General features: G+C 37.7%; 6 protein-coding genes across 18 annotated transcripts; 5 read left to right on the top strand and 1 right to left on the bottom strand.

Moving 5' to 3' along the window:
- The first annotated feature begins 11478 nt into the window (after nucleotides 1-11478).
- On the top strand, nucleotides 11479-19422 carry LOC131432198 (uncharacterized). The gene is made up of 2 exons (XM_058598334.1): nucleotides 11479-11766; nucleotides 18633-19422. The coding sequence occupies exons 1-2, from the start codon at nucleotides 11619-11621 to the stop codon at nucleotides 19040-19042; spliced, it is 558 nt and encodes a 185-aa protein (XP_058454317.1). The 5' UTR covers nucleotides 11479-11618; the 3' UTR covers nucleotides 19043-19422.
- A 13740-nt stretch (nucleotides 19423-33162) lies between these two features.
- Nucleotides 33163-34807, top strand: LOC131432424 (eukaryotic translation initiation factor 4 gamma-like). The gene has a single exon (XM_058598672.1). The coding sequence runs from the start codon at nucleotides 33243-33245 to the stop codon at nucleotides 34713-34715; it is 1473 nt and encodes a 490-aa protein (XP_058454655.1). The 5' UTR covers nucleotides 33163-33242; the 3' UTR covers nucleotides 34716-34807.
- A 20973-nt stretch (nucleotides 34808-55780) lies between these two features.
- On the top strand, nucleotides 55781-99320 carry LOC131428321 (uncharacterized). Of its 13 annotated transcripts, none has more exons than XM_058592210.1 (10): nucleotides 55781-55916; nucleotides 57020-57051; nucleotides 69745-71176; nucleotides 71238-71423; nucleotides 71497-71754; nucleotides 96681-96866; nucleotides 96936-97469; nucleotides 97538-97801; nucleotides 97872-98078; nucleotides 98152-99320. In XM_058592210.1, the coding sequence occupies exons 3-10, from the start codon at nucleotides 69807-69809 to the stop codon at nucleotides 98405-98407; spliced, it is 3261 nt and encodes a 1086-aa protein (XP_058448193.1). In that variant the 5' UTR covers nucleotides 55781-55916; nucleotides 57020-57051; nucleotides 69745-69806; the 3' UTR covers nucleotides 98408-99320. The 13 variants fall into 13 exon arrangements, with proteins under 13 accessions (XP_058448193.1, XP_058448183.1, XP_058448182.1 ...); XM_058592200.1 differs by having other exon boundaries at nucleotides 69742-71176; XM_058592199.1 differs by having other exon boundaries at nucleotides 57020-57157; nucleotides 69742-71176.
- A 16442-nt stretch (nucleotides 99321-115762) lies between these two features.
- On the top strand, nucleotides 115763-117658 carry LOC131432237 (histone acetyltransferase Tip60). Its single transcript, XM_058598378.1, has 5 exons — nucleotides 115763-115897; nucleotides 116068-116197; nucleotides 116255-117073; nucleotides 117144-117306; nucleotides 117370-117658. The coding sequence occupies exons 1-5, from the start codon at nucleotides 115856-115858 to the stop codon at nucleotides 117584-117586; spliced, it is 1371 nt and encodes a 456-aa protein (XP_058454361.1). The 5' UTR covers nucleotides 115763-115855; the 3' UTR covers nucleotides 117587-117658.
- A 399-nt stretch (nucleotides 117659-118057) lies between these two features.
- LOC131431673 (splicing factor 3B subunit 4) lies at nucleotides 118058-119375 on the bottom strand. Its single transcript, XM_058597525.1, has 2 exons — nucleotides 119308-119375; nucleotides 118058-119164 (listed from the first exon to the last, which is right to left on the bottom strand). The coding sequence occupies exons 1-2, from the start codon at nucleotides 119339-119341 to the stop codon at nucleotides 118125-118127; spliced, it is 1074 nt and encodes a 357-aa protein (XP_058453508.1). The 5' UTR covers nucleotides 119342-119375; the 3' UTR covers nucleotides 118058-118124.
- A 4859-nt stretch (nucleotides 119376-124234) lies between these two features.
- LOC131432315 (ATP-dependent DNA helicase DDX11) lies at nucleotides 124235-127284 on the top strand. Its single transcript, XM_058598521.1, has 4 exons — nucleotides 124235-125331; nucleotides 125382-126308; nucleotides 126364-126561; nucleotides 126623-127284. Exons 1-4 carry the CDS (start codon nucleotides 124489-124491, stop codon nucleotides 127268-127270), a joined length of 2616 nt encoding a protein of 871 aa, XP_058454504.1. The 5' UTR covers nucleotides 124235-124488; the 3' UTR covers nucleotides 127271-127284.
- The last annotated feature ends 5577 nt before the right edge of the window (nucleotides 127285-132861 follow it).

Below are 132861 nucleotides of genomic sequence, written 5' to 3'. Positions count from 1 at the left end.
ACCCTGCTCAAACGCTCAATAGATTACCCAAAAAGTTAATCAAAATATGCGAACGACCATACTGATGCAACTTTTCTTTGATGTCTGGAAAACCTGATGCCAATTGTCTAGACTACCCTTATGGAGTTTATGGAATGAATTCAGTAAGCATCTTTTGGCATAGTCAGGTAGATTTTTCAACAAGTTGAAATTGATTCTCTCTAGCCCTAGGGCTTTATTGTCACATGACAAGAGAGCTGATCCGCGACGTGGCATTAGCAGATCAACATAATCTGCTAATGCACTGATAAGCTGAATGCGAAACGTGAAAGAAAAATAAATTTAGTCATGTGTACTTTTGCACAAACTGGTGTCCAAGAGGTACCAAAACCCCTTAATGACTGAAGAGAGCAACTGATAGCTCCACAAGTAATAATAATAATACACACTTAAAACTAATTCTCGAGACAGATCGGCCAAAAATGTGAAAATAATGTTACACACTTTTCTCGGAGATGGCAGAACCTATTTTCACAAACTTATATTCAAATGAAAGGTGTAATGATCTCATACCAAGTTCCGGAATTTCATTTTACTCCGAATTCCGGTTCCGGAGCTACAGGGTGATATGCACCAAAAATGTGAAATTAATGTCACACGCTTTTCTCGAGGATGGCTGAACCGATTTCCACAAACTTCGATGTAAATGAAAGGTTTCAAGATACCATAAGAATATTTCAATTTTCATTCAGCTTAAACCCCTACTTCCGGAGGTAGGGTGCTTACGTTCTTAGGGGGGTGGCAAACTAATCCTTGTGACTTTTTGTGCTCGTCCTGTCATCTTCCGGTTCAGCATTTTTTGCTCACTAAATCATCACTAAACCAACGATGGTGGCGGCAAATCTGATTAAAATGTACCTCACATATGATTGAATAGATTTCACTAACTTAAATTCAAATGTAGTACACTGAGGTCTTTTTTTATGCGGTCTTTTTTTATGCGGTTTTTTTTACGCGACTTTTTTTATGCGAATTTTCAGAGTTATGCGGTATTTTTTTATGCGAAGTTTCAGAGTTATGCGGTTTTTTTTATGCGAATTTTCAGAGTTATGCGGTTTTTTTATGCGAATTTTCAAAGTTATGCGATTTTTTTATGCGTTTTTTTTTATGCGGTACGTAAATTCGCATAAAAAAAGACTTCAGTGTATATCAATGCTGCAGTATAATGCAACAGAAATCTTCAAAACTATTTTCTAAACTTTTTAAATTGTAGTATTTCGGGGAATTTCTGCTGTAATATACAGGAGAAAATGAAATTGAGAATGGCATCTTTACACCACTAGGTGGATTAAAACGGGTTTTTTGTTGAGCGCTTCACTCAAACACGCTTTAATAAGCTCTGGGGTTTCGCCAAATGTTTACAGGCAACAACTTCCGTTAGCAATTGTGTTATTTCTGCTGTAATATACAGGAGAAAATGAAATTGAGAATGGCATCTTCACACCACTAGGTGGATTAAAACGGGTTTTTTGTTGAGCGCTTCACTCAAACACGCTTTAATAAGCTCTGGGGTTTCGCCAAATGTTTACAGGCAACAACTTCCGTTAGCAATTGTGTTATTTCTGCTGTAATATACAGGAGAAAATGAAATTGAGAATGGCATCTTCACACCACTAGGTGGATTAAAACGGGTTTTTTGTTGAGCGCTTCACTCAAACACGCTTTAATAAGCTCTGGGGTTTCGCCAAATGTTTACAGGCAACAACTTCCGTTAGCAATTGTGTTATTTTTAAGTTGAAAAAAAATCATTTTCATTATCTTTACCTGTGAAAAGCAATGTTCACAGTTCGCATGGCGATTTTGGTTTATCCTTTGGGTGGATTGATGATCCTTTGGGTGGATAGCTCTGCGCCTAACTCGTATTACTGTTTTTGAATTAGTTGATTTTAACAACAAAATTTTCAAAATAACTATAAAATTTGTTAAAATTGAGAATTTACTTTGCTGAAAAAAACTCCTATTTTTAGAGAATGTGTTCAGTTGGCGAATATCCTGCAAACAAACCAGCAATATTTCAATCCAACACGAAATTCTCATTGACAATATAATTTTGTTATTAAAATCAGACAATTTGAAAAAATTTTAGAAAGAAGTTTATGTTTCGTTTATGTCTTTTTCTCCAATACAACATCGTATTTATACCTGACAATATAGATAAGACAACCGCGACTGAAAAATTCTTTTCGATAATAGTGTGCCATCTAGTGGCTAGTAGTCAATACGGTGTTAACGTTTTTTCGGTGACGGGGTGCCATATAGCTGCAAATTGCAGAAACAATTCAACCATTTATGTTGGTTGAAAACAACGTTTTATTTCTCTAATTCAACAAAAAAATTAGTTGAATGGAAATGAAGTGTGCCTTAGCTAAGAAATGACAGCACGTTTAATTGGAGAATTAAACTAAAAAGCCATTTCAACAAATATTTTATTATTGTTAAGGGAATGAGAATTAAAAAATCTAAATTAGCAAAAGTAAGAGTTTTTTAGTTGTCTCAGAAAATAACTAACTAAAATCAGAAAATCAACTAATTTTTTCGCCCAAATGCTGATTTCGATCTTTCCGTGAAGGTTAGGCTTCATCAATATATTACCTGCCAGATAAGATGTATCATGGCGAATTTGTGTAGTTTTCTTTTCGAACAGTCGCAGTAATCGATAATCTGGATTACGTGACATAAAATTGATAAAATAAGTAAAGACTAACAAACGTACTTATTGTGATAGCGAATAGAGCGACCTCAAATATAGATTGTTTCGTGTCAATCCGTCCTTAGTAAAGAGAGGCCTAAAACATCGGTAGACACCCTAACGTAGGATGTTACACAGATCCATGGATAATTTAATGTGAGTGTTCAAAAAAGCCGTGCAATTTACTGACCATAACGAAGTTTCAATTTTTCTTCTGCTAGATTTGACCCTCATCGAAAAAGTGACCGGCCTTTTCATTGGCCCATCATTATTAGCGTCAGTGCCACTGCTAGTGCACCGCGGTTACTCAACTGACTTGATGGCTGAGCCTTGCTAATACTGCCAAATTTGAACTTCTCAAAAGTATTTATAACGTGAAATATTTGACAAGGATCAATGGAAATTTACAGAGACTATCAAATATTATCCAGTCGGTTAAAAACGGTACGATGAGACATTATCGTTAATTTTGTTTTCGGGAACTTGAATATCAATTGCATAAAACATGTACCTATTCAAGATGATGATTATGATGGGTGCCTGAGGCTCGAGCACAAGAAACTGGTTGAAAGTCCTTTTGAAAACTAGTTGAGAGGTATTCAAATGGAATGCTGCGCTAAATTACAGAAATGAATGACCTCGAAACAGTAATTGTGTATCATTCTGAAGCTAACCACAGGCTTTATTTGGAACTTTGCAAATTTGATCGGCACAGTGACATTGAGTTATAAACAAAGATAATTTGTGTATCATGATTCAGCTAGTCACTGTCTGAAAATGGAGAAAAAAAACTCTGGTACTGGATCTTTACTTCATCTTCCAGTCGCGGGAATGTTGGAATTGTGTAATCCGCTAAACACTCGATTGCATCAAGTGTAGATTTTTATGATAGGAATGCAGTTACGAGTGATTGCTGTGCGGGGGGTTCCACATGACGTTCGCTGCATAACGCGTGGTATAACTGCTTTCATTGATAAAGTAGTATTAAATCTTCTTGTTTGTATGAACGATTGACTACTAGTCTTTAAATTGCGTAAGTTGTTGAATAGCGCTAGCACCAATATGTTAATCAGCTTTGGTTTAGAACTCACTATCCAGTGGCGTATCTAGGGGAGGGCGAAGAGGGCATTCGCTCTGGGCGCAACAATTTTAGGGGCGGCAAAGTAATCCTTCGGACTATTGTTTTGCTCGCCCAAGTCAGCTTTCCGGAGATGGAGTTCAGCTTTGTTTTTTTTTGTTCACTAAACCAACGAGGGGGACGGCAAATCTCTTATTTTGCCCCGGGAGCCAAATTTCCTCGGTACGCCACTATTACTATCCTATATTTAAGTGTAGTTTTTCAAACTGACAATTAGTCATTCGCAAATGTTCAGAGAACATAATTATTGCTGCGATCTAAAGAAACTATAACTATTATGACGAAACCATGATCGGTTCAAGTACTTAATCGCAAACGTGATCAACATACAGCTTGGATCCCAATCGCATTAGTAGACACGTGTTTCCAATTGTCCATCCACGAGACTCAAACAGATTGCTCGAGCACTACCGCGGCGTCAAGATCTCAGAGCTAGGATTAGAAACCAGTCCACGAGCAGACAGTTTTTAACCACATTTTAACGCTACCTCAGTGCGTCTCTAGTACCATACCTGCACCTTCAGCTATTATTCGTGCTAAATGAGAATGACAAGCTTAAAAATTACTATTTGATGTATGTTTATGCACACGGGCGACTGCCATTAAAAATCCCCGCCAACTGTGATTGATGGATCGGTTTGGCGTTGAACAATACTCCAGTGTTAGCACCAAAACACTTATGTTTCTTTTTACCTTCTCATTTGCTATGCGCACATTTGGCAGTGTGCGGCTCAAAAAGTACGATCACTGGAATCATGGAAGCACTTGATCTGATCATTCCGTGCGGGAAAAGCATAGAAAAAGGTAAAGTCGATCAAATTCGACGACTTTTTCGGCTCTTTTTTTTATTTCAGATGGATCATTCGGTTGATTACCTTCGAAATTTCGGTATGGCAATTCAATGTTCATATGCTAGCTTTACGTTCAGTTTTACTGGGGATGTATAATTATGCAAGGTCGTCAAGAAGCTCACTGTAGCTTTCGATATGTACCTTTCCGTGATGTAGGATTTAAAGTTTACTCGTGTTTTGTTTTGGTTTTTTATCTACCGTAGCAAATAATTGACACTTATACATGGCCATGCTGATTATTTCTAGAATAGGACACGCGGTAAAATAAAAAATAAAGATATAAAAAACAGTACAGCAAACGTCGATGATTCTTGGATAATCAAAACAGAATTAAAAATAAAGTTATTTATCAAATGTAATATTAGTATCCGACAGAAACAAGACATTGTTAAAGAACTACTAGTTTTTGTGGAAAACTAACGGACATTTAGAAATTCTATCAGGATCTACCAATCTTCATAATCAAGTTGTCGCGTGTTCCAATCCGAACTGATTTTAAGATCTAATTAAGTAGGGGATACCGGGGCTAGACCGGATACGGGGTTAAACTTGACAGTGGATTTATTGATTTATTTATTCATTGATTTATATGTTTATTTAATTATTTAAAGCTTGCTTAATTTAGAATTGGAACAAACTTTTGCTCATATTGTGGCGCTCCTGATGGACGGATTTGGAAATTCTTGGCGCCCACGTGTCGGAAATTTTGTCAGCTTCACGTATGATTTTTGACATCCCGCACATCGACTGTACTTTGTAAACAATCAACATGGAAGCCGAAAGAAGGGAAAAAATTGTGCACAGTTATTTGGAAAATCCATTGTGGTTTGCATCTAGGCTAGTTAAACAGCTGAAGTTGCCCAGAAATACCGTATGGCGCGTTATCAAACGGTATAAGGAAACATTGACGACGATTCGCAAGCCTCAAGCCAATCGTCAGAGTGGAACTGTCGACCGGAAACTGTGTGGTAAAATTTTGAAGACGATTAAAAGGAATCCTAATCTATCGGACCGTGATTTGGCCAGAAAATTCGGTGCTGCCCATAGTACCGTGCGTAGAACTCGACTCCGGAAAGGAATCAAGTCGTATCGAGCTAGCAAACAGCCAAATCGGACCATAAAACAGAATAGTGTTGTCAAAATTCGTGCTCGGAAACTATATGACCAGGTGTTGACCAAGTTCGACGGGTGTCCTCTGATGGACGAGGGAACCTATGTCAAGGCAAATCTGTCGGGCAAATCCCAGGTCAAACATTTTACTTAGCAACGGCTCGGGGGGATGTTCCAGCCAAATTTAAATTGGTTTTTGCCGACAAATTTGCAAGAAAATTTATGATTTGGCAGGGCATTTGCAGCTGTGGCAAAAAAAAAACAAAAGTTTTCGTTACAAATAAGACAATGACATCGGAACTATACCAAAAAGAGTGTCCCCAAAAACGAATTTTGCCGTTCATTCGATCACACGAACATCCCGTAATGTTTTGGCCAAATTTAGCAAGCTGTCATTTCAGCAAAGTCGTTCAAGAATGGTATGCAGAGAAAGGGGTCCAGTTTGTTCCGAAAAAGCTTAACCCACCCAACTGTCCCCAGTTCCGCCCTATTGAGAAACACTGGGCAATCATGAAGAGGAGACTCAAGGCAAAGGGAAAGGTTGTCAAAGACATCAATCAGATGACGACCTGGTGGAATAAGATAGCTAGAACGATGGATGAAGAAGGTGTGTGCCGCCTAATGAGCCGTGTTACAGGAAAAATTCGAGAATTCCTTCGAAACTGTGACAAATAATTTTATAAGTATTTTTTCTTAAAAGTATGAAGAAAACGCTACATTTGTATAAAAAAAGATCTTGAATTCAATAATAAATAACTGAAATACAGGCAATTGTCTTTGTTAAAATTCTATCTGAAGCAAGCTTTATCTATTTACTTATTTATTTATTTATTAATTAAGAGCAAGGAAAAGCTTACCGGAGCTAAGCTATTACCAAGTTTTCAACTCCATCTCCAGCAGGTATAAAACTTCTCTTCCTTTGTACAAACAAATTATAAACATCAAAATTATACATTTCCTTAAATTACATTAGTTGCTATTCCAAACAGAGTCATTCTTCTCTCCAATACTAAGACTAATAACTAAAGCGATAATAATCTAAGAATCAAATTCTTTAGGGACCGTTCATAAACCACGTAGACTCATGGGGAGGGGGAGGGGTCTGATAAAAGTCTACGTTTGTATACGAGGAGAGAGGGGTGGTTTTGCCTAAAGTCTACGTAGTCTCTTTTTTTTAATTTTTCAAGCAATTTAACTTAGTTCAACTAGCCGGAAGCTCGTTTCCTTCGATTGATCAAAACGACAGTTGAAATTGCGTATTCAACCAAATGCATGATGCTTGAGAGCAGAATTGAAATTTGTCACGTCGAATGACCTTGACAGACTGACTAAAAACATTGTCGACTGTAATCTGTACAGACGACTCTATTGTTTTTTTTTCATTCTTCTATTCCCTATCGAAGTGAAAAAATAAAAGAGAGTACTAACTCTTAAAAATAAATTAATGAAGCTCATTATTCTTTGCAAAATGTCATCGGACTTTAAGTTTATTGAAGTAAATGAATAAATTTTAATTTTTATGCTGTCCGATAATTATTTAGACACATCGTAATCAATTGGTGAAAGGAGAAACAAAAGATAATGTAAATTGCTTCTGCAATCCATGAGCGTTCTGACGAGTGAAATGTCCAGAGAATTTTAGCAATCGGCAAAGGACCGATGTTAGTAGGGTGACAAAATGATCAAAATTTGTCACTTATCTATAGCCGATCAAGAATAAGAAAAAGAAATTAATTATGAAAATACCAAATCGCGAGGAAGTCTAATCGCGAGGAAGGCCCTTCTCGCACCGTATGATATTGTGGTTCCGGCAAGGATTTGTATTCGAGTTTCACGTAGGTTTCGTCGTCCATGATTATGCATTTCATATTTGCAGTAAGAATCGTATTGTACAGCTTTCGTACCCTCGGCCTGATCGATGGTTCTTGTTTCGGACTACGGTTTGGTTGTTTCTGTTTCTTATAGGTTCGAAGATTCAAACGTTCTTTAGCACGAAGAACATTTGACTTCGAAGTGCCCACTTTTTTGGCCACATCCCGAACCGAAACCTCCTTCTTTTGCTCGAACGCCTTCAGTATACTTTTATCCAACTGAGGGTTAGCAGGACCTTTTTTTCGACCCGTTTTCGGTTTATCCTCAAAGGTGTTATCCTCACCGAACTTTCTGATTGCATTTCGCACGGCTTTTTCACTTACTCCTTCCATTTTTGCTATCTTTCTCAGTGACAGTCCGCGTTCTGTGCACCATTTGTACACAATTTTTCGACGTTGTTCTGCTGAAAGTCCACGTATTTCGAAACAAACTAATGAAAACGAATAAACAACTGCACAAGTGATTAGAGAAGAGTGTAAACAACAGGGCGCAGCCAAAAAAATTGACAGATTCTGAACCATTGCGAAATGGCAGCGGTTTTTGGTTGCGTCCATACTTTCTGGGACAGTCTTCACGAGTTTAATAAAGTGCAGGCAAAAACTACATTCGTCCGAGGGTGTTAATTTCCGGAATTGTGAAGGAAGCTCACAATAAAATCAATCGTCGCCAACATTTAAATGCGTCGTCGTAGACTGTTTGGGTGCAATGGTCTAGACTGTAGTCCAATTGAAAGGAATTTAAAGGGCGATGAAAGTAAAAATTGAAATTCCTAATGATTATAAGGTAGAGATATAATGAGCCACATAAATTTGCAAATTTGAAAGGACAATTACCACCACTCTACTATAAATGATAACAAATTAACTTTTATGACAGTCAACCTGTAATTTTACCCCTACATTTCAATTATGATGGATTTGCAATCATTGTTTTACATGAGCGATACTGTGAAATTATTCGTTTTCAGACTGGTAAGGTAATAATTATAAAGTCCCTTGATTTAACTGGCTCAAGATAGCATTCGCTTCAATGTGTCCTAATTAAGGGCAGTTCCCAGAAAAGAATCAGTAAGACACGGAACAATAAAGAGTAATATTTAGGAGCCGCAAATGTTGAATACTTGAGAAGAAAACTATTCAAACTATTCAAAGGCATCATCAGACATTACTTTTTTTTAAGTTTTCACGTACTCAGAAAAATGCACCGCTGAAATAATGACTTGCCCAAATATTGCATAACATAAGCAGTAAATTTGGTTTGTTTTGGAAATTGAATTACTCTGTTGCCCGGGAAAGGCCCACCTGCCGATCTGCTAATCTGACGGGTTTGAAAGAAAACTGATTGAAGTGCCATCTATCAACAGATTCCATGCTGTGCGAAGCGGAGCATGATTCGGCACGAGGCGTTGTTGAAATGCACTAAAACAATCTAGTCGAGGAATTAAAAGCGAAACAAAATCCACCACGTGGCGAGGGAGGGAGGTCTCTTTCTTTACTTTCACGAAACGAAACTTCTCGCGTCTGACTGTTGGACAGCCAAAATCAACATGACTGAAACAATACAATGATGGAAAACGAACCGAAACCGCAAAACGTGACCCCAATTAATTATTTTTCGCTCTGACCTGGTGATTGGACATTGGTTACCGTTTCTGTCCGAGATTTGTGTAGGTACCTTCGGGTTTGCACTGTTTGCTGAGTTCCATTGGATCATCAATGTTAATAGTAGCTAATGTATTGTCCCATTAATCCCTAACGACGATTGTGGGGCAATCGTCACTGACATAAAGGTACTGTTGCAGTTCATCAAATTAATTAGATGACATCTTTGCAATTGCGTTTCGTTGAAGCTTACGACACGAGGCTCAAAAAAAAGGAGCGTAACCAGTTTGACAAGGTATTCGGGTGTGCGATCGGATGTGTAGGTTAATTGTAAATGGTTCTATGATCGCTTTGGCCAAGAACCATGCAACCAACCAACTGTGAATTGTAACTGCACTGTTTGACAAACGTAACACGATCGATCATTAGAGAAGTCCGTTGGGTCATCAAGCATACAGTTGCCACACTGCAGACTGCTAGTGCTATGTGATGTTAATGTAACGATCATGTACTAAGTTGTGTTCCCATCAAACGGCAATGATACGTTCACCATCGTGGTGTTTCACTTGTCCGACTTTTCGTGATGGGTTAGCAGTGGATGATTGCCCTACAATGGTATAATATTTATGTTTCGATTGCTACCAGATGACGGTTTCGATCCTGTCCGAAGTACCACTGCGTGATTTACCTCTCAAGTGCGTGGAATGGAGGAGCTATTGCTCTGCTTGAATTGTAAAAGAGAGCGTGGTAAAGTTCGTTCAGATGTGCTGCGGATAGTCACCGGTTATGGTCATAAGACACTGAATCTGGCACTCGCTTGAAATATGCAGTCGTTTGTAATGCAAAGGTGATCTACTTTGGAAGCGTGTTACTCTGTAGGGTTTAAGGACGGGGAGCGAAGAATTTTCCCAGGTCAATCTGAAAGCAGACGAACAGTCGAAAGGATTACCGGTGAAACATTAGCCGGTTTAATGTAGTTGCGTTATCTACTGTCGAGAAGGTCGTTCGGTAACAAGTCGAACGAGGTGAATTGTTGGCGATTGGCGAGCTTCTGGCCGATTTCTTGGCGGGTTTCATCACAGCGCATTATTACCAATGACCCTTCAATTATATAACCTCAACCATCTTCGATTGCTGCTCATTTCCCAAATGCTCGTAGATCTTCATTTAACAACCGGTCTTTCCAAACCAAAAACCGCCTGAACCACGCACTTAGATGGCAAATTAAATCAGCATTTAATTTGATTGCCATGCTATTATGAAAGCTGACATATCTTACGAACGGTATCATCCCGTCCAGGTTGGCAGTAGCTCGGTGGAAGGTCAACCTATGCAATTCCTACCAATCGTTCCACGGAATGCGTGTGCCGAACGGAGGGTTCCAATTGACGGACGCGTAGCAAATTAAGAGTGAATGTGTTTAACCGAATAAAACGAGCCTTGAATTCATCTATCAGTGCAAAATAATATCATTGCGCTGGAATTTGAGTATTTGAAGATGTCAGCTATGTTGCAATAGAACATAATTTTTAAAACTGTCCTTTGCAATCTCCGATCAAGAACTGTCTATAGTATTAATGACAATCGCAGAAATACGTTGACTGTCCAGTATTTCCTTTTTCCGCCTTGTGATCAAGTCAAGAAAGAAAATTCCATTACAGCTGATTAACGAGAAAACAAAACTCGATTTCATGATTCTCCCGCGCAAAGGTGACTGTTTGCCGGTAGTAAAAGTACTAAATTGATGTTGATTTGAATTTGTTCACTTGGCTTGAGATTAAATCCGTTGCATTGAAGAGGGAAGAGCAGAGAGGAATGGTCAAAGGGTAGTGTTTTTACTGGCTACTCTGTACCATGCTCAGGTTATGCTCATCACGCCAATGCTGCTGTTGCTGATGATGATCACTAGCCCGCGATGATGACTTTAATGATCATGCTGTTCACTGTCTGGTAGTGCATTTGGGTATCTTCTTCGTCCGGGTGGTAATGATGCTGGTGATGTTGGTGGAGGGTGTCCGGCAATTCAATGTGGTGAGTGAGTACGATCACTATTGCTTGCTTCGGCTTGATACTCTTACTCGTGGATGGACCCCAAATCAACCCCAAGATCATCAGTGATGATCATTTGAACGGTGTATAAATATCATTTGCAAACCAAAAATGAGCAACAGTCTTAATTGTGCATTGTTCCAATAACGAGTACAGCAGCTGCATCCTCGGCAGACGGTAACGATCGGAGTGGATCTCTCTCTCTAGGAGTCTAGAACCTTTCGGTGTAGTGTCCACCCTGTGTGCCAGATCGAACGGACTAAAACGCGATGAAAGTATTTGCAGTGATAAGTGTGCTGGCGGTGGTTGTATCCGCGCGGCCAGAACCACCGGCATCCGGCGGTTACCCATCGTATTCTGCGCCATCATTCAGTTCGGCCGGTGATCTAGGATCATACCCAGCTAGCCAGTCTCAAGGTGCGTGTTAGTGAAAACCTAGTGATGTCGAGTTCTAGAAAGTATGAGAAAAATCCATTTGAAGGGCGCATATATTTTCCATTGCAAAAATCTATTCTGACAACTATTCGGAAATACTCGTTTGTATTAGATTAAGAAGATGGAAGATTTCGAGTTCGGTGAAAGCCAAATCGTCTTGCAAAGCGTAACAACACTGCTCGTATAGAAGCTTTAAAGGTGTGAGCTTGTAATTTTTGAAGCTATTTAAAATATTTCGATAGTGTTTCTACTTCATCAAGTAGATAACTTTGGGGAACTCAGTGCAGTCGATTTTAATAGCATATGATTAGATGCCTTCAACTATTAGAATGCAGGTATTGAGGTGTTTTTGTTCCCTGGCATAATTAACATATAATTATTAGTTAAGAAACTCGATAGCTTCGAGTTATCAATCTTTAATTCAATTTTCCTGCCATGCTCCAAAAACCTAGCATTATATTTCTTCACATTTCTAAATTCGAACAAAAATGAAGACTGATTTCGCTCTAAGCTGACAAGGTACAGTGAAACATTGTTGATAGTGTTGAACTTAGTGCGATATTATCGTAAAACAATCGGAAAGTATTACAACAAGATTTGAAAAATTCTATCAACTGCCATATTATATGTTCGTTTACTTAGTACTATGATTCGAAAACATTTCGCGTGCATTTTTTTTTAATTTTTGGTCGAAATTTATAGGAAATATGTTACTTAATAAGATTTTCTCTAATATTTTGCCGTACTCAACTTTCACTTTCTTTCGATGAGTTTGTAATACTTGAGATGGAAAACCAAGCTTCTGTAAGCAATCGTAATCTTCAGAAAAAATCGTCGGCTTCACTTTTCTCGCCTTACGGTTCAAATAGTCATTCATAACCGGAAGTGATCTGAGTAGTAATATCTTTTGAAAAAATAATTCCGGTAATCAGAAGATTTCGACGAATACTGCAGTAATCATAGGGTAATCAAATACTAAGATTTAGTTTTGATTCAGAACATCTTTTGAAAAGGTTCAGTGCTGCTATCCTTGTAGATCTGATTGGATTACTTTCCTGGTGACTTAGAGTTTCCCAAAAATCGATACACCTAAAATGAGATAATACCTTTCCAATGTATTTTAATTTAAATATGGCTTTTAGGTTAATTTGTTTTTAACACATATAAATTTTGCCATGCTGGCCAGGGTAGCTTAAAATGTATCTCTGGATCAGTAGGAAATTTTTATGTCATCGCTTGAATCTTTTGGTAATAGCGCCAAATTTATCAATATATGCGTTTCACAAGAATTCTTCCAAAATTGGGAAAGTGTAAAAAATTGTTACTGCACAAATAGTTGCCAACATTTCCAGCATTAATTTAAATATTACTCAGTGATATAAAATACTCATCTCACTGTTAGGTGGACGAAGTACGGTTTTGTAGAAATAATAAGTATCAAGAAGATTTAAAAGATACATAGCGAAAATCTCAAACTCGTTTGAAACGTCAATGATAATCATGCTCATCATCAAGTTCATTCGATTATCATTCATTATATATTTACTATATATTCATCATTCAAGAGATTTTTTGAAAAAAGTACAGTGATGGAAAAAAATCACTTCCGAGTATTCGTGATTCGTTCAAGATTTAAATATTATATTTTCATCAATCAAAAAATCTACTGAATAATTTCGCAACTGAATCGCCACTGAGAAATAATGATAGCGATATATGCGATTTTTTCCACATTCCAAATATTGATTCTAGCGCTAGAAACTGTGTTAATTCCATTCCAACTGGTTGATTACACTACACTATTTTGATTAGGCCAATGAAAAAACGCTACTTGACATGAATTTTATTTATAGCAGTAACAGGAGCGCAGCATTTTGCATGTCTTGTACACACTGTAGGCGCAACATTTGAATCATGTCCACCGCCATGTCTTACAATGACTTAAGAACGTGTTGGTTAGATGGTTGGTTGAAAGCCTCGTAGAGTGAGGGGGGTTCGTAAAAATCATGAACATAGATTGGGCGATTTCGTCCAAAGTATTTACTTTCACAATTCGAATCCCACACAGTTCAAAAAATCTGGTGATTTCACATCTTATAAGATGCACATAAATGGAGTGTCGTATTTCATACAAATTTATATTCAAGAACATGTAAAATTGTGTGATTTGGAAATTACATGTCTTGAATTCGAATAAAAAAAAACAAAATATCGATTGCAGCAGCTAGACTTGAACCGAGAAATATTAGATCACAAGCACATCGGTTACTCGACTGAACCGCTGAGCTCATATCTATTCATTGAATAATTGATAAATATAAATCCATACAGCGGCATTTGGTAGCCGAGTGCAAATTACACTCGGAGCATATAAAATTCTGTGCAAGTGGAATATTGAGTCATTTGAAAAATGAAGTAGTTGTGAATTGTATCGATTGTAGAATTCTGTCACCTGTAAAATTCATAATTTTTTTCTGTGCAATCTATTCAGCTTGTTTGTTGGTACATGTTTGCTTATAAGTGAAGTATCAAATCCTGGTCAACATTGTTCATGAAACATCCCTCAGGGGAAATCTCGGGTTGGCGGTTCAAAGCTTAGGGCGCTGGTTTTACAAGTCGTATGTTCGAGCCCCAACCTGGAAGGATTCTTAGTGTCAGTAGGATCGTAGTACTAGCCATGCAATGATCCTGTACGCTATGAATCGATTGCGAAGTCTGTTGAAACAGAAAGGCCAAATTCCACAAAAGGAATGTAATGCCAAGACTTTGCTAAATAAATCTACAAAAATTCAATGAAGAAGATTTCAATCTCCAAAACGGTGGTGTTCAAACCCCCGCCCCCCATTCCCTCCCCCTCTCTCCACGCAAACCAAGATAATATTAAGAGAAACAGGGGCTAGACCGGACACGTAGTTAAACTGGACAGTTTAAATATCTTATAAACCTGCTATTATTTCGATTCATGAATGTGAACGCGTTTGGAGATGACACGGTAAAGATGACTTGGGTAAGAATCCAGTTTTAATAGATGTTTCTTTCAATTTCTAAAAGGTGTCCGGTGCCTCGGTCTCCCTTATGTTATGAAAACCCTACCGAATTTTGTTTTGGGTACGCGCTTGGCGACAGATATTGTCTTATACGACTATCATCATCTCTTTGCCTTGTTGGGATACGCCCTTCCTGAGCCAAAAGTACTCGATTCTATTGGCTAGCTTTTCACAATTGAATCCACTAAAGTCTACTGTTGAGTGTATATAACTTACTGTTGAATAGATGCCAGGTAACCAGTAAGCACTAATAATGGCATTAAATTAACCTTTTATGGGCACCAAAAATGCTTAAAGCTCTATATCAGCAATCTGAAAGCTCATCTGTTGTAAATCAATTAGAATTCAGCTTTCAGAATGCACACCAGCCATAAATAAGCATTATCTATGAGTAGCCTTATATTTTGCAAAGTCGGCCTTAATTCAGTCTCAAGTGCGATTAAAATGCCAATTAGCGATTATTTGCTGTCATAATGTGGCATTAGTATGTGCTTATTGGTTACCGAGGATATAACTTACCTCCTAGTATACTTTTGCATAGGCTATACACGAGCAGAACTCCGCTTCTCAAAATGAGCAAACCGAGTAATGATTCGAGGAAAAGAATGAATTTTCATGTTATGATATTACACCATGATTAGAAGTTGTCAGATCATAAAACAACTGGACATGTTTTGCAGAAATTTAAGCGTAACGCACCTTACATTCATAGATAAAACTTTTGGTGTATTTCTGCTACAATGGTCTTTTTGACGTGGATACGCCTTAGCTCACTATGTGGCGTCTTTTAAAAATTTGCTCTGCCTTCTTCCACAGAACTGGTAGAACTTAATTGTGAATATCTTGAGTGGCACTAAACGCAACAACATAATTTATTCTCCATGCCATCAGAAAAATTATCACCAATTTATGATTAAATTTTAAACAGTGTTGGATATGACAACAATGAGGGAAACTCTTCAAGCTTGCTTGGGAATTTTCGCACTTTCACGACGATTTTGATGTAGTCAGGCATAGTTGAAAACTGGCATTCTGGCTCACTTTAATTCTGAACTTACTTTAAGGTTGAGAGTTTAATTTCAGAATTTAGTTCCAGAATACAGGTTAAAGGCTTAAAACTAAGACTCTGGAATTGAATCCTAATTCTGGATTCTAAAACTAAATTTTGGAACTTGTTTCTTGATTAGATTAGGGACTGAATTGTCTTAATATTTCGAGTGTCTTAGTTCGAATTTCGAGTCTAGAATTCCGACTCAGAAATTCAACTTTAGAATTCAGGAACAAAATTCATGGTAACTCTGCACTCTGAATCAAAATTTTGGAACTGACTTCTAAACCAGAATTTAATTCAGTTATAGAATTTAGTTTTAGAATTTTATTCCCAAATTCAATTAAAGAATTGAGTTTTTGTGTGTTTTGTTGAGTCGATTTTTTTTCGTTCGCTACCAGAGAACTCAAACGGATAAAATGGCGGACGCATTGAAACTGACTGTTTTTTCACAGAACTGGATAAATTCTATATAGACTTTATTAATTATTATCGCGTTAGATTTATGATTTAAGCCTTAATAGTCGATATATTAGATGAACAAGAAGCGGTATGTTATTCCAAGCATTTCCGTTTTCAGTCAGAAGAAAATACATCTCGTAAACTCAATGAGTTATTCTGTGCATTTCACTGAATTTCATACCTTAATTTCGAAGACATCGTCAGGTGGAATTTTCGATATTCTCAACCGTTTCAAAGAAAATTTTATTTGAAACTAGTAAACATTAAAAACTATACGTCCTAAGCGTACTATCCTCAGCACTAAAAATATTCCCAAAGAACTATGCAAACTGAGTATGTAAATCTACAAAAAAAGCTTTAACATTGTTTACTGTATTTTTATGCATTATTTGTGTGGTTGAATATATTTGTCATCTATAAGTCATACTTTAAATGCACCGTTACCATTCGGGAAGCGAAGCAGAAAAAGTTTCAAAATTCACACAATTAATCAACTAATACGAATGATTATCTATATCAGTTTCATTCGTATTCACATCCTCCAGTTATGTCTCTGATAATAGCCACCCGCCGTTTTAAGCATAAATTCAAACCGTATGTCTTATTATATGAATGATGCAATGACGAATGGAACAAAATAATACTTTTTACATACGGAATCATCATCTTCGAATAGGAACAAGATGAACAGCAAATAAGGAATTTACTAAGATCAGTATTAGTTCTGTTCATCTGAATCATTTCAATTTATTATTAATACAAAACACAAGAAGAACGACGTTTAACATAACGTGTTCTCTTGAGAATTGACTTTGAGAATTGACTCAAACGAACTGTGTTGATACAATCGTGTAAATCGAACCTCATATAAACAAGTTATCTAAATCTTGAAAATGTTTTTGTTATAACCTGTGGTATGATTTTCATATTTTCCCCCAAATAAAAAACGTCTTTTTATGCAGATAGAATACACACATTTTATGTAAACTAAAAAATCTAGAAAAGTAGAAAAATTTAAAAATTCATTCAGATTTAATGTTCGCTAAATGAAAGGCGTAGCCGGACTTATTCCGCTCATCATCTTCTATGATGACAAGTTTTTGTATTTCGATGAATAAAAAATAAAATCAAAAATTTACAAAAAACACAAATATTTATATTAGTGATTGTGTTCAAATGTCTTCTTTTTGCTCTTTCATTAATATGTGATACAATCCATCTCGTTATCACTTGGTTTCGAAGATTCAAAGTGATATTCGGGAAGAAAATCTGAGTTACGAATTTCGGATGAAATTCATTTCGTAAGTAACACATTTTCCAATCACCTTCAATTTTCGTGGGGGAAGAGTTATTTATGACAATTTGATAATGATATTTTTGGGATTCCGATCAAAAACGCAAAGTCTTGGCATTACATTCCTTTTTGTGGAATTAGGCTTTTCTGTTTCAATTGACTTCGCAACTGATTTATGTAGCGTACAGAATCGTTGAATGACACTAAGACTCTTTTCAGATCGGGGCTCGAAATTCTGATCATGAAATCATAAATAATTGGCATGATTTTGAAAAAGGATAACGAATGGTTCCATGAATCATGACAACGGTAACGAATTTTCGGATTCCCTGTAGGTATAATGCTACACATATACCTTTGAAATGAGGGGTGCATCGTCGTAATTTGATGAACCATATCTAGTAAATCAGAATTTCTAACGTAATAAGATCAAAATCTTCGACACATTAAATGCACAGACCCAAGTAAACATTATGCCAAACGACTTTATGCCAGATAAAGTTTGATAGTGCTTTAGATAAAGTTTGATATTGCACACATCTGAATATCAAATCAACTTGTCGGAACTATGAATAGAACACGATATTTTTTAGACGGTTCATATAAACACAAATCAACTAATTGGTCTGGTAAATTAGTCTGGTTGAATTAGAAACAACCATTGTTTGATGATTAGTCGAATATGAAACAACAAAAACTAAAACAATTTGAAATATTTGTTCCTGAAAATTAGAGCTCTCTCTCATTAATCCATTCAAATAGTTAGATGTACCTTTGGATGACATTAGAATCTATTACCTGTTTGCCTAATTAGTTGTTACTTTCGGAAAATGATTTCTCAAATCGTGCTTCAAAAAATGTTGTCAATGTTCGAAAAATATACTTAGCAAAAGGGAAAATAAAGAACTGGTTATTTTTTCCGCCAAAATACCAGACTGCCGGTAAATATAAACGGAGTACATCTATACAATTTTTCTTCCAAATGTTTCTCCTACAGGAGGCGGAGGCGGATACAACTATCAGCCCGCAACCCAGATTGTGCAGAAGCATATCTACGTGCACGTGCCACCACCGGAGAAGGAAGAACCCAGCTATCCCCGGGTAATCCAATCGGGAACACCCCAAAAGCACTATAAGATCATTTTCATCAAGGCGCCGACGCCGCCGCAACCAAAGGCTCCAATAATCCCTCCACCACCACAGAACGAAGAGAAGACCCTGGTCTACGTGCTGCACAAGAAACCCGAGGAACCGGAGGAGATCATTCTGCCGACACCACCACCAACCAAGCCCAGCAAACCGGAAGTCTATTTCATCAAGTACAAAACCCAGAAGGAGAAGAAGCCCGAATATGGCCCACCGAAGCAGGAATACGGTGCCCCGTCGGGTGGATCCGGACCGTACTAGACGAGAACTTTTGCTGGATGGTGATATTCGTCCTGACGATACTGAAGCAACCCTACAAATAAAACTGCCGAGATAGGTGCGAATGTGCGAGCGTGAGAGCGAGAATGAATCACACTTTTTCTGAATCGTTTTTAGTCAGTAAGGAATGAATATTCGAAACTGCAAACGTTTTGGTTCCAGCAAAACCGTTTTGCAGCTTCCGCGCTTTTTATGTGTATATAGGACCTAATTAATCCTATGCAAGCATCTGTCCTTAGCGAGCCATAGTCGATTCATCTTATTATGTTATTTATTACGTTATTACAAACAAATACGCATATCTAGTTGAAGTGAAGAAAATTGAACGGTGACAAATTTAAAAAAAAATCTCCTGTGTTTAATGCTTTGAACCGAAAATCTCCAACCCATCTCGGAGGATGGTTCGGTTTGCTTTCTCAAATCGAATGATCGTACTCGAACATTAGCGGTAATTATTTTATTGTATAGACCTATGGAGTGACCTTCATCAGCACTTTTGTTTCTTGTGATTTCTTCGGATCCCTCGCAGTAGCGGCTCCAGTGTCATGTAAGTAATGGATGATTCAAGGATGTACTAATTACAGTATCAATCGCGTACAGCACCAAACCAATGGCACAGTGGCCCTCATGCTGAAATTTTCTTTATGTGATAGGCCTGGTAGCAAATCTTATTCATCGTTGTTCGACAATTGCTCTATGCAAGAACCGATACATTCGTAATTGGTCGACTCGAAATTGAAGAAATGAAATTAGTCGGCTTTTCGTAATTGATTTGAATTGTACCGAACCAATTGGCTTCGATTGGTGGAATTATCGAACAGATCGTATTATGTTTCTTTGTTTCGCCGACTCATTTCTGCGTAATAGATAAATTTGTTAGGCACATCTGAAATTGTTAAAATATGATCTCAATAACAGGTGGCAGTGTGTGCTTGGTAACTAGATATTCCATTTGAGGTGTGTGGTTTTTATGATTTTTGGATTGAAGTAGATAATTATTTTGCGATACAATACAAACACAAATTCTATGAACATTATTAAATGAACAAAACAAAATATTTTATACAAATTCAGATGAATATATAACATATAACAGTGATCTGTTATACCTTCCTAATAAAAAAGGCATTGTAATCTCTATGAAATTTTTGGCACTGGCCGTATCTATAGTGTATTGGCTCTATTCCAATGCTCGGCTCAAACGCATCAATTGTCATCGGCAGACCTCCCCCATGATCCTTTCTCTCGATTGCAGCAGCCCATAATACATATACAGAGCATAGACGACGTTTAGGATTATCGTAATGGATTCACTTTTCATCGCCAGTTAGAATTCTACGGAATAAAAATCTTTTATTTTGTACCGTTGAAGTGGTTGTACGCGCATGAATAAACGGAGTTCAACGTCCCCTCGAATCATTCCCATTACTTTTAAACGCTAGCAAATGGATGGCTGAATAACTCCGAGTGATTCCTCCAATTCTTCATCTTAAAACTTTAATGACACTCCGGCTCATTCTTCGTCTTTCAACTCAATTTTACTATATTTAAACCGTGCAAACCACTTATGATACGTTCGTTCAGCAAGAGCATGCTCTGCTCACCTTTTATACATGGGACATTCCACGCAAAATCAGAGACCCAAAATTTTTTTTTCATCTAACTATTTTTTTTCGGTAAAGAATTCGGCACGTATTTTTTTATTTCAATATGGTACGTGGAATTTTCGAGATATGATTTTTTGAAATTTCGCGTTTTCAAAAAAGAGCCTCTTTTCAACTGCCTATACTGTAAAATCTAATAAAGATACAAAAATTCGTCCAAGACATGAAATGTGCGTCTTTTCCTTAGCTTTCAAATAAGCGATTCCATGAAACAACCATTAAAGTTAAAATAATGAAAAAAGTTGATAATTTATAAACAAATAAAAAAATTTCAAACTTGGGCCTAACTTTTTTCTTTTTTTTTTGTTGAAAAAAAAACCTTAGGGGTTTAACTCAATCTTTGCAAAGTTTCAGAGTGGAAAGATCAATACTTTCGGAGCAGTGAATTTTTCAATTACGACCCGCACGCACGGAGCGTACCGCAGCGCAGCTCGCTTAACTTGTCGACACATGTCGCGCCACAGATCGAAACCTAAATTTGTCAGTTTATTGTTAGCAACGTTTCAGGCAGAAAGCGAGTAAAATTAGGATAAAGGATTTACGTGAGTAATAAAATAATGGTGACATAAAGCTTTTGCACAGTTGCAATTTCTCTATGATATGGTTTTTCTGGTTTACAAAAACTCAATACGTCAAACGTGTCATGGGAAGAGAAAACTTTCATTTTCAATTCCTTGCCTTCGTGCGGCTCAACATAGTGAAACGATTTTGTTCCAGGAATAGTTTTACATTTTTCGAAACGATTTTTAAGAAATTTCTCTGCTTTTACATAATCTTCCGAACATTTGTACATGTACATGAAATATTGGGTAGAGAAGATGCTTTCCTAGTCCACTCGTACAATTCATTCGCGGTCGAAATTTGACAATCATTGATCATTTGTAAACTTGCGCGACGTGCCATTCTTTTGATAGTTCCTTCAGCACCGTCGCATGGCCCTTTTCCATGAGCTGTCGTGTGAAAATTCCACTGTGCAAAACGATGAAAATCATGCTCATGATGAAAAATATTCGCAAAGTGTTTTACATTTTGGAATTGCTGAGGAGCGCTGTCAGAAAATAGTTAAATGAAAAAAAAATTTTGGGTGGCTGATTTTGCGTGGAATGCCCCACATATACTTTTACCAAAATACGATGACTTTCAGAGGCTGTTTTCATCACATTGAACTAATGATGAAGAACTCCCTTCAAAAACACTTTATTCACCACAATGTCGAACTGACATTTTAATAGCTGACATTTTTAATTATATTCGTTGTTGCTAAATGACACATACTGACTCTGAAACTGTATGGCTTTCCAAAGCATATATGGGAACATAAATCACTGAAATAAAAATCAAGTTACGCCATCTGATAGAGAACGGCACGAACTTTTTAAAATACCTATCAAAAGAAGATGTAAAGATGAACTAGTTTTTTTCAAATAACACATGGATCAATAAGTCCCGAGACTAAAGCAGAGATGGCGCTCGTAGTAAACCAGTAACCACGTCTTTCTAGAGTACTAACCTTTGCTTGAAACGAATCAAAATTTGAAGTCGATCCGACCAGAAACAGCTGAGTTATCGAGGTTGGAGTAAAGTCGTTTTGTAGTTTGTTTAAAAAATGGAAAAAACCGAGTTTCGTGTTTTGATAAAACCATTGTTTTTTAATGGGTAAAAACGCCGTGCAAGCGAAACAATGGATTGAAAAATGTTATCCATCAAAAGCAACGATTTGTCGGTGGTTCGCCGAGTTTAAACGTGGTCGTACCGACACAAATGACGCGGAACGCTCGGGTAGACCTGTGGAATTTTCCGTTTCAGAGGAAAATGTGAGTGAAGTGACAAAAATTATAATGAAAGATCGTAAATTGAAGCTCCGTGAGATCGCTGAGATGACACAGATATCATATGGAAGTATATTTACTATCCTTCATGAAAAATTGAGCATGAAAAAGATTTTTTCCAAGTGGGTGCCGCGATTGAGACAATGCACCCTGCCACAAGGCGATGAAAATAATGGCGAAATTGAACGAATTGGGCTTTGATATGCTTCCCCACACCCCATACTCGCCAGATTTAGCCCCCAGTGACTACTGGCTCTTTGCTAATCTTAAAAAAATGCTCCAGGGAAAAAGATTTGGCTCAAATGAGGAGGTCATCGCTGAAACTGAAGCTTATTTTGAAGCGAAAGATAAATTTTTTTATAAACATGGCATTGACATGGCATTGACCTGTGGAATTTTCCGTTTCAGAGGAAAATGTGAGTGAAGTGACAAAAATTATAATGAAAGATCGTAAATTGAAGCTCCGTGAGATCGCTGAGATGACACAGATATCATATGGAAGTATATTTACTATCCTTCATGAAAAATTGAGCATGAAAAAGATTTTTTCCAAGTGGGTGCCGCGATTGAGACAATGCACCCTGCCACAAGGCGATGAAAATAATGGCGAAATTGAACGAATTGGGCTTTGATATGCTTCCCCACACCCCATACTCGCCAGATTTAGCCCCCAGTGACTACTGGCTCTTTGCTAATCTTAAAAAAATGCTCCAGGGAAAAAGATTTGGCTCAAATGAGGAGGTCATCGCTGAAACTGAAGCTTATTTTGAAGCGAAAGATAAATTTTTTTATAAACATGGCATTGACATGGCATTGACCTGTGGAATTTTCCGTTTCAGAGGAAAATGTGAGTGAAGTGACAAAAATTATAATGAAAGATCGTAAATTGAAGCTCCGTGAGATCGCTGAGATGACACAGATATCATATGGAAGTATATTTACTATCCTTCATGAAAAATTGAGCATGAAAAAGATTTTTTCCAAGTGGGTGCCGCGATTGAGACAATGCACCCTGCCACAAGGCGATGAAAATAATGGCGAAATTGAACGAATTGGGCTTTGATATGCTTCCCCACACCCCATACTCGCCAGATTTAGCCCCCAGTGACTACTGGCTCTTTGCTAATCTTAAAAAAATGCTCCAGGGAAAAAGATTTGGCTCAAATGAGGAGGTCATCGCTGAAACTGAAGCTTATTTTGAAGCGAAAGATAAATTTTTTTATAAACATGGCATTGAAAAATTGGAAAAAACGTTGGAACCATTGTATCACCCTAAAAGGTGATTATGTTGATGAATAAAAAAAATGTTGTTTCCATTGTTATTTTCGGGACTTATTGATCCATGTGTTAGCTAGTATATTTTTCTAGTTTTATGATTTTGTTAGTTGATGATCATACAAACTTACTTCGAATATGCCGATCCTCGGATTCTTTTCTGGATTGGATGCATTCATATATTACTGGTCGTGGGATGTCTCGGTAAAAATAGGAAACTGTACAACATCACCGTTTGCTGTGAGTTCTGGAGTACCTCAAGGAAGTCACTTAGGACCGTATATATTTTTACTCTACCTTAATGATCTGCACTTCTTACTGAAATATTTCAAACTATCATTTGCGGATGATAATATGGTGAGATCTGATAAAATGGTGTCACTCCAAAAAGATGGTATTAAACGCCTCTAAATGCTCCGTCATATCATTTTACCGCAGGCACTCAGTAATAAGATATGACTACAATCTTTCGCAAAATGTTCTTAAGCGTGAATCGTTCGTGAAAGACTTAGGAGTTATTCTTGATGATAAACTTAACTTTAAGAATCACATTGACTACGTGATTTCGAAGGCATCGAAACTCTTAGGCTTCATATTTCGAATTATCAAAAATTTCGTTAACATATACTACTTGGAAACTTTTTATTGTGCACTAGTCCGATCATCGCTTGAATATGCGGCTGTCGTTTGGTCACCTTATTATCGAACTGATATTGATCGTATTGAAACTGTTCAACGCAAGTTCATTAGGTTTACTCTCTGAAATCTACCATGGAGAGACCCATTAAACCTTCCAAGTCATAATGATCGTTGCCGACTGATCGAACTGGATCCACTGTGTATTCGTAGAAACGTCTACAAGGCTGTTTTCATCGCTGATTTAATACAATCACATATTGATTGCCCTGATCTCCTACGACTGGTCAACTTTTACATCCATCGTCGCAATTTTCGTTCACATCCATTTTTACGAATCCCTCGTGCTAGAACTAACTACGGATATAATGAACTGTTTCTCAGTATGTGTCGTTTATTTAACAGTTGCTTGCAGGTCTTTGATTTTCATCTCTCGCGTAATGCGATAAAACGCTTATTCAATGACTCCTTAACTATCCAGTAAATAAATGTTCACCATCTTCATTGGAAACTAATCAGATTCACCGAAACTAACCCGTTCGTACTCCCTTTTCATCTTCCACCATCTTGTTGATCACTAATTCGATCTACATGCCGGTTCTAACCCAGTCGTTCGTCCACGCTCACTCACTGCTCCCTTAACCAACCTTCTTCTTCCGTCTTCATAACCACTTTTCTCTTCTATCAAGCCTTTCAAGGAAGCTGCTCTGTAATGCTGTAATATTGTGTCATCAACTAGTTATAGGGTTAGTGGTTTAGCTTTAACTGTTAGTTTTAAACGTAAATGTATCTGTTGGATCATTGTAATCTGTTGGTACAAAAGATGATGAGGTTTTATGCCTGCTGGAGAGAGAGATTGATATATTTCATCTACATAGGGCTTTTCCTTGCTCCCCAAATAAATAAATAAATAAATAAATAAATAAATAAATAAATGGCAACATAAACAACCATGTTATGAGAGAACTTAGTTTGAAGTAAACTGCATTCCATATTTTCAATCAATGTAACAAACATAACTTGTTTTTAGTCAACTCAACCTAAAATTAGTTGCGAGTCTAACAACAATATTGGTTTTGAAGTAATGTTTTCTTTAACTTCCTTTCAATGAAACTGATGATTTGTAATAACTCTCCGACCAGTTGTCTTATGGTATATTATAATTGCATTGCATTTCTTTATGAGTATCGCGCAGAATTAAAAAATGCAGGTGGGATGTTTCCACCATCATAATTACTTTGAAGTGAGCTAATGTTCTTGCTCACCTCAAAGTAATTATGTTTGTGGATACATCCCACCGATATATTAACCAAACTTATTAGCATGGGGCCTGACTCGTCCGGGTTAATGGTGTGGTAACGTTATTATTACCTGATTTTCTTCCAACATGCAACCATTTTCCATCTGAACTCGGGAACCCAACTTTTCCCATAGATGTCTCTTCCATAGAGGAGCATTAGAAATGGATTGATTGTAAATCGACTAGATAACTGAGCAAAATTGCTCGTAAAATATTCCTCTCACTCACCGTCTTGTGTAAACATTATCCGTAGCTCCGTGTGATCACGCGTGTGCGATAAAACAAAAAAACCACCAACGTCGACAGTAGCGAAAAAACGTGACTCGAAAGGCAAATAAATCGCTTATGCCTCGGTATGATGCTGCGGACATTTGCAGGTAAACGGCAAATGCTTCTTAGTTCTGATATTTTTTCAATGATGATAATGATTATTACGATAATGATGATGATGATGCTAATGTTGAAAATGATGATGTCGGCACCTCGTCCCTAGATGCCATTAGACATGCCATAACTAGTTGTCGGAAAGGCGAAGGGAACTTTCGTGCAATGGTCCTCAGAAAATTTGCGGGTAATTTTGATCGAAATTATTTTTTCTATTCAGAGACTCTATATTGTTGCAATTTGCGGCCAGGCTGATTATGTCACTGCCATTGTGCACGACTTTGAATGCAATGGAAATTATTTGCAGAAGGTAACTAATTCTTCCGAAGATTGCATTTCGCTTCAAATGTCTTACTATAATTGTGCTAGTAGTTGTCCATATTATTGTCAGGGTCGTCGAAAACCCCTTCGGGCCCGGACTTTGTCAGGTGACCAGGAAGTTCGAAGATTAAAAATTGTTTTTCCATTCTTAATAACAAAAGAAAATATCAAAAATCGAAACAAATTTGGCTTGCCAATTGTTTTGTTAATAATGTATTTAAACATCTTTTGATACGATGATATTTCCACGATCACAGTGTTTTTTAATTTTCTTGTTAAGGTCGTAATATTGCAGTCTCCCCGGGCCCGAATTTTCTATCGGCGGCCCTGATAGTTGTACCAACAAACAAAATTTTATGAACTAGAGGGTAAACTGAAACGTTGTTTATCGCCTCATTTTGTTTCGCTTAATTTGTAATCATTCGTTAGCGTTCTTATTTTAGTTAAATGTCAAGTTTCCCCGAGGCGATCATCTTACGAGTAAACAGTTACTCACATTACCAAGCTAAATATGAATATTATCAAAACCGTTTCTTGACAATAGTTGCGAGCCGGAACAATATTTGATTCAGTCCTGTAAATCAACGAATCTCAACATGTGGTTCTTTAATTCAGAACATATCTTGCAAAGCACCCAAAGATCACCTGCCACACCTTCTTCAAAACATCCAGGCGGGACTAGCCGACGAAAAACTCCAGACCGGGGATCTGCTTGGTGTCCGCTTCAAGGTACGTCTAGTCGTCCATTACGATGCATTTTGACTGCACGAACCACTCACGGTATAGCTTCTTGGCGCGCAATTTGGCGTTCGTATTATGTTTATTGGTCCCAGAATCTACAATTGAATTTTGTCCGGATCCGAAATCCGGTTCCAAAGTATCATATTAAAAGGGTTCAAGACAATCAGACGCGAATATGAGATTTTTTGTTTGTCTCTTCGCTGCTTTCTAGGGTGTTTTTCTCTATATGCTGTCATGCTTGTAAGCCGTCATGATATAGTGTATTGGTGAGTATAATAATAATTTCAAAGGATCAGGGTCATTTCGCCGAAAGCCATTTTGCCGAAAGCCATGTTGCTGAAAGCCGTTTCACTGAAAGCCATTTCGCCGAAAGGGTTATTTCACCGAATGAGCCACTTCGCCGAATGCCATTTCGCCGAAAGGGTAATTTCGCCGAAACCAGAAACCGTCTTAAAATCGTTATTAGAATTGATTTAAAATAATGACGAATGAAATATTATAGTGTTAACGCCCGTTTTGTTGACCTACAATTGTACTTCTTGAATAAAGATTGATTCTTGTATTCTTGAATAAAGATTGATTCATGAACATCAGAACGGAGTTCCCAAGAAAATTTGTTGACTATTAGCTACTAAACATCAAAGCAATTGCATAGGTGTATCTACCAGACAAAGATATGTGGTATTTTCCGTTTATTAAGTGAAAATGAAAAAAATAGCTTTGTGCCATCTTGGTTTCGGTTATGTGGCTGCGCCACAGCAGTTATACAGAAGACATAACATACAGGAGACATAACCCTTTCGGCGAAATGACCCTTTCGGCGAAATAACTCTTTCGGCGAAATAACTCTTTCTGCGAAATGACCCTTTCGGCAAAATGGTATTCGGCGAAACGACTTTCAGCGAAACGGCTTTCGGCGAAATGACCCGCTCCCCTATTGAATTTTGTCCGGAATCGAATTCCGGTTCCAAAGTATCATATGAAAAGGGTTCAAGACAATCAGACGCGAATGTGAAATTTTGTGTTTGTCTCTTCTCTGCTTTCTATGGTGTTTTTCTCTATATGCTGTCATGCTTGTAAACCGTCATGATATAGCGTATTGGTGAGTATAATAATAATTTCAAGGCATAGGTAATAATCTCCAAATAACCAGGGGAACGTGCGACTTGAGCTAATTAGTTCTGATGTGTATATGTATGTGACAAAAATATGCAATCGATTTTCTCAAAGATGGCTAAACCGTTTTTTACAAACCTAGGTTCAAATGAAAGCTATTATGGTCTCATAGAACGCTATTGAATTTTGTCGGGCCGAATCCCGGTTGAATAGGGAAAAATTCTTATAAAATTCGCTCAAAACTGATTCAATTTTTAGGTTGCTTGCTAAACGAACCGACTTTGGCTAAATCATCTCCCAGTTCCTGGTTTCGGAAGTATTTCCGCTACTTCCGTGGTCAAAAACTTCAAAATGGAACTCACCTAATTTTCTCAGAGATCGCTATAACGATTTTCGCAAGCTTGGACCGTCGCCATCTTGGATATTGAAGCGACCTTAAATATCGTTTTCCTACTTGTATTCATCAATTCTGATCGAAAAATACTCATATTTCGAAGGTTTTTAACCAATATCGATGAAGTCCGGAAATAAACTTTATAATTTTATTCTGATTCCTAATCCACACAGTAGATTAACGACTGTCTCAGAAAGTATGGACGCACTTTGATTTCGCTGTAAATAATTCACAAGTGTTAGATATTCAAATTTTATTCGATATATTGATAATATTAGACTACAACAAAAGAATATTATTCTCAACATTTGCTACTTAGCCATTGTAGACTAGCTGGCGCACCTTCCTGCGAACGTTCCTCATTAAATTCCGTACAGACTTCTTGGCGACAAGTTTTGACACTTTTTCCCAATCTTTTTTGAACTGTTGAATGGTTTCGGCTGCCGAGACATGTTTCCTAAGATGTGCCTTCGTTAATGCCCAAAATTCCTCAATTGGTCGAAGTTGTGGGAAATTTTGTGGATTCATGTATTTTGGGACGAAAGTGACATTTTTGGTAGTATACCATTTTACCGTTGATTTCGAGTAGTGGCAAGAAGCAAGATCTTGCCAGAAGATCCTTGTGGCTTCGAATCATGGGTAGAAGTCGTTTTTGTAAACATTCCTTGATGTATATTTCGCTGTTCATTGAAGCAGTGGTGATGAAGGGTTTCGAAATCTTACCGCAGCTACAAATTGCTTGCCAGACCTTAGCTTTCTTACCAAATTTTTCGACTTCAATCGATGTCTCGGACTGGTTTAACACTTGCCCTTCTCGCACCGTATAATATATAATAATCAAATTTCAAGCAAGAATCGTATTGTACAGCTTTCGAACCCTCGGCCTGATCGATGCTTCTTGTTTCGGACTATGTTTTGGTTGTTTCTGATTCTTATAGGTTCGAAGATTCAAATGTTCATTATCACGAAGAACATTTGACTTCGAAGTGCCCACTTTTTTGACCACATCCCGAACTAAAACCTCCTTCTTTTGCTCGAACGCCTTCAGTATACGTTTATCCAAATGAGGGTTAGCAGGACCTTTTTTCGACCCGTTTTCGGTTTATCCTCAAAGGTGTTATCCTCACCGAACTTCCTGATTGCATTTCTCACTTCTTTTTCACTTACTTCTTCCATTGTTGCTATCTTTCTCAGTGACAGTCTGCGTTCTGTGCACCATTTGTACACAAATTTTCGACGTTGTTCTGCTGAAAGTCCACGCATTTCGAAACAAACTAATGAAAACGAATAAACAACTGCACAAGTGGTTAGAGAAGAGTGTAAACAACAGGACGCAGCCATAAAAATTGAAAGATTCTGAACCATTGCGAAATGGCAGCGGTTTATTGATTGCGTCCATACTTTCTGGAACAGTATTTAATATATATAGCTTACGCCTCCTAGGTTCGACAGATGCGGCTTGATTTTCATTTTAGTTCGATTTATATTTCTTTTCGGAAGCCATAAGTTTATCTCATGCTTAAATTCATGAAAACTATTTTTTATTCAAGTAATAAATACATACGAATATACAATTAAGTAAATTTGAGTAAACTTCAAGCTTGATTTGCTTCCCTAAATAAAGATTCAAAAAATGAAACTATGAATTCCAACGGCATTAACGTGTGTAGCTGCATTTCGAGAGAAAATTTGTGTGCCTAATATATTTCTATTTTAAATATTTTTTGTTACGAAGTGTAACAAAAAAAATCTGAAATCTCCGAGTTTTCGAGTCCCCTTTCGTTTCGGTGACCCTGAGGTGCACTCATGTTCTCAACAGTAGTAACAAACGAGGTACGTGGAATTTCAACAAACTACCGAAGGGACATTGGTGAGAGCGCACAGTGGACCGAAACTGAAAAAAAGACGGTAAAAAGTCTGACTGATTCTTAAGAGCCTAGGAGTCTTCAAGCAAGTTTCACACGATATATAATCTTCTTTTGAAAGAGGCACAGTTATTTTTATAAGGTGGCAGAAGCATTCGCTTTTCTTTTTAATTTCAGTATTTTGGCTGAACATATCATTTATGTGAAAATTGTATTGTATGTTCGCTTTACGTTAAAAGCAGTTTTTTTTTAAATTCTTCTTCGTATGATTCATTTGTATTACATTTATTCGAATCTAAATTCCGGTTCCGGACGTACAGGTTGATGTTTTTTTTTAAATTACAAGCCGTCGTTTAGAGCGACGGTGCAAAGCAAGAAACAAGTTTCTAACTTGAGCCCAAAAAATTCCTTTTTGTTGGTCACATTAGTTGCTGGTCATAAGAACCGACTTTGAATAAATTTGGTCCCTTGAAATTGTAGCCAAAACCTCTAAAACAGAACACATCCACTTTTTTTCGCATTTAGACCGATGCTTCAAAAACTGAAAAACTCATTCAAAAGAAGTGTTATAAAATTTTGAGAAACTTGTTCGAAGACACCTAAGCTCTGAAAAATCTGTGAAATTTAGTACAGACTTTTGGCCTTTTCTGTTTCAGTTTCGATCCACTGTAAAACTGGATATGGTAAGTCTGGATGTCTTATACGGTGAAAGGTGTATGATACAGTGGCCTTGGCACGTTATCCGAACCCTTTTAGTGAACAAGTGTACTATAGCGTCCAGTTGACGTAATTGTGGTGTTCTTCACGGATCTCAAGGACATGCTACTTTTACTCTGTTTCATTTCTCTTAAAACGTATATCTCTCTTATGGCAACATAAGCAGCTAATCCCAGTTGAATATTGAACCAACCGGCTCCTATTTAGTACAATAAACTGATTGTGTTTTTATGTATAAACCTAAAACTGCGCGTCACGGGTAAGCGGTATTTATGCAGCATCTCAGCTGAGATCAATTATTGATAAAGAATTTGAGGTATGCTCAGAAAAAATAGGTGTACCCGGATTTCATAACCGTATGATACATACACTTGGTACAATAATTGGAAGTAACGTAAAAGGTGATTTTTTTGAGGTTAGGATTTTCATGCATTAGTATTTGCTCAGATTTTTTGAGGTTATGATTTTCATGCATTATTATTTGCTCAGTATGCTCTGACATTTCATCATGAATAGACTTACTAACGAGCAACGCTTGCAAATCAGTGAATGGGCCCTAGAAAAGTTGGCAGAAAATCCGCTTTTTTATCGACAAATTTTGTTCAGCGATGAGGCTCATTTCTGGTTGAATGGCTACGTAAATAAGCAAAATTGCCGCATTTGGAGTGAAGAGCAACCAGAAGCCGTTCAAGAACTGCCCATGCATCCCGAAAAATGCACTGTTTGGTGTGGTTTGTACGCTGGTGGAATCATTGGACCGTATTTTTTCAAAGATGCTGTTGGACGCAACGTTACAGTGAATGGCGATCGCTATCGTTCGATGCTAACAAACTTTTTGTTGCCAAAACTGGAAGAACTGAACTTGGTTGACATGTGGTTTCAACAAGATGGCGCTACATGCCACACAGCTCGCGATTCTATGGCCATTTTGAGGGAAAACTTCGGAGAACAATTCATCTCAAGAAATGGACCGGTAAGTTGGCCACCAAGATCATGCGATTTGACGCCTTTAGACTATTTTTTGTGGGGCTACGTCAAGTCTAAAGTCTACAGAAATAAGCCAGTAACTATTCCAGCTTTGGAAGACAACATTTCCGAAGAAATTCGGGCTATTCCGGCCGAAATGCTCGAAAAAGTTGCCCAAAATTGGACTTTCCGAATGGACCACCTAAGACGCAGCCGCGGTCAACATTTAAATGAAATTATCTTCAAAAAGTAAATGTCATGTACCAATCTAACGTTTAAAATAAAGAACCGATGAGATTTTGCAAATTTTATGCGTTTTATTGTTTAAAAAAGTTCTCAAGCTCCTAAAAAATCACCCTGTAGTAGGAAACAGTAGTCATTTATATATTACTGAAGAGTTTTAGATGATACCGTTTTTTTTTGTCTTTTAATTGCACGCATTCATCATTCACCACCACGGTAACGAAAGTAGGTAGTGAAAATTGGACGACATAGTAAAACATAAATAACAAGACTACCGATCGCCGGTTGTGCCGAAATTGAAACCTGCTCTACCGGTTTCAGTCCTGGGGGTCACATTATCGAGATTTATGCACTAAGCCTCGTCTGGGGTGTCACTGTCACCAACACAACTGCTGGCATGTGTATGCTGCGTACGCCCAAAGACCGGGTTGGGCTGGACCCCAACTGGTACGAATAAAATCAACTGACAGCGTGAGCCATTGTAGTTGGTGCGGATTTTTCGGTTTTCGACACAGATTATGTAATTTATATATGGAGCAAAGCTGGTGACTGCATTTGTAGGTTGTATCGCAAAGAGGCTGTTGAACTGGAAAAATCGATGTAGATGTCCTTCCGAAGTTGAAGTTTATATAAAACTGGAGCATTTTGAATGTCCCTTGTTATTTGTAATTTCGGTTCGAGCAAGGTGCGTTCGGGGTGCCCGGCTGTGCCTCAGTGATTGAAGGACTAGTATGAAACTTGTGATATTGTTTGGTATACTGGCTGTTGTGGTTGGTGCAGCTCCCGACGGGTACCATTACGATCGACCTGGCGTTAGTAGCACTCTTTACTTTCCATCAGCACCCAGTTATAATGTGCCCAGCGATGATTGCGATGAGCCAGTGCATCATCAAGAAGTGTTAATCCAACCCAATATACCACCGTCTTACACACCAATTCAGCATACGTCTCACATATTACCAGCACCAGTGAAAACAACAATAGTGCAACCTCTGAAGACTCATGTGTCTTATGAAACTCAACAGCTCGGTGGACACTCGTATCAGCAGCAGTCTCTTGGCTGGAATGTACAAAAACCACAACCACAGATTGTTTGGAAGCAACCCGACCAACCGAAACCCTGGATATCTGTGAATCAACATCAACCAGCGGCGAAAATCTGGGTTAAACCTCAGCACACCGTCGAAGAAGTGTACAAACACGTGTATGTGCATGTTGCTCCAGAGGATAAAGAAGATTACCAATTACCACAGGTGATCCAACCTGCAGCTCACAAACAGACCCATTACAAAATCATATTCATTAAGGCGCCAAGTCCTCCTTCGCCGAAATCAGTAGTGCTTCCACCACAACCACAGAACGAAGAAAAAACCATTGTCTATGTTTTGCACCAGAAACCTGAACACAAGCAAGAAGTTATCCTGCAGAAGCCAGAACCAGCTAAACAGAACAAACCGGAAGTTTATTTCATCAAGTACAAAACCAAGGAGGAACAACATAAGCATCAATTACATTTCGTATCATCTACTGTCGCCCCCGTAGTCTACAACGGTGCCAGTGATGTGAAATTAGTGAACAGTGGAGCGTCTAGTCATTCTTCGGGATCTTCGGGATCGAGCTATTCTTATGTGAGTAGCACTCCTGCACCAGCCGTTCTCAAACCGGTGAAGGAAGTTACTCCAAGCTACTCCTACATTAGCAGCACTCCGAGTCCCGTAGTTCACACTACGGGATCTCAATCCAGCGGTAGCAACTCTATCAGCTCCGGATATTCCAGTGGAAGCAGTTATAGCAGTTTTTCACGTGGCAGCGGCCATGAATCTAGTGGATACGAAAGTTACGTTGATCTTGGCAACTCCGGCTATTCAAGCTTTTCTAGTGGAGGAGTAGGCCAGTTAGGAGTGATCAATGTTGGTCCGAGTGAATATCCCACCATTCATAGTACTACCGTGGCTCCGCTCGTTAAAGTGGCCTCAACAGGAGCTTCCTACGTTAGTACAACACCGCACAGTGTGGTCAGTAGCACGATTGGTTTACTACAAGATGTGGCAATCAAGAATCCTGGTCTGAGCGGTTATGCCAGTCAATCCAATCCTCACATCCCTACCGTCGTAACAACCAAGAAAAGCTGCCGACGATGTGCCAGTACGACTAGTGCCCCACTGAAGATAGTTCAAGATGCTTACGTTTCTAACTTGTATTGAGGAAGCGTTTTTAGTAACCTTTTTTTTCTCTCTAGTAAGTAGTTTCAATAAATCGCTTAGACAATTAAGATAAAGAAGATTTAGTTACATAATTGCCAGCTTAGTTTTTTTTATTTCGACGACAGTGATCGAATGACGCGAGACACTGAGTCCGAAAGGCCTTGTTCCCCCTTCAACCAATGATTCGCTGTATAACGGGAAAAATACGGACGTTCAGACTGAAAGTGAATGTTGATTCATCGGCATCGTCATATCCTCGCTTGACGGGGGTTTTTTTTTGTACGCGAGAACCGGCGGTAACAGTGGACAGACCTGACTTATGAGCGCTTCAATGGCATCGCTGTATTTTTAATCAAATTTAACAAATTACCACTCGTCTCGCTCGAACTGATAATGTGAAGTTGATTCGTTCGCGTTGGTGGAAAACGAAACTCGTTTCACCCCGTCCGAATTTCCATTCAACAAGCTTGTAGATTGTCACGTTTTTCGAAAACCTCCCGTTTTACCAGCATTTGCTCACAGAACACCTGTCAGATGGTTGTCTTGTATCGTCTGGCAGCGTCCATTAGTGAACTGATTATGTGCTTTGCAATAGTCTCATTATTCGCAGTAATTTTACCGGCTGCTAGTTTTCTTCTTGGCAGACGACGACGACGACGGCAACGACGAAATGCCGTAGCACGTCACAGAGATCGTAAATTCCCCAATGAATACGCATCATACCCGTAAGCCTCAGGCAGAAACTCCCCCCTGGGGCGTTTATATTCTACGATCAGGTTTTTTTTGTTTAAGGAATTTTATAGCTCCATGCAATTGATCTTTGAATCTAGTTTTTGTTCTAAGCATTATATGTTCATTCACGCAAATTACAATCAACTCGGCCCATCTCGGATCGTATGATTAAATCTTCCCGTGAAGGAATTAGTCTTACGCTCACAGGCGGTCCAACTTCAATGGTGTCGATATTTCATAGCAAATCCAATTTCGGTTGATTTTACTATCTTCAATTTGTTGTTTCTGAAAATGACGGTCAGAAGACCTTGTAGGAATGGAACTGATATTTATAGTACAAATACAGGGAAGGAACCAGTGAAATGTTGATGGCCTTCGTTTTTTTTTCGCAGGTTTGCTGGTTTGTAGCTCAAGGATAGCGTACCAATTTGACGGGAAATGTTTTATTTAAGTAGGTAAATGACAGAATAGCCTGTTATAATTGACAATCGAAATGCACTCTAAAGAACCAGCAGTGGCGCTTGACCCTTGAATAAAAGAATTCTAAAGTGAAAACAAATTAATGGCAATAAAAAATTGGAAGATGAGAGCGACCACAAGAGCTAAATAAACATTTTTGTGGTGATTGATTTAATATGCAGCCAAATGTGGTCTGCAGTTATTATTTTCAAACAAGAATAAATTCAAATATTTCACGAGTGGAAAAATACCTGTCAAAATTTTTTCATTGATCAATATTTATTGAAAGTAGGTTTCTTTAGGACATACAGAGAATCATGCAATCATGTAATTGTAATTTTTATCTTGGCTGTTTCAAATGAAATTTAGTAATTCTATAATTATATCTATTGAATTTCTCACAACAAACTAATTGGAAAAGTGGGTAATTTGTTTAGGAATGAATACAGTTAAAAATTAACATACCCCAATTTGGAACTGCAGTTGTTTATTCATTTTCATTAGTTTGTTTCGAAATGCGTGGACTTTCAGCAGAACAAACGTCGAAAAATTGTGTACAAATGGTGCACAGAACGCAGACTGTCACTGAGAAAGATAGCAACAATGGAAGAAGTAAGTGAAAAAGAAGTGAGAAATGCAATCAGGAAGTTCGGTGAGGATAACACCTTTGAGGATAAACCGAAAACGGGTCGAAAAAAGGTCCTGCTAACCCTCAGTTGGATAAACGTATATTGAAGGCGTTCGAGCAAAAGAAGGAGGTTTCAGTTCAGGATGTGGCCAAAAAAGTGGGCACTTCGAAGTCAAATGTTCTTCGTGCTAAAGAACGTTTGAATCTTCGAACTTATAAGAAACAGAAACAACCAAAACGAAGTCCGAAACAAGAATTCTTGTACGATTCTTGTTGGAAGTTTGAACTGCATAATCATAGACGACGAAACCTACGTGAAACTCGACTACAAATCCTTGCCGGGACCACAATATTATACGGTGCGAGAAGGGCAAGAGCTAAACCAGTCCGAGACATCGATTGAAGTAGAAAAATTTGGTAAGAAAGCTATGGTCTGGCAAGCAATTTGTAGCTGCGGTAAGATTTCGAAACCCTTTATCACCATGCCTTTAATGAGCAGCGAAATATACATCAAGGAATGTTCACAAAAACGACTTCTACCCATGATTCGAAGCCACAAGGATCTGGCCAGATTTTGCTTCTTGCCACTACTCGAAATCGACGTGTCAAAACTTGTCGCCAAGAAGTCTGTACGGAATTTAATGAGGAACGTTTGCAAGAAGGTGCGCCAGCTAGTCTACAATGGCTAAGTAGCAAATGTTGAGTATAATATTCTGTTGTTGTAGTCTAATATCATCAGCATATCGAATAAAATTTGAATAACTAACACTTGTGAATTATTTACAGCGAAATCAAAGTGCGTCCATACTTTCGGGGACAGTCTTTAATCTGCTAATGTACTGATGAGCTGAATGCGAAACGTAAAATAATTCAAATTAGTCATGTGCACAAACTGGTACCAAAGAGGTGCCAAAACCACTGAATGAAGCTCTTCAAGTTTGATTAGTTTAGTGAGAAGTTTATAAGATTCGATTCTTTTATTTTGTGTCGTCATTTATGAGAGCGCATTAAATTTTTCATACTAAAAAATTTCTTAAGTATGGTCTGGATTATATTCAATGACAATCCATAAAACCACAAGACCTTAAATTTGAATCTTTGTTTGTGATAATCAGTCCAGCCTTGATTAAAGGAATTTGTCTTTTATACAGGATTCTAAAATGACTTCATCGTTGTTGTATGAAGAAAAAATTTTCCGATGTACGACGCATGTCACTTGAAATCAGCTGTCTCGTTTCGTCAGACATCGTATCAATCAATTTAATAGGGTTCTACCCCATTCTGGGCTAAACACCATTTTGTACAACTGAGCAGTACCGTAGTGAAGGTGAGGCGAGTGAGGCGACGGTATCGGGCGCCTACATCCAGGAGGCGCCAAAACATAAAGGAATTGATAAAAAATATATTATATTTTATATTAAGTTAAAGATTATTATCGTACTGTTACATGAATCTGATGACATGCCACCGTAATCATAATCATTTATTTACAAGAAAGTACAACTCTATTGCCATTTAGAATACCGAACCACCATTCAGTGACGACCGTAACAATTATCTTTCATGACGGTTCTCTGTTGGATGGTCGTGCAGCTACTGGTGTCTACTGTCGTGAAATCAGAATGTTGCATTCACTTGGTGGTACAGTGTTCCAAGTAGAAATCTACGCGATTTAGTGTGAGGTACAATCGACACTTCAGCATAGAATCTGTGGTAAGCGAATTTATTTTTGTTTTGACAGTCAGGCAGCTTTGAAGGCACTCAGTTCGATTGATTCACGCTCGAATCTAGCGATTGAATGTCGAACTCAAATCTAAGAACCGTGCATTTCAAATACTGTTTACTTCTTATGGGTACCCTTCTGGTATTACTGAAAATGAATGGGCTGATGGCAAAGCTTTCAAACTTACGTTCAGACAAAAGCATTTTCACAAGATTTGCATCTAAAAATGTCAACATATCTACTGCATTTTTGCATTTTGAATGCGATTAAGGTACTTCATGACTTATGATATGTAACTGTTTCACATTGACACAACTACGTCCGGGTTTTTGGTTCTCCACACATGGTTCAATTTGTGTATGGAGATCTTGAATTGATTGTTTCTCACTCAACGTAGTAAGGAGCTATAGTCCGAGGGCTCATTGTTCTTCCTGGAAGTAATGAATCCTTTCTGTATTGACCCCAAATGGTTTTTTTGGGGGCCGAATTCAATTCTGTTCATACATATTGCGAATCGTTCTGCATTCTTCCGGGAATGCAGAGTGGTGTCGCTTTAGTAAAATCTCTAAATCCTCTAGGGAGCTGGAGGTTTCGCTCACTGCACAGTTCATATCCATGTTCCTTCTAACCAATATCAAGGGGAACGTGCCATTTGAGCCAATTTGCTCTGATTCCTGATTCATTTTATCCTTACATTCCCATAATGAAAATGATCAGGCAAGCCATAAATCTCCAAAAAAACTGGGGGGAACGTGCCACTTAAGCCAATTAGTTCTGATTCTATATTCTGAAAACATGATGGAATTGGTAAAAATTTGTTGTACTATTTTACAGCCATTTAGTATAGAGAACTGTTATTCAGCGACAACCGTAAAAATAATTTTCCTTGAGCAGGAGATGCCCTCTTTTCAATTGTGGACCTAGCGAAGAGCAAATACTCAAAAAAACAAACCTATGAGCCACTTAGCAATAGTTTAGCAAAAAGATTTTTTAAAAGAAAATAGTTCCACTGATTTGAACGTCCTCTACAGTGCGCATTTTCAAAGTATAGCTTGGTAAAAAATAAATTCTTTGTGATTGAATTGCTCATTGCGAAGTTTCCTCTTCCATCAAAAATTTACTCTTTGACAGGGATTGCCATTTCTGAAACTCCAAATTTAATAAAAATGTGCATGTGCGTAGATTTCCGTACTAATATTAACTGCACTGATATTGTCACGTTTTATATTAAAATTATGATAAATTACAAAAAATAGTTTTTTTTATAAATCATGCAAAATGCGCCTTTAATTCAGTTTCAGCGACTAGTAATAATTCTTATGTTTTTCTATACATTTACGAGAAAAATGAAATCATATATATATATATATTTTTTAGGTTCAGCGAAATGCTCAAAGTCGTAAAAGAAATTCTAACTATTAAATTCACCCGCATGAATTTAATATTGATCGTAAAACCGGTCTTGAAATTTTCATGAATTTTGAAAGATTTCGAAATAGATTCAACGCAAGTAAATGCTGATTCTTCATTTAACTATATAAACCTTACGAAGAATTGTCCACTTGGCTGGAAGATGATCTTAAAATGGTTTTCATCGATATTTTAGTTTCATTGTCTATTTTTTGCTTTGTGCTGCAATCACTGTGAAAACCGACTTTTGAATGGAGACCCGCAGGGCCGAGTGTCATATACCATTCGACTCAGTTCGTCGACTACGCAAAACTTCTGTATGTATGTATGTAAATAACTTAGATTCAAATGAAAAGACCTCACTAAAATACCTAAAAATTTCCTGAATTTTAATCAAAAATTACAGGACCTCCCAACTTTTACAAACTAAGGTTCAAATTAACGGTTTTATGATCTCATACAGAACTGCTAAATTTTACCTAGATTCGGTTTTCCGTTTCTGAATTACAGATAGAAGAGTGATAAAAATTTTATACCGTCACTCAAAGCGGTGCAGCGAAAAACGTAAAAACAATCCTAAATTTCGGTCAAATCCATTTAAATCGACAGCCATTATCGGTAGAATGCAAAATAAATCGATTCCGGCTATCCTAGTTCTTGGTTCTCGATTTCAGAAGTAACGAAAATAGTAGTCTTATACCCCAAAATGGAACTAACTCATTTTTTCTAATGTCGTTTTCGTTTTTAAATTGCACTACACTGGTGTAGCGAAAGCTGCACTGAAACCGTTCGTTTTTACCAATTGCACTACACCGGTGCTACACTTTTTCTGCACCGATACCACTGGTGTAGCACTCATCAAAAGTTTGGTGTAGCTCTGTGCAATGGAATCGTTTATTGTAGTTAATGGTTACTGTTTATGTTTTCGTCATTTTTGTTCGTTTATTCGTGCCTCAGTGTAGCACTGCACCGGTGTAGTGCAAATTAAAAACGAAAACGCCATAAGTTGGCTAGAACTGTTTGCACAGATTTAGGCACTATTTACTCCGGGCTTTACGGAGTAAAAATCGTAAAAACTCAAGAAAGATCTCAAATTCATTCATATCTAACGCTCGTATCCGTACTGTATTCTACAGTATTGTACTGTATTTTCGACCCAAATACTGTTCACTGTTTTTTTTACCCTCAAATGTACTGTATTGTTACACTGAAATGTACTGTATTTTTCACACTAAAAATTAATACAAAATTTTAAATTTTTAATGCATTGAATTTCGATTTGTGGTAGAACAAAGCGTCAGAAAGGACAGTGACAACACGTAGCGAATGTGAATGTGAGTGTAAGTACATGCGAACAACATTTTTTCATTAATCATTCGTGTTCAGAGCGCGTCACAAAATTTTTGCGAAATTTTGACGATTAAAAAAAAAGAAAAATGTCTCAACCAAGAAGAATTATATGCTTCTCAAAACTAAAAAATGCCTTAAAAAGGAAAATTTGATTATGAAAATAATTCGTTTGATAATTATTTGCTTTTAACGATTTGTCTTGTTAAGGCATAGAGTCATATTGAGCTAGTTTTATATTTGATCAGGAAAATAGATCTGATAGCATAAATGATATGCGAATAGAACTGTATGATGAAAACCGCAAAAAGCTACCGCAGAGACGGGACTCGCACGAATGCGGTTTCCCGGATAAACTGACGCGATTGGTCAAAGCAACGATGGATAGAGTGATGTGCTACGTCCGAGTATCTGGGACGCTCTCGAGTCACTTCGAATCTCGGAGAGGGCTACGCCAAGGTGATGGACTTTTTTGTATCTTGTTCAATATTGCCCTGGAAGGTGTGATTCTAAAGTCCGTACAACTTTTTGGCTTCGCTGACGATATTGATATTGTAACACATAACCGTGAGCAGAGATGTCTATCTCCTCTGTGTGACGAAGAGCAAGAAAAATTTCTCCCCTCGCACTGACAACTTCAACGAGAGCTCTTCTCTTTCACATATATACACCACTGTTGTATAAAGTGTGCACGCATCATGAGTGCGATTGTTTATTTCCTTCTACCTCTTCCACTGAATCGCACCAAAGTGCTAGAGCATTAGCTAATAAATTCTCTGATGTGGATGGAGATACTTTCACAGAGGTGTACACGCCGGTGAGCACTCTGCTGTATGGTTTTCGTAGATGAAGCGTGGATACGCAAAATCAGCAAAATAAAACAATTTATCGTAAAATTTTCGGTTTTCCTTGCAAATTAGCAAGGCCAGATCTACTCTCTATTAATTGAAGTTCACAGAAGTGTTCGCTCACCATCACGCGCCAGTCACTTGGGTGTATTTAGACGAGAGCGCGTGTGAGCGATTCATGCGAAGAGAATGTGTTTCACTCGCGCCAGCTGCTTTAACCACAAGCACACACTCAAATGCTGTCTATTCGACACTGAGAAGAAGTGCGCTTTCCTCTTTGTGCGGTGCTTCGTTTTTTGCATCCTCGGTGTGGCAAAAATCTGACTCTAGCGTGTATCACTCTGGTGAAATGCCATCTCTGACCGTGAGAAGATGACGGAAACCTACATCGAACTGAAAGCTGAAGCTACTCGTATCGGACTGGTCATAAATGCGTCGAAAACAAAATACATGAGAGGAAGAGGCTCTAGAGAAGAAAAACTACGCCTCCCACCACGAATATTAATAGACGGGAACGATATCGAGGTGGTTGACGAGTTTGTGTATTTGGGCTCACTGGTGACCGCCGACAATGACAGCAGCAGAGAAATACAGAGACGTATTTTGGCAGGGAGGCCAACGCGCCCTCAGAGGACCAACGCGCCCTCAGTGTTTTCGAAAGAAAGGTACTGAGGACCATCTATGGCGGAGTGCGGACGGAACGTGGAGACGGCGTATGAATCACGAATTGCAACAACTGCTAGGAGAACCACCTATCGTACGGACAGCTAAAATCGGAGGTCTGTGGTGGGCTGGGCATGTCATATAGATGTCGGACGACACCCCAGTGAAAATGGTTCTTGAATCTAATCCGAATGGTACAAGAATAAGAGGAGCGCAGCGAGCAAGGTGGAGGGTGATCTCAGAAGCATCCGTGCCTTGAGTGGCTGGAGACGAGCAGCCATGGACCGAGTTATGTGGAGACGTATGCTTGATACAGCAAAGGACACCCCAGGTCTATAGCTGTTAGGTAAGGTAAGGGTAAGAGACGGGACTCGAACCTGTAGCTCCTTATCCGGGGAAATCGCTTTGCCAACTAAGCTATCCTGTATGTGAATCACACGAGAAACAAACAGACTAATTGAGCTCTGAAACAACAGGCGGAGTGGTTGCAATAGGGAAATGACTACAAATTAACGCCGTGGTGCCCGAGCACAGCTGAACATGCTTGGTTCCTTTGTTTAATTGAACTGTTTCTTCGTGTGTTTCACATGCAGGATAAACAATTTACTCGGATAGGAGCTTACTACGTACGTGTTTAAGTCCCGTCTCTGCGGTGGCTTTTTCGTGGTTTTCATTACATAGTTGTATTCGAATGTCATTTTTGCCTTTCTTATATAGAAAGGTTATGCAATCACTTGAAAAACCGACTAGTGAAAATTGGCCTGAAGGGCCAAGTGTCATATACCATTCGACTCAGTTCATCGAGCTGAGCAATGTCTGTGTGTGTGTGTGTGTGTGTGTGTGTGTGTGTGTGTGTGTGTGTGTGTGTGTGTGTGTGTGTGTGTGTGTGTGTGTGTGTGTGTGTGTGTGTGTGTGTGTGTGTGTGTGTATGTGTCAAATAATCTCACTAGGTTTTCTCGGAGATGGCTAAACTTCCGACTTCCGGTTCCGGAGTTATAGGGTAAAGTGTGTTCAATATTGTACACCGTCACCTAAACTGGCGGAACTAAAACCGTACAAAATGTTATAAACTTGACTCTAAATTGTTATTCCCAATCTTAGGGTCAATTGAAAGGTCTTATGGTCCTACCAAAAATTACTGCATATTTTCGGATGGAACAAACATTTAAATCGTCATTTAGAGTGCGATGACAAAATTGTATAAAATCTTCAAAATTTGAATTAAAACTAGTAGAGTTTGTATGTCATGTTAGTTGATGGCCGTACGAACCGACTTTGATTATACCGGTTCTCGGGTTCCGGTGCCGGAAGTGCATATAATAGTGAACCCACTTCGTTTTCTTAAGGATGACCAACGCAATCAAAGCACTGTTTAATTCTGTATGTTATACTAGTTAATGCACAAACAATCTCTTGGTTTCTTTAAAAAATCGAAGAAAAAAATCTTGAATAGAATACCACAATATTATACTTGAGAAAGGCAGCATTACACCACTAGGGGGATTAAAACAGGTTTTTCAATCTGTTTTCCTTAAAAGATACTGATCAAATTTATTTGCTTTAGATTTTTATTCACTATTTTTAGAAAAATGCGTACTGTAAAATGAACTGTTTTTTTTTTCAAAGACGATGTACTGTGTTTTCTTGATTTTTACGCCAAATGTACTGTTTTTTGCCAACAAAAAATATACGAGCCTTATTTATACCAATTGTCAATTTCAGAAGAAGGCCATAAAAAGCGAGTACGACTATCCTGGTATTCGATTCCAAAAGCACTGGAAATAGTAGAACTGTTTATTTTGTAGGTTGTACTAGTTGATGCATAAACAAATTTTTTAATTTTTCTTTCAAAAAGTAAAGAAAATAATTTCGAAGAATGCAACATTATTATGAGTCCGAAACAGTCGACACAAGAAACCACTTACGGCCGGAATAACAGAAATAGAAAACAATATGGTACTTTGAACAACAAGACGGCTTCGAAATGAGTAAACCTGTCAAACAATTAGGCACCATTGCTAACACGAAAAAACACTATCGTCATTGAATTCAAAATGGCTCTGCTCATTGAGCCAAAGCACTTCAACTCAAAGTAAGTAAATTTGCTTCAATCGAACAAAAATAATAGAGTTATATACAATCAATTCTTTAAGGAGTGCGAAGCAATAGCATACGCTAACATCGATCAATGATGGAGTATGAGAACATTAAGTACAAAATACCAGTGCAGTTGGATAATTGTGCTATAAAAGTGCGTGTGTGGTCATCATCTGTCGCTATCGATGAAAATGTTCGAGAAACCACGTCGCCGTGCACAAAGATTTTTACATCGAAAAGGAAGTGTGCGAGATTTGTCTATCTTGAATGGTTTACGTTATCTCATCTACTATCAATAAGCAAAAAAACTCGTCTGTTGCTGCTAACAACCAACCCAAAGCCTTGACAAATATCAGCAATAAGACATGAAACCCCAACAAGAATTGTTCACACCGCGACGCCGAATCAATGGTCATAATAGTATAACAATAACTTACAATACAATAATACAAAGCTGAATGATTAATTCACTATCCCAACATCACCGAAACAACAAAATGGCAACTGACAAACTACTTACAAAATTTTATTTTTTCTGTTTTCCTAACATTGAATGCATGTTTTAAAGTTTTATTGTGAGGCATGTATTATTTACGATATAGGTGCATGAATTATTGCCAGCGATTTTTATTGCTTCTGAAGAAAAAAAACCTATTTCAACTAAGAAATTGAATGTCGATACGAAATTCGAACATTGAAGAGGAATCGCATAGCCTATACAGAGCCATCTACAAATTCAATGTGTCAATGTAAGAAATGTAGCAGTTCCTAAAATTTATTTCTAGACGGACAATCGAGTGGGGGAGCACCAAAATAAAACAATGTTAATGAAATGAGAAATGAACATTGTTGTCATAATTTCTCATAGATCATGACAACGACCCGGCCAAATAAAAACAGCTGCATCAGCAGAACGCAATAATTGCAACGGTTGGGAAAGAATATGCGCTTTTCCTCGGCGAACGACTAAAAGGTTAGAACTGGGGTTAAACAAGTAATATTATTATTAATCATAGAATATACGCTATAACTTTCCCGAGGATAGGCTGCATTCCACGCGATTGTTGACTTATTTTTATCATGAATATCGCGTTAGCTTTAGAAGATTGTCACGGTTCTATGTAACACACGAAGCATTTAGGCAGATTACAGCCAAGCCAATATTTCAAGTACACCTACACCTGTTCGTTTGGCAGTAGCGTCTTTTTGATACAATGCTGAGAAAAATCTCGCAGTTTAAGGTAACTTAACCAGAGCTAAACATTAATTTTTTAGAGGATAATTCAAGAATTTATTTGATCATCGATTTTTCAAGCTCGTTTACGCCTGGAAACTAACTTAAATTAGATGGGATCAATGATGTACCAAATTGTTTTTTTTTTTATTTTCGGAAATAATTCCGTGGAAAAATACGGTCAATTCATGGGATTTTCATGGAAAAATCGGGTTTTTTGGGTATTTTTCTAAGTTTTTTTGGGTATTTTTCTAAGTAAAACACTAATTAATCATATTTCTGGAATAACATATTTATTTAATAAGGTTTTATTGATTTTCCGAAGAATCTGAAAAATTTGTTGAGTCATCATCCCTTAAATTATTCTCAATATCGGGTTGAAAATAATGAAATTTACACGACATGTAAATCAATAGTAATATGAAAAAGACATCAGTTGAACCGAAAATTTGTTTGAAAACTGTCACCGTTGTGAAAATATGTTAGAACGCTTGGATTTTCCGATGAATAAGACTGTATTTTTAAGTAAACAGTTTTTTTTAATAAAAATATATTGAAAAACAAATATTAATAATGACTTTTCTGCTCCAAATATGTGCATGAATAAAAGATGTAAATTTCGAAACATTTTTATCTGTGCAATTTGCGAACCCGGTTTTTAGTAGTCACATTCTGTTCACTATTGCGGTTCGGTACAGTTTATATCCTGGACGATTTCATATCTTAACGTTACTTAAAAGTATGCACGGAAGTTGGAAGCATTTGTTTTTCTAGTCACAGTACGTACCGAAAGATCTACCCTCTGCTGTAATATTTGCTTCACCTTCGCGTCTCTCTGGTGGTTCATGAAATCCATTTTTGTTCCGCTTCCAGCCTTCCTGGCTGTTTTGAAACGTGTATCGAAAGATTGAAGAACGTTTTTGACAGTGCTTGAAAAAAATCTTTTTTTATGTTTTCTTATTGACGGACAGTGTTGGGAAAATCATGATAAGAATAAGTTCATTTCACCATCACTCGTGAAAAACCTGTTTTAATCCACCTAGTGGTGTAATGATGCCTTTCTCATATATAATACTGTGGTATTCTATTCAAAATGTTTCTTTTAGATTTTTGAAAGAAACCAAGGGATTGTTTATGCATTAACTACTATAACATAGAGAATGAAACATGTTCTCTGATCGGTTAGGCCATCCTTAAGAAAAAGAACTGGGTTCACTATCATATGCACTTCCGGCACCGAAACCCGAGAACCGGTATAATCGATGTCGGTTCGTACGGCCACCAACTAACATGACGTACAAACTCTACTAGTTTTTATTCAAATTTTGAAGATTCTATACAATTTTGCCATCACACTCTAAATGACGATTTAAGGTTTTGTTTTATCCGAAAATATGCAGTAATTTTTGGTAGGACCATAAGACCTTTCATTTGACCCTAAGATTGGGAATAACGGTTTTAAATCCAGCTTACAACATTTTTAAATTTAAATTTATTCAACACACTCTACCCTATAACTTCAGAAATTCCGTATGGGGCCGGAATACCATTCATTTGAATCTAAGTTTGTCGAAATTGGTCAAACCATCGCTGAGAAAAGTGAGTGAGATCCATTTTGGTATATATGACCACTATTTCCGGTACTTCCGGAACCGGATACCGGGAACCAGGATAGCCGGAATTGGTTTGTTTAGTTGCCTACCGATAATGACTATCGATTTGTGTAGTTTTGAGACCAGTTTAAATTTTTTTACGCTTTTTGTTTCGCCGGTTTATGTGACGGTGTACAATATTGAACACACTTTACCCTATAACTCCGGAACCGGAAGTTGGATCCGGATGAAATTCAGGAATTTCATTTGAATCTAAGTTTGTCAAAATCGGTTCAGCCATCTCTGAGAAAACCTAGTGAGATTATTTGACACATACACACACAGACATTGCTCAGCTCGATGAACTGAGTCGAATGGTATCTCCGGGAAAAAGCAGTTCAAGAGATTCAGTGACTGCAAAATCACTTCCGATATTTTCATTCATGAAGCAAGCATCCACAAAATTCTGAACCTCGAAGTTCACAAGCGATTTTCAGTGTCAGCGAAACTTGGTGACGAATTTTCACCCACAGAAATATCGCTAATGAAATAATCGATAGTGAGGAGAGTCTCTGATGATATTTCGATGCAGAATTTCAACTACGCTTCAGTTCGACACCGAAGTGACTCGTGCAAGATTAATTTAATATATTTTCTTCATTAAAAAAAGCTCTACTGTATAAATTCGTAACTGAACAGCAAAATAGAATAATAACTGCGATATTTTCGATGCACGTAGGGTGGTCAGTAAGAATATTCCAAGCACTGATTATAGCGACGGAAGGCTGTTTTAATTCCAGCTGGCTGATTACAGTGCACTATTCGCTATTTAGCATGAATTTTATTCATACTTTCATATTACTTACAGGAACGCAGCATTGTCAGCATGTTTCGAACACACAGTAGGCGCAGTGTTTGAATGGCGCGTTTGAACGTCTGCGCTCCTGTTACTTTTGCGTACGTTATTTAAGCTAAATTGGCTGATATTTTTTAATCAGCCTCATATCATGATTCGTGATTGTTTTTATTAATATTTTTATTATCATTCTAACTATTATTAACTACAGCACTTGCTGCTTATATCAAAGATAGTACTCCACCACCACGGTAGTGCCGAACAAATATCAAAGGTTCAGCTCTTCAGCGAATTTATTCATCATGTATTCTGCAAAGGGTTGAGATATAACGGTTATGGAAATTCAATTCCCAAAAATCTTCTGTTCGAGAATCATATCAGATATATTCAATGTGTGAACTGTTTTCTTAAACATCATCGAGCATTAATCTTTTCACAACATATTTTTTGCCATGTGAAATCAGTTTCAGTGAGAATCGCATTCTCAAAAAATCAGTACTGATCTTTTTTGCAATGAGTTTTCTGATCGGTGGTTTTTTTTATCTAAAAATCACTTGTGAAAAATTTCAGTTGCGATTTTCGAAACTTTGATTTTTTCCCAACACTGCTGACAGATTCGGATTTTCATTGCGATCGCAAACAACTGCATTTCGCTCTTGCTATTCTTTCGACACCATCTTTGATCTAAGAGCTTGTAGTATCACCGAAAATTGATTTTACACAATGAACAGACGTACGTTAATCAGTTTGCGAAATACTTCACGCGTTGATGAAGTATCTTCAGAGATATACGTATTTAGGAATTTTCAGATTTTGTCTCAAACAAATCTTACCACTCTTCAAAGCACCCCAAAAGACACTCCCGATTTCTCACGTGCAGATATTGAATGCATCAAGCTTCATTCCGTAGTTTTAAACGGATCATTTTGAACTGCTACAGTATGTTATTTTTAGCTGCTCGGAAGTGACAAGTCGGAAACGAAATGGGCGTAAACGGTAATGTTTAGTCAATGTTCTTCGTAGATAATACATGCTAAATCAAGCATACAAATTCTGACATCAATGCAGCTTGTTCCTAAAATTAACCGAAGCGAAGAAAAATAAGTAAAATTCAAAGCAAACTATGTACATAGTACATGTCAAGACTATATGAAGTATGCAATTCATTGTCAAGATTTAAATAATAAATTTCAATTAATCACATTTATGGCTAACCGTAACATCATAGTCAACGGACGACGGTCGGATTTCATTCATCTTTCAGACTAATCAACGGCAACAGGTACATGTGAGAAAATAATGACAACAATTAAAAGTACGCGATTGTATCATGTTCAATCCAACGTTCAACTGTAAGGTCTTGGGTTGTGCTACTAGTATTCTTGGCTAGACGAGATGCAGCCAAATGATATTGAAATTACGAAATAAACAGCGACACATTCGAATCTCAGCCATTGCTTCATGGTGGCGTTAAGAATTATATGTCTCGCATTTTGACAAGACGTTGGGCACGAGCAAACCCAAACCCAGCAAACTAATGGCTTCACAGTGTGCTTCCATCATTAGCATGTTACGCTGCTAAATAGGAAAAACGAGACGAGTCGTGCTACGACAATAAATCACGCACATGTTCGCACATTCGCACCATAATTAAACTTTGATATGATCTCGTGTGGCTGTGGGCGGGATCATTAGCTTGAAAATGTGCTACAAGATTTGGGAAGTAGCTCCAGGACTGGGACTAAACGAAAATAATAATGTTTCGAAAAAGAAAACAGTTTTGTAAATGCACAGCTCCGGCCACAGTCTCGTTTTTAGAAAACAGAACATCGTGTGCATTTATTTGAATAAACTGAGATTTTGGACCATTGACACCTGTTTTCAAAACGATGTCATATTTACTACTATATAGAAGCTGCGTAGAATTTCGGTTTCTATACCAGATATTGTGTTATGATTTCTACTACAATTACTTTTCACGAAAATGAACAAGATGGAAATTGAACAATGTCGAAGATCTGTCATCAAACCATACAAGAAATAATAAAAATGTTTCTGTTCGATTCGATTGGTCACGGTTAGAATTTTGGACGCGAAACACGTCAGAATAATGATCCGTCATATTTCGAAATGAAACAAATTTTCAAAATCAAATACGACACGTGTATTTATAGAGTGCTGTAGGAACTAAATTTAGTATGCTGTAGTCGCGTACGGTTCACCATCTAATACACGAGTCAGTCTCACTAGCACTGAGTGCACTGAATTTATGTATAGGAAAATTAAGTTTGTTTCCGTCCTAACAAATTTGTCAGTTGGAAGTAGAATAGAGGATCTCCGTGAGATTGATATCAACACAGGATCGTACAATTGTCCTAAAGTCGTAATTGGAATTGATTTAAAATAAAGACAAATGATGGATGCTAGTATTTTAGCACGTTTTATGAACCTAAAATCGTACTTTTTTCACCGCTTTCAATCCAGAAAGATTGTTCCCTAGATTAAATTTTTAAGCCTAATTCATGATATTCAGAACGGAATTTTCAAAGAAAACTTCTTGACTTCATTAACTACTAAGTATCAAGCATTTACTTTGTGTATCTACCAGGTAAATGTTTTCCGTTAATTAGGTGCAAATGAAAAATCTGTTTTAATCTACCTAGTGGTGTAATGATGCCTTTTTTCATAAAACTCATAACTCATAACATAACCTTTCCAATTTATGAAAAGTTTTCAACCAAGTTTGTAGGTTTCCTTTTTTTCACATTTTACCCCATTAGTCTCAAATCGAAAGTTCGATCCGGGTAAAATTCTATAGCAGGCTATGGGACCGAGAGACCTTAGATTTGAATCTAATGTCGGTTTCGCTTGAAAAAGCTGAAATTGACCCAAAGTAACAAACACTTAGCAACGGAGGTTTGAGCAAACCTGATATAAACATTAGGTTCGAAACTGACTCGATTTTCAACTAAATTTATGTTTGCGCTGTTAGTAGAATATTCTCACAGTTGTTGTACCGTTGAATTCCAGGTGTACCGTAGTGGAATTCAACGGTACAACAAGAGTACTATTAGTCGATTTTCAACTTTGAAACTAGGTTCGAAACTAGCTTTAAACAAACGGTTTGACAGCAGTTAGGGTGGAAACTGGGTTGGTTTGGCATCTAGCGAAAACGACCTAAGTTTATAAAAATCGGTCCAGTCACTTTCGAGAGCATCGAGTGCACATTTTTGTTACATCCACACATACATATTGCGTATTCGACGACCTGAATTGATATGGCACGGTTCATAAGTCGGTTTTTACATTGATTGCGTAGCCTATACATGAGATTTAAGGGTTGAGGCCAGTGTGTTTTGGGGCGTTTTAGAGGGCTATTTTCACGCTTCAAATATTATTTTCTCAGAAACGGTGACGAATAACAAAAACCCCAACTGACAATTTCTTAGAAAATTAGTTTAGATTATTCTGGGAAAATTTCAGAATGATGCATTGAGTTTAGCGGTCGTGTTGTATTTTTTTCTGACTGAAGAACAGCTGAGAATTGGAACACTCGAAAATGCATACCTCGACTTGTTCATCGAATATCTCGGCTATGAACGTTGTATCATAAATCTACCGCGACAAAGTCTAGATAATTTAGTTTAGATGCGATTAGTACATAAAAACATATATGTTATCGCGATAAAAACAAAGTCTTGTATTTTTCTGGGAAACAAAGTCAGTTTCAATGCATCCGCTATTTTTTTTTCGCTTTGGTTTCTTGATAGCATTCTGAAAAAGGAGAGAGAAATAAAATTAGCTCGACAAGGCTGCCAAACACACAGACATTCAATCTTTGTGAAAGTTGAATATTTTTTCATTGTTCATTGGAATCATGTAATGTCCAACCCATACGATATATTATTGTGATAAAACTACTCATCAAAATAATAAAATGTATGCTGGCAACCCGGTACAGTTTGCGCATATACGAGAGAGTACAAGAGAAATACGATGCGCAAAGGGAATTGAGCGAGCCACGTGGTCGATTTAAAACTCAACACGTGGCCCTCTGTCCTTAGACCTTAATAGTTTTTGTTCGTGTACTGACCGACCTCGCTACCGCTCATTCGGACCTTTTAAAGTAGAGATGGGCAATCCGTTCACGAACGGTCCAAAAGAATTAGTTCTTCTTGAAAAATGATTGAACAATAGTTCTTTGATGAAGAACGATAGTTCTCTAATCTTTTCAAAATAAATAAAAGTAGTTGAAATCTATAAGAAAGTGAATTAACTGTATATTTCGAAACAGTCGTAGTATTTAAGAATGCTGTGGAAATTGTATATATTAGTGGCTTTTGGAAAACAAACTCAAAAGTGAACGATAGCTACTTTAAATACCTGCGAAAAAAGTTATTGAACTTCCATTTAGAGAGTTTGTTACCACCGAAATATAATTATTAGCTCTTATACGATTTTTGCAAAAAAACATTCGAAATTTCTGGAGAACGAATGAACGATTCCGGGGAACTAATTCTTTCGGTAGAACTATCAAGTTCTGAACGGCTCTTTGAAATGAACTGTTTCACCAATCTCTAATATAAAGCAAAGAAACCGAACTTTGAGAAGACCTGGCAAAGGATTCGGTTATGTGGAAATGTACAAACAAAAAAAGATTTTTAATCAGTATCCAGCATTAGTAGTGTGATGTATTCGAAGTTACCATTTCGGCGATATGTGTCGGCCGGCGAAATGACCTTTTTTGCGAAATGACGGAAGTAAGTAAAGTAAGTAAAGTAAGTAAAGTAAGTAAAGTAAGTAAAGTAAGTAAAGTAAGTAAAGTAAGTAAAGTAAGTAAAGTAAGTAAAGTAAGTAAAGTAAGTAAAGTAAGTAAAGTAAGTAAAGTAAGTAAAGTAAGTAAAGTAAGTAAAGTAAGTAAAGTAAGTAAAGTAAGTAAAGTAAGTAAAGTAAGTAAAGTAAGTAAAGTAAGTAAAGTAAGTAAAGTAAGTGAAGTAAGTAAAGTAAGTAAAGTAAGTAAAGTAAGTAAAGTAAGTAAAGTAAGTAAAGTAAGTAAAGTAAGTAAAGTAAGTAAAGTAAGTAAAGTAAGTAAAGTAAGTAAAGTAAGTAAAGTAAGTAAAGTAAGTAAAGTAAGTAAAGTAAGTAAAGTAAGTAAAGTAAGTAAAGTAAGTAAAGTAAGTAAAGTAAGTAAAGTAAGTAAAGTAAGTAAAGTAAGTAAAGTAAGTAAAGTAAGTAAACAAACGGATTTTAATCCACCTAGTGGTGTAATGATGCCTTTTTACATATTACTTATATTTTCAAAAATATCACCAGAAGATTTTGCGAAGAAATTTTTTTTCAATCTTGAATAAAATAAGAAACTTTCTTTGTGTATAAACTAGCATAACCTTTTCAAATTCTAAACAGTTGTGTCAAGTTGATAAGGATTTTTCTTTAATTTGCATCGTTGCACTAAATGATTAAACACTCTTCGGACCCGGATGAAATTAACCAGCAACCTATTAGACTGTAGGACCTTTTATTTGAGCCTGTTTGTGTTAATCGATCAAATCATCTCTGAGAAATTGAGTGAGTCTCGTTTTAAACTTTTTTATCACTACTTCTGGTACTTCTGGAACCAGGAACCAGTATAGCCAAAGTCGGTTGGTTTAGTAAGTAACTAATATAGCCTACGAATTGAATCAGTTTTAAGCCAAATCTAGAATAATTTTACCCTTCGTCGCTCTAAATGACGGTGTGAAATTCAATAGCAACTTGTGGAACTACGAGATTTTTGTTTATGAGTGACATTATTTGACACATACTCACACACAGACACATACATTGCTCAGTTCGATGAACTGTGTCGAGTTATATAGAACATATTGCATAAACTTTCTATATGAGAAAGTCAATAAGTGTACTTTTATTGAAAAGCATCGTTATCATGATCTTGTAATAACACTAACAAGTAGGTACAAATTGAATAAAAGGATTAGAAATATACATATTTTTCACCTGAAAAATATAAATTTTAATGTGGCAACCCTGCACGCTATACGAAATTGAACAAAGCACGCTGTGAATTGAGCAAAGCCGCACGTACCGTCGCGTACCAGTTTTGCATCGTCATTTTTTTCGATTATAGAGGTTTTAACATTGTTGTCATTCACCATCATGAAATTGCACAGTCATGTCATCATCATGTCATGAAATTGCACATTATGTTTAAAGACAATGAAAGCTTTAATTTGAATAATAAATCGTGAAAAACGGCTTAACAGTTACTGAGAAATCGACGGGAGTTCCGTATATGGAGATTTTCTGCACTATTATCGGTGCTTTCGGAAGCGGAAACCGGGGACTAGTAGAGTCAAAGTACTTTTATATATTCACTAGCTAATAAGATCCGTCAACTAGATCAATTTAGCAGTTAGTTTTGTAAAAATGTGCACCTCGTTTCGCCATCGCTTGTAAAAAAATACTCATGAAATTGTAAATTTTCACCGGAACCGGAAGTCGGATCTGGATCAACTTTTTAGGGACTTTTTTAAGACCTGTAATTTGCTTCTTAGTTTGTAAAAATCGGTTAAGAAATTTCCGAGAAAATTTATTGCATATTTTTTCATAAATTTTCACATATTTCCTTGTAATTCCGCAACCGAAAGTCGGATTCATATGAAACTCAGGAACTTTGTATGGGAGCTCAAGACCTTTCATTTGATCTCTGAGCCATCTCTGAGAAAATTGAGCACACACACACACACACACACACACACACACACACACACACACACACACACACACACACACACACACACACACACACACACACACACACACACATTTTGTGATCTCGACGAACTGAGTCGAATGGTATATGACACTCGGTTCAAAAGTCGGTTTTCACAGTGATTGCATAACCTTTCTATATGAGAAAGGCAAAACTAGGTAAAATTTTAATTTCATGGAAATCGATCCGATCATATTTACTATTTTAGAACTACATAAGCTTTCGCTTCACTCTCATGATGGTTTGTATGAAGAAAAATAAACACACCGAAGATTAAATATCCCAACTATTTCTATGAACGCAGTCAACAGAATAGTGCACTAACCTCTGTTAATTATGAATTATTTGGCCCCTTTTCAACAACCGCACATGACTCCGCTATCGGCAAGAGAAAAAAAAGAAACCTGGAGAGATGGTCAAGGAAAAAGGTGTTGGCGTTAGTTATAAATAATCCATAATAACCCATATAATACAAAACCATACCATGAAAAACCGAAAGGCTTGCAGCACTGCCCAGTCACTAGAAATACTGGCATGCAGCGCGTTGCATACATTCGGGCGCTACCACCGGTATCCGGCCCGGTGACTAGTGAGTGTCTTTGAACCAAAGGACGCATGCGTAGGCTGCCAAACGGCCACCCTGCGAATCACATTTTGTACCAGAACGGTGCGTGCGAGATTTTTCCGTGTCAGTTTTCCGTAACTCGTCTCTCTTTTCGGAACTATCTAAGAGGATAAACCGCGTGCGATCGAAACGGTGCGAAAAATCGTGGTGAAAAAAAGTCCAACTGAGGAGCTGCCTTTTTCCTCAGTTTGGCTATGCTGGTGGTTATTTAATTGGTGCGAAAGTTTTCTCTAATCGATTCGTTGGGTGATACATTCGAGTTGATAGTCGAATAGACCACAATCCAATAATATAAGGACAAGTGGATAAAATAGAATCTTCGAAGTTAGAACGTACGATCTAATAAAACCTTTGGAAGAAGAAAACTAAACTGATAGTTTGAGTCAAGCATGCCGAGTATTGAGAAAAACAATGGTTTTGTCACAACTCAACGTTTTTTCTTCATTTAATCACATTGAAGGAAAATGGGAAAATGCAATAGTGGGTTAAAAATATTTTCCCCTATGAACTCTGCCCTCCGTAACCGAAGTGATATGTAAAGAGGAAGAAAAACAGTGAAGTGAGTAAGAATCAAAGAGAAAAAGTGAGAGCCAGTTAGACAGAGCGAGTCAATCTTCCAAGAGTGAAAAATCTGCATTCGTACTAGTGTTTATAAAAGTTATTCCTTGACTCTGTAACCGTGTTCGTGAGAACCTCCGGAGGGAAAGGAAAAACACCCACTTATTGTGAAAACGTGTGGAAAACGCATAATTGTACTCTACGAAATACGATATGCATGTCGTCACATCGCCTCCTCGCTACTAGTCATTAGTGTCAGTACTGTTTTGTAAATGCAGAGAGTGTCACATCAGACGCACTAGCGCACGCACGGATCGTGGCACGGTTGACTTGTGGTGACGATTGTGAAAAACGTCGCGCAAATTGCGTTCAGTTTTTCAGTGATGCAGTTTGTGCACCGCAGCTTCTTGTGAGGTAGCAACACGTGAAGGTGTAAATTGTGCATGAAATTCTTGGAAAACTGAGAAATTGTCCACCACCTACTCCAAAAGCGCTGAATGTTGAGACACGGATTTGTGAAAAGTAGAAAAAAATGTGCGGCGAATTTTACGAAGAGGATTACGTCGTAGGAGTCAGCATCAAGTATTTGTGTTAATTCGTGATAAAAGAATTTATTGGGAATGCAGCTCACTCCATTAAATTTTCTGCTTTTCTGAAGCTCTTTGTTTACGTATGAGTTCGATCGCCGTGTATCGTTAATTCATGCTGGATAGTTAGTGATTATCTACTTATACTAATTAGATGTGTTTTTTCTTCTTAGCTGTGTCTAGTGATGAGCGGTATTCTATGAAGGTAGAGATAAAGTGAAAAAGAATGATTACTACGAGAGTCGAAAAGTGCAATAAAACGAAAAATGCTGTAAAGTTTAGCTGGCGAAATTAAAAGCGTCTGTCGGCAGGTTTGAATGCTGTTTTTTTCAATGACTATTGGATTAGTGCGAGAAAAAACTGCAAATCTCAAATAAAATTTAATGTGTGCCATAAAACCAGCTGCTGAAGAACAGGAATCAGGACAATAAAAATAATTTTATCTTATTTCACGGAGTCTGGTGTACACCTTGAGAATGTATTAATTGTTTTAATTTATTTATTAGTTTGATAAATTTATATTACCTCAAATTGTCTAATAACTTGTATCAAAAAGATCCGCGATAAAGAAAATATGTACTATTTAGTTGAGCAGTCTTTTGGAACGAATGTTTAAATATTGTACTCATTGTTAAGAAGTTTACCAAAACAGCACCCCAGATAACGGTTACGGTTTTGATCTTCCTATAGCAAAGTGTTTTTATGCTCATATGTTGTTCTAGTTAAATGTGAGACCATTTTAAAAAACCATGGGATGAGTATTCCGAAATCAAATCAATTTAAATTATAGTTAACCACAATAGTTCTGAACAAGTTGACCTTTCTGCTTAAATAATTTAAATCACCAAGTATTGATTATGAAAATGACAAATGACAAATGAAAATCGAAGCCCAACGAAAGATTGTTGAAAATCCACAGCTGGCCGATATTTGTACCGTTAGTTCCACGTTTAGCGCGCCGTGATCTAGTATTTATGATCATTCAGCTAAAAAGTGCGGAGCGATCGATGCTTTCTGTCAAAATTTCAGCAAACTGTCAACATGCAATGTTCGACAGAGTACATTGAATATCCATAAAATTTTGGATTGTCGTTATTACAAAACCCAAGCATCGGGAAGTATTAGAAACTATGTTCACAGTAGTTTGAACGTCAGTTGCTCTTCGGCGAAAATGCTCCGAACAATAACAGATTGAATCTATAAAATTGATGTACCACCAGTCATTGAATATCAAATTATTTCAATTGATAAATTTTGAGCTCATTAACCACGTTAAAGTGCAGTAGCAATGTTGATGTCTTCCTTTGGAATGATGGAGCATAAATTTCACCAGATATACGAACACAATACATAAGATGGCTAAATGATTCGCGTGTATGTCATCAGTTTGATTGATATCGGATATTCGTGGAAGATTGGAGATAAAAAAACTAAAACTGGAGGGTAAAAAAACTAAACAAACAAAAAAGGTCCCTTCTCCGTATAGTGGAAAAACACGGAATACTTGATTTATGCTTTTGTGCACAAATGAGAACAAGAAATATTCGAAACAGTAGGCTTTGCGTTAGATCTGCCGTGCAGAGAACTCTTTCGACAATATGAAGTTTTTTTTTATCTCACAACCTACCTGGAGCTTTACTTTACTTTACTTTACCTGGAGCTTTTTGACAGTTTTTAAGACTGTTTACATGTTCGTAAGGCTTGATTTTAACAATAGGGCAAACCTAGAGCAAAGTCCATGTAAGCAGTCTTACTGAACTGTCAAGGATGAACTCGAATTCATTTGTGTCGTCCAGTGTTGAAAATCGAAATTAGGTTTTGCACGAACATGACATAACCTAACAAAAATGAACAGAATGAACTTTTTTTGACAGTCGACGTGTACTTGTTTACAGTTTAAAAGTTCATCAGAAGTTCATCGTTCGAATGTAAAAATTTCAAGTCGCCTCACACTCAACAGATTCATACATATATCGCTTCTTGATGATGGAAACACATACAGGGCAATCTTTTTAGTTATTTTCACTGTGGAATACGTTTTTACCAGGCACTTTTTCATCATTTTTTCGATTTTTAACTTGCAGTCGCAAAACAAAACAAGTACACGGCAACTGTCAAAGATGAACTTGATTCATCGGCAGTTCATTTGTGTCGTCATCGTGCAAAACCTAATTTTTCACAAGCGATTTCAAGACAAAAAAACGTGCTTAATCCACCTATCAGTGAGATGATACCTTTTTTTATCAATCCGCATGTGTTTTTTTCATGAATATTCTTCGGTTTTCATGACATTATTTTAATGACCGTGGTTTTAAGCTGCAATTTGACATTTTAATCAGTCATTACTCTATCTAAAAAGGTTACAATCGATTAAACTTTTCATGATATGTCGAAGTGAGTTCCACTTTAGAATTTACGGTAATTTAAGGTACTTCCAGAGCCGGTATCCAGGAACCAGCATAAACCAAACCGATTCGTATGGCCATATGACGAATAAATTGCAATAGTTTTGAGTCCAACTTTCAAGCTTTTAGGGATTATCATCTTCTATATCGGTTTGAATTTTAAAAATTCATCCTCCTGTAATTCCAGAATCGGAAGTCAGCATTGAATAAAATTAATTAATTTTGTGTGGGACTATAAGTTTATTTTAATTTGAATTTTTTTCTGAAATTCGATTTGGCTTTATTTGAGAAAACGATTGAGCTTTGAGAAACGATTCGATACTGGAGCCGGAATTCGAAAATCGGTGTAGCCGAAGTCAAACAAATTCACCTGATTAGTTTACATTTGTTTCAATATGTTTTAAAATCAGTATAGACATCTTTGAGAAATCGTAGTACGAGTTAAATTGTTGGATGCCTTCCGAATCGAAAACTGAATACCACTAAAACTGAAATAAGTTTATTTGGTTGTCGACTATTCAAATCAGCAAATCTTAGATGATTCTTAGATATCATTTGAATCTTAGATCGGTTCAGCCATCTATGAGAAAAATGAGTTACACAATTTTAATTTCGTTTCACATATCATTCTGTAGTTCCGGAACCAGAAGTCGGATCCAAACATAATTCAGGAGCCTTGTTTAGGAACATACGAATTTTCATATGAATCTGAGTTTGTAAAAAACGGTTGAGTCATCTTCGAAAATAAGGTAAAAAATTGAGTGAAATTATTTGTCACATACGCATTTGCTGATCTCGACGAACTGATTCAAATGGTATATGGGTGTTTTGTTCTTCCAGCATTTATTGCTGTAAGCAGTTTAAATCAATATAATTATGAAATTGTTCAGAATTCGGAAGTACTGCCATCTTTCCAATATGTCATATTCGAACGATTATGTTGCCAAAAACGAACCGTGCTAAAATTGGTCCGAGGCAAAATGTCATGAAAAATAATGCTGTTCACAGTCTTTTTGGTACTTAGAAACTATTGTATGTAACAGTATAAAAAATCGTGTTTTACGTTGCTCCCAAGCCTTTCTTTGCCATACAGCGCTCAGAACTTCTGCTGCTGGAATATGGGGGAAAAGTCGCTTACACAAAAAATTCGATATCTCCGTTAAAAACGGACGGATTTTAACAATCTATAGCTTCTTGGATAGCTATTACCGTGCGGAATCTAAGTCTGAAAACATATTCTGTTTTCAAGGTCAATTGTGACAGATACTGTAAAAAAACTGAAAATTTTGACATAAAACTTCGTATAACTCAAAAAGTAAACATCCGATCTCAAAACCATTCAATAGCGTTCTGGGTGACGGGGAGACCTTTCATTTGCGACTAGTTTGATCAAAATCGGTCCAGCCATCTCTGAGATCTCGACCTCTTAGTTGACAACACACATACAGACACACTCACACACACACACACACACACACACACACACACACACACACACACACACACACACAGACATTTGCTCAGTTCGTCGAGCTGAATCGATTGGTATATGACATTCGGAAATTTTTTCGAAAGTTTGAGTGAATTCTATACCTATTTTTTATATATATAAAAAAGGTAATATGTCACTGCAGAAAAGTGTAGTACTGATCATGATTTCCCAACACTGGTCATCAAACCTAATGCAAAGGCAGATGAGCCGACAAATTTGTTCTGATTTTCATGTTTTTGGGAATATTTTTACCCTTTTCTTTAGAAATGATATAGACAGAATTACTGGAAAATGCAGCTTTCGGTCGGAGCTCCCTAGTGATATAAATTATTCGATTCTGCTCTACGAGATCGAAAAATGTCTGTTTGTATGCGCAGATTTTCTCGGATATAGCTAAACCGATTTTCACAAACTTACATTCAATTGTATTTGCTCAAGACCCCACAGGATCCATAATTTTATCTTAATTCGACTTTCGGTGTTCAGTGAATTTCAGTGTGTAAAGTCAATCTAACTTGAGCTTGAGCGGCCACCCCTGGTTGCTACTCCGTTACTGATCGGGATCAGCTGATATTGCACAGAGAAATTCTGGAAGATCAGACCTGGGAATGGCAGATCAACCTTCAATGTGCAACTTCTGGTAACCCTGAAGTTCATTGATCAGTACCGGCGTCGGCCAGGTCCGGTTGTAGGTCCAACACTTGTTGTTACTAGAGGCCATATATACTACTGCGCACTCCACAAGTGTCACGGGAGAAGGATATTTGTTAGTAAAAATTTCAGTAATTGTAGTATTCGCGCGCAACTCAGTATGTTCCAGTTTTTAAATGCTCGGATGCACCACTAAACTCACTGACTTCCCGAGTGAACGTTTCAACAATATCCGATACTGAAATCCCGAGAAGTCTTGATTTCTTGTTCTAGTACATCTCCACTGTTTTGGCCGGATTTAGCGTCGACTCACTATGCCAAAACCACTCTCAATTGGCTTACGAAAAAGGGTATAAATGTCGTTGAGAAAAATATCAATCCACCAAAATGCCCGCAGCTTCGACCCATCGAACGTTACTGGGCAATCGTGAAGAGGGTCTTCAAGAAGACTGGTAAGGCAGCTGGGAACATGCAAATGTTCAAAAAAATTTAGGCTCAAGCGTGCAAAAAATGCGATGCAACTTTTGTCCGGAACTTGATGAAGAGCGTTCGATCAAAAGTTCGAAAATTCGTGAAGGAATAACTTAAATTTCATCCGGTTTTCATTATGCTCAAGTTTAACCTCGTACAAAAACGGATCAATTTTTAGTTTGAATAAAATATCATTTTTTATCATAATTTGAAGGAAACATTTGTAGATAGCTTATTTTCGATACAGTAGCACGCACAATCCGAAGTGGACATGAGTGAATTTGTGTAGTCGACAAAATTTAGTCACCGTCGGTAAAATCTAGTCGCCAAGCCATAGAGCTCCCAGTTTGTAAATTTGGGAATACTATATGTGACTATATCAAATTACGTCCAAAACCTCCACTCTTCCAGATCTTGCAAAAGTTGGACGATTTCCTGCATTGACTTTGTGAATGTTTGTACTGCTCACAAATTCCATCATATCAGAGACTCTCGAATTTATATCTGTGCTGCCCCAAATGATATGGTGAGCATTTATGTAACTGCCAATTGTAAACGCTAGACCACTTTAGCAGCAGTATGAAACAAACTTTTTGAAGTCATCGCTAGACATATTTCCCTTCTATGCCATCAATAGTCATACCAACTGTGACAGCAAAAATATCTCGAGTTGTGAGCTCCGATATGAGAGAAACATCGAGAGCACTATTTGCAAGTATGCATGCACGAGGCATTTCACGTGAATTAGTCATACCGCTTTTGTTGAAGGCAACGAACACTGGGTTTAACAACTTTCCAACGTAGAAGTTTCCCTTTTGGAAATATGGTTCTTGAACCAAAGCTATAGAAGCTTTACCTTCTTGCTGAAGTCTGAATAGGTTCATAATTACTGTACGTTTATGCTGGAGATTGACTTGTGCTACTCTAACCATTATCAATTAAAGTAATGTACACTCCATCTCCAGCACTAAAGAAACCAAATATATTGGCTTATACTCGCCAATAGTGAACCATGGAAGAATTCTTTCAAATGTTTTAAATCATTGAAATCCCACGAAATGCGAAAAATGAAATCGTCCACTGTGCCAGAGCTTCGCTTAACACAATAAGGGCAAAACCCAAGATATTCCGTTCACGACTGCATTATTTACGGTCATCGGCACGTAAATACACCAGCTTCTATTTCTGTGGCCGATTTACGACATGGAACAAGACACTGTTTTCTTCAATCAATTCTTGGTTGAAACTAATTCCACCGGATGCCACACGGCTTACCTGTTTGGTGGACTTACCTTATGATAAAAAAAGAACCGGAATTTTCATTTCAAAATTCCCGCGCTTGTCCAATCGGTAAACTTTTATTCTCTCAACGTTGGCAACACTTTTATACACATTCTGTCAAATTTTGACGCATATCGTACGATTAGTTTTTGTTTGGCGTCTATACAAAGTGGTTGAAAAATTTTCGTGTAGCGATTTTTCTAATGCATGAAAATTTAGAACAACGTGCGTGCATCAAATTCTGTGTTGCAAATGGATTTAAGTGTTCCGAAACGTTGAAAATGTTAGAAAAGGCCTTTGGTGAATCGTGTATAGGAAAAACATAGGCATACGAGTGGTATAAACGGTTCAAGGTGGTCGTACAAGCTTGGATCATGATGAGATCCCTGGCCGCCCAACAACATCTGTTACTGAAGAAAACATTAAATCGGCGAAGCAAATCGTGTTGCAAAATCGTTCTGTACCGATTAGAGAGATTGCTGTGTTGTTGGGCATCTCTTATGGATCAGCCGAACATATTTTAACTGATGTTTTGGGTTTAAAACGCGTCGCTTCTCGGCTGGTGCCAAAAAAGCTGAATTTCATTCAAAAACAGCGTCATGTTGATGTGACCAAAGAGATGATTTCCAACGCAGATAGTGACCCCACATTCATCGAATGCATCATAACTGGTGATGAGGTGTGGATTTATGAATATGACGTCGAAACCGCACAACAATCGACCGAACGGCGCTTCGAAGGTGAGCCGTTGTTCTAAATTTTCATCCATTATAAAAATCGCCACACAAATATTTTTCAACTTCTTTGTATAGACGCCAAACAAAAACTAATCGTACGATATGCGTCAAAATTTGACAGAATGTGTATAAAAGTGTTGCCAACGTTGAGAGAATAAAAGTTTACCGATTGGACAAGCGCGGGAATTTTAAAATGAAAATTCCGATTCTTTTTTTATCATAAGGTATACCACCGAAACAGGAGTGCCGTAGTGTTATTATTAGACAGTTGGGAGCTGCTACCAGCACTACACGGCTGTCTAGGCTGCTCAGAAAGGGAAGTTGACATTGATGGTCAACTTCCATGGGTGGTCGAACAGCCAACCAAGCATTGACCAATGATAAAATTCAAATGTGTAGTCGAATATGCGATTAATCATCAAATGATACAGTTGATAACACATTTGTATCACTCGAATCCTCTTTGATCTCCAATGGAGTCTTTGGTCTTTTGATAAAATTGAACGAATTTGTTCGGACGTAGTTTTTTAAGATTAATTTTTAAGCTATCAAGCGTATTCTAAACAGAAGTTTTATCACTGTCAATATCTTTTCGAAGGATCTTTCTCCTATGCAACTTTGGCAATTATTGACTGGTGCAAAATATGTATAAACTGAATATATCTTCAGCCAGCTTTTCGATGTAACATTTTGCATCGATTAAATAAGCATTTTATCCGTATGAAACGTCTAACGTCTAATAGTGCTAATTAGTAACTAACTTTAGGTAGTGCTAATGTATCTATTCATGATTAAAACATGCAACGAAACGAAGCCATATTTGATATATTAGTTTTAATATATTAGGTATAGGATTCGCTCGAACTTAAGAAAAATTTTCCGTGGCCCGGAGGGTCTCGTCGATTCAGCTCGACTGTGAGGCCGAGATCTCAGGAATGACTGGATCGATTTTGGTAAAACAATTGATCTTGTAATCAGAAAAAGTCTGAGACTTAGATTCCACTCGGTAATAGCTATCCGACAAGCCGTAGATTGTCATAATTCGTTCTTTTCAAACGGAGATATCGACATTTTTAAGCGACTTTTCTCTCTTTATTCTAGTAGAAACTATGTTTGGGAGCAAGTGATACACGATTTTTTATACTGTTGTATACAATTGTTTCTAAGCAACTAAAAGGGTGCTATTTCATGATGTTTCGATTTTAGCACGGTTCGTTTTTGGCAACATAATCGTTGGAATATAACAAATGTATTAGAAAGATGGCAGTATTTTCGAATTCAAAACAATTTCGTATTTATATTGATTTAGTTAAATAGAGAAAGAACATAAATTCTTACACCCATATACTATTCGAATCTATTCGTCGAGATCAGCAAATGTGTGTGTGACGAATAATTTCACTCAATATTCTCGGAGATGGCTTAACCGATTTCTACAAACTTAGATTCATTAAGGGGCGGGTAGGGTCTAACACTTTTGAAAAATCATTTATTATTTTCTTTCTATTTTCTGATAGAAAAACAATTGAAGAATATTCTGTGAAATTTTCAAGCCTATCGGAACGAAAGTCAGTAAGTTATGGGCCTTTATCTTTCTTATCTCATACTGTGAAGATGTAAGAGCTCGGATCGCAGGCCCAAGATTTCTGCTTCGATTGACTTAAAAACTTGATAAAACATTCTTGAAACGATTCATCATAACAAATTATAAAAGAAAAAATATGATTGTTTGAAAATGTTTGACCCTACGGGCTCCCTTGAGTAATAAATTGTTTCCATTGATTTTATAGACAAAAAACTCTAAACGCGTTTTTCTTGAAAGCAGGTTGGACACATCGTCATTTAAAAACTACTGCACCGATTTGTTTCAAACTTTGTACACATTTTCTACATATAAAAAACCAGACTTTCCAACGTTTTCTTTTTCTTTGTTTGTTACTTTGGGGAGGCTTCACAGATACAATATGGCGGATTTTTTCGTGAAAAATCGTAGTTTTCACTTTGAACAACCACCAAAACGTCTAATAGTCGGTTGGTAATCAGTACCTAACTTTAGGTAGTGCTACCCCGGTAACCAATAAGCACATACTAATGCCGCATTATGACAGCAAATAATCGCTAATTGGCATTTCAATCGCACTTGAGACTGAATAAAGGCCGACTTTGGCAAAATATAAGGAAATCATAGATAATGCTTATTTATGGCTGATGTGCATTCTGAAAGCTGAATTCTGATTGATTTACAACAGATGGGATTTCAGATTGCAGATATAGAGCTTTTTGGTACCCATAAAAGGTTAATTTATTGCCATTATTAGTGCTTACTGGTTACCTGGGTGATGTCTCTATTCATGGTTAAAACATGCAACAAAGCCATATCTTAGTTTTACCTTTTTATAAATATAAAAATTAGATGTAGGATTCGCTCAAACTTTAGAAAAATTTTGCGTGGCCCAGAGAGTCCAACATTAAAAAAGACAGTAATAATTGCTGAAAGAACACAACTTCTTACACCCATATACCATTCGAATCAGTTCTTTGAGATCAACAGATGTGTGTGTGTTATTTAATATTTTCACTCAATGTTCTCGGAGATGGCTTAACCGATTTCTACAAACTTAGATTCGTATAGAGAGCGGGTCATTTCGCCAAAAGCCATTTCACCGAAAGTCGTTTCGACGATTACCATTTCGCCGAATAGATCATTTCTCCGAAAGTCGATTCGCCAAAAGGGTAATTTCGAATACATCACATTATTATTTTTTTGTGTTATTATGTCTCCTGTATAGCTGATGTGGCGTAGTCACATAACCGAAACTAAGTGGGCTCGGCGACACAAAGCCGCCAAAGCGACGCCAGCTGAGTTGGCCGCCGACTCGCCGTCGGAAGCGGCGGCCTCTTGAATACAAACCTATAACCGCCTCGTATGCCCGGTCTACTCAAAGCTAGGTTTCTTTGCTTTAGTTAGATCTGAACGAGCGGTACCGAGGTCGGACAGCACATGAATTAAAACGATGTGGCGAAGCCGCATTAGATATTTTTCATTTTCACTTAGTAAACGGAAAATACCACATACATTTACCTGGTAGATACATCTATGCAAATGCTTTGATGGTGAGTAGCTAATAGTCTACAAGTTTTCTTGGAAACTCCGTTCAGAGGTTCATGAATTATTCAAGAGTACAAAAATCAATATTTATTCAAGAAGTAAAATTGTAGGTCAACAAAACGGGCGTTAACGCTATCATCTTTCATTCGTCTTTATTTTAAATCAATTCCAATCACGATATTAAGACGATTTCAGAATTCGGCGAAATAACCCTTTCGGCGAAATGGCTTTCGGTGAAACGGCTTTCGGTGAAATGGTTTTTGGCGAAATGACCCTGATCTATTCATATATAACCCGGCGAACGACCGTAACTAGGTTAAAGCCGGGTTTAAATAAACGATATAAACTAAAATTAGATTCATAAGAAAGGTCCTATACTCTCGTACAAAGGAGGACTTCTGGTACCGGAAATACAGGATGATATGTGTAAAAATGAATTTTAATGTTACTTACTTTTCTATTTTCAATAAATAAATGAGTTTTTTTTTGTAAAATTATGAACCGATTTCCTCCAACTAAGTCCCAAGATCCAATGAAAACTTCTTGTTTTCAAATCAGATTCGACTTCCGGTTCAGGAGATACAGGGTGATTTGTGTAAAAATGTCAATTTCACATAAATATTTCGATTATTATTGGGTTTGCAGATTTTGATAGTCGATGACCAAATAAATTTACTTTAGTTTTACCGAAATTTGGTTTTCGATCACAGAAGGTACCCAAAATTTTCATTTGGAACGCACTGACCTCGGTTACACCGATTTCCGAATTCCGGTTCCGGAAGCTCAAAAATTCAAACTAAAAGACTTATGGTCCTATACAAAATTGGTGAATTTTATCCGACTTCCGATTCTGGAATGACAGGGTGATGAGTTTTTTTAAACCGTCATAGAAGATGATGATGATGCCAAAACATCTTCAAAGTTGGGCTCAAAACTATTCCAAATTATTCGTCATGTTAATTTATGGCCATACAACCCTTTTGGGTTAGGCTGGTCCCTGAATACCGATTCTGAAAATACCGTAACTAATGACCAAAAGCTTTAAAATCGAACTACTTCACACTGAAATACTTCAACGATCTTTAACGTTTTGTTTGAAAATAATAATTCTATAGTTTCATACAATTTTTCTTTTCGAGTCGACTTGAAGTACCAAAATTACAGAGCAATGAGTGATTGAAATTTCAAACTGTCATTTAAAACGACGGTTATTCAAATAATTTCATGAAAACTAAAAACATAGAAGAATATTTATGCAAAATACACATGCGGACTGATAAAAAAAGGTATTATCTCACTGGTAGAAGAGTTGAGCACGTTTTTTTGCATCGTCACTCTAAATGACGGCTAGGGATTTTAAACACAGTTCCGGAACCCGAAGTCGGATTGAGATGAAATTAAATAGCATCAACCATAGTGCACTCGCTAACTTTGTTTGGAATATCATATTTTTGCCTTTCTCATATAGAAAGGTTATGCAATCACTTGAAAAAACCGACTAGTAAAAATTGGCCCCGAGGGCCAAGTGTCATATACCATTCGACTCAGTTCATCGAGCTGAGCAATGTCTGTGTGTGTGTGTGTGTGTGTGTGTGTGTGTGTGTGTGTGTGTGTGTGTGTGTGTGTGTGTGTGTGTGTGTGTGTGTGTGTGTGTGTGTGTGTGTGTGTGTGTCAAATAATCTCACTAGGTTTTCTCGGAGACGGCTGAACCGATTTCAACAAACTTAAATTCAAATGAAAGGCCGGACGGTTCCATACGGAATACCTGAATTTCATCCGGATCCGACTTCCGGTTCCGGAGTTATAGGGTAAAGTGTGTTCAATATTGTACACCGTCACTTAAACCAGCGAAACAAAAAACGTAAAATATTTTCTAAACTGGTCTCAAAACTACACAAATCGATAGTTATTATCAGTAGACAACTAAAGAAACCGATTCCGGCTATCCTGGTTCCCGGTATCCGGTTGCGGAAGCACCGGAAATAGTGGGCATATATACCAAAATGGACCACTCTTGAATAGAACACCACAATATTATACATGAGAAAGGCATAATTACACCACTAGGTGGATTAATACAGGTTTTAAATGAGTGAAATTACAAGCAGGTTGTGTTGATTTAGTATATTGTCGACGAAATAAATCTTATTTTAGTGAATTTACTTTAGTGGTATTCAAAAAAAGGCCTTTGTGAGCCTTCCTAAAAAATTAGGTAAATAACTGATTAATAAATTTAAAAAAAACAGTCCAGACTCGTAGGAAAAACCAACTTCAACATTTAACCTTTTACTGTCGTTCGCTTTTTGTTCGCAAGCCTGCTTAAGGGGTTACAAAAGAGAGAAGAACTTTTTTGGGGAATTATTTTGGGATAAAAAAATTGAAAAACAAAATGGCGGCTTGGCGGCATTTCCGCGAAAGTGTTGCATTTTGACGGCCGGAAACATAAGTCAAGTAAATCTTGACCAATCCATTCAAAAAATTTACAGAATTCTTTCATCACAAAATTGTGATAAAAAATAATATTCACAATTTTCAAATCCCCTTAAAATTCAGCGCTTGGTAGAAAATAAATTAATAAACATAGACTTCTGGATAATCCCTGATATTCTAGAATAGAAAAACGAAACTATAGTTTTTTTTTGTAATCTAATCAATCAAATCTCAAGCACCGTACATGACTCCGTGAATAGATAAACCAATCAGGTGATAATTTGTTTCCATAAACTAACAACCAATACTGATCGAACAGCAGATACTTTCACGTGACACGGCTACCTTGCACAAACTCAAATTCAACCTGGCGTCCCACGTATAATGGAAAATCGCAATGTCCGCGATCGGAACAACAACAATGTAACGGCTGTCCTACCGAACGGAACTGTCCTGCGTAAGCTTCCATCGAAAAAAGGCGACGAGTGTCTGTTATGCTGGAAGGAAGCCCGTAGTCCGAAGTGTCTATGTCCCAAGTGTTCGAAGCAATACTGTTTTCAGTGCATTAGAAAATGGTTAACGGACAATAAAACCAAGTCCAGTGAGTGCCCTAACTGTAAGTGCAAACTACCGATCGAGGATCTTGTTCGCTGTGCCACAGATCTATTGACGAACGGAAGAACGGACTCCAATGTCTCCGATTGTGGAAAACTAGATCGACCAAACGGTGCAGAGTCTGGCACCATAAAACTCGTCGTGAAAGTGATTGAAAATGATTCTCTCAATGGGCGATTTATGAACGGGAATGCAGCTACCACTGAATCAATGGTTAATGGTGTCGTACCGGGTAAAATGCTTGCCATCAATGGGCGCCAAACGAAGAAAACGAAGGATGTAAACAAAAAACAGCAGAATCAACTGAATAACTCAAAGGGCAAATCGTCGGAAACGGAATCAAAGCCTAAAGCTTTAGCCAATGGCATTGTGAATAAGGAAGAGAAGATTGTAGAAGTTTATCTAAATGAAGAGAATGGAAACGAGTCATCAGAAAAAGATGCATTTCAGCATCGTAAGAATGGTTTCAAGAAATCTATTCCGGCAACCAGAAAGGTTGTATCCGAAGCGGTAGCAGAGAACACAATCGGACCAAATACCAATGGACACAGTGTTTTGCTGGAAACGTCACCGATTCCATCAGAAGATGACCAGGGCGGCAACAAACTCTTATGTACATTACATTCACTGCCACTAATTTTATTTTGCTTATCCTGTAATTGCTGCATCTGCGAAACATGTGCCTTCCGGAATGGTCTGCATTCGAATCACTCGTTCCAAAACGTGGCTAAGCTCTACGACAATAAATTGGAAAGAATTAGTCAGGAACTTGCCTCTGTAACGGCCTACTTGGAACGAAATGGACAAATCATCCAGAGTATAGAACGAAGTATCGAAGTTGTGAAGAGTTCCAAATCTCGCAAACTTCAGGAATTGAGCCGATTGCTGCATTCTGAAGCAGAATGTGTCGAACGGCAAATCAACCGAAAGTTGACACTTCTCGAAGACCAGAAAGATGCCATTGCCAATGAAATCTTCCGAGTGACGTCTGCTTACAACAAACTGGAAACCGAACTGAAAGCTTGCTCAAAGCCGGAATTGCTGACGAAAGATAGTGAGTTTCTCAGAAGATGCAGTCTTTTGGTGGAAAATCCGGATGGGCCAATTGTTCTTCAGCCAGTGCCGACCGATTTGGAATGGTAATTCGAACGATCTCTCTTGCCGAAACGTTGTAAGTGTGAAAAACTTTTTCATTTACAGTGACTTCATTCCGGAGTTCCGATCCGAAGTTTTCATTGTCAAAGACTACCAGGCGATCGAACCGATCGAGGAGTGCCGTACTTCCGATGTCCTGTACGACGTAGTTGGCTTCGGTTGGCGTCTACATGCGTGGAAAAGCGATCACCTCTCGGTTACTTTGATGATGACGGAAGGTGTCACAGGAAGGTTAGAATTTTTTTTATAGAAACGGTGCTACTTTGATATTTAATGTATTTTTTTTTGCTCTCCACGATTCTAGATACGAATACTGTATCGAGTTGCTGCACGAAACTGACCACGCCAAGTCGATTAGGCTGACCCAAATTGAACATTTCGAGTGGCACCAAACGGGACCGGTACACGATTTGATCGAAAATGAACGCCTGGTGGACGAGGGTTTTCTGAGTGCCACGAGCGCTACACTGAGGATCAAATTCTCCGTCAGGCCTCCAACGATTGTGATGAAGAGTCGCTATCAGCAGGAGTACATCGACCGAATGCGCAAAGATAATGTCAAGTGAGTATGAATTTTGTGTTTTAACTAATAACAACATTTTGCCGTTGTCTGACTATCGGAACGTTCATCAACCATGAAGACCTTGACCCACAAAACACGGCTACGGAAAATGACGAATCTATATCACCGTCAACAGTAAACCAACCCCAATTTACCCGCATTTCACAGTTTGCTCTAACGTTTGATGCCGTTGTAGAAGTTATCAGAGAAATTTCACGGTCAAAAAAAATCTATCGAAACGTAACTGGTTCACGTGAACAGGTTTCTGGTTATGTCGAAGCGTAGACATCAATCTTGATAGTGATTCCGCTCAATGGAATCCTGATTGACGGCTGTTTATTGAATGGCATTCAACGTTTGAAATGAATCGGTCTTCACAGTGTTGACAACATAATTTTGCATTGCATTTCTTTAAAAGACGGACAATTTTTCTATTTTAGTAGTGGAACGAGGCACAATTCAAAGTTTGATAAATTGTATACCAGATTCTATCGAAGCCGGAAAATAAATAATAAAACTATTTAGCAGTTTCAAGTTTGTTATAATCAATAAATATTACATGACAGTGTGATTTCATACCTCGTCTAAGTCCACAAAATGAAACACGACGACAGAAACAGTATGTGAACAATAAGGCAATTTTGAAATGAGTATACCAAACGAACAAAAAGCGCAACCGCCAATACGAAAACATACTGTCGTTGGTGACTTTGAATGAGCTTGTTTTCAATTCTCAGTAGAAGAAATTGAATTTTTGCTTAAGGAGCAAATGCATTTCAATTTAAAACAGGTGCTTTTCTACAACTCAAGCAAACAAATAATTCAAAATATATATGTAATTTTACTGTAAGATCAAAATTATGGCATTTGCTAACGTCAATGACGAGAGATTTTCCCCATCGAAATAGAAATGTGGAAGAATTTTTTCTCCGGTATACTCAATGACGTACGTTTGTTTCGCGTGCGTTCAAAGTATACCATCCTGTACCATGTTATGTGACGTTCGGTCAGGATATAAGATTTCTAGGTAAATCGCTTGTTACGTACGACCATTTGCTGGGTACATGCCAATATTGTCAAAACCCTTACGATACTTCCGCTGCATCGGTCCCAAGTACTTCGGAAATAGAAAATACTGAAAGAAAACAAAAGAAAAAACGTTTCTTAATCCACCTAGCGGTGTGATAACACTATTCTCTTGCCATTTGATTAGTCTCATTAAAACATTTGTAAGATTCTATCCTCGGCTTTTAGTATTGTGAGCTTATTAAATAACCTAATAGTAGCTTTCAAACGAGTCTAAGCCTTTCTTTGATCTCCGAGAAATTTTAAAAGAACACTGGGAATGTTCGCCATAGCCCTTCCAAATTTGATTAATATTATTAGCTTTCCATTATGTCAAAGTTTATCGGAATTCGTTGAGTCATCTTCGAGAAAACCAGTTGATGGTTATGTCACTTTTACTATTATATCTCCGTAACCGGAAGTGGCAATCATTTGATTTTGAAGCTCGAATAATGAACCTAATATTGTTGAAATTGATAATAAACGTAAACGTTTTTTTACGTCACTTATGCCATTATATTTCCGGAACCAGAAATGAGCAACTTGATCTTCGAACTTGATCAATGAGCCAATAATAGCTATCAAGCTCGTTCTATCAGTATGTCTCGCAAAAAAGCACACGTAAGAAATAGCAGAAATAATAGTTTATTGAATTCGCCACATGGGGACGGGTATAGCGTGATGGGTAAGTCGATGCCCTTTCACGCAGCCCACCTGGGTTCGATTCCCAACCCCGCACATAGGGTCAGAAAATTTTTCTGGCCCGAAGAGGCGAATGACCTCAAGGTTAAAACCTCTATAATCGAAACAAAAAAAAAAAAAATTCGCCACATCGCTTCTCTTGCTGTAGCACAGATACAAGACTGTGTGTTCAAGACCCACATTTCTTCGAATCATTCGGAAAATGTCATGTACTCCAGCTTTTACCGTTTTTTGTACGTCAAACTGTCTTTTTTATTCGGAAATTTTCATGTTCTACTCTATGCATAAGGAGTATATCGAAAATTAGCTATCCACATACATTTGTGTTATACGCATGTATTTGCGATAGTTTTTTATACTCAGATCACAGCATGCTGTGCGTTTGGCTGTTAGCTTTCGTTTGTTTACTTGTTTGTGCGGTTGAAATTCTGCGTTTTCAAAATGTCGCGTATTGGAAAGGAAGTGAAAATTAAGGTTCTGGACACATGGCTAAGTGAGAAGGGTATTACTATGCGAAAATTGGCGAAGCGGTTTGGAATTCATCATGCCAGTGTTAAAACTATCATTAATATGTTTGGGAAACACTATTCTTTTGATGAGCTACCAGGAAGACGCAGAAAACCCGGTTCTTCCAACCCGAAACTGGACCAGAAATTGGTATCTCTAATCATGAAGAACAAATCAATGTCAACACATGATTTGGCCAAAAAAGTAGAAATGAGTGTCGGAATGATCCAGCGTATCAAGAGGAGAAATCACCTGATGACCTATAAGAAGCAGTAAATCTCGAAACAAAGTGTAGAACAGAAGAAGCGAGCAGCAACAAGGGCCCGGAAATTGTATTCGCATTCTTTGCAGTGTCCGGATGCATGCGTTTGGATGGACAATGTGACGCATGTTCAGGAGGACTCAGAAACCCTTCCAGGTCCACAATACTTTACTGTCGTCGTTGGGGAGGATGTGAGCGATGCGGACATGTCGATTCAAGTGGAGAAATTTGGTCGAAAGGCACTGGTATAGCAAGCAATATGTTCCTGTGATTTGAAGTGTAAAAACACTACCGGAACTATAAATGCAGAAATCTATCGATCTGAGTGTCTCCAGAAGAGATTGCTGCCTTTATAGAGGAAGCATAGTACACCTTCACTGTTTTGGACGGATTTAGCGTCGACTCACTATGCCAAAACTACTCTCAATTGGCTTGCGGAAAAGGGTATAAATGTCATTAGAAAAATATCAATCCAATAGAAACATGCAGGAGTTCAACAAAATTTCTGCTCAAGCGTCCAAAAAATGCGAATAAACTTGTTCGGAACTTGAACGTTCGATCAAAAGTTCGAAAATTCGTGAAGGAATAACTTAAATTTCATCCGGTTTTCATTATGCTTAAATTTAACCTCGTACAACAAAGGATCAATTTTTAGTTTGATTAAAATATCGTTTTTTATCATAATTTGAAAGAAAAATTTGTGGATAGCTCATTTTCGATACACACCTTATTATTGTTTTTGGCAGCGAGCAACTTCGTGTTCAAAATGCAGGGTGGGCCATTTAAAGTGAAAGCATTTGTTTCTGAACAAAATATATGAAATAAACCATGTTTATATATTTTCATTTCGATTATTAGATTATTTTTGATCAAGTTACAGCTATTTTTCGAAAATATTATCGCGTAAATGGCCACATTTGGCTTTGAGTACAAAATGTGCCCATTTTCGGCGTATTCCATCGTTTTTCCAACTCATCGGTCGATATGGCGGCGATTTCACGTCGTTGAGTTAAACTGTGGTTCTTGGCTTATCAGCGTAAACCTTGGATTTCGAACAGCCCCACAAAAAAATCAAAATCACCGTTTTTCGATATGACTCGTCCGGAGAATAGTCGAGCTGTATTGCATGTTGCACTGTCCTATTGGAACCAGTAGTCATTCAAATTATTTTCACGAACAATGGACATCACAAAATCATTTATCATGGCTCGATAAACATTGCCTTTAACAGTTTCTAGGTAAAAATAGGGAGATTTTTTTTCCAGAACTATCGTTCAACAAAATAAATTCAAATGTTTTGCATGATAAAAAGCATCATTCGAACAACATTTTGTAACTTTTTCATGGAAAAATATTGAGAAAGAAGTCGGTGAAGAGATATTTTTGAGGACGCTTCTTAAAAATCATGATTTGCGGTGTCCACTGTATCTCAGCGCAGACTAATCAGAAGTGAACAAATGAACGCAGCATAGTTAGAGAAGAAATTTTTCTAGACCCCAACGTTTCTGTTTGATTTTTTTAAATTATTTTAGTTTTTGGTGGTTGTTTAAAGTGAAAACTACGATTTTTCACAAAAAAAATCATCATTTTGTAGCTGTAAAACCTCCCCAAGGTAACAAGCAACGAAAAGGAAAACGTTGGGGTCTGGTTTTTTATATGTAGAAAATGTGTGCAAAAATTGAAAAAAATTGGTGTAGTAGTTTTTGAATGACGATGGACACGGACTTTCAAAACCTGCTTTCGAGAAAAATGCGTTTACAGTTTTTTGTCTATAAAATCAATGGAAACAATTAATTACTCCAGTGAGCCCATAGGGTCTAAAATTTTCAAAAAATCATATTTTTTTTATTAATAATTATAATGAAACATTTCAAGAATGTTTTGTCAAGTTTTGAAGTCAATCGAAGTAGAAATCTTGGGCCTGTGTGGCGAGCTCTTGCTTCTTCGCAGAATGAGATAGCCATAGATAAAAGTCCATAACTTTCAGAGTCTCGTTCCAATAGGCTTGAAAATTTCACAGAAAATTTTTGAAATGTTTTACTAAAAGAAAAAATAAAGAAAATAATAAATGATTTTTCAAACGTGTTAGACCCTACCCTCCCCCTGATTGTTCTATGAAACTGTTCAGTTGCCAGGAAAATAGGGTAAATTTTGAATTTTTCAATCGAAGTAATTTTGAAACAGATTCGATTTCCGTTCCGGTCCGTTCAAAACCAACGTAGACCAAAATTGGGCAATACGGGTCCCATAGGTTCCTTTTGAATTTTACCCGGATCGAACTTCCGGTTCGATATTTACGGGGTAAAATGTGCAAAAAAAATGAAAAAAAGTGCAATAGATTATCTCAGGGATCACTCAACCGATTTTCTTCGACATAGATTAAAATAAAAGGCCTTATAGTGCAATAGCCTACTACTGAAATTCATCTGGATCCGACTTCCGGTTCCGAAGTTACGGGGTAAAATTTTCAAAATGAATTAAAAAATGGCACACGATTTTCTCAGAGACCGTTCATCAATCAATTTCATAAGGTGTTAAAATCCCATATAATCATTCCGAATTTTATTTGGGTACGACTTCCGGCTCGTGCATTGTAGGCTGATAAGTATAATAATTTCATTTTCAGAAGCGTGTTTTTATGCATGAAACGAAAAAATCAAGCCAAATACATTAAAATAGTCATATAATTCTGCAGCCAGGCAGGTAAGATTAGTTGATGATTAATTACATTGTTTTGTGATATACCGGATTATCGTTTCTGTTTCCGGAAGTACTGGGAAAGTGCTCGTGTGCTCCAAACCGGAAATCACTCCTATTTCTCAGAAACGACAAAACCAATCTTCTCAAACTCAGAATTAAGTGAAAAGTATTACGTTTTCATAAGTTGATGTAGAATTTTATCAAGATCTGGCTTCCGGTTCCGAAAATACCGGGAAGTGTGTATGAAATCGCAACCTGTCATATAGAGCGATAACAATAACAAACAATACAAAAAACGTAAAAATTCATCTAAATTTAAACAAACTTTTTGTTCTTATACAATATTCAAAAAAAAAATTTTCTGAAGAATCCCTTAGTAATATAATTGAAAAAATGAGTTATATGAGAAAGGAATCATAACACCACTAGGTGGATTGAAACAGGTTTTTTTTATCATTCGCATTACGTTTTTGCGAGTTTCCGAGACGTACTCTCGTTGCGATCAAGCGTAGTAATGATGGCAACTGCGTTAGGGTTCGTTGTTTGCTATGTAGTATGTAGATGCATCTTGTTTATGAGAGTTATTGATGTTATGTCTGAGAGATGCTGGGGTTGTTTTGGATACATATGACTTCTTGTTCAGTTTCTCGCCGGGCTATCGTAGTATGCAGCTTACTGATAAAATTGATACGTGGTCAGCTGATCGTCGTAGGTGACAAGCGATTTACATGGAGTTCTTGAGTTCTGACAGAAATAACATACGGGATATCCCGTGTGTTGTTGTTATCTTTAGAAAATTAAATTTCTTTACTCTCCTTATAGAACTGAATGTCGATTACGCTATTCGTTTCATTTAGTTGTAGCGAATGCACATGTTTTAGTTCGAAATGCACTAGCTTCTTAGGTAAAGACTCACCGAAGGTCAAAAACGATCTCGTTTAAAATCAACAACGACTGTATTTTGTCGTGTCGGCGCCTATGTTTTTTTTGCTCGTTTGGTTTACTCATTTCGAAATTGTTTTATTGTTCATAAACTGTATTGTTCTTTATCTCTGTCGTTCCGGCCGTAAGCAGTTTATCTTTTCCACTGTGTGGGAAGAGATAAATGTGAGAGGGACTTGGGACATACGATAGCTGGCTTACAATACCAGCGTATTGTGAGCATCATTAAGTCGGGAACCAAATTCTAGTCTCACGGTAAGGCTACGACCAGTGTATTATCAAGAGAATGTTTAACCAGAATATTCTAATTTTTTCAATGCTAACAAAACCTCAGTTGGCTGAAATAATACACCACTTAAGAAGTTCGATGATGGATGGCCAATCACTGAAATATACAAATGCTTCGTTGCAGATATGGTCTGTCTCAGCGGCTGATCGTATTGTCATACTATTGCTATCATTTAATTCAAACACAGATCTTCAGGAGCTGACAAAATGAAATCATATTTAAATATATTCTAGAGTACTCCTAGGATTTATAGAAAACATCGGCTGAACAGAACAAGTTTCTTCCTCTAAACCACGCACAGAAATGAAAAAATGCTATCATATTTCTAACATAAGCTCCCGAGCAAACTCAAGGCATTCATCAGTCAGAGGAAAAAACGCATAACATACAACGAACGTTAGAAAGATTACATTCATAAAGGAAGAGAGTCTGCTCGTCTACCGACTGCCACCGGTTACGATAAACTTATTTTTAGGCTCTGGTGAAAAGTGACACGAATTCAAGCACCGATGTGTGTTGCGTACCAGATAAATCAAACCAAGCGGACTATTAATTGTCGGTCATTTGCATCTTTCATTACAGCCACGGTTCGACTGCCGGCCGATATTCCGTCAGTGTCAGTAGTGCCACTTTGCTGATTGGCCTTTATGCAATAACAGACGCGCGCAGTGATGCACCAGAAATGTATGTGGTCGTCCGAGAATTCTATAACATATGACCGTAGTGGCAATCCCAATACAGTCAACACTCTGACACTCCAACGGTGAAGAGTGCCATAAATGAGCCGGAATGCCGCTATTTATCCAACAAATTTGCTATTTATTTCGGAGAAAATTTTGCTTCTTGGCAGTGCCGCCTTTTTACGCATCATTAAAATCATCAAATAGGTATGCGCCTTGTAACAACATTCGACCGTGCTGCCTCCGAAAAATCTGCTGCCACTGAGCAGTACGCACCCCCGCGTTCAAGACGCGTATGTGAGATGAACGCCTCAACATGACCGGGTTCTGCCACTGACTGGCGGGGCGATCTTTATGTAAATCGGTATTTTTAGCTACTACGAAACCGCACGGCAAAGAGATAGAGAGAAAGAATCAAGAACCTTGATGTGGTTAAACTTGTGCACTAATTATTCGGTTAAATCGGCTTGTATTTTTTCCTTGGATCGCGATCGGTGGATCGGGTCATGCTTTTTTCGATTGGGGGTGTTTCACTGATGGGTGTATATAAATCAAATTTGGCTGACGGATGGGTGTAGATGCGCATTGGATTTCAACAGCTGATCCGGTAGCTCCGTTGGAATGGTACATCACAGAGGAGCAGAGATGGAACGGACCAGTAAGCAAATCTTTACAGCTTACTTGTGAACTAGAAATCGAAGATGATGATTTACAGTAGGATCCGAGCCAAAGTATTTTGCAATTGACATATCGTTTTGTGTTTACTTTGGTAAAGATCGAATGTTAACAGAGTTCTTCATGTTTCCGGGGGGGAATATATTTTATAACGATTGTTTCTGTTAGTCATGAAGGGCAAATTAATCGCACCTGTATCCGATTTTTCAGCAAAGTTACTAGTAAATGACGATTTTTCCATTATTCCCAGTGCCTTACTTTTAAAACTACTTTTTTCATTGAATTCAAATTCACTATCTTCTTTATGATTGTAATATTTTCTGCTGATAGCATCGTCAACTTTGGCAAGGGTTGCACAGATCGTGATGATCATCTTAGTGATAACGTATGCCACCTACGCTCTGTGTGCGTTTCATACCGAACTGATTATCAATTGTGCGAAATTATCGGATATATTTTCTACCGAAAGGTATTAAGGAGTGTATCGAAAATAAGCCATCCACAAATGTTTCTTTCAAATTATGATAAAAAAGCGATATTTCATTCAAACTAAAAATTTATCCTTTACCGTACGAGGTTAAACTTGAGCATAATGAAAACCGGATGAAATTTAAATTATTCCTTCACGAATTTTCGAACTTTTGATCTTCATCAAGTTCCGTACAAGTGTTGCATTGCATTTTTTGGACGCTTGAGCCCAAATTTTTTTGAACTCCTGTATGTTTCCAGCTGCCTATCCAGTCTTCTTGAAGACCTTCTTCACGATTGCCCAGTAACGTTCGATGGGTCGAAGCTGAGGGCAATTTGGTGGATTGATATTTTTCTCAACGAAATTCATACTCTTTTCCGCAAGCCAATTGAGTTCTGGTAGTGTAAAAAATGATTGACTTCAAACCACAGGAGCATATTGCTTGCCATATCAGTACCTTTCGACTGAATTTCTCTACTTGAATCGACCTGTCCGCATCGCTCACATTCTCCCCAACGACGACAGTAAAGTATTGTGGACCTGGAAGGGTTTTTGAGTCCTCCTTTACATAAGTCTCATCGTCGATCAAAACGCATGCATCCGGACACCGCAAAAGTCGCGAATACAATTTCCGGGCCCTTGTTGCTGCTCGCTTCTTCTGTTCTACACTTTGTTTCGAGATTTACTGCTTCTTGTAGGTCTTCAGATGATTTCTCCTTTTAATACGCTGGATCATTCCAACACTCGTTCCTGCTTTTTGGCCAAATCGCGTATTGGCATTGATTTGTTCTTCATGATTATAGAAACCATTTTTGGTCCAGTTTCGGGTTGGAAGAACCGGGTTTTCTGCCTCTTCCTGGTAGCTCATCCAAAGAATAGTGTTCCCCAAACTTTTTAATGACGGTTTTAACACTGGCATGATGAATTCCAAACCGCTTCGCCAATTTTCCAATAGTAATGCCCTTCTCATTTAGCCATGTGTCCAGAACCTTAATTTTCACTTCTTTTTCAATACGCGACATTCTGAAAAGGCAGAATTTCAACCGTACAAACAAATAAACGAACGAAAGTTGACAGCCAAACGCACAGCATGCTTTATCTGAGCATAAAAAACCATCACAAATACATGCGTACAACACAAATGTATGTGGATAGCTTATTTTCTATACACTCCTTATGATAATTAGAGCAAGTAGGAAAATATCCCGGTTTGGCGGTTCAATGCATAGGGCACTGGTCTAACAACCAGTTGTCGTACGTTCGAGCCCCGATCTGGAAGGATTCGTAGTGTCCGTAGGATCGTAGCACTAGCCATGCAATGGTTCTGTACACTCTGAATCGGCTGCGAAGTCTGTTGAAACAGAAGGTCAAATTTCACTACAGGAATGTAATACCAAAGCTTAGCTTAGGAAAACACCGGTGTAACTAAAGATGAGTGCTCTTTAGCGTAGCGAGGGTGAGAAGCAGCGATGCCAACCCTACGGATTTATCCGTAGATCTACGGATTTTTGTCTTTTCTACGGATCTACGGATAGACCTTTAAAAATCTACGGATTTTTTATAATTAAAAAAAAATGCATTTTCCCAAGATATGTACGGAAAATGCTTGAACATTGTCGCATCATTTTTCCAGATTTTTTTGGCACTGAGTACTCATTTTGAAGGAATCCTGTCTTTATCGCTTGGCATTCCAAGCTGATAATTTTACGTAGTCTTTTTTAAATTTATTGATTTACTTGTATTTGATACGTACTAATTTTCATTCTAAACATTTTTTTAGATACATTTAGTGAGTTTTCCCCATTTAAGTTCACGGCAAGCTCGTCTCAAAGAAGCATGTACGAGTCAAATCTATGGATTTGACCTCAGGGAAAAGTGGGATCACTGGTGAGAAGAGTGAGGCGACCGCTTCGGACACCAACGTCCTGGGGACGTCGTAATAACTAGTATCATTGGGTTGTTTGCATGAAAATACAGTAATTTAGAATACAGATCCGCATGTAGTGAAAACCACATTAACAAAATGGGGCAAAAGCATTCTCTTGCCCATTGTGGGTACTCTAACAATTACCAATTAAAATGATATATTTAATAGATCGCGCCATGTTCTTTGAGCTATTTTTTTTTTATTTTTAGCTATTGAAATTATTATAACTTGCACACCTGATGTCTCTAATCATGAGTCTTACACAATGTGGTTGGAAGCTCAAACAATTGTGATATAAAATTTTCCACCGAATTTACTCAAGGAGCATAGATTTGAGATTTCTGTTTTCCTCGATGTTTGGGATCAGATTGTTATTCAGGTTGTTCGCCTGACTAAAGCTCTATAAACAAGAAGTTTTCTTTGAAAAAAGTTGGTCTACTTATTCAAAATCTGGAAATTTCATTGCAAGAACTAAGAGACGCAACATTAACAGACGAATTTGTGGGATATGGATACGATAATGCTATACGAACGATCATTGCGCTCCCAACTAGTCTGTATCCCAAATAGCTAGCATTGTTCTTGTATTGTATTTATCAATTCTTCTCGCAAAGATTGTGAAATTGCAAGAGCGCTTTTTGTTTGTATGATGTGCAACAAGTTTCTTGTATGATATGTTTCACTGCAGTAAAATTTGTTATGAGGTATCCTGAAATGACACTGTTCAAATGAGCATAGTGTACAGTCAGTTATTAAAACCGAGGTAGAACATAACATTTTTCGTGAGCAAGAGGCGCTCTCTTATCGATTGTGGTTGTACACTTGGACCCACCTAAGATCTAATATTTAGAGAGCAAACCTGCAAACTTCTTAAAGAGCAATAGTATTGATCTTTCCACTCTGAAGTTTTGCCAAGATTAAGTTAAACCCCTAAGGCTTCTTTTTTCAATAAAAGAAAAGAAAAAAATAGGCCCAAGTTCGAATTTTTTTCATTACATTAACTTTAAAGGTTTTTTTATGGAATCGTTTATTTGAAAGCTAAGGAAAAGACGCATATTTTTTTTGAAAGCTAAGGAAAAGACTCACATTTCATGACGAATTATTGTATCTTTATTAAATTTTACAGTATAGGTTGTTGAAAAAAAAACGCGAAATTTCAAAAAATCATATCTCGAAAATTCCACGTACCATATTGAAATTAAAATATACGTGTCGAATATTTTCGAGTTCTTCACCGAAAAAAAAATAGTTAGATGAAATTTCGGGTGGTTGATTTTGCGTGGAATGCCCCATATGTACTTTTGAATCTGCGCTCATGCTTCCTAGAAACAAAAGGTACTAAGGAGTGTATCGATAAGTAGTTAGCAACATTCAAACAGTTATTTTTTGCAGCGTGTTTTGCGGTGACATGTTTTTTTACATGTCAATAACAGCTGCGCAATCGATTGGTTTCGGTAAGGTTTATCGTTTCAATCATGAGTCGAATTGATCCGGAAACGCGAAAGAAAATTCTGCACACTTGGTGCTCAGAAAGTGGTGTCACGTACAACGAAATTGCAAAACGGATGAAAGTGCACCACACCAGTGTCCAAAATATTATCGAGAAGTTTGGTAAGACCCTTTCCATGAAGGATTTGCCCCGATCCGGTAGGAAAACGGGTCCCAGCCTGCCCGGCCGGGACTTAAAAGTGGTTGAGTACATCAGGAAAAACCCATCGGCGTCAACGCAGGATTTGGCCAAGCAGTTCAACACCAGCATCGGGATGATTCAACGGATCAAAGTTCGGAACTCCCTGAAAACGTACAAGAAACAGAAGGTGCCGAAAAATTCCCTGGTACAGCAAGTTCAGGCCAAAACAAGAGCGCGAAAACTGTATAACCGGATTCTACAGAATAAAGACGGACGCATCCTGATCGACGACGAAACCTACGCCAAGGAAGACTCTCGAGCGCTGCCCGGACCGCAATATTATACGAAATCGGTGTACCAGGACCTGGGCGACGCTGACACCACGGTGGCGATGGAAAAATTTGGGCAGAAGGTGTTGGTCTGGGAAGCAATTTGTACCTGTGGTTTGCGGTCGTCGATTTTCTTCACGAAGGGCACAATTAACGCCAAGGTGTACTAGGAAGAATGTTTGAAGAAGAGAATGCTGCCACTGTACAGAAAGCGTAAGGCTCCTCCTCTCTTCTGGCCGGATTTGGCTTCAGCCCACTACGCCAACTCCGTTCTACAGTGGTTGTCTAAAAATAATGTATAATTCGTGGAAAAGGACATCAACCCACCGAACTGCCCGGATCTTCGGCCAATTGAAAGGTATTGGGGAATTGTCAAGCGGCACATTCGGAAGGAAGGTACAGTGTCCCAAAACATGCAGGAATTCAAAAAAAACTGGACAGCTGCCACCAGGAAAGTCACGAAAGTAACTGTGCAGAATTTAATGAAGAATGTCAAGTCCAAAGAGCGAGCGTTTAACAGAAACTAGGATTTTCTTCAATATAATCAGTGAAATGCATAAAAATGTAATTTTTCTACAATATATCGAAAACTGATGTCAAAATATGTTTTTTTTGCTTTTTTATTCAATAATCAATGTTGCTAGCTACTTTTCGATACACTCTTTAAAAGCACACCGATAATTAGATTGTTTTTGTTTGAGGGCTTCTCCCGAATCGAAATCCTGAGTACGAGCCTAAGGCTCTTCATTGTTATGTCGGCATCGTGGAATTAAAGTAAACCTCTCCAATGAATCTCAACTGCAATATGTTCCAAAAACAAATACAAAAATAAACTACCTGTCATATACTTAGCTCGAATGCCACCGTTTGAAACTACTACTACCAGTCCAATAATAGGATAAGTGGATTATCGTTGTCGGAGAAAAACATAACTCACTGTAGGATCGGTGCACTCTGACACACTTCATTAGACGACGACCGAACGACCGACCGATCAACCAACCAACCGAAAGTGGTTAATTCAGATGCTCAAGTAAGTCTCAGGGACCATGTGGATTCGGCCATCCAACACAAGTAGCGCGCCATTGAGCCGCCAAAAAACTTAGGCGCCCGAAAAAAAAAAACAACTGCATTCGATTTTGCGGTGTCACGGTTCAAAAGTCGAATGAAGGGAGCGACGAGGAGGGAACCTCGTAATCGCACTTTCAAAAGCTAGTGAATCTATGCGATTGACGAAAATCTGTGCCATTCGATCCTGTTGTTGTTTCTATTCTCTCACTTGGTTACCAGATTTCGATGCAAACTTTAGGACAATTTTAAATTATGGTAAATATTTGTTTCAGCTGTTTGATTTAAATTTGTTGCTTTTTTTAAGCTGTTAGTGATTGCTCAACACAGTACAAAATGGGTCACGAGTTTAGTAGAGGAACTCTTCGGCACTCAGCCTGAATCTCGATTCGATCAGGTGAATGAAAAAGAGTGATGGTTACTTACGACACACGTCCAGAAAGTAAGTGTACTGGTACTCTTACATCTGTAGGAAATACTTTTTCGACATGTTGGCAACACTGCCGCGTAGCCTTCCAAACGAGATAAATCCGCGGTTAGTGTGTTGAAAACTCTCCTTTGACCCAATATCATCGCTCACGAAAAATGTCAATCCCTCGTTGCGAAGGAAAAAGCTCCTGTGAGACGCTGAAAAAAATGGGGGTTAAATTATTATTTCTATATATTTTTTTCTAGACACTTTTGTATTCTATTGAGATTATGTTTTGGTCATGCACTTTCTCGCCTAGAGTCTTAAAACAAGGCATTCGTATGCTATAAGAAGCACGCTGCACATTTGAAACAGATTAAAAACGTCAACCACGATCACAGCTGATGCAGTTCCCGCAATGTCTCCCAACCGTCGCGCGACGAGATCTATTTTTTCAGTCCGTCCTTCGGTAGTTTAATTTGTTTCGAACTTAGCGTTAAAGTGTGGCACCTTCGGCCACGGCTCGAACAAGTGGTTGGTCTAAAATTTGTAGTATTTAAATTAGACTCAATTATGCCGTAATTGAATTGTTCTCTAAACAATGTTTACTTTAGCGCGACCAGTATTGACTGTTGGCCAAGACGAGCATAGTTAGTCGTGGAATGTATTGTCAAGCTTCAGAGTCCGATCGTCAAGGACTCGAATGAGTGGTAGAAGAAAAGGAACTATCTTCAGGGGCGTCGTGGTCGTTGGCATTGCAAAGCCCTTTTCGTCGGATTGCATGAGTGACAATAATTAGCATGCATGAAATTAATATGTCTCGCTTGAACGCACTGCATCAGTTTCTCTCCGCTCACATGAACTGTTTTCGTCTAGTACTGAATCGTAAACAAGATCGCGCGATTTTTGAAAATATTCTCACGTGCATCCTGTGGCGTTGGACCGATGCAAAAGGGACGCTGAATCAAGATCATACCGCACAGGAATCTATTTTTAATCATCGACGGACAGTTCATCAGCGTTCTCCATGATGATCGAGTTGGGCTCAGACAAGAGAGAGAGGAAGCATTCTGCAGGGTGATTATTCAAGGGGCCAATTAAAATTTTCATGATTGATCTTCGCGCATTAGCGCGCGCTAAGATGATTCAGCATCGGATATGCGGGATTCTTCAGATCACCCTTCACCGTGTACAAGCACAAAAAGAAAACAAATATCATGGCGAATCGATGCTGCGGATCCCAGTAAAAGGCACATACGCAAGTCCGATTTCGAGGGCTCACATGGCGACCTTCTTGTTACAAATTCCCTTCTACGGTTGCTCCCTTGTTGAAGTTCCATTGAGAGTGCTCGAGTGCGTTTCAAGTGCTTATTTTTAAACCAAATGTAAGTGACTTCTGATCCAGTAGTTCATGCAGAAACAAACCAAATACCATCGATGACCGATGAAATCGTGACTCCGTGAGTGGGCCACAATAATGGAGCCTATCCATCCAAACCATGGTGCATCATTGGTATGCTACAGGTTGCTATAGTGGGAAAATTGATGGTAGTCAGTACTATATAATAGTTAATGAAGTGAAGTGAAGGTCGTCTCCTGGTTCGCTTTCATTATTTAGCATTACGGTTTTAGCATCTCGCGCACGTTTGAACTATTGATACTTTGTTGACACAGTCAAAGTAGAATGGAAAGAATTCCCAATACACTAAAGCCGTGTTTTTTTTATTTCGGTTTATTAAATTTGACAATTTGTCAATTTGTTTCTAAAACTTTTCTGTCTTCTTATATTTTCACAAAATTGCTCATTGCGAAAGAACATATTTACAAGGCTTTTCCAGGATATTGTTTTATCATTTAGGGGTTAGCCAAATTTTGAGCTAGGGGGCATAACCGTTTTTATTATTATTTTTTAAATTTTTTTTACGTTTCGTCTTTGACTCATCAGTGCAGAACAGTTCAAATTGAACTGCTTAGTGCTAAACTCGGCAGTTCAATTTGAGCCTCTAAGCAGGCGTAAAGTTTCTGCTATTTACAGAACACTTTTTGTTTTTCAACGGAGTGCAATGTCTTTTCTGACGTTATTTTATACAAAAATCAGTACCGTAGTGATGGAGAAGCGAGTGAGGCGACCACCTCGGGCGCCAAAACATGATGGAATTGGTAGAAATTAGTTGTATTAATAGTTTATCAAGAAATTAATTCTTTACGATTTTTTCCAGGAAACCCATTTAAATTGTATTAAGTTTCAGATAATTCAGCTAGTATTACCAATGTTACCAGCAGCCATTAATAATACAGAACCGCCATTCAGTGACCACCGTAACAATTATTTTTCATGAACAAAAAAAGATGCCTTAAAACGGATTAATTTGAGTTATGCACTAAAAATTTAAGTCAATGTATATGAGTTTGGGTGCACCAATCGCTTGGAATTATAGATTTTTTTAACAAACATCTCAATGGTAGAAAATAACATTATTTAGTTTGAAATATAAGATTAAAATATCAAAAATCATTTCAAAATCTGCATGAGAAAATAGTAACAAAATATAAAATTCTACCATTGTAACTTCAAAGCAAGAACAAAACATTTATAGAAGACGAATTTTTCAGTAATTTGATTTTCTAGCTTTGAGAATAGTATATCATAAGAATTTCTCCTATCTTATTCTGATGCAGTATATTTAATTGTATTTCATTTGAAAAAGGAACCACTGGAACAATTGTACTTAATGAAATTGGTATGCCTCATCAATAACGAAATAAGATATAATAACAAATCTTGATGCTAAATAGATTTTGTCTAATCTATCAAGAAAATTCCTTCGATGAAATATCAAGAAAATATGAAGTATTGCTACATTTTGGAACATCAAGACAAGATATGATAGTAATATTTGTTATTATTTTGATTTTCGTTTACTATTCACATCTACCCGTGAGGAGTGCAAGTTTTGCTAGGGCAATTCAAACGCACCTTTCAAACGCAGCGCCTGCTGTGTGCTCAAACCCTGTGCTTCTGTTACTTCCATAAATGCCAATGTCAATGTCATGTCAAAAAAAATATGAACTAAAGGGCACTCCGCATTCGGCCGAGCCAACCGATCCGAGCTCTCCGGCGTTGACTTCGGCTATGGCTGAGCACGGGCGTGCGCATGTATAGGTACGCCGGACCCGACACAGTTGCTACGGTGCGAAAAGCTCGGTGAAGAATATCGTTGCCAAAGATATGAATTTTATGTCGGGTCCGGCGTACCTATACATGTGCAAGCCGGCAGCTCAGTCATAACCGAAGAGCGAAAAAAAGATCGGCGATGGAAATGTCGGCCGAATGCGGTTTGACCATAATTTTGCATAGAGCATTGCTATTGCGTAGAGAATGCTGTCAAATTAACAATATCAATGTGATTACGATCCAAATTTATTATTTTCATGCAATTTTCATCTAGCATTTATTTCTCTTAATCTAGTATTCATTTTATTGCGAATGAAACAACGGTTGCGAAATCGAACACGGGATACATCAAACGAGAATATATGTTGAAACTACGTAAACCGTAACGTAACGAAACCGGTATTTTCCTCAACTCTGTTGATAAGGAGTGTTAAAAGAGCATTTCCCAAAGATACAAAATTGACAATGTTCCATGATTTCGGAAAAGTCTAATTGACACGCGTAATCCTTAATTATAAATTCCTGTAGGATTGCTGTTATTCCTAATTTTTACACCACTCAGTGGGAGATCAACGATTTCAGACGTAGATCATGTCATGTCTTATCTTCATCATATGTGATTTTCCTCCACCAAGATCAAAGCTGATCGAATCATCCAATGATTGAACTTACATGAATCAAGAATCATTTAAGTTCAAAATCACTACCGATTTTGTGTGACGGAAGATCAGTACCGATATTGATCGATGTGATTCAAAATTCACTGATCAACTGATCATGAAAAGATTCTCCGGCAGTGATCTCGTTTTGATGAGGTTTTGGTCTTTATTTTCTCAGCCCTGTATGCTACACTAAGGAAATATTATTCTTTACCTAAAACAATAATATATCTGTGTACCCCTAGGAGGAATAAAACAGATGATTTAAATGTTTCATCAATTCCAACTAAATGTATCCGATGATTTTGTAGTTTTAAGGATATTTTTTAATCTAATGACAGCATGTAATAAATCGATTTTTCCCTCATATTTGTATGGTTTGTCATACATATTGAGAATGTATTGAGATGAATTTTATTTATTTTGAATTCGTGACATGTGACATAGGGGCTCTGCGCCTAATTCGTATTCCTCTTTTTGAATTAGTTGGTTTTAACAACAAAATTTCCAAAATAACTATAAAATTAATTAAAATTAAGAATTTACTTTGCTGGAAAAAGTCTTATTTTTAGAGAATGTGTTTAGTTGGCGAATATCCTGAACACAAACCAGCAATATTTCAATTCAACACGAAATTCTCATAGACAACTAATTTTGTTATTAAAATCAGAGAATTTGTTTCTATTTATCTATCACCATCATTACTGAAGGATAGCACAAAGGAAACAAAAATGAATTCGGTTTTATTAACAAGTTTATTAGCTAAAAACTCATGAGAAGTGTCAAAGCAAAACAATCCATTAAAAGACTAAAAAGGACAGTCTTGTTGAAACTGCTTGCAAATTGTTTTTATGTTTTTCGCATGTGTTACGATATATCCATATATAAATTTCTAAACCGATATGTAAAAATGACGTAAAGTTTTAGTTGAAAGTGTATTTATTCAGAATTTGTGCGCATTTGAAGCGATAGTGCGTAATAATGCTTTTACGCGTAACAGTGAAGTGAGTTTCGTATGTTGCACTCTAATTGTATATGTTAAATGTTTTTTGTATCTTCCAACCTGCCGGGCGACGCTGTCCGGTGTACTACTTTTATTCGGTTTTTGTTTTCCGAGTGCTCGAAGTTTTCAGAGAGTGAGTCGATTTCGCGAAGTCGAATGAAGAAAACAGCGATTAGAAAAAAATTTCAAAAAGAAGTTTATGTTTCGTTTATGTCTTTTTCTCCAATACAGCGTCGTATTTATGCCTGCCAATATAGAAAAGACAACCGCGACTAAAATTTTTTCGGTAGTAGTGTGCCATCTAGTGGCTAGTAGTCATTACGGTGTTAACGTTTTTTCGGTGACAGAGCGCCATATAGCTGCAAATTGCAGAAACCAATTCAACCATTTATGTTGGTTGAAAACAACGTTTTATTTCTTCAATTCAACTAAAAAATTAGTTGAATGGAAATGAAGTGTGCCGTAGTTAAGAAATGATAGCACGTTTAATTGGTGAATTCATCTAAAAAATAGCCAATTCAACAAATATTTTATTATTATTAAGGGAATTAGAATTAAAAGATCTAATTGAGCAAAAGTAAGATTTTTTTAGTTGTCTCAAAAAATAACTAAGTAAAATCAGAAAATCAACTAATTTTTTCGGCAAAAAACTGATTTCGGTCTTTCCGTGTGGTTTTTGAGTTCAGTTACTTTATGGAACTGAATTCTGAACGTGGATTTTTGAATGCATTTTAGAACTGAATTCTGGTCCTGGATTTTGGCCTGAAGTTCCAGTTCTGGTCTTGAATTAAGGACGAGAATCTAAATTTGAAATCAGGATCAGGATAAAAATGGAAAAAATCTGATCTTGGATTCTGAAACCGAATTTCAGAGCAGTACTCTAGCATGGGATTCTGGTCTGAACTGAACGTGTCAATTACCCCGGCTAGAAAAAATACAAAGCACAAAATTTTGACTTTCCATACATATGAAACATTTCATAAAATTTAAATTTCAAGTTATTAGCAAAAATCTTACCACAAATTACTGATCATATCTTCGAAGACGTTAGATACCACAAGATATTCTCACGATTAAAAACTTATCACTCTTCAAGAAGGTAAGTTTTGAAAAAGCACGTCATAGTAAGTAAGTTGTATTCACGACATAAAATTCCCCCGATTTAGTATGTACAGTGCTTATTCAAAAACATATAACTTTTTTTAGATTGATTTGCTCATTGAGAAGGTTTCCAAAAATTCCTATTTACGAAAATTTGCTATTGAGAGATCCAAATTCAATCAAATGTACATGTGCGTAGATTTCTGTATTATTATTTACTGCACATTTTGACATAAAATCCTATGTCTTTGTTTTCTAAATAAGAGTGCACTTTCAAAATACGCAATTTAAAACCGCAGAGATCAGGCCACATCGTTTGGAGTAGATAAAGATATTCAAGATAATTTTTTTTTCATAAATACGTTTATTTCATAGGCAATATACATAAGTTTTTCTTCGCCGTGGCATCCACAATACATAGTAAAGTTAAAGTTAAAGTAACCAAATACATTTCGAATATCATATTTGTATGTTGGTATTCATTAGTTAATCTAAACACTGTTTTTATCAAGCGAGTTGCTATTATAAATTACATTAAATAAAATACATTTATTTTGTACATGATCTTATAACTATTTCAGGTTTGTTTGTATCAGTTCATCACTTTTATTTAATATAAGATAACTCATGGAAGAGAAAATAGTCTAACATAAAATAATACTTAAATTGGTACTCCAATAGACTTAATGAAATGATAAAGAAGTTTCATGTAAGGAAGGTCACGACAAGCAAGAATGTCGCGAACTGGGACATTGGATAGTCTACCATGGGTACGCAAGGAATTTATTAGTTGAGATCTGACATCACGATACTCCACGCATGTCCAAACGACATGATCAATATCGCGATAACCTTCGCCACAAGCACAATGATTAGTCTCGGCAAGTCCAAATTGAAGGAGATGTGCATCTAACGTGTAGTGATTGGACATGAGTCTGGACATCACACGAATGAAGTCCCTACTCACATCCAGTCCCCTGAACCATGCCTTTGTCGATATTTTCGGAATAATTGAGTGCATCCACCGACAGAGATCATCTTTATCCCAAGAAGCTTGCAGGCTGGCAAGTGTTCTTCGGCGAGACGAGCTATAGAATTCGTTGAAAGCAATCGGTCTCTCATAAATTTCACCCTCAATAGCACAGCGTTTGGCTAAAATATCGGCTCTTTCATTGCCTACTATTGTGATTTGATAATTATTATTCAATATGACGTTACCCAAACTATTGTGATTTGATAATTATTATTCAATATGACGTTATTTATTATTGCCAGCAGCTTTTGAGCGAATGACTTCAATTGCACTCGGACTATCTGTGAAGAGGAAATAATGGCTGGGAGATAATGTGACGATTACACTCAAACTGTTATGAACTGCTGCTAACTCTACTATATAAACAGATGCAGGTTCTTGAAACCTAAATGAAGCCGAAACAATTCAAAATAATTGATGGTGGAAACTTCAATTAGTAACGAGCTATGTGAAATATTCTGTGTTTACCAAGCCGCTCTCATAGCTTCCCTTAACAGTGATGACGATAAGTATTAAATTGACTTACACCAGACCCTGTCAGATTGGAGCGAAGTCAATCTTCAGTTCAGCAACGCCATCGCACGGCATCACACGCTTAAAAATAGTTACTCAAAAATGAGTAAGATCTCACTCATCTACAGAAAAAGTGGAACAACTCTAATTTAGAGTAACTCCGAAGTTACTCAAATTTGAGTTCTTCCACTGAAAACGATATTTGGGTAAAATCTACTCATTTACTGAGTAATACTTTATTCGTACATGTACAAAAATAGAGTAACTATCACTCAAATTTTGTGTGAAATTTTATTTCACATATACCAAATTTGCAAAAAAATTGCTCCTTTTCTGAGTGTATTGTATTAAAATGTTAAATAATTGAACTTAATACTATATCAAGTGGTGGTCGCTTGGAGTAATGTGTTATGCTCAGGCACCAATCATACACTTATTCCTCATAAATGACATTTGAGCATATCCATTTCCATTCTAAAGCACAACACGAAGCTGATCATTCCGGTTTTTGCAGACACAACACCGTTTGTGTTGATCGACTCACCCTCGAAATACGCGTTTCACTAACAAAAAATACAACTTGTTGCTACAAATGGTTATTACAACTTTTAGACTTATCGCGAATGCGAATAGTAACTATAAAACGAGATTTTGCGTTAAACTCAAATTTAGAGTAAGAGTTACTCAATATCATTGATGATAACTACTCAATTTTTGACGTTTCCATGTATCATTTGAAAATGAGTAACTAGTACTCAAACTTTGAGTAACTTTTTCTAAGCGTGCACATTCAACATATCATGTCAATTGTATAGGTGCGCAACCCTGCTATTTTGGCGCGTACGAATTTGACATTTTTCTCCCTACTTCTATGTATAAGATTCGATGCGGGCTCGTCTGGGGGCGACATGCTCGCAAAAAAGGATGTTGCCAATGATTTGTTCGGGAAATGTGAGAGCTGGATATCTTGTTAATATGATGTCTCTGCTTACACTCTGTGCGGCTCGTTAACGCCTTGGTAAAGGATTTCTGTGCTCATCAGCAAATGGGCCTTTCGTGGATTTTTATGCGCCGTTCGCCTTACACACCTCTCAAAATCAACATAAACAAACTAACGGTACGTTATAGGAAATCTGAAAGAGTATTTTTAACCGTGGTACAAATAAAAATATGATGAACACAAAAGATAACTGCTTCCTGAATGTTCAAAACGGAAATTAATAGCGACTACACAATAATTGTGTAGTCCTACGTCAACAGCTCGAACAAACCCAAAGGACTATCCCTTGTAGTGTTTCATGCTATGCACGTATAACATATACACAAGTATCAATTCGAATGTCTTTAAGTTTTAATTGTAATGTATAAGGGCTATGTAATTAATTCAACAATGATTATCTGTTTCATAAAGGCTATAATCGATTCGTCGTTTGACAAGAAATATAAAAGTTTTTAGGTCGTTCTTAAAACTTTTATAAAACCTTTTTCGCGGACTAATAACTTAGCAAAATTTTGGCCTTACCCTTGATATTTGATTGCATTGCAACTCACAAAAAATAGAATAGCTAGAATCAGGGGACGGGCATAGCGTGATGGATTAGTCGATGCCTTTCATACAATCCAAAATTTCATGTCCGCCATTTTGATGTTCTCTAGCATTTATTGGCTTATTTTGTTGTTCTCTAGTATTTATTGACATCAAATAAACTTCAAAATACAAATAGGAGGAATTATGATCGACTTTCGCGTTTCATTTCCAGAACACACAAGTTTGGACGACCAAAATGACGATGAATCACAAAAAATATGGTTTGTAAATTATGCAAGCTCTTGCAAAAGGCGCATTTATTCTAAGGCAAATAGTTTTAATTTCTTTATCCATTTATTCACGATAAAAATGAAAGCGCATTCATCAGAGAAGCCTCAAAGTCGTTAATAGATTCTACTATGGAATTCCTCCGAATAAATTAAATGTGGATCGTGAAACAGGTTTTTAAACTTTCTTGAATTTTGAATCATTTCGGAATAGATTTAACGCAAGTTCATGCAAGATTCCTGCTTTATAAACGAAACGAAAAATTATTCACTGGCAGAGTTTGTAGTTTCAATACAACTTTTAAGATGTAACACACAAGATTTCTACAAGTATTTAATAAAATTCAAAATGTTACTTGGGTTAACCTTACTGAAAAATAAAATAATATGTGGTCGTCTTCACGGTGCTTTTTAAAAAAAATTGTGGGGCGAATATTTTTGAGTTCGCCTTGGGCGCCAGAATCGCTTACTACGACTCTGACAAAAATATTGTTCCCAGAATCCAGGATAACATTTCATTAAAAAAAGAACAAACATTAAATAGTGATTTTTTCTCTTCGCTCATATTAAAAACCCACATTGATGAAATATGTTAAACATTTGTTTTCTCTCGCCCCGTGCTTTACCAACAAAGCTACTCTTGCACATGGACAGACTCGGTCCAGAATGAAACCTGATTAAGTAGTGCGAAATTGGAATTTAAGTTGTATCATTACCAGCTCCTGATCTCGCATCACAAATGCCGTTCTGATTATTACAAACATCCTAGTCCTTATTCCTCTTTTCTCTATTTCCAACTAACGTATTCGAACAATAGTAACGTTCACTCGCGACATAAGACAAAATAAGAAAACTCGCAAACCATTCTACCTTATTATTATTATTATTATTTATTATTTTTACGTTTCGTCTTTGACTCATCAGTGCAGAGCAATTCAAATTGATCTGCTTAGTGCCAAACTCGGCAGTTCAATTTGAACCGCTAAGCATTCTACCTTATCGTTTCCACGGTAAGGAGATGGTTGCAGGTTCTAGTCCCGCCTATGGCAAATTTAAAAACAGAGAGACCATGACTCATGACGATGAAACATACATGAAGGCTGACTTATAAATAAATTCTACACTACGAAAGTCAGATGAGATCTAGAGTCTAAGTTTAAAGTACAAAAAAGATAATAATAAGTATCTCATTTGGTAAGCCATCTGTACGTATGGTAAATACAGCGATGCATTCATTTAAACCGGAAATATTGATAGTGATTAAAAAAAAACTTGTTCTGGGTTGCTTTGGAATTTTGTCACAGTGACGAAGAAATAGTCCGAGGAAAATTAGTCTTGAGTTTCAACCGATCAGAAATCTTGCGAAATAATGAAGGTTGATTGTCGGAAACGGAAGGAGGTTAAAAACTTCAAGCAGAAGAGAACAAAAGCATACAAAACCAGAGGAGAGATAGTCCAAACTAGAGTGCCTATAACCAGAGTGACGACAGTTGTTCGTTTGGAATGACAGCTTCCAGATCCAAACGAGCAAACGACCTGTCAAATACAATGTAAAGCTAGCGACACTGCCAACCTTTCGGATTAAATGTTTTGAATTGTTGGCAACATTACGGTTGAGAAGTCGTCACTCTGGCTATAGGCACTCTAGTCTAAACCTAGACGGCAAGAGTAATTTTGTTAAACCTATAACGATTGTGTGATCCTACAAAATTTATTTCTGGACACGCTTTATTATAATATTTCAAATATCAAAACCAAATAGAGATATTCATTAATTTAAAGTTGTATCGGTTGTGAAGGATATTGAACAAATCCATAACTAAATCTGATAATACCAGTGCTACTGTGAACACAGTATTACTTGGAAAAGACACCTTGAATGAATGAATGAATGAAAAATTGCAATTAGTTGTTGAATTTTGAATATTTTTTATCATCAACATCATTGAAATAATGATAATAATATTTTTCAGTGAGTACGACAGCAACGTTATTACCATCTGCAACATACGGGATCCCACGACTTCAATTGTACTATCCAAGCAGTACACGGACACGGTAGGGTCCAGATGGCGCCTAAATGTCTATCCCAAGGGCAATAACACCAACTACAGATATCTTAGCACCTACGTCGAACTGTGCGACGGTATTGCAGGAAGGTACCTATTCCGATCTTTGTTTCTAGTCGGGGTCGAAGAAAGAAGTAATGATCACAATTTTTTTTATAGATACCAATATATCGTGGAACTGTTACACAAGGATGCGCATCGGCAGGTTAAGTTTCAGTCAGAAGATCACTTCCGAGTGGGTGAAATCCGAGGCTACCAAAAGTTCATTAGGGTTAAACGGGTCCTAGAAGAGGGGTACCTGAATGAAGATGGCTCGGTCTACATTCGGCTATCAATTAGACCGTCAACACTGGCTTTGCGATGTCAGTATCAAGAAGAATACCAAACACTCAAGGAGGAGAAGATTCTGTTTCAGTTCAATAGCCAGTTAAGTCAACATTTGACACGTATCAGGAATTTACGGGAAGAAAATGCCGCTTTACAGAGCCTAGCTTATCCAGAGTACAATTCGAATATTTTTGTGATGCGTAACTTTACCAATTTAAGACAAAATAGTGAGGATATCTGCTCTGACAACAGTTACGATGACTTGGGTTGTTGTTGGCGATTGATAGTTCACGCCAACGGAGACAAAGATGGGCGGGGCGAGTGGCTTAGTGTCTATCTGCGTTTGCTCGAAGGAATACCCGGAAGGTTGGTATAATTTGTTGAAAGATTTGAGTAGTTGAAAGAAATAATGGTTTCTAATTTTCTTGTTTCAGCTACGATTATTGTGTGGAGCTACTACACAATGACGTGTCAAAGACCGTCAAAATGGAAGGAACGGAAAGATTTGAGATTCAGGAGCGGTTTGGATGGTCCCGATTTGCTCGGTTGGATATGATTTGTGCGAATGGGTTCGTTAACGAGGAACACGATGCTCTCTACTTCCGGTTTTCACTCAGACCTCCTAATTATAAGACTAAATGCGAGTATCAACAGTTAGTTCGTATTGATGCTAAAAGGGAGAATGATACGTTAAAGCGGTGAGTTTTTTTTTGTTGGGGAAAGTAAAAATAACATCGATTGATGTGTTCCATGTTCGATATTTTACAGTGAACTTATACCAGAATTTAATACAATTACCTACACGTTGAGAAACTTTTCCGAGCTCCAGCAGAAAGATGGATTTGTCTATTCGGACCCGCTTTGTGATGATTTGGGATTCACCTGGCGACTGTTAATTTACACCAACGGACATAATGAGGGCAGAGGAAACAACTTAAGCGTTTATTTAATTTTGTTTGAGGGTGTCTCCGGCAGGTACATGAAAAACAAAACTAACGGTCGGCGTTGTAAAGATCCCATGTATCATATGTATTTAATTTTTTTACAGTCGCTTCGAATACCGAGTAGAACTACTGCATCAGAATCCGACGTCCAACATCAAAATGGAGGGCGTAAATGTGTTCAAACTGAAGAAAATTTGGGGGTGGCCACAGTATATTCATCACGAACGGCTACGTCAAGAAGCCTACCTAAGCGAGGATGATTCACTGGAATTCCGACTATCGATTTGTCCGCCGGATATTAAACTGAAGTGCGAATATCAGCAAGAGTTTATTAAAAAGCTTAAGGAAAATCAAAAGTAGGTTATTTTAGAAAGTGTGAATGCGAAATGTGATGAAAATAGAAAGGAAAAACAAACGAATTCACATAAAAGTTATGGACCACGACGAGGAGTGTGTTGACAAGACTATCCGGGATAAAAAGTGTGGGTAGGCCAGGTTATGAAAATTAAGCATGGATCAGCAGAAAAAAAATCGTACGTGTGACGCGAAAAACATGAATTAGTGACACGGGAGCTAAACAAAAAAATATTAAACGAACGCAGAAACGGAGGAAAAAAAATTAAATATGTACGTGTAACCGGTCCTCCCTAGATGCGTGGCGGCTCAACTGCAGAGATAGAAAGAAATCGTATTTTTAGCTTGAAAATGAAGCAAATTATAAACGTTTGAAAAAGCTAGGCGCAACGACATTTCGAGACGTGCAGCAAGAAGCATGTCGGAAGTCGGTCTGTCAGGTTGCACATGGTGAGCCGGGTGGCAAAACGAAAATACAGAAAATTCAGTTTGGTTGACGTACAAGTGTTGTTATTATTATATTAACTGTCATTTTCGTCTTCATCCGCGTTCTTCTCGGATGGTAAATGAAATGGAGCATATTTTTATTTATTCATACACACCTCATATTCTTATTAATTTATCTGTTAAATTATTAAACTATTGCGTAAGCTGACCTGCCAGAATGTTTCGGTTTCGGAAGAAGTGAACCCACCTTGCGTGACACAAAGTTAAACTGCGAGGAAGTAATGCAGGATAGAAAAAAAACGGAAAAAACTAATCGCACTGCAAAAGATCGAATGGACCTCCGTGTGAGTGTGTTATTTAACGAAAATTGGTAGCGAAATGGGATTTTCGCTCTAGCTTCCAAATGTGTATAGAAAAAGTAAAGAATGATTATGAAATATCCGTTATTAGTTAAATATACTCTTTCTACATATTTCTGGTCTCGCTTGATTTTTACGCTATTTCCATATGACCATTCGAATACTTCGCGCTTCTGAAACTAGTGAAGAACAACCGCAAGAACATTTTGTTTTGTTTTGATCGCGATTTTGTTACGAAGCTTGCGCTTAATTTCCATTGAACGTATGATAAGAACCAAATGTGTTTCATGGTTTTTTTTCGGATATTAAAACATGTTTACAATACTAAATTTAAATTTATTTTATCTAACCGCTGAATTACCCAAAGTTCACCTTTAAGCTCCTAATATAGATCCTAACAATCCTATCCGGATAAACGGTACACATATTTTGGTTATTTTCATTTCAAAGTTTTGATATACGTGAACAGATTAAGAATACGAAAGAAATTCCTTTGTGTACACACATTTTATTTTCGAGCTATTATGTAAATATAGAGTGTTATTGATTTAAACTTGAAAAAATATGTGTTCAATTTTTTGTATTTTGATAATCCCTTATCACTTAGATTAATATTTATTCATCGGATTACATTGTAGAACACGTTAAAATTTCAGCTATGTTTTACTTTGACTATATTATTCAAGTGCGAGGTACGCTCAGCTACTTGGTAGTAATACCACAGACAAACGGACAAGGCACTCACAAACGGGTTTGTCAATCAGCTGAACGGTCACTTTGAATGTATATTTTTAGCTGGGACAGTATCCAGCAAATTTGAACATCGAACGAATCGGGACGAAGCTTATGATTGCGTTTCGAACAAGGTTAATATTTGAATTGTGTCATGCTAGAGTGACGAGAGAGCACGACGGTTGCCCTATAGCTCGTCGTGGACCAGATAATGTCAATACGACTTTAGGTTGACACGGTTGATGGAAAAGGTGCAGAATTGGCCAATATCGTTCTCAATCGATTCGAAATCATTGGGTCGACGATCGGACGGATGTAAGTTGCTTGTAAATTCTCTAAACAAAAATCATTCAAAATGTATACTGTGAAAATAATTGTGATCTTTTTTCTAACAACATTTTAAAACTTTGGAGATTTTGTTAGTTGATAGCCTAATAAACCCACTCCGACAATCTTATCGACAGCAATTGAATTTTATCAGGATTCGACATCTGGTACAAAGTGACGCATGTTACATTTTGAAGTTATTGTTAGTTGACAATATTCAGGTTATTGAATATTCATGCTTTAATTTGTAGTTTATCCGGTATAATTCTTTTTGTTATACGGAAACAGGTGGCTGGAGACATGCATTCACGCCAATTTCTTGAAATTATTATAGATGGTAAGATGACTTAAGATAAATGTAGCCGCAATATTATGTGAAATTCATTTTAATTAAAGGAAGTTTTCACCAACATCTAAAATAACTATTAATGCATAGTCCCAATAGGTGAGGAAAACAACCGGCCCTTTGTCCGCGTATTGTCAACAGTAAGAAGTTGGCATTTCCTATCCCTCTACCTAGAGTGACTATAATCAGAGTGACGACAGCTGTTCGTTTGGAATGACAGCTACCAGTTCCAATCGAGCAAACAAACGACAATTCAATGTAAAGCTAATGGAATGTTTTGAATTGTTGCCAACATTACGGATGAGAAGTCGCCACTCTGGTTATAGGCACTCTACCTCTACCCAATACTGGGTGCCCTGAAGTCTCTCTCGGTTATATTGATATTCTCAAAGATACGCATAATCTGAAAAAAAAAACTACTACAGGGTCCGCCGTGTAACCTTTTTTTTAAACATGCAATAAAACACAAACGGTTCATCCGATTTCAAAATTTATTTTTTCATATTAAAGTACAATCCTTCCAGTTAATTGTGGAATATAATTTCATACCTCAGCTGGCCTTGCAGTACGCCATACGGTCGGTCCAGTTTTTTAGTACATTTTCGATTGTATGCAGCTTTATTTCAGCCATGGCTGCACGAATGTTGTCCTTCAAGGCTTGAATTGTCTCTGGCTTGTCTGTTCACATAACACCTATCTTTGACAGCCCCCAAAGATAATAGTCTAACGGCGTCAAATCACAGTTCCGAGGCGGCCAAATGACATCCGAGTTTCGACTGATAATTCGATATGTGTGGCACGGAGCGCCGTCTTGTTGGAACCAAATGGTGTCCAAGTCGTCCTCTTCAAGTAACGGGAAGAACCAATCGCTAATCATGGCACGGTAGCGCACGCCATTGACCGTAGCGGCGGCTCCTGCCTCATTTTCAAAGAAGAATGACCCAATGATGCCGCCAGACCAAAATCCGCACCAAACCGTCACTCTCTGAGGATGCAGCGGGTTCGTCCCCCAGATGCGACAATTTTGCTTATTAACATCCCCGCCGAGATGAAAATGTGCCTCATCCGAGAAGATGATATTTTGGCGCACACATTCCGCAACATTACCATGATTTTCAAAGTAAAACCTCAAGCATATACGCAGCCATTTTCGTTCAGCGGACGGATAAAACTAAGTTTCTGTCAAATCAGAAGTGACATTAAGCTTACCAATGTCGAAATAACCGCTAGTTCAAAAAAAAAAGTTAGATGGCGGACCCTGTACTATAACTACAGTAATGGGAAATCGTACTCTTATTTATAAGTAAATCGAATTGAATAGGACAACTTTTTATTTCTGAAGAACGAATGAACGGTTCAGGCAAACTAGTTCTTTCGGTAGAACAATCGAGTTCTGAACGGTTCTATGAAATAAACTGTTTTGCCCACCTCTAACCCAAACCTTCAATTACTAACTAAAGCAGAGGCTCGTAAAAAAGTTTAATTGGAAAAAACTTCTGAAATTGTCCAGTAAAACTAGTCCAACGGGGCTCCAACTCCTCATATTAAAAATGGCTCAACAATGGACCTCTGTATGCCGGGTTTGTTGAACGAAAAAAATGGCATTCGGTTCAACGGTCTGTTTCAAAATCGGCAAACGAAGGTCCCGTGTTGGCCTCCCGTTGAACGATTGATTGGACTTTCATTGGACCAATGATCCAACGTATTGGACCAACGAAGGACCACCGTTGAACGTTTTTTTTCTAAGAGGGTGGGCTAGAAGAAAATTTATTGTCGGGTTCGGGACGGGTACGGGTAATAGTTTTTTTTATTCTCGATCGGCTACGGGTCGGGTACGAATTGAAGAAATTGCTTGACCGACCGTTTCTACTCGAGACCCTTTACTATATACTTACTTAGAAAAAAAAAGTTCAACGGTGGTCCAATACGTTGGATCATTGAAAGTCCAATCAATCGTTCAACGGGAGACCAACACGGGACCTTCGTTTGCCGATTTTGAAACAGATCGTTGAACCGAATGCCATTTTTTTCGTTCAACAAACCCGGCAAATAGAGTTCCATTGTTGAGCCATTTTTAACATGAGGAGTTGGAGCCCCGTTGGACTAGTTTTACTGCTGTTTTTCTGAAGTTTTTTCCACTTATTTGTTTAAACTAACAAAACATACTTTTACTTCACGTAGAATAACAACAAATTTTCTTTCTATGTAAAGGTAACACTTAATTTCCACACTATTTTTGCAAGAGAAAAAACAACAACGAACCGTTCCAGCAAATTGAACGAATATTTCGTGCAATATGTCGTTGAACAAGCGCTCAAAAACCAACAAAATTGAATTAGTGGATGTCGTAATGGTGACTTTCGGTTTTATCGATATTGGAAATCATTAAAATACGGATATTTTCAGAACGGGTCTGATGAGCAGATGCCGGAAAACAATGTGTGAATTTGTTCATAAATCTAACACGGAGAAAAAGCTGAGCGTGTTTAAACAACAATAATCACATTTGATATTTAAAATGACTTATTAGTTAATTCAACTCTAAATATATTTGACAAACAATTTATGTTATATTTATGTTCAAAACAATCATATTTTATTGTTATTTTGATGCGTTTCATATGTTACTCGTAGAAAGAAAAAATGTAGAAACAATTAAATTTGAATTTCACACAATGATTAATTTTATTGAAAAAAAGCCACCGAGACGACACCAGCTGAGTTGGCTGCGGACCCACCGTCGGAAGCGGCGGCCTCTCGCATACAAACCTGTAACCACCTCGTTTGCTGATCTATTCAAAGCAAGGTTTCTTTGGCTCAAAATGGCTTCTGGCGAAATGGCCCTTACTCGACGGGATTGCTTCTTTCTCTTCGGCTTCTACGAAGCAGCCGGCGTTCGTACTTACTCTTACTCTTTCAGTCGTAGCCCACGCGGGTCCGCAGGTCGTCGATCCATCTTGCCCGCTGCGCGCCTTTTCTTCTTATTCCGGTCGAATCATTAACGAGGATCATTTTAACCGAGTTGTTCTCCGACAGTCTAACAACATGGCCGGCCCACCGTAACCGCACGACCTTGGCCGTTTGGACAAGGGTTGGTCCTCCCAGCAACTGGTGCAGTTCATGGTTTATTCGCCTTCTCCACGTACCATCTTCCATCCGCACTCTGCCAAAGATAGCTCGCAACAACTTCCGTTCAAAAACACCCAATGCGCGTTGATCCTCCGCAAGCATTGTCCAGGACTCGTGCCCGTAGAGGATAACCGGTTTAATCAGCCTTTTGTAGATAGTTAACTTCGTACGACGGCGAATTTTGCTCGATCGAAGCGTCCAGCGCACTCCAAAGTAAGCACGATTTCCTGACAATATGCCTCTCTGAATTTCTCTGCTGGTGTCATTATCGGCAGTCACCAGTGAGCCCAAGTACACGAACTCGTCGACCATTTCGATTTTGTCACCGCCAATCAGAACTCGTAATGGGTGGCTGACATTATCTTCTCTCGAGCCTCTGCCTTTCATGTGCTTTGTTTTTGACACATTGATGTCTAGTCCGATCCGCTTGGCCTCAGCTTTTAATCCGATGTACATATCCTCCATCTTCTCAAATTTGCGTGCTATAATGTCAATATCATCAGCGAAACCAAGTAACTGGACGGACTTCCTGAAAATCGTGCCATTCATGTCTATCCTCGTGGTCGATTTGATTTTCGGTCTATTGGTCAGGTGATCTCTAGGTAGCTTTGTGGAGTTCCTTGCGGGGAAAGTAGGTACTTCTGACTACCATTCCTCGGAAGGCCGCAAAGTTGACACATCGTTGGCCATTGTTATTCGATGCGGCATGCAAGCTGTTCGGCCCGATTACCGGTCGGTACATTGCCTCCCTTCCTACCTGGGCATACAAGTCACCGATGACCATTTTTACGTCCCTGCGTGGGCAGTCGTCATAGGCTTATTCCAGCTGCACGTAGAACGCTTCTTTCTCGTCATCGGGTCTCCCTTCGTGTTGTGGGATATGGATACGAAATGTTTCATATTTGACAGCTACATCAGTGTCACAACGAAAACCCACCAACATTCGACGCAGCAATCCTTGACCACGAACGAGAGCAACCAGTAACTGACATCGACCTCTTTCAATCACAAGCTGCTGAGGAGGTAAGACGTGACCACAATAGACCTGATATGCGGAGTGATTCCCAGCATTTCTATCAGCAATTTTCACATTTGGCGATCCTGCCAGGAGACATGAGAAATTAATTATAATTGTAAGAATAAATTTTTCGGATTTGCAGGGAATCACTCACCCATTAAAAAGGTCAATATTAGAGTGTACGAATTTGTTTTTCATTACAAAATGGCGATTTTCTTTCATCGTGCCCTCGTGGAACAAACACCACTTTGAAAAAAGTGTTGATAGTGGAAAAATGTGCTTCGTAATTACCGAGTCATATGCTATGGAATCTTAGTCGAATCTATCAGTTACTGTGATAATTGAACATTTAAAATAGCATTTGTTCTACATATTGCCCGATCCTAGGTGATATTGCGAAAACAAATCAAATTTATAGGTTTGGTTTGCGAGTTGGGATAACCGCATGTATACTCGAGATATCCTCAAATTGCGAGTTGGGATAACCGCTTCAACGAATATTGAAGATTTTATGTCTAATGTGAGATCGGGATGACCACAAGCGCTTCCGGATTATGGCCTTTTAAATAGTATTGAGAGTGAAATGAATTGATTTTTTCTGATGTGAGATCGGGATGACCACGAAGAAAATGTTGCGTGTTGGGATAACCGCCTTAATATCATTTTGATCAATGTGATGGTCATTTAGATCACAAAGAAGAAGTCGCGAGTTGGGATAACCGCCTAAAAGTTCTCGTTTTGTCTGCCAAAAGAGCGGCATGTACCGATTTAAACGCTACTTAGTGCTACGCACTGACGGGCAGGGATTTGTGTTTACACTTAACCGCTCTTGAGAGAATTCTAAACGAGTATGGGTTATAACGGATGGTTGGTCTTTGCATACATGCGACCACGCCACAATATTGCGGACTCATTACGCCGGTCGTATATTGGAGTTAATAAACCGTTTGACGAGACATCCACTCCGTGGTAAATCGTCAGTGTGAAATCTATTTACTTTGAGTTTCTGATAATAGCAAAAGTGCAAGATGTTACGAAGGATAATATTGAATGTTACTAACAGTGGTTATACCACGGTTGCTAAACTGAATGAGCCTACACAGAAAGAAATAATGAAATTCACACGAGATGTAAATCAATAGTAACATGGAATAGACATGAGTTGAATCGAAATTTTGATTGAAAACCTTCATCGATGCAAAACTAAATTGAATTGCATTGAATTTTCAATGAATATAACTGTATCTTTCAATTAACGCTTATTTTGCGATTAAATTATATTGAAACGCACAGAATTGTAAAGTATTTTTATGTTTAATTACCTGCTCCAAATATGTGCATGAAAATAGATGTAAATTCACAAAATATTTTTATCAGTGTAGTGGTCAGGTAGTTGCACGCTGAATCGTGGACTAAAGCATGCAAAATATGTGCTACTGTTCATCAGCTGGACACAGCATCCAGCTTCGAGGAAGAAATTCAAACCGAGAAACTAAATAACGGAAGTATCACAAAAAATATGGGTTATGATAACTACATACGTGTTGGTGAGCACAAATGTTCGGGTCTATAACAGCCATAATAGAGTATTGTTTGTGATTTGCAAAATGAACTGTTTAAAATATACATGGCGATTTTTTTTTTGGAGGAGAGGGAAGATGTGGGACATGGATACGAAATGTTTCATATTTGACAGCTACATCAGTGTCACAACGAAAACCCACCAACATTCGACGCAGCAATCCTTGACCACGAACGAGAGCAACCAGTAACTGACATCGACCTCTTTCAATCACAACTGCTGAGGAGGTAAGACGTGACCACAATAGACCTGATATGCGGAGTGATTCCCAGCAATTTTCACACGTGTGGGCAGTGCACGTTAATGATGCTGTAATTGAAAAAAAGGCCTTTAACTCTCAACTTACATATCCCATCTTAGATCGGCTGCCACCCAATCACTCACTGACGCATCTTGCCCAGTACTAGAAAGCCTTGCGAGGATTTAGTTCGTCGTATATTATCCTGTCGCAGCCTGCGAAACCTAGCGACTTACAGTTCCATGTTCCAAGTTTCCCATCGTAGACCTTACTTTCATTGCAAATATATTTTTACGGGTCTCACCGAGGATCATCGTGCTTGCTCTGTTTAACATCTCAACTAGCACTAGGACGATCCCGTTGGTGGGGTTGCCATCTTGCCATCTCCTAATATGGAGTACAAACGCTCCGACATCCTCTAAAGAGGACCCCCTTCCCTGTCAGCATACGACCAAGATCCCACCGGGGTTGGTTACCCGATCTTTCCTATGGTTGCTCGTACCCCAACCGGGACCGCGGCGATATATTATATTATATTATATTATATTATATTATATTATATTATATTATATTATATTATATTATTTTATATTATATTATATTATATTATATTATATTATATTATATTATATTATATTATATTATATTATATTATATTATATTATATTATATTATATTATATTATATTATATTATATCAATACATGCGCTTGAACGTCTCTATAGGAAAAGAAAGATGCGGATAAAATTTTAGCTATAAAACTATAATCTCAGTTGTTTCTATACACAAATAAGATCGTAGATAAAATGAACCAATTTGAATATAAAGTTATAGCAGGATTAAATCAACATAGACATTGCCAATAACATCAATCAAACTTTTGTTGACACGTAATAAAATTAGCCGGAATAAGTTTTTTTTTCGTTTGGTCTCCAATTTTGATTCAAGTTAAACAGAGACCATTGTTGATGTTGAAGGGAGAAATTGGATCAAAACAATCGCATTGTTGCTGACAGTGCCGTAGTTGTTCAAGTTTCATTGGTTAGTCGTTGACTTTGTTGATAGGGTGCCTTGATTTCCGTGGTACAGGGGCGCATTGGAATTGACTGAAGTTAGATTTTTTGACGGGGTTTGTTGTTTCTTCATCTTCGTATTTATGTATTCAAAAGGTATATAGTACTACACTCTAAAAAAATTTGAATTTTACAGGTGACTTAATCTCTCATAAGACCTAATTCATAAAGACCTAATCTGTCAAACGACGGAAAATTTCATTTGTAATGAGATAATGTTAGATTGACTTGAATTTTACTGGTTTCGACTGTAACTTGCATTCTACTAGCAGGTGTGACTGTATGCATTTAAATGCAGCTTTTACCAGCATAGCAGATGCATGCTTCTGTGGCTCAGTCGATTAACAGACGTACTTGCGATCCAATAATGATTCTCGGTTCAAGTCGCGGCGTTGCTATTTTTTTTTTATTTCAACGAATTCATGTCATGGAGTTTTAGACACAATATTAAATGTTCTTCGACGCAAATTTGCGTGAACTGCGACGCTCCATTTATGTGCATCTAATAAGATGTAAAAATTTTAAGTGTATACTTAAGTTCCACTCGCATAGAATTTTACACGCTCCGAATGTAATTTGCACTCGGCTACCAAGTGCCGCTGTATGGATTTATATGTATCAATTATTCAATGAACAGATATGAGCTCTGTGGTTCAGTCGAGTAACCGATGTGCTTGTGATCTTATGTTTCTCTGTTCAAGTCGCGCTGCTGCTAACAATCTTTTGTTTTTTATTTCGTTCGTTTCAAGTCACGTAATTTCCAAATCACACAATTTTACATGTTTTTGAATAAAAATGTGTGTGAAATACGACGTTCCATTTATGTGCATCTTACAAATTGAAAAGGTGATGGTAGTTTATACCGAAGAAAGTTTTTGATTTTATTCAAGTTTGAAAAAAAGAAACTTGACAGAATCTTCTAGACATGTTTTTGAAAATATAAGTAATATTAAAAAGGCATCATTACACCACTAGGTTTTTCTTCAATTTTCACATATTACCCTGTAACTCCGAAATTCGGTTCCTGATGAAATTCAATAACAAGCTATGGAACCATAAAATCAAACCTGTTTTAATCCACCTAGTGGTGTAACGATGCCTTTCTCATACCAATCATACTATCATATATAACACTGCAGTATTCTTCAAAATAATTTTCTTCGATTCTTGAAAGAATAACCAAAAACGGTTTGTTTGACCGTCTACTGATAAAACTATCAACTGGAGAAAATTTAAGGTCGATTTAGAAATTTTTTTACGGGCCCTTTTTCAGTGATGGTATAAAATTTTTAACACACTTTACCCTATATTTCCGGATCCGGAAGTCTTCTTGGTAAGGCAATTTATCAGAAACCAAAGAATAAAGAAAACAACAACTGTTCCAACGAATTGTATTTAGCCATGACCTAACAAGACCTGCAAATTGATTTTGCGTATCTTTGCACTGTCACTTTCAAATAAAATATTCATGGAAATTGAAATATTTAACACTTATCATTCTATTATCTCGAAATACGTCGTTAGATTCAAATAAAATTCAATTGAAATTTCAGTTAAACTTTTATAATACTTTTCGTTTGAATTGAAATTTATGCAAATTAGCCAAGCAATTATTGTGAAAAATTAGTCAAATATTTTGACACACACCTACATAAACATTTTGCCATCTAGACTAATTCAAATGATGTGGGACAGTTAAACCAATAGTCGTCTCATTAGTCAGGACATCACAGTATTGATCCGATTACTCGGTCTTCAGCACACATATGATGCATTCGGAGCCAATATCTTCGCCAATGCAGCCCTAACAATCAAAATTAGTGTGAAAACGAACTATACTTCTGTTATGAAAACGTGAAAATCGGAGCAGAATGCCCTTTTAATCCGTTTTACACCAATTAATTTCATAAATCGTATCATTGGTTAAAATTTCTATCGCATTCCGAAAGGAGGCTTATTGCGGTTGATTAAAATTATATCAATAAAAAAAAGAAGATCTAAAAAAAACTAGAAATTAAATTACAAATAACTTTAGTGACCGCATGAATCATGTTATACCGTTTCACACCAATATTGGTAGGATAAATTGGAGTAACACGGTATAACATGATTCGTGCGGTCATTGAATCTATTTGTTATCTACTTTTTATGGTATTCTACACAATATCAGTCGATTTTGATCAACCGCAGTAAGCCTTCTTTTGAAATGCGAAAGAAAGTTTAATTAATGGTACGATTTATGGAATTAATTGGAGTGAAACGGGTGAAACGAGCTAGTATTGTTATTCCCATTGTATGTACTTGGATCACTGAATTTTTATAAGTAATATGGACCACTATGGCTAGGTCGCATTGATTCTGCTTCAGGATCGTAAATCAGAATTGAACTTAAAATTAAGTTTGAAGGAAAATTGGGGTAGAACGATGTTGCACGATTCATGGGATCATGGAAACTACCTGTTAATTAGTTTGTAGGGCTATGTGCGTAACATCGAACTATCTTGGTTTAACATAATTGATTTTTCAGGGTTTTACAGTTAGTGAGGTAGGAAAAAAGAAAAATTTGGGGAAAAGCGGCCATGATAGTGAATTTTGCGGCTATTCTAATTATCATCAATCGATTCTACGGTCAATTCTACATAAGATAAACCTACTTTGAAAATATTTTCAAAGATTTTTATGAAATTATTGAGTAAAGTCGCGTTCTTCATCCTTTTTCCCCACAGTGCAATGTATTAATCAAAGACAGCAGATATCATTATTAGTAATGATCCTAAAATGTCAAAATTAGTGGTAAACCTGAGATGATCTAGGGTACAGATACCCTATGAAACTCAACCTCGTTTTAAAAGATGGTTGATGCAATTATTGCATACTTTTCAAAATGAGAAAAACAAAAAGCACGTCTCACTATCCATGAAATACAGTATCTATTCATACCCTAATGGCAACGACAAATGGAGCTCATGCCGGTAGAATCTTTCTACAACTTTATGCATAAAAATGTCATTTAATACATGCTGGGTACAGCTAACGTATACGCGGCACAATGTTATAATCCAGTCTATCCTAGTTCATTATCAATATTTTGGCGATTGATTATTTTCCATTTTAGTCAAATTGCCTAAATGTATGCAATTTCGTACTACGCTTCTTGTATACAAACGAGTATACATTGACAGAAAATACCAGCAAACAGCTTTTCGAATTAATACAGCTTGTCATATCATTGAAAAAAATCATAGTGTCTTCAAGTGGCTATCATAGTCTATAGCGTTAAAAGTGTGTTAGATATTCTGAAATCAGGAGATCGAAGCTCGAATCCGGTCATGAATAAAAAAACTATCATAGAATTTTTTTATGTTGTTGTCAATAAAATCACTAAAATGTAAATTCCCGATGATGTTTTACCCTTTCTATTTTTAGCCTTTGCTCGCGGTGTTTTCAGTAATGTCAGAGCAGATCAGTAACTGATTATGCTTTTCAATTTTGTTTTCATTATTTGGCAGTAAAATTAAACTGAGAATAAGTTTTGTTATCAACTAGAGAAATTCCATATCTCTTTTCGATTTCAGTATGTTTTTCGATATTATAGTACTATTTATCTGCTTCCGATTTTGATTTTTTAACTTTTAAGGCGACCAATACTAAGCAAATTGAGTAACCGATAAATACGAATATCACATCAAATTCGGAAGAAAATGTTTATTTTAGCGCTTAGTGGATAGCTTTTTAAGAAAATAAATTCCATTTATTTCCACAATATCAAAAATTTCCTAACTATTTCCCACTAATGTCACGAAATAGTAACAGACACAGATACTAATAGTGGGAGGAAAGTGCGGTGCTATCTCTGTTGTACAAGTACAGGTGAATCATTTTACATCTTACAGATAACTCATTTAGCTAAGTTACATTTAAATAAATGGTAGATTGGAATGTTTATATTTACATATATTCCTAAACTTTCATCTACGTTTAGTTTCCATCGGTTAGATGTTTAACATAAAATTGTAATGTGATTCGTTGTAAGCTCATAATTTTCTAAGCATGTTCAGCTATTTTTGACTTGGAATGATAATCTTATCTAATTTCTCCGTTTATATGATCCGGATTTTTTCAAAGTATCTCTATGATCTTATGTAGATCCTAGTATTATTCTTACGGAATACCAAATCTAGACCAAAACTTTTTAGTTTTGTTTTGGGCATGGCATGGCTGAAATCTATTAAAATTATTTTTAATTTTTCTGATGGTTGGGTTGAAGTAGTAAGTGATTGTTTTTCAACAGTTTTTCTTTTTATCAAAAATTGTTTGAATTAATTGCTCCGAATATTAATTGAGCTTTCCAATATCGAGAATGTTTTTTTTCTCGTTTCTTACCGCATTTTTTCCATGGGCTAGGTTATGCATTCAATAAATCATATGGTGAAAAGCTGCCATTTTATGCTGATGAGAATAATTAGAAGTATAACATATAATACTTTCCGTATTAGTTAGCTTTCTATATATCAAAAAGGATAAGTTTTCCGTCTTCCTCGTGATGAAAATGTCTAAGAAGTCTGCTGTTATTTGCTTCTTCACAAGTGAATTTAATGCTTTTGTTCATGTTATCGAATGGTGAACTACCTCACTATGTATTGAGTAGGTATTTAATCAAAATGATAAAATTGCATGAAGTCTCATCTCAGAAGCATAAAAGAAATTGGAAAATACCAATGTAAAAATACCATCAGTTGAATTCATGTGGTAATTAATTCTACTATACCGACCTTCCACTATACAAGGCCGAGTTTGAAGAAAAGATGCCAGTATTTATAATAATTCATCTCGTTCAAAATTATTGAAATTCATCATTTCTTATTCAAAACCTCATTATTTTTCAATAAAGACAACTTAAAACTATTAAAAGCTGTTAATGAAGATTACAAACAGTTATAAATGCTAGTATATTTTAAGTTTGAATATAATAACTGTTAGAAAAATTGTTGTTAAGGCAGCACTGCTCAAAGCTGACTTGTGCATTGCTTCCTCCCGAGATTCTATTTATAGAACTCACAAACAAAGAAATAATTTGCGCTCCATTTATGCTTTCAAAAGCTTTGTAGTATTAGGTAAAAAAATTCGTTCTGCACCCTGATGTCAATCCTGAGGCACTCCTTACTTATGCTATTTATTTAGCTTGAAAATAAACAATGATTTGCGCCTCAGTAGAATTATATACAGTATTTAAAAAGATTTCCACCATACGCCCGGAATAAGTTTTAAGAGCACCCTTTTCAATTCTCCTACCGTGATTCTGCGCCCTTAAAACATTCCTAAGGCATCCTTCCAAATTAGGCGTACAAGATTTTTTTTGCTTGAAAATAGATAGTGATTTGCGCCCTCAGTAGGATCATTTGATGTATTTTAAAATACTTCCACCCTGCGCCCTGGAATCATTTCTAAAGCGTCCTTCTAAATTATCTTTACAAGATGTTATTTATTTAGCGTGAAAACATATAAAAACTTGCGCCCTCACTAAGATTATGTTATATATTTATAAATACTTTCATCCTTCACTCCTTCATATCCCTATCGTGATTCTGCGCCTTAGAATAATTCCTGAGGTGCCCTTCCAAATTATCTTTACAAGATGTTATGTATTAAGCTTGAAAATAAGTAATAAGTTGCGCCCTCAGTTGGATCAATTATTGTTTTCAAAAATACTTTCATTCTGCGCCCTGAAATCTATTGTATGGGTCGCCCTTTTCCATTTTCCTGCGCCCTGGAACTATTACTAAGGCAACCTTCCAAATTATCCTTACAATATGTTATTTTTTTGCTTGAAAATAAATAATAATTTGTGCCCTCTTCTTACGATTAATTAATGTATTTAAAATACTTTCATCCTGCGGCCGGGAAATAATTATATGGGCGCCCTTTTCAATTCTCTTACCGTGATTCTGCGTCCTAAAATCATTCCTTGTGCGCCCTTCCAAATTATCCTTACAAGATGTTATTGATTTAAATTGAAAATAAATAATGATTTGCGCCCTCAAAAAGATATTTTACTTTAATCAAGATTACTTTCATCCTGCGCTTTGAGAGAAATTATTATTTTTCAATTCTCCTACCATGAGTCTGCGCCCTGGAATCATTTCCAAGGCGCCCTTCCAAATTATCTATACAAGATGTTATTTATTTAGAATGGAAATAAATAATGATGCGCCCCCTTAGAAGGATATTTTACTTTCATCCTGCGCCCTGAGAGCAATTATGTGGGCGCCTTTTTCAATTCTCCTACCGTGAGACTGCGTCCTTGAATCATTTCCAAAGCGCCCTTCCAAATTATCCATACAAGATGTTATTTAGTTAGATTGAAAATAAATAATGCTGCGCCCTCTTAGAAAGATATTTTAATACAATCAAGATTACTTTCATCCTGCGCCCTGGAACAATTTATGTGGGCGCCTTTTTCAATTCTCCTACCATGAGTCTGCGCCCTGGAATCATTTCCAAGGCGCCCTTCCAAATCATCCATACAAGATGTTATTTATTTAGATTGAAAATAAATAATGATTTGCGCTCTCAAAAGGATATTTTACTTTAATCAAGATTACTTTCATCCTGCGCCCTGAGAGCAATTATGTGGGCGCCTTTTTCAATTCTCCTACCATGAGTCTGCGCTCTGGAATCATTTCCAAGGCGCCCTTCCAAATCATCCATACAAGATGTTATTTATTTAGATTGAAAATAAATAATGATTTGCGCTCTCAAAAGGATATTTTACTTTACTCAAGATTACTTTCATCCTGCGCCCTGAGAGCAATTATGTGGGCGCCTTTTTCAATTCTCCTACCATGAGTCTGCGCCCTGGAATCATTTCCAAGGCGTCCTTCCAAATTATCTATACAAGATGTTATTTATTTAGATTGGAAATAAATAATGATTTGCGCCCTCAAAAGGATATTTTACTATAATCAAGATTACTTTCATCCTGCGCCCTGAGAGCAATTATGTGGGCGCCTTTTTCAATTCTCTTACCATGAGTCTGCGCCCTGGAATCATTTCCAAGGCGCCCTTCCAAATTATCTATACAAGATGTTATTTATTTAGATTGGAAATAAATAATGATGCGCCCCCTTAGAAGGATATTTTACTTTAATCAAGATTACTTTCATCCTGCGCCCTGAGAGAAATTATGTGGGCGCCTTTTTCAAATCTCCTACCGTGAGTCTGCGCCCTGGAATTATTTCCAAAGCGCCCTTCCAAATTATCCATACAAGATGTTATTTAGTTAGATTGAAAATAAATAATGATTTGCGCCCTCAGAAGGATATTTCATTATAATCAAGATTACTTTCACGCGGCACCTTTTTCAATTGTATTATTTTTTTTTGCACCCTTCATGTTAATTGAATCAGTCATTATCAAAATTTCAAAAAAAAATTTTTTTCGGTTGCAGTTTCAAGAGCTGGTTAGTCACTGACTAGCTGTGACTAACCGCAACTACAGCACTGGTTGCTGAAAACCAACATAAATCAAATTAAAAAATCTACCAACTGTTTTGTTATTTTAAATATGCTCCATTTCTCTGCTTGATAACTATACGCTGCCGTTGAATTGTTTCTAGCTTTGAAATACGAGTAAAATGCAGCAGTCGAAAATTATACACTCCGGAACATATATTTCTTCGAGTACACACAGCCAGCGAGTGCGAGCTCCGGCTCGCAAAACCGTTCAACGGAAGTCCTCCGTTGGTCCAATACGTTCCACAGTTGGTCCGATGAATGATCCCATTTCTCAGTGGGCTGCCATACAATTGAAGTGGTGAATAGCGGCCATTACACGATCATTAAAAGTGTCATTACTAAAAAGTAATGTTATTTGTAATGAACGTGTAAGGACAGTAATGATGAATTCTCCATATTTAGAATGTCATTACGTTAGTGAACGTTAAAAATTACATTAGTAATTCTCTTGTAAGGGCCGCTAATAGTTAACAATTCTAGGTCGATTATTTTTTTATCCGGTTGACCAAAAGTATCCCACTTTCATGCACCGCCACTGTGCGCTGCAATGTGAGGCGACGGAGGTGACCCAAGATCAATTACCTTCACTGTTAGCAAGCCGTCACAAACGTCAAATTACTTCAAAATAAGCAGTGCAAAGAATTACAAATTTTGTCGAGGAATCGAATTCGGTTGAAATTCGCACGCAAATGGACGTGGAAGATGCCGTGCAATCGATTTGCGACTCTACGGTAAGTGACTGCAACTTTTTCAAGTCATAGCCATCGTTGGTGTGCAGTGGTTTCGCCTGAAAAGATAATTCTTCCTGAGCACTCATTACCGGGAATGTTGCCGAATGTTTTTGTTTGGATTACTTGTTTGTTGCGGCAGTTGCGATTTAATTTGAGTGTTTATTTTCTAGGCTTCTCTATCGGAGGGATGTCGATTGCCGGTGCGTATGACTGGTACCAATGATTGGCCTCTAGCAGAAATCATCAGTATCAAGGAAGTACCGGATAAGTCAATTTGGTACTATGTACATTATGTTGATTGTGAGTATGAAAGAGATAGTTTCGTGCTAGGTAAAATTATCGTCAAACTTATTCCAGTCAATAAACGCTTGGACGAATGGGTTACTGAAGAATACCTTGATACCCGGAAAGTTCAATTTCCCCGAAAAGATGGACTTACTACTGGTCAAAACACAGGAGTTACAACACCGAAGCGAATACCGATGATTGGAGAACGGTCACGCCCCGCTAGTCCTATTCAATCTCCAGATATTGTAAACGGAAGTGCTGTTTTGGCAGCGGCGCTGCAAAAAAAGATCAATCGGAAACGTAAAGCTATATCCACTGAGAATGAAGACTCACAGGAAATTCCTACAACGCCGACCCCGCGACAATCAGGTAGCATGGTCACCCACCATGACGATGTTGTAACGCGGATGAAGAATGTCCAGCTAATCGAGCTCGGAAGACATCGTATAAAGCCGTGGTATTTCGCGCCATATCCACAAGAACTTTGTTCGATGCCCTGCATTTATATTTGCGAGTTCTGTCTGAAGTATCGCAAGAGTCGAAAATGTCTAGAACGGCATATAAAGAAGTGCAATCTGCGACATCCACCCGGAAACGAAATATATCGAAAGAACACAATCAGTTTTTTTGAGATAGACGGACGGAAAAACAAAAGTTATGCGCAGAATCTGTGCCTACTAGCAAAATTGTTCCTGGATCACAAGACGCTGTACTACGACACGGATCCTTTTCTGTTCTACGTTATGACGGAATTCGATTCGAGAGGCTTCCACATTGTAGGATATTTCTCGAAAGAGAAAGAGAGTACGGAAGATTATAACGTGGCGTGCATTTTAACGATGCCACCTTACCAGCGAAAAGGTTACGGCAAGCTGCTTATTGAGTTCAGTATGTATTGAGCGATGTTTCATTTCATTTCTGCACAACTGTTATTATTATCGATATATTTACCTTCTAGGCTACGAGTTGTCGAAATTCGAAGGAAAAACGGGTTCACCTGAAAAACCTCTGTCCGATTTGGGATTGCTGTCCTACCGGAGTTACTGGGCGCAGACGATTCTGGAGATCTTGATACTAGCGAAACCCACGGGAGACAATGAAAAACCTCAGATAACGATCAAGTACTTCATCATTATAATCCTCTAGTACTTCACCGGAAATTATTGCTTTTATTATTTTTGCAGCGAAATCTGTGAGCTGACCAGTATAAAAAAGGAAGACGTCATATCGACACTGCAGATACTGAATCTGATCAACTACTATAAAGGCCAGTACATAATTTGTATCAATAAAGAGACAATCGACCAGCATCAGAAAGCAATGGAAAAGCACAAAATTCGAATCGATTCCAAATGTCTCCACTGGACGCCAAAAGATTGGTCCAAACGATCCAAGTGGTAACGTACGTTAAGTGCAGCATGAAAAAAAAAAACAAAACAAATTCATTGTGTCAATGATCATTGCGTAAACCAACCAGCAACGACTAAAGCTTTGGGTAATATATTTATTGTGTAGGTAGACGCTCAAACCCGAGGGGTGGATGCGCTTTTCAACGTCGAACTACAGCGCAAGATGACTGGTAATTCTGTGTTTTAGAAAGATGTGTTCCACTTTTACTATACTTAAATGTAAGAGGTATGAAAATGAACCACCTCTGAGAGTGTTTATCTTCAACGGAACCGCACTTCGGTGGTTTCACCATATTCTACCCATGTGTCCCATTGAAGCTGTTTATAACGATAAGAATTTAGTCTTCGTAGATTCCGATTAAGATTGTAAAAGCTAGCTAATAAATTGAATCAAACAAACAAAATGTATTATGTTGTTTTGTCAGAATTTGTCATCAACGCATTGAAAACAATATTACAAGAAAAACTTGTGCACAATTATTTTATTGTAATCTGCAAATATTGTGACAAAGTAAAAAGAAAGTAATTTTCTAGAAATTGAAGGTATCCGCACTGAAGTTTGTAGTTGGTGGTGGCGGAGGTAGCCTCGGTTGCCCCGGGAATGCACCTGGTGGCATCTGCGGTGGCAGGGGAGGCTGTGGTGGACGCCAGGTTGGTGGTGGTGGCCTTGGTGCACCCGGTGGAGGCGTTGGTGGCGGAGGAGCTGGCTGTTGCCACGGTGGTGGTGGAATCATCCGTGGCGGAGCCGGTATTCCCATTGGAGACGAAGGTGGCAATGGAGGTTGTCCAATAGGAGGAGGCAACGGAGGCGGAGGAATCGCACCTGCACTGAAATGTGGTGCTGGTGGGACTTGTGGTGGAGGAGGTACCGCAGAAGGCGTTGGAGGAGGAGGTGGAGCCATTAAGGGTGGGGGCATCATTGGATGCGTTGGCATCATTGGTATGATCGGAGGAGGAACGGGAGCATCTGCAAACAGTTGATGAGGACGATCGGCATGGGAAAGTGGATTCTGTGCCGCAAGTAGACGTTCCGCGGCAGATCCGTGCCGTTCTCCTTTCGAATCCTTTTTGAATGCATACGATACTGAAATGGGACGATTGCAAAGGTATTGACCATTCATAGCGTCCATTGCTGCGTCAGATGCTTCAAAACTAGCGAAATTTATAAAAGCAAATCCTTTAGAATTGCCTGTTTCCGGATCTCGCATAATCTTGGGTGTCTGTAAAATGACTCCAAACGCAGAAAAGGTATCATACAGCAATTTCTCGTCTACTTCAGGATCCAAGTTGCCGATGAATATATTCGCACCGACATCCAGATTTTTCTGATGGGCAGATGCTTTGTTAACGCGGATTGGTTTTCCGTACAGCTTAATCATATTCATGATTTTAATGGCATAATCCGCATCCTCCTCGCCAAGAAATTCAACAAATCCATATCCCTGATGCATTTGTGTCACTCGATCCTTGGGCATATGAACATTGACCACTGGACCGGCCTGTACAAACATCTCCCAAAGGAGTGTTTCGGAAACCTTGTCATCCAATCCGCCAACATAAATTGTTGCATCTGTAAGACGGAAATACTTATCAAATACACAGTTACGGAAAGAAATATAAATTCAGTATTGAATAAACAAATTAATATTTGTATTATTTCATTGTCAAATTAATTTAGTATCGTAAATTACGCATAACATCAGAAAAGCTTACCTTGGTTTCTTTCGGCAATTGGTCCGGCCGCCATTACTACGTAAACGTTTGCTTGTCAAAACTTGCTTGAACAACCAGGGATGCCAGGTCATTTTTTCAAAAATCTGTAATCAAGCCTAAAACCTGTCTGTGAAAATCTGTGCCCGTTTCCCGTACCATAATAAGCAGATCGAAATCAATTTGGTGAGCAAAAAAAACCAACTCACTACCAACATGCTCTGTACCTTTTACCTCTACCGGTCTGTACGCTTTGGTGCTAAACTGTGCTCGATTTCAAAAATCTATGATTTATTCCAAAATCTTTGTCATTTTTAAAATTTGTGCAGAAAATTTAAAATCTGTGAAACACTGATTAATCTGTGAACCTGGCATCCCTGTGAACAACAACATATTTCTACACGTAGCCAGAAAACCTCTTAATTTTAGGTAAAAATCACTGTCGGCCAGGAAAGATTCGATGCGATAAGATAGCGACAAAATGCCGCAGCGATAACGAAGCGAAGGAGTTAAAAAAAACTGTCCAATATTCTGGCAGAGATGCAAGGTGAAATTTTGGGCGTCTGCGTACTAGAAATGCTCCTATGGAAGCTTAAAATATGACGAGAAAAACCAAACTAAATCCCTACAGTAATAGCAAAAGTCATTAAATTTTACGATTGTTTATAAAAACATCGAAAATCTGCAAAAAAAAGTCTGCTTAATTGCAAAGTCTGCTAACAAACGAAATTAAAAATTTACATACCAATCTGAAAACCTGGCATCTGTGGTTCTGACGCTCATTATTTCTCTATTCTGCGACGATTCCGTCGCATTCTATGTCTTGTTGAAAACCACTATATTGTTCCTCGAAACCAAAAAAATCCCAAATATTTGATTTTGCTCAGTGAACTGGTTTGTTTCAATAAATAATTTGACAAAAGTAACAAATATTTTATTTGTACGTTCCTGTCAATTTCTTGACGAAAAATTTCATAGTAAATTTAACTTGTTAAAAATATTGTAAGAATAACTAAATTTTGGTTTCTCACAACGATTTATTTTGTCGTAATAGTGACAAAAGGAAATCTAATTTGAAATTGCAATATATTGTTCAAAGGTTGCACTATTTATGTACCATTTAATTCCACTATTTCACTGTCGCGTTATTACACTTTCACAAAGTCACTATACGTTAATGAAGCATAACAAACTTTAAAATACAGGTACGCGTGTTTTGGAATGTAATTTACATCCTTCTTCAGTGTATCGGTTTTATAAATTTGTTTGAAAGAATGCTGCTCCTTTTATATGAAATGTCTTATTGTCAACGGGTAAAAACGGGAAGAAACAGGTAGTAACAAAAGGGTAGGACGGTAGTTTGATTGTCAGCGGAGGGTAACAAACTGAAGAAGTGGGAGATTAAGAGATTAAGTATTTTCTAAATCTTATGTGTCGGTAATAACTTGAATAGCCAGGAGGGCTTTAATAAACCAGGAGGGTCACGATTTAATAAAGAAATGGAGTTATTTTTGAAGATTTCTAAACTTTCGGCTGTGTCCAATTTCCATGGGTTGGAAATTTGTCTTATGATTTTTATGTCGTTGGTAGTGAGTTCATGATCTTCAGAAAAGGCATGTTCAGCTACTTTTGACTTGAAATGATGGGGCAGTCCTTTCTCTAATTCTTTAGATGCTTTCGCTATTTCAGCGACGTGCTCTTTGAAATGGATGTCTAGAGTTCTCTTTGTTTGTCCAATATATACTTTATCACAATGAGAACACGAGATTTTGTATACCCCAGATTTTTTCAAATTATCCGTAGGATCTTTTGTAGAACCTAGTAAATTTTTCAATTGACAGTTTATGCTGCTGAATACTAAATCTAAACCAAATTTATTTAGTTTTGATTTCAAAGGATGTGTAATGTTTGGATTGAAGTCCACCGATATTCTTTTCAAATTTTCCGATGGGGGAGGCAGAGTTGTAAATGATTGTTTTTTTCAACAATCTTATTTTTTTGTTGAGGATTGTTTAGATTGAACGCTCCGGATATCCATTGAGCTTACCAATTTCGAAAATAAAGTTTTTCTCTTTTATTGCAGCATTTCTTTTAAAGGGTAATAATGACAGAAATAATGACAGATTGTGGTGCAAAATTTTATCAAAAAAATCGTATAAAATGTTGCTACTTTTCCTGCTGATTACCAAAATATTGTGATGCAACAAACAAAAAATTTTCACCCAACTGTAGCTTCTTTGAATAAACTCAACTGTTGAGTAAAAAATACTCATTTATTAAGGTACTTTTCATCCAACATAAAAAAAAACAATCGTGATTACTTAATGTTAGGTAAATTTAACTCTACCGTTGGGTTTTTTTTTGCAGCGTGTAGATTGTTAATCGGCTAATCGATTAATTGATCGATATTTGGACCAACGTTGCCAGGTATACCGATTTCTCGGTATTGACACAGTATTTTGACCTCTATACCGCAATAAAGATATCACACGTTTTTTTATAACGGCCAATAGCCATCCATTAACAATCACTTTGAAGAGTAATTTCGAATGACTCGGCACTCGCAGAGAGTAAGTCATAATAGTAAACGGCAGAAGAAAGTTATCTCTTTCATCTGGTGTTAAATTTAATACTCTATTTTTCATAGCTCGCCTGCAATTTCTTTCATGGAAGTTGACAGGTGGCTTATTGGCCGTTATACAAAAAAACGCGTGATATGTATTTCCAAAATATCGATAATTCACATTGTCGTGGGACCGTTTTTTTTACTTACCTAAGTGAGTCTTGGTCAGAGTTAATTAAAGTTATTTTCATTGACTAAAAATTGACGAAAATGAGAGAAAATTACTGTCACTCTCAGCTTCGCTTGCAAACTATGAGAACGAAATCCATATCCAGTCAATGACATGAGCGGAACAGTAGTTTCAAAATTGTGTTTTTTCTTTCATTTGCTCTTTCAGTCATTTGCAGTTTTCAGTGCAAATCCCATAGTATGCAGTGTCGATATTCACCCGAAGTTGTGAGAATTGAATATGACAGAAAAAGATTTCACAATAAGGTTTACGTGTTGTTGCTCGAATTTGTAGTTGTTTTGGTTTCCAAAGAAGTTCTGGGATGTAATAACTTCAATTTGCCATATTTTAGTCACTTTTTAAAGCCAAGCGTCACATATTTTCAATACATCGATGAAAGAATGTGAATGGAAATTTTGCTGTTGCTACCTGAAGACGTTAGTTTGGTTTCATGTTGTCATAGAGGAAAGAGTGACGTTGGCAATTATGCTCTCTCATTTTTTCGATGAGAAACGAAAATGCTTCGTCTCTCTTCGTTTGTTCTGCGGTGTCGGTCATTTGCGAATGAGACAGTAAAACATTGAAAATGAGACTGTTGGAATGGTTTCTTTCATTGAGAATGCGTGACAATATTAAGCTCTGGTCTTGGTGTCATAGTTCTGCTACTTATGTATAGAAGAGATTCAATATCCACAGATTTGCCATGTGTGAAACTCCCACTAGCTTTCATAAATTTCACATAGTGAACGCCAATTTTTCAAATTTCAAAGATTGCTTGACATTTAGTTCGTACTCAATCGATCCTTATTTATATTCACGGAAACGATACGAGTGGACCTCAAAAGCGGCCCTTACACGATCATGAAAAGTGTCATTACTAAGTAATGACACTTCTGCTCAAACGCTCGTCATTACTGCATTACTGTACATCATTACTTTTTAGCATTACACGTTCATTATTAATGATGAGTATTTGTGACTACTCCAGCAATAGCAATAGCAATATTTTTATTCTCGTTTAGCTGAAAATAAATTTGATTTGCCATTGAAACGTTAAGGTTAATGAAATATTAACAATTAAAATCTACACTTTGAAATTTTTTCGCGTATAGTTCTAAAGATATTCAGCACTTCCACAAAAAAATAAGAAGAAGAAATAATGTTGGTAATGATGGAAAATCCGGAATTCCATCATTACTCGTGTCATTACTGAACTCGTAGACCTTACACGCTCATTAAAAGTGTCATTACTTTTTAGTAATGACACTTTTAATGATCGTGTAAGGGCCGCTAAACACTCCATTATTGCATCGTAAGAGCAAATTCAGCAGCTAGAAGTTCTATATGGAAGATCTATAATATAGTAGAAACTGGAACAAACGTATCCCCAACAAGCCGTTCTAGTTTTATTTATTCAACCAGTTCTACTGTCAAATTTAAAACTGGTCTACGATGCCGTTCTATTTTTATATATATTTAAAACACGAGTAAAACACTGCTGGGGCGGCCAGTTTTTCTTGTTATAAAATTCAGATTTAAATTTTGTAACTGACATAAATTATGCATCTAGAACTAGAACACTACTGAATATGCCCTAAACCAAAGACATCTTATTAACAAGATATCCAGCTCTCACATTTCCCGAACAAATCATTGGCAACATCCTTTTTTGCGAGCATGTCGCCCTCAGGTGAGTCCGCATCGAATCTCATACATAGAAGTATAGGGAAAGAAATGTCAAATTCGTGCGCGCCAAAATAGCAGGGCTGCGCACCCATACAATTGACATGATATGTTGAATGTGATGCCGTGCGATGGCGTTGTTGAACCGAAGATTGATTTGGCTCCAAGCTGACAGGGTCTGCCTAAACTGAGTTATTTAATAAAAATATCTGGCATCCTTTGGTTGCCTCTCGGCGCCAGAGCTGCCATATAAAAATGTGTGTTTGAAGGAACAATTTTTTTAGCCATCTGTGATTTATGAACTACACAAAAATATATGAAAATTTTCGTGGAAATGTGATTTTTTCTAAATTGTAAGAAAATCTGTGATCTGTGACACAGAATCTATGTAGCGAAAATTAGAGTGCCTATAACCAGAGTGACGACATCTCATCCGTAGTTTTGGCAACAATTCAAAACATTCCATTAGCTTTACATTGAATTGACAGGTCGTTTGCTCGTTTGGAACTGGGAGCTGTCATTCCAAACGAACAGCTGTCGCCACTCTGATTATAGTCACTCTAGCGAAAATGATTGTAAAATCTGCACTTTGAAGAAAATCTGTCAATATGGTAACCCTGATTGGCGCGCGTTTTCGAAAAGTGAAATAAAAACATTCCGTTATCAATATTTTGTGATTGTTCGTATTTTATATTTATTTAACGTTATTATGTTTCAATCGGATACACGTCTATGTGCACCATCATCGGGTAAGGATTATCTTTTCCCATTTCCGCCATACGACATCCAGTTGGATTTGATGCAGTCGCTCTACTCAGTGGTCGAGTCTGGACAGATTGGTATTTTCGAAAGCCCAACGGGAACGGGCAAGAGCCTAACGTTGACTTGTGCGGTGCTCAGTTGGCTGCGAGATCATGAGGCACTGATCGAACGAGAACTAGCGGAACGTATCAATCGACTGAAGCAGGACATCGTTCAAATGGAGCAATCGACGGCAGGTGCTGTAGATTGGATATCGGGTCAGTTCGAAACGATTGAAGCAAAAAAGAAATTGTGTGAGCTGGGAGGAGTTAAAGATCTACGAGATGAATATTATAAGCGCTTGAAAGAATTGAAGGAAAAATCTGTTAAGGTAAAGAAGAAACGAAATTTTCATCGAGTCGATAAAACATCCGAACATCAATTGAGGGAAAATGAACTAGAAGGTCAGGTTGAAATCGTTGACGATGACTTTATGGTCGAGGATTCTGATGACGAAGAGACGGTTCTTGCCGAAGACGATGACAGGCGGTTTAAACCTGTGCAAATTATATTTTGCTCCAGAACCCATTCCCAGCTGAGTCAAGTTGTTAACGAAATTCGTCGAACAGATTTTGGAAAGCAGATCAGACTAACCACATTGGCATCAAGACAAAACTTTTGTATTAATCCAGAAGTTAAAAAATTGAAATCAAATTCGCTCATCAACGAGCGATGCTTAGATCTTCAGAAAAAATCGGCCAGCAAAACTACCTCCGTAGATGAAGATAAGAATATAAGGAAGAAACAAAAGGTAATCGGTTTATAAGCACATTGATTTACTATAAATTTTGTATATTTCAGGTTGCTAAAGCATGTCAGTTTTACAACCGTTCGGCTATAGAAGAATTGCGAAATGATTCCATCTTCGAAATTCAAGATATCGAAGAATTAGTAGCGTTTGCTAGACAGGAAAAAGCATGCCCTTATTATGCTTCGCGTGCAGCAATTCTAGATTCGCAGTTGCTGATGATGCCATATCAAAATTTACTTCATCGAAAAACCCGCCAGCAGACTGGTGTCGACATCAAAAACTCGGTCATTATCATTGATGAAGCGCACAACCTATTGGACACCATATCCAATATCCATAGCCAAGAGCTAACGCTGGAACAGCTTCAGCAGGCTCGTGTACATATTAGTGCCTACAAAACTCGATATTTTGCTCGATTTTCCACCAAGAATCTTTTGAAAATAAATCAGTTGCTGTTTGTTGCAACTCGTCTTTGTAAGCTGTTAGAAGTTGAACCGAGTTTTAACAAGTCTGGTTCACGTATGCTAAGAACATCTGAATTAATGACAGAAGGCGAATTTTTCAATCTCAATCTTCCGGAGATCCTTCAGTTCGCAGAGAAAACACGTATCGCACAGAAAATACACGGCTTTGTTCAAAGTGTTCCGCCATCGGAATGCTTGGGAACCCCGAAAAAACGACTCAACGATGTTAAAAAAGGAACCAATGCCGTGAAGGAATATCTGAAGCAGCTGGAAAGTGGTGTTAGAGAACCTGCATCAGCAGCTGGCAATGAAAAGTGCAGCTCGGAAATTAGTAAAGAGCCGGTATCCAATGTAATTCGTCCATTTATGACTTTTTTGGAGTGTCTTTCGGAAAGTTTCGATGACGGCCGTGTGCTCCTGTCATATTCCAATGATTCGAAAAAGACGCATATGAAATATTTGTTATTAAATCCTGGCGCCAGATTTAACGAAATTTTGACAAGCTGTCGATCGGTGAGTGATGGTTAAGAATCAAACTATCAATAGGCTTATTTTCATATTATTGTAGCTTATTCTTGCTGGTGGAACGATGCAACCAGTTGATGAACTGACCGAACAGTTATTTAAAAGTTGTCCTGAACGCGTTCAGCTTAAAAGTTATCGCCATGTGGTTCCACAAGATGCAGTTCTTCCGTTGGCCATTGCAAAAGGACCCTCTGGAAAGGAGCTTCTTTTCAATTATAGCAACCGTCAAAATAAGGAACTGGTACTATTGTGACTAATGTATGAAACCATGTCTTTTCTAACCATATTTTCCATCAACCCAGCTAAATGAGTTGACATCCACGTTGATCAATATTTGTCAGGTGGTTCCAAACGGGGTCGTTTGTTTTTTCAGCTCGTACGACTATCTGGAACAATTCTTCGCTAATCTCCTGGAAAGTGGTCGTTTGGCACGACTGGAAGAGCGGAAGCAAGTATTTCGCGAACCTCGTGGTAGCGGAAACGTTGATAAGGTTCTGGCTGATTACTCAAAAGCTGCACGTCAATGGACGGGATCTCGGACGGGTGCTCTCATGCTTAGTGTGGTCGGTGGAAAACTCAGTGAGGGCTTAAATTTTGCCGATGAACTTGGTCGATGCGTGGTGGTGGTTGGATTACCCTATCCGAACCGCACCAGCCCAGAACTCATGGAAAGAATGCGATATTTGGATACGACCCTGAAAGCTTCCGCTGGGAATGAATATTATGAGAATCTTTGCATGAAAGCTGTGAATCAGTGCATCGGACGGGCAGTGAGGCATATCAACGATTATGCCAGCGTAGTACTGTTAGATGCCAGATATGGAAGCAGTGAGAAGATCCGGAAGAAACTTCCAGTTTGGATTTCCGAATCAATGCAGTGTGTGGACCGGTACGGACTGGCGCATGGAAATGTGGTGAAATTTTTTAAGACTAGGAATGGAAAAAAATAAAATGTATTAAAATAATCAATGGAATACTTTAGTGGTTAATGATTTTTCTCCGAAGAAGGACCGAACGAATCGTAGTTTCAAGGTTACTCATTGAAAACGCTTGCACTCTGTTGCTAGCAGTACACTTAAGAAGGATTGATATGGATCTATTTACTGCCGATGGAATTTTCTTGTGTACGAGTTGGGCACGCGGAAAAATAAAACGAAATCCAGAAGAACTTTACACACTTCCCCATATCCGTAGAGTTTTTATTCTACTTAGAACTTCTTGCAAACAGACTAAAGCAAAGATGATATTGTGAACTAGACAGTATCAAGAATTTCTGCCCTCTGATGTCTTTTAATGGCTCTAATACCGGCGCACGACACAATCGTTCGAAAACTGCTACGGCAGATTATGCACGAATACGGCCCAAGCAACTATGGATAGAGTGATGTATTCATCCGGACTGGGCCACGGCAAGGTGATGGACTACCTTCTCGCTTGTTTAATATTGCTTTGGAAGATGTGATTCGAATATTTGTGACACCTGCTTTGAAAAGATGATGGAAACATACATCGGACGGAACCCAGACGCTAGGCATATCGGATTGGCTATCAATGCGTCGAAAACAAAATAATTAAGAACTAGAGGTTCGAAAGAAGAAACACTACACCTCTCACCATGAATATTGATAGACGGTGACGATATGACGGTTGACGTGGTGGTATTTTAGCAGAAAATCAAACGTTCTTTGAACTCAAGAAAACCCTTCGATCGAGAAAAGTACGCCATCACCATCTACGAAACGTTTATTAGACCGGTTGTTCTCTATGGGCTCGAGAGTTGGACTGTGTTAGTAGAGGACCAAAGCGCTCTTAGTATTTTCGAAAGAAAGGTTCTGCAAACCATCTATGCCGGGTTATGAATAGAAGACGGGGTATGAACCAGGAAAATCAACAGATGCTTAGAGAGCCGCCTAACGCAAGACAGCTAAAATAGGACGGCTACGGTGGGCTGAGTATGTCAATAGGATGCCCGACGATAGTCCAGTAAAAGTGATTCTTGAATCCGAACCAGAAGAAAAGAAGCACAACGAGCAAGGTGTATCGATCAAATGGACGGCGATCTACAAAGGATTCGTGCCTAGCGACGAGTAGCTAAGGACCGAAAGATGGAGACGTGCTCTTGATACAGTAAAGGACATCCAACGGACTAAAGCTGCTAGATGAGATGAGGTAAGTAAGATCAGCCGGTTTTAAACAGATTATTACCCTTACTGCTTGGAAATATTTCTACGCATCAATTCGAGTGGGTAAAACTATACATTTTCGATAACACTAGTTCTACCTTGCGAAAAAAGTGCTTTGTAAATTAATTTGGAGTCACCGAGTACGAAAATATCACTGACGATACGTCGGGATGTATAGCTTTGCAAAATTTTACTTCTTGGATTTTGGTTAAGCAAAAGTACCAATCAGTCACATGACTGACTTCACTGTACTCCGCTAGTCCTTGTCATAGGGGGTAGATTTAGAATCATCTTTAAGATCTTACTTTGAATGCGCTGAAGCCTAAGTTTGTGCGTTCGTGCACAGCCCCGCCAAACAGGGACTGCGTATTCGGGGGGTTAGATAATTTGTTTATAGACAGCCATCTCTATTAGTGTGATTAAAGGTACTCCTTCTGCTGCGTCCTGGGGTGACATCAGAGGAGGAATAGGTTTCGGTTTTTTCTTAAGCACATTCGTTAGGGACCAGAAGGGCTTTGAATGTGAGAGAATTTCTCGAAGCTTTTGCTGGAAGTTCCTGTTGCGAAGCTCAGTTATCCTTTCCTGGATTGTCCTAGTTAAGTTGTTATAAGAAGTCTTCCTATCTAGGATGGCAGTTCGTTGATACTGCCTCCGGTAGATATTTCGAAGTCGGATGAGTTTCTTGGTGACACTGTCGATTTGAAGAGAGGAACTCGGCATATGTTGTACTGGAACCGTCCTATCACGAGCTACTGTGATTGAATGCTGGAAGGAAGATAGGGCCGCATCGATTTCCATCGGGGAATCAAGTGGCAAATCGATATTAATAAGTTGGTCGGCGATTTGTTGAAATTGGACCCAGTCGGTGCCATAATAGTTCCTCCGAGGTTGAATAGGCACTGTTTCTGGTAAAGATCCCAACGTCAATATTACTGGAAAGTGGTCGGAAAAGAGCTCGTTGAAGACAACCGGAGAACTGTCTATGGCGATGTTGCAGATGAATATATCCAAAATGGAATGACCTCCCGATCTGGAAAGTCGCGTTGGTTGACCGGATCCAGCGAGGATGTTGTACTGTCCAGCTTCGTAATCTTCGGCAAGTACGAATCCTTTTCGATTCTGTCTTTTGTTTCCCCACAGCTCATGCCGTGCGTTCAGGTCCCCAGCAATGATGAATTTTTTCTGTTGTCGAGTGAGCATAGCCAGATCTCGCTTCAATGGTGCACACTTACCATCTCGAAGATTTGTTTGTTTGGGTCAGTACGCTGCAATGATGATTATGGGTCCCGTCGTCGTTGTAATCTCAATTCCGATGGCTTCTATAAGTTTCAATTTAAAGGCAGGCAGAAGTCTGTTCTGAATGGATCGTTTAATGGCAATGGCAACTCCCCCTCCTCTGGTAGTTGTCCTGTCGAGCCTGTGAATCCTGTAATTGGAAATAAAAAGAGAAATTACAGGTTTAAGTTGAGTTTCAGTTAAAATAGTAATATCGGCTTCTCTTGAAGAAAGTCGGACAATTCAGCAGTTTTGCTCCTAAGTGAGCAAGGACGTTCAACGACGGATCAGATTTATTTATTTATTTATTTATTAAATTTATTCATCTGACAATAAAATGGTCTTAATGAATACGTTTAGTCAAGTCATAAAATTGTAGATCGCTGTACTTTCTGCACGAATTTGTGCGATGGTTCATCAAATTCAAAAAGGTGTTCAACGGTGCCAAATGTACTCAAGCATGATGTTATCGGTTCGTAATACCCGAACGTCGTTCGATGAAATCTCGGCTGAAATAAACTGGTAGAGCGCAGTGATCGTTGTGAAGCACGAAAATCGAGTTGAGACAAAATCTTCGGTGAGTCGATATCCCCGTTGATCAGTTTTGCCACGAAAGTAGTTTGCTGAATTTTCCTGCGTCGTTCCAATGAGTCGAGTCCGATCAGTCGACAGCAATCGTGGTATGGTGGAAGCTCAAGCGGGTTCTGCCAGGGAAGGTTTCTTAGAGCAAGACGAATAAATCGTTTCTGAACGCGCTCAATCCGTAAGTTCCATGTAAGTTGATAAGGACTCCAAATTACGCTAGCATTTTCCAGTATTGAACGAACCAAAGAGCAATATAACGCCTTCAAACAATACGGATCTTTGAAGTCCCGCCCGATCTTTGCAATAAAACCTAGTTCCCGTGTCGCTTTTGAAATTATAGATGAACGATGCAGATTGAAGGTAAGTTTTGCATCTAACAAAACACCAAGGTCATTAACATGGTCAACTCTCTGGAGCGTTTGTCCATCAATTGCATAGTCGAATTGAATTGGGTTCAGTATTCGGTGAAACGTTATGACCTGGCATTTTGAAATGCTGACAATCAACCAGTTTCTACGACACCAGGCGACAAATGTATCTAGAAGTTTTTGAAGCCGGATGCAGTCGTCAATAGAGCGAACTTCAAGATATAATTTCCAATCATCGGCATATACTAATCTGCAGCCAACTCCGAGCACCGAAGCAGCATCGTTGAAGAACAGCAAAAACAAAAGTGGACCCATATTGCTGCCTTGAGGAACTCCTGATAAATTTGAGAACGAAGATGATACACAAGTGCCGAGCTTAATTCGCAGGACTCTACCACATAAGTAAGAGCGTAGCCAGTCAGTAAACTTTTGTGTGGCGCCCAACCGCAACATCTTGCACAAGAGTATTCGGTGGTCAATTCGGTCGAAAGCTGCTTTCAGATCAGTGTATACTGCATCAATTTGTACTTTATTCTCCAAACTCGAAAAACAACTGGAAGTGAAATCTAAGAGATTCGTGCTGACTGAACGACCTGGCATAAATCCATGCTGATCAATAAAGATGTAATTTTTAGTACGAAAAAGTACCTCAGTGCTCACAATTATTTCGAACAGTTTAGATGCAGCTGATAAATTGGTTATGCCTCGATAATTTCTAACATTTGTACGATCACCGCTCTTGTATGCAGGAAACATGAAAGACTGCTTCCAAGTCATCGGAAAAATACCTTGCTCAAATGATTTGTTAAATATAGTGCACAAAGGATCGGCTAAAGCAGAAGCGCAATGACTGTACACCGCTGCAGTTATGCCATCTGGTCCGGCCGAGAACGATCGTTTCAACTTCTTCGCTGCGGCAACAATCATATCGGGAGTAACCAAAAATGTGTCAATGTGCACTAAATTCTCAGGAACATCCACCGCGGCGGTCTCCGCATCGATACCGGAGGCTGTTCTTTCTGCAAACACCGAAGCAAAGAACTTTGCAAACAGATCACATGACTTCAAGGATGACCCGGATTCAACACCATCGAGACAAACTTTTGAAGGAATTGATAAGCATTTACGTTTCGAGTTTACAAAAGTCCAGAAATGTTTGAGATTCCGACGAAGATCCATGTTCCCGGAATTGTTTTCGCAGTCAGCAGCCAACGAGATAACTAAAGGCGGATGATGCGGGTCGACAGGTAGCAGTGGAGTAACACTACAATTAACTATTAATTGATGCTCCGAAGAGCAAAAGACCAAATCGAGCAATCGCCCAAGATGATTTCTGCACTGGTTTGCTAGATGTAGATTTAAAAAATCCATACCGTCGATCAGCGCTGTACCAGCAGCGGATGGCAACAAAGAACAAGCGGGTTGTGTTTCTTCATTCCGTCGATTCCACACAATGCGGGGCTGGTTGAAAAACCACACACCAGAACAATATCATTCACAGAACCTTTACTGCACAGTTCCGAAACAGTTGAAATGTGCGCATCGATCACATCAACGTTTTGGCTTTTATCAGGGGGAATGTACACACCGCATAGCAGTAACTTTCTACCCCGCACTGTAGCACTTGCACACACTTGTTCAAGACACCAACCATTCACCGTTTCAATAATAGAGCTGACGTGTTTTCGTGAAATGGCAATCGATACTCCACCAAACGATGCTTTGTCACTATTAGCTGAGCTGCGAAAAACATTAAAGGAATTTCCAAACAACTGCTGAGAGTTTATTCGGCTATCCAGTCCGGTCTCGGTCAAAAAGATGACATCAAAGTTGCAGTCACTCGTCGCTTTTTAACGACGATTTTTGTCCTCAATCCCCGAACATTCTGGTAGTACACCCAGATACCAACGTCATCTTGTTCGTCATCCTGCGACACGGGATAAAACAAATCAGCGCTTGATAATCTGGAAGCTAACGAATACTTGCCAAGATGAGTAGTTTGGAAGACCCCTTCACCACACCTACCCGCAGGACCAGGACGGCTGATGAACGCTGGCAGCGGTGGCACGACTGGGGAAGGGGGGTCAGGGGCTTCCACAATATCAACTACGGTGCGTCCCAGTATACTGC

This window comes from Malaya genurostris, chromosome 2 (assembly GCF_030247185.1).
Source record: "Malaya genurostris strain Urasoe2022 chromosome 2, Malgen_1.1, whole genome shotgun sequence".
Lineage (NCBI taxonomy): Eukaryota > Metazoa > Arthropoda > Insecta > Diptera > Culicidae > Malaya > Malaya genurostris.
Note: the sequence above shows the minus strand (reverse complement) of the source record. Positions and strands in the feature narration are given on the sequence as shown.

Excerpts from the sequence above, each read along its gene's own strand:
- LOC131432198 (XM_058598334.1), top strand. The coding sequence starts at position 11,619 with ATGAAAGTATTTGCAGTGATAAGTGTGCTGGCGGTGGTTGTATCCGCG. Across the intron at positions 11,767-18,632 it reads CCCAGCTAGCCAGTCTCAAG|GAGGCGGAGGCGGATACAAC; the intron begins GTGCGTGTTAGT and ends TTTCTCCTACAG.
- LOC131432424 (XM_058598672.1), top strand. The coding sequence starts at position 33,243 with ATGAAACTTGTGATATTGTTTGGTATACTGGCTGTTGTGGTTGGTGCA.
- LOC131428321 (XM_058592210.1), top strand. The coding sequence starts at position 69,807 with ATGGAAAATCGCAATGTCCGCGATCGGAACAACAACAATGTAACGGCT. Across the intron at positions 71,177-71,237 it reads GTGCCGACCGATTTGGAATG|TGACTTCATTCCGGAGTTCC; the intron begins GTAATTCGAACG and ends TTTCATTTACAG. Across the intron at positions 71,424-71,496 it reads ACGGAAGGTGTCACAGGAAG|ATACGAATACTGTATCGAGT; the intron begins GTTAGAATTTTT and ends CCACGATTCTAG.
- LOC131432237 (XM_058598378.1), top strand. The coding sequence starts at position 115,856 with ATGGACGTGGAAGATGCCGTGCAATCGATTTGCGACTCTACG. Across the intron at positions 115,898-116,067 it reads AATCGATTTGCGACTCTACG|GCTTCTCTATCGGAGGGATG; the intron begins GTAAGTGACTGC and ends TTTATTTTCTAG. Across the intron at positions 116,198-116,254 it reads CTATGTACATTATGTTGATT|TCAATAAACGCTTGGACGAA; the intron begins GTGAGTATGAAA and ends AACTTATTCCAG.
- LOC131431673 (XM_058597525.1), bottom strand. The coding sequence starts at position 119,341 with ATGGCGGCCGGACCAATTGCCGAAAGAAACCAAG. Across the intron at positions 119,165-119,307 it reads AATTGCCGAAAGAAACCAAG|ATGCAACAATTTATGTTGGC; the intron begins GTAAGCTTTTCT and ends TCCGTCTTACAG.
- LOC131432315 (XM_058598521.1), top strand. The coding sequence starts at position 124,489 with ATGTTTCAATCGGATACACGTCTATGTGCACCATCATCGGGTAAGGAT. Across the intron at positions 126,309-126,363 it reads TTTTGACAAGCTGTCGATCG|CTTATTCTTGCTGGTGGAAC; the intron begins GTGAGTGATGGT and ends ATATTATTGTAG. Across the intron at positions 126,562-126,622 it reads ACCGTCAAAATAAGGAACTG|CTAAATGAGTTGACATCCAC; the intron begins GTACTATTGTGA and ends CCATCAACCCAG.